The sequence below is a fragment of the Dasypus novemcinctus genome, chromosome 19, assembly GCF_030445035.2.
Source record: "Dasypus novemcinctus isolate mDasNov1 chromosome 19, mDasNov1.1.hap2, whole genome shotgun sequence".
In the NCBI taxonomy this organism is placed as follows: Eukaryota; Metazoa; Chordata; class Mammalia; order Cingulata; family Dasypodidae; genus Dasypus; species Dasypus novemcinctus.
Window position 1 is genome coordinate 72,309,849 of NC_080691.1, and position 144,179 is coordinate 72,454,027.

The following is a 144,179-nucleotide window of genomic DNA, read 5'->3' on the forward strand; positions in this document are numbered from 1 at the left end:
AGTGTTTACCTTTGGGCACAAGAGGCAGGAAAGATGCTGAGACCCCATGGGGTGTCAGGCATTCTGAGGTCCGAATCCATGGCCTGCCACCCTCCCACAATGCGCTGGAATGTGCCTTCCCCTCTAGGAGATGGGTGATGATGAGCCAGCCTTGTGTGGTTGTTAGAGGTTTGGGGGTAGGGAGGGGGAATGGTGAGGGCCTCTTGGGTGTCTGGTTGAGGAGTGAAGGCGGGCACCTTAAGGTGCATGGCACTTCAGGAGGATTGCCCTGGCAATTCATGCTGGGCAGACTGACAGGGGAGAGACAGCTTTTTAGTGTTGTGAAAACCCAGATCTGGGACTTTAAAGGATTTGATGGAGGCTATGAGGTTAGTGAGGAGGAGGCAGAATTCCAAGAATCCCTCCCTGCACTCCTTCATGTAAGTCTCTGCTGCTGATGGGAGCCACTGAAGGTCTTTAGCTGGAGACTGAGGAACTGAAACCCCCATGGAGGCCCTGGTGCCTAGAGACGTACAGGGAAGGTGTAGAGTGGCTCTGTTGGTGGGAGGGTGGGGTGGGCTGCTCCAGATGGGAAGAACAAACCCAGGCTTTAGCTCTCCTGGCAGCCAGGGAGTTCTTGTGTGGAAATGCAGCCTCCTCTCCTCTCCCACACATTCCAAAACCTTCCAGAGCCAGCCACAGGGTGTACCAGGCAGCTCTGCCTCCCCCAGAGGTGGGTCCATCCAGTTCTAGTCTGACGGCACCAACCCCTGAGCAGGAGGGTATCAGACAGGAGCTGGGGCCTTCAAAGAAAGAGATGGGGCTGCCATCCATGAAGCTCAGATAGGTCCATGGCGACCCTTTGGCTCCGAAATGGATTCAGAATGCAGGATTCCTTTGGCTGGGGTGACCCTCAGGCCCTTCCTCGTGGGGTATCAGTCTGCAGGTGCTAGTCACCAGTTGACCCGTGCGGGGAATGAATAATGCCGTCTGACCTTTGCCAGAGGTGGCATCCACTGCTTCCCCCTAGGGCGTGCTGTGCCCCTCTCTCTTGAGGCTCCACTGGGTGTGTCCTCACTGCCCTCTCCAAAGCCAGGGCTGGGCAGGGTTGGGTTCAGTCTCAGGGACGTACCCAGGGGCTGAGGAGTGGGAACTTTGGGCCAGCTGGGAATAGCCTCACTGGGCAGGACGGGAGGATGGGCTGGCAGGGACCTGCACACCTGGGGCACCGGCACAGACACCTGCTGGCTCTAGCTGTGAGCCTCCTCCTCACCTGCGGGCCAGGTAAGCAGGGCTGGGCTGGGGCTGGTAGAGGAGGCTGACTGATTCCCTGCAGGAGGGTGGCAGGTGAGACAGACCCCCAGAGGAGGCAGCAAGAAGGGCTTCTTTTGCTTTTTTAGCAGACAGTTAATTCACAGCCTGATGAGGGAGCATTTCCCAGAATGATTTGTCTGAATTCACAAACCATTACTTTGTGAATTAAGTATCTGCCAGGATCACTGTAGAGCTGCCCATGGATTCCTTCATTCCCTGGCTGTCTCATACACTCACTCATGAGAGGGTTTTTACTGACACCGGTATTCCCAGCACCGGTGCCCAGCTCCTGGTGAGACGTGTTAAGTCATAGCCCCAGGCTTCCAGGAACCATGTAGGACAGGCACACAGGTGACCAGTCACTCAGGGTACAAGGCAGAAGTAGGAACTTGGCTATTGTAGAGGTGCTGTGGAGGGGGCAGGTGATATCAAGGGCAGGGTGATAATTGGGCTTGGCCAGGATTTCTGCAAGTGGGTGAAGGGAAAAGGTACTCCTGGCAGGTGAAACTGGGCAGGCAAAGGCCAGGATGCAGGGAACCTACTGGTGTGTTTGGGCAGTTGTGTGTGATCTGAGTGTATGTGTGAGGGGGGCATGCTGAGGGGAAGGGTAGGAGCAGAGCTGCAGTGTGTGAGGGTTGGGGGAGGTGTCTTCCTGAGTGCAAAGGGAGAGTTTCCAGGTTTATTGATCAGCTGGGGCCTCAGCTTGGACCTTACTGCACAAAGAAAGCCCATTGGCCTCAGGGAAGTACTAGGGCCTGATTTGGTGAGGGGTATAAGGATGCAGGATCTCTCCCTATGGAGAGAAGATCCAAGATCCTCCAAGCCTGGTCCCAGGGCTGCCCCAACCCACAGCCTGTTTCATTACAGCCACTTCTTGGGCAGGAAGAGACAGGCTTCTGGAAGGGAACAACCAGAATGTGCCAGGCTCTTAAATAACTGTTCATGTATTCCTCAGAGGAGGAGGGATGATCCTCAATGCTTAGCTAAGGAAACAGAGGTCCCTAGGGCTCTGGAGAGGACTGAGGTGGCCTCATCCTGCTTGCACATTCTGATGGGGTGATGTAGGCAGCTGGTGAGGCACCAAGGTGAGTAAGCACTGTCTCACCCCTCCCTCATCCAGGGTGTGCTGCATGCAGCCCAGGGAGCAAGAGGGGAAGGTGCTCCAGGACCCCCCCCGCCATGTCCCCACCTCCACCCCGAACCACAGAGGCCTGGTTCTAGACCCAGGAAGAGCTTTGCAAGAAGTGCATTGTGGAAGCACCCACATAATGGCTTGAAAGCTGGGTGGGTTTGCACAGGATGAACCCACCCCTTCTGGCAGGGTGTGTCCCCTGAGCTGTCCCCAAAGCCCATTGCCACCACAGAGTCTGCTTAATTGCTTCCTCTGAGGGACTGTTTGCATGGGGCAGACCCATGCCCCAGGAAGGGCTGGCCACCTAGGCTATGGGCTGATATCCCGGTCTCTGTCTGGTCATTCCTACAGTGACTCAGGCCACATGAGGCCCTCCCTAAGGGATTCTGATGGAATCAGTCCAGATACCCTCACAGGCCTTTGATAAAACATGCCGATAAAGACTTTCTTAATCCTTGGATGGAGATGGACAGACGTCTGAGTCCACCACTGACAAAGCTGCATGTCATTGAATAAGATACCCAGCCTTTCTAAATTTCCATTTTCCCAAAGAAAGCTTTCCAAGTTAAAAAAAAAAATCCCAGAACTGGGGAACTTCAGCCCCCACTTGCTTCTCCTTCTACCCTGGACCCTGTCCTTCCTCCTTCACACCCCAAACCTGAATCTTTTGTTCTTGTTACTGTGGCTTAGATACTCTGAGATCCCAAATAATCCTCCATAAGCATCATTTTGTATTGTGTTGTGCACCTACTATTTACCAGGGCTTTTATCTGTGGTATCTTGATTGAGCCTGAATGAGTGGGAATGGAGATAGCATTAGCTCCCATTTTACAGAAGAAAAAATTGAGTTAAGCCTTTTATTTAAAGTCACACAGCCAGGATTTGAATCCCAGCTTGTGGATGATTCCTAAGCCCCTGTCATTATCCTTTCCTTGGGAAAAGGCCGAGCGTTGACAAGGCTTTCTCCTCTCCTGGCAGTTTCTGGACACAGCGGTACTCTCCAAGGAGATAATCAGTTTTCCCTCTCCACCCCTCCAAGCAGGGCTGCCCGAGGGGTTCCAAGATGCAGAGCACAGGAGGCTCATGTGCTCTGAGTGCCCTTCTTGAGTCCCCAGACAGTGGCCATTGCCCCAGCCCTGGGCCCTGGTCAGAGGGGTCTGTGGTGCAGGGAGGGGAATCAGCAAGAGAAAAGGCATTGGTTAGGTGTGTGTGGATGGGTATTTAGAAATAGGGGTGTGTGTGGATGGGTATTTAGAAATAGGGTGGAGGACTTGAGTCTAATCTGCCACAGCCTGAATTTCAGTTTGTCATTTTCCATTTATGACCCATATTTCCCTCCACCCCATGCCAGTCCTCAAGGAAAAAAGGCACCTTTCTTCCTAGTCTCTACGTGGCTCCCTGAAAAAGAGGGGGTGTCTGGCAGGGCAGTCCTGGGAGTTCTTTACACCCAGTTTGTACCATCTGGTTCTCCTAGGCATCTATGGGCAGTTTGCATAAGTGAATAAGCCTCCTCCCACTTTGGAAGGGACCAGAAGGCTGGACATGGTGACTCACTCTAGGATGGACCCTCTGGTGACTATAGACATTGTAGTGAGGACAAACCCATTTTATGGATGATGAAATGGGAAGACCAAAGAGAAAGGTCTCGTAGAAACAAGGGTAGAGCTGGACTTTGAACCCAATTTATGTGACTCCAAACAGCACCCTGCATCTCCTTGCCACTATCCAGGTCTGACCTCAAGGAAATAGCAACTTGCTTCTGTGTCTTCCCACTCATTGAAACCTCTCACTCCCACCACAGACTCAGTCAGGTCTCTAAATTTGGCTCTGACTTGTGTCCAGGGGCCCAAGCTCCTCATAGACACAGAAGTGTGGAGGTAAATCCAAGGTCAGAAAGACACATCCTCATAGTGTGGGCAACAGTTCTGGGCCTGGGAGAGGTTTCCTAGGATGTGGTACTTTCTGGGCTAAAACTCTACCCTGGTCCCTCTCCTGTACTCATCTCTTCCCAGCACTTCCTATAGGCAGCCTGTCCCAGTCATTGCACATTGTAGGTATGCAGGAAATATTTACTGCATGCATTAATAAGGTAATCCAATACTTCTGGGGCAGGAAGTAAGGAAGGCCTCTGTCCCCCCAACCCACATTAGATGGAGTTTTCATTTTCTTCCTTCATGCCTGGCACCTAGGGTTGTCCTAAGTCTCCATAGAAGATGGAAAATCCCCCTTCTCTCCTGTCCTAGCAAATGAGGAATCTTCTTTCCCTTATATTAAGGGAAGACCCCTGTCCACTTTCACTTTATCGGAAAGTCTTTACTAAATATTTACTGTACTTGGCAATTCTTCCATTCATTTTCTTGATGAATTTTTATTGAGCACCAACTGTATGCCTGACACTGTTCTGGGCAATGGAGATACAGCTATGAACAAAACAAGATCCTTGCCATCATCAAGCTGATATTTTAGCCTAGGAGACAGGTCACAAACCATAAAAATAATAAGTAAATTGCATAGTCTGTTATAAAGTGATAAGAAGAAAAGACACAGAGCAGGTTAGAGTGGATCGGGGGTGCTGGGGTGTGTGTTGGGCAACGGGTTTCTCTTATCAATAGGGTAAGATCAAGGAAGGTCTCATTGAGGAGGTGATATTTAAGTGAAGATTGAAGGGGATGGAAGTTGTTTATATAGAGCCATGACTAACTTAATTCAGTTAGCTATTGCAACACCCGGATAGGCATATACTATTATATCTCTGCTTTAAAATGAAGTTAAGTAACTTTGGGGAGAACCATGATGAAATCAAGGACGACTCTAGGATTTGAGTTCTTGCCCAGTATGTGTGTGTCTGTATGTGTGAGTTTGTGTGTGAGCATGTATAGTTGAGTTCATGTGTGTGTGCATGCACATATATAAGCGTATGTGTATTTGTGTGTGATCATGTATGGGTGAGTTCATGTGTGCGCACACACATATGTATGCGAGCATGTGTGGGCGTGTTCATGTGCGCATGTGCACATATGTAAGTGTGTGTGTTTGTGTGAGTTTGTGTGTGAGCATGTATGGGTGTGTTCGTGTGTGTGTGTGTGGTATTCCTTTTACTGGTGGGGAGGTTGTCCTCTCTGATTCCTGGAAAAATGTCCTCACTTTCCTGAGGTTTGGAGGAGAGGCTTTAGTTCTTTCCTTCCAGGGCAGGTAGGGCTGAGGGGAGCAGACAGTGCCGAAACTTTCAAAAGGAGCCCCCAGCAGCCCCTGTGGGTGCAGCATGGGCCTGAGAGGCTGGGTGGGGGCAGTGAATATTGCCCATTGCCCAAGGTGCCTTGGCCTCTCCTCAGGGGCCCTCTTGGCATTTTCACTCATGTTCCCCTTCAGTTCTGATCCCTACCTGGGATAGGAAGTCCAGGGCACTTCCCTGGCTGGTCTGTCCACGTCCTGTGTGGAGCTAGGTCTCACCACTGTCAAGGGGGCAGACCCTGCAGCACAAGTGGGCAGCCTGCGTCACTGCTCCCTACCCACTCTGGGACTCTCGTTCCACACTGCCCAGTCTCAGCTGCCTCCACCTGACCCCCTGCCCCTCGTGGAGGTGTGTCCTCTTTGTTCAGCTTTGCTATTCCCCAATACACAGGGGATGAGGGGATCTCTGCTCCTCTCTTGATTCTGATTCAGTTCCTCCCAGTGGCTCTGACCCATGCCCCCTCAGCGGTTCGACCTCTCATTCAGTGTGGGCACACTTAAACTAATAACATCTTCAAGGCAAATGGTTCACATCCACAGGACCAGGGCTAGGACCTGAACAGGCCTTTTGTGGCTCTCCCTTCCTTCTTTCCATCTCTCCCTCTTTAATCACTATTAAATCATGGGTTTAAAATATTTTCGTTTTTATAATCAATTAGTGGCATTCTTTTAATTGTCTTTTTTAAAAAAAGATATATAGATCACAAAAAATGTTACATTAAAAAAACATGAGGTTCCCACATACGCCACCCCCTCACCCCTCCCACATCAACAACCTCTTTCATCATTGTGGCACATTCATTGCATTTGATGAATACATTTTGGATCACTGCTTCACCACATGGATTATAGTTTACATTGTAGTTTAGGCTCTCACCCAGTACATTCAGTGGCTTATGACAGGATATATAATGTTCAGCACCTGTCCCTCCAATATCATTTAGGACAACTCTAAGTCCTGAGAATGCCCCCACATGACATCTCTTCTTCCTTCTCCCCGCCCTCAGCAACTACCATGGCCACTTTCTCCACATCAATGCTACAGTTTCTTCCACTACTAGTCAGAATAGTTCTATAGTAGAATAAAAGTAAGTTCACTCTAATCCATATTTTGTTCCTCCATCCTGTGGACCTTGAGATGGTGATGTCCACTCCACCTCTATATTGAGAGGGGGCTTAGACCACACCAGGAACCTAGAGTGCCTACAACTCCAAGCAGGAGAATCACGTTATTCTTTTTGATGTTCAAAGTATCCCACATTGGTCTTTGAGAGACCCTTCAAACTGGATTCAACCACAAACAGATTCTAAACACTGTGCTTGGTCTGGGGGCAAAGGGGATTGCCAAGATTAATAAGAAATGTCCTCTGATCTTTGGGATTTTACCGACTCTTCTATGTCCTTAACACTATCTCATTACTTTTTGTGCACTTGTTTCCTGGCAGTATTATCTTCTGAAAACATTCTTCTGGTCACAACCCCACCCTGTGCTTTGAATCCTCCTGTGAATTCCCACTGCACTTCAAAAAATATCTTAATTTCTTATGTCAAATGTACTGACCTCCCTCCCTACCCTCCCCCTGATAATCCCCTGAGGTCTGGTCCTTGCCTTCCTGGCTGATCTTACCTCATGCTTCAGTCCTGCTTGTGCAATGCACTCCAGACTTTCTGGCCTCTTTGAAGTTTCTTGGATGAGTCAGGTTTGTTCCAGCCTCTGGGTCTTTGCACAGTTGTTCTTTCCACCAAGAACTTACCTCCCCTGTGATAAGAACCTTCTCAACTGACAGGTACCTCCTTAACTATCACCACCTCCTCGTGAAAGTCCATCCTAATCACCTTACCAAAAATTTTCCTTCTATCCCATTGTTAGAGTATTTCAAAACCATTTTTATTCCCTACAGGACATTTTTATTTATCTCTCAGATTATTTTGTTGTCTGATTTTCCCCATTAGAATGTAGGCATCTTTTTTTTTTTAAGCTTTATTTTATTTATTTCTCTCCCCTTCCCCGCCTTTGTCTGCTCTCTGTGTCCATTTGCTGTGTGTTCTTCTGTGTCCACTTGCATTCTTGTCATGCGGCACTGGGAAACCGTGTTCATTTTTCATTGTTGTTGCATCATCTTGCTGCATCATCTCTCCATGTGTGCAGCACCACTCCTGGGTGGGCTGTGCTTTTCTCATGTGGGGCAGCTCTCTTTGCAGGGTGCACTCCTTGTGCATGGGGCACCGCTGAGCAGGGGACACCCCTGCATGGCATGTCACTCCTTGCTTGTGGCAGCACTGTGCGTGGGCCAGCTAACATGTGGGTCAGGAGGCCCTGGGTATCGAAACCTGGACCCTCCATATGGTAGGCAGATGCTCTATCAGTTGAGCCACAACCACTTCCCAACAGAGGCAAGGACTGGGTCTGTCTTATTCATCATTCTGTCTCCAATATTTCTAACCAAGGGTGGCACATGATAGATGTTCAAGAAATGCTTGATGGTTAAATAAATGGGTGACTGAGAGTACAAAACGAATGAATGAAATGGTGAGTGAATGAGTCTTTATGTAAGAGATTCCTATGGAAAGAATAGAAAGTTCAAAGAAAATGATTTTCCTTTGTGCTGTTTCCTGTTGAGATGACTAAGCCTGGGTCTTTCCTCCATAGAGGTGACTTTGAATGCAGTAACCATTATCAAAGCTCCAGACCAATCAACACCTGGAGCCACCAGACTATCAACACATTACCCTTCATCTCCAGCAACACTCATCAGCTCTGTGGGTAGGTAATAATAAAAGCCAGTAGCAACCAGTGTTTAGTAAACCCTTACCTCCTTAAATGGTACCAACTGATATATGTACATCACTTCATTGGCCCTCAACAATGATCCCATGTTATTATTCCCATTGAACTCATGAGGATACAAGGCTTAGAGGGGTTAAGTAACTTGTCTTGGGTCACACAGGGAGTAGATGGCAGAACTTGGATTTGAATTCAGCTGAGCTCTCTTCCTCCAGGCTCCTTTCATTGTGCATTTTGTTTCATTCTGTGGGAACTCTGTACTTGGCTTGATTTCAGGGAGGGGAAATAAAGGGTCTACAGGAGATGAATTGGATATGAGGTCTGTGTATAGATTCTATCTTTTCGGACTTACTCATGAATATTGACCTCTTTAAGAGTAGGCAGGAGAAAGCCTATTTTTCCCCTTCTCCCTCTGACCCTCCTGGCTGCCCATTTACTTTCTCTCTCCACATCTGCATAGTGTCCTCAATGCAGTTGGTGTCAATGGACCCATCCTGGGTCTAGCTGTCAACTTTGTCATATAAACGGCAGGTTCCCCATTGCTGGGACACAATTCCCCAGATGTTCACAGACAGGGAATCTTAGCTGTTCCCTTGGTGGAACAAGTCCAGAAGGAAAAGAGAGCTTGGGACATAATTTCTTTATGCTGCCCTCCATTCCTTGCCCATGAGTGAGGGATCCCATAAGTCTAGTTCATTCCATATGTTTGGTTGACAAAACTTCATAAGCAGCACAGCAGAGCAGTTATCAGCACTGATGTTGGTGTCAGACAGCCTGGGTTCAAATCCCACCTCTGCTATTTCCTGGTTGACTTGGTCAAGTTTTATAACCTCCTTGAGCTTCTGATATCTAATTTATAATATGGGAATAAATGTCTCTCTGTGATTTAGAATGATAAATTCTAATTAAATTAATGATGTCTCTAAAAGAGAGGACATTTAGCAATGTCTGGAGGCATATTTTTTTTCACTACTGTAGGGGGAGGATACTATTAGCATCTAGTGGGTAGAGATCAGGGATGCTAGTCAACATCCTACAAAGCAACAGCCTTCATAGCAAAGGATTACCTGGCCTCAAATACCTATAGTACTAAAGAAAAAACCCTTACTAGAGTCAACCATTAACATAGCCAGGAACTCAAAGCTATTCATTATCTTATTCCAAGTTCAGAGGTTCTCAGGCAGTGGGGAAATTCCAGTTAGCTTACAAACTCAGCAGATTCTGGTTTTATGACCTCATTATTAAAAGAGGCAATTTCAGCAGCTGTCACAACTAAAACTTTGGAAATGGCAGGGTTAGTTCATGCAGGATGCACATCAACATCCTTGTCTGATCTCCATATATGGATGACTGTTCACAGGGTCCTTCCCCTTGTGGCCCCAATTCAGTCTACACCAACATGTGGGGCAATACATGTAGCTTCTGTTTTCATCCATCTTTGTCTCCTTCAGCTTTTAATGGTGAATTTACAGTCTCTAAATCATTCCCATGGTCCTGCCTAACTTCAAAGATCCCTGAGACCCCAACAAGGACAGAGCTCAGTTCAGATGTCCTGCCTTTCATAGCACTGATTGGCCATCCTACAAATGCTGAGAGGGGGAAAAGTGTCATTGTCCTTCTGGGTTTTCTATCTCCAACCACATTGGGACTAGGGAGCAGCAAGGATGGTGCTGGTCTCAGACATGGCCACCATCAGCCTCAGAGAACAAGCCAGCTCATTGAAACTTTTGACCTCTGATTTGTTAGAGAGTCCAGGTACCATAAGCTCCACCAGAGACTCAAGAATAAGAACTGGCTTATTGTTCCCTGTCAGTTCTACCTTGGTGGGCCCCACAACTCCTGTGTTCATTACTATAGCAGACATCAGTGCAGCTGCTTCTTTATCTTGGGCCCCAACAGAGATCTCAGATCCTAAGGGAGGGACTACCCAGAGTGTTCCTTCACCCCCAACCCAGGCTTCACCTCCATGGGCACAGGGACCACCAGTTCCTCTCTGGTCCTCTTATCCAACCATATGGGGCAGGTGGGAATCATAGATAACTCCCCAGGAGCTGACATTAATGGAATCAGCTCTGTAAGCTCTGATCTTCCTAAGACCCCTGCTCCTACCACTTCAATAGGAACATGGCCCTGCCCAGGAATAACTGAATATTCCACTCAACTGTGGGAAAATATTTCTCCAGAGAGAAGTAATGTAATTGAGAGGATATCACCCTTACCCTCAGCACCCAAATAATGTGACAACCTCTTCTATTCTTTCCCCTGATCCTACAGTGGGTCCTGAGCTCACCACTCCCAGGAGCAGCTACAATGAAGCATCTTCTGTTAGGGAAATTCTCACAGAGACTCTGAACCCAAATGTCATGACTAGCTCAGTCATACTGCAACCCACTTCTCATGCCAGGACCAAGATCAGAGAAGGCAGCAGCAGTGAGAGCACCCTGGGGATCTCACACTTTCCCACAGACCACATATCTCTGGTTAAGGCAACCAGAGATGTCCCACTCTCTACTTCTCCAGCTGAGCCGGTGGCTTCCACTGGCTTGAAAACTCCAGGAGTTTCATCTCCTCTCCCCAAGACAGCAACTAGAGGGACCATAGATATTAAGAAGGTAACCAACCCAGCTCTTTCCATGCAGGAGCCTGGAGTTCACTCTTCCTTTTCTGAGGCTGGCTTTGTAAAAGGTTCCTGGATGAGCACCAGCATCTCTGAATCCACCTCTTCTTCAGCTCTTAGTGATCAAGTCATGGCGAGTCATATACTCCAAAGTCACAGAGTCACAACCAGTTGGACATCAGAGATGCCTGAGACCCCAGCAGGGACAGAGCCCAGCTCAGTTGTCATTTCTTCCACGACTCCGAGGGACCACCCTACAAGTGCCGAGACAGGGAAAAGTGTAACTGTGCCTCTGGGTTTTCCATCTCCAACTTCATCAGAAAATGGGAAAGTGGGGATAATACTGATTCCAGACATATCCATTACCAGCCCTAGAACACACTTCAGCTTACCAGAATCTTTAGCCACTAAACAATCAGAAACTTCTGATACTATCACCATCAACAGAGCTTCAGAAGTGAAAACAAGCTTTTCCTCTTCTGTCACTTTCCCCTCAGGCTACACTAACACCCCTCTGTCAGTAACTGAAACAGATACACCCATCAAGACCATAAGTTTATCTTATATTTCTTCATCCCCTTTATTAGGGAAGCTCAGAACCACAAAGAATCTCTTTGTGACACACTCACCAGACTCCACCAGCAAACGCAGAAGTTTGAACCTCTCTAGGACACTTATTCCAAACACCATAAAGACAACGCCACGGACAAGTCCAGGCAAAGCTAAAGAGACCACTGAATTCCAGCACATGAGCAGGGAAGAGACAAGTCCTAAACTTGAGAAAGGTTCACATCCACCTGTTACCCACCCTCCTGCTACAGACACAGTTCCTGGATTCAGGTCCCAAGAAACTACTTCCATGGTAGGAACTTTTCCCAGAGTAACATCTACAAACACGTTTACCACAAAGGGCACAAGTAGCCCAGCTACTGATCAGTCTTTGGCACCCACTGTGACCTCAACAACAGGAGATGGTAATTCAGGAAGTACTAGGAAGAAGTCTCAACTGTCTGAAGCAAACACAGTGACATCAGGGATATCCAAAAATTTGACCTTATCCAAGAAAAGTGTCCCAATATCCATGGATGCTGACTCACATGCCCCAGAAAGAACAAATCCATTATTTGGGACAGTTTCTGCTGCTCTCCCTGAGACATCATCTGAAGGAATCCCAGATTTTAAGGAGGGAACCAGCCCAGCACCTACTCCACCAAACAATGAACATCTCTTCTCCTCTCCTAAGGCTGGATCTGCCAGAAACATCAGGATAAGCACCAGCATTCCTTGGTTCTCATCTGCTTCAGATCTTAGTGATAAAGTCTCGGGGACCAGCACATTCTCAAACCAGATTGTCACCTCCATCATAACCTCAGGAACCCTGGACACCCCAGAAAAGACAGAGCCCAATTCAGCCATCTCTTTTTCCATGTCACCAAGCAATGCAGAAATGAATGCTGAAAGAGTCCAAAATTCAACTTCCCCTCTAGAGCCACCATCTCCATCAGGGGGAGGAACAACAGGGACTGTTCTCACAGTTAGCACCTCCTCTGAGACTACAGATGTACCCAGCAGCCACACAACCAGGACCTTGGCTTTTGATTGGTCAGGGAGTACAAGCACACTCAGTTTCAACAGTGTTTCAGGAGTGAAAATCTTGTCTTCTCCATCTACCACCTCCTCCCCAGTGAAGAATACCACCCATCTATCCATCACAGGAGAGACCAATCAAACTCTGAATCCATCTGTGCCTCCACCAGGAACAGATGTTACAGGAGATATCAGCTTGGCTGCCACCTTAGGTCTCACTCTAGGTTTCAGCACTTCTGATAGCAGGGCAACAAGTCCAAATGAGATTTCTTCATCCCATCCAGTGAGGGAACTCAGAACCACAGACAACTCTGTAAGGCACGCAATCACCACAGCTGCCCCTGGAAGTGCTGACCTCTCCAGGGCACCCATTTCTAGCACTCCAACAGGAGCATGGTTGACCAGTGCAAGCACTGTTCATTATTTCACTGGACCCCAGCACACAAAGTGGACAGAGACAAATCTTGGAGTAGAAACAGAGAGATCCCCAGGATCAACCAGTATGCCAGTCTCTTTCACCCCTTTCCCCATTATGGAGGTTCTTGGATTCACCACTACAAAGACCAGTTCCATGGAAAGAATGTCTTCTCAAAAAATATCTACAGACACTCTTGCCACTGAAGCCACAAGTGGTCCAACCACTGATCAATTTACTGTTCCTCCTGAGATCTCAACAAGAAGTAGCTTCACAGAGATCACCTGGGGCACAACTCACCTGCCCATGGGAGCTAGAACCTCATCTGAGACATCAACACATTTGACTCTGACCATGAACAGTGTCTCAATATCTACATTGCCAGCTGAAACCAGGGTGGGAGCTGGCTCAAGAGCTCCAGGAAGGACACACCCATCACTTGGGATGGTTTCTTCTACCATCCATGAGACATCATCTAGAGAAACTTCAATTTCCAGGGAGGGAAACAGCCCAGGTCTGACTCCATCAAACACAGGACATCACTTCTCCTTTTCTGAACCTGGATCTATTGGAGATATCAGGATAAGCACCCATGGCCCTCTGTTCTCATCTGCTCTTAGTGATAAACTGTTAGGTACCAGTACAATCTCAGTCCAGAAAGACACTTCCATCATGAATTCAAGGATGCCTGAGACTCTCACAAAGACAGAGCCCAACTCACCTGCTCCATTTTCTACAACACCAAGCAATATAGAGATGAGCACTGAAAAAGTGAGAAGCACAGTTGCCTCTCTGGGACCTCTATATCCATCAGGAAAAGGTCCATCAAGGAGTATCCTCACCCTCATTGTCTCCCCTAATAACACAGGCACATCCAGCATCCATTTAGCCAGAACTATGGCTTCTGAATGGTCAGGGATTCCAGGCACCCTCAGTCTCACCAGCACTTCAGACACAGTAACCACCAGATCTTCTACATCTTCCATCTCTTCCACAGTGGAGTACAATACCTCTCTATCCATAAATGGAAAGGAGGTAAATGAAACTTTGAGTCCATTTGTGCTTTCAAATGATACCACTACTCCCAGAGGAGATACCGTCTTGGCTGCCACTTCTGCCCCTACTCAAGCCTTCCCCATCATGGATATCAGAACAAGGTATTCTGTGGTCCCTTCTGCCCCCCCAATGAGTGAGGGCAGAGCCACAAACAGTGACCTAGTTACAAACCCAACCAGAAGAGCTCTTCCTAGAAGATTTAATCTCTTTAGGACCTCTACTTTAACTTATGTTCCCACCATATCGTTGACCAATACAAGCACAAAAAATTATTCCACTGTACCACACAACACAAGTTGGTCAGAGATGAGCCCCAGCATTGAGAAAGGGTCATCACCATCTTCAACAACTGTGTCAGCCTCAGCCACCCTTTTTCCTGCTGCTGCATTGGTCTCTAGATTCACTCCCCTAAAGACCACCACCATGGAAGGAACTTCTATCAGGGAAATACCAATATCCATTTTCACAACAAAGGCTGGGAAAGGCCCAGTCATTCAATCTTCAGATTCCACTGATATCACAACTGCACAAGGCCACAGCAGTGAAAGGAGGTTGGACACACCCTTCCTTCCCACAACCCTATCTGAGATATCTACACATTTTACCTTGGGAAAGGAAAGTGTCCCAGTCTCCACATACTCATCTGAGTCCGTGGCTGCTGCTGGCTCAAGTGCTCCAGAGGGGACCAGCCAATTGGTTGGAACAGTTTCTGATGCCCTACGTCATTTAACCTTTGGGGAGATTACAGTTTCTGGGGATGGAACCAACAGAGCTCTAACTTCACAAACCACTGCAACTCATTTTTCACCTCCTGAGACTGGCTCTGTTCGAAGCTCCTGGATGAGCACCAGCATCTTGTCCTCATCTCCTTCTGTTACTGCTGCCAAAGTCACAAAAAACAGCAAATTTTCAAGCCAGATAGTCACCACAAGTATAATGGCAGGCACAGCTGAAGGTAGTAAATTGAGTATGATCAGCTTACCTGGGCATATTCCAACAAGTTCTCATATGAGGGAAAATGCCACTATTCCCCAGGGTCTTCCATCTTCAAACCCATCAATAGAGTGGTCATCAGGGAGAGTCCCTACTGTAAACACCTCCCCTGAGAATACAGACACAGCCAGTATCAGCCTTAGAGCACTTGCCAGTTCAGAGAGTCCTAGCACTATGAATGTCACTATGGCTTCAGTAGTGAAAACTGGCTCATATACACCTTTCACTATCCCCATAGGGGAGACCACCACTCCTATACCAATAGTCAGAATGGAAGCTAATAAAATTTCCTACTCTTCTGGGTTCCCACCTGAGACTGGGTCAGCTCCTGGAGAGATGAATATAGGCAGTACTTTGGCCTCCACCACATACTTCACCACTGTAGACCCCAAGGTTACAAGTTCAGCTCAGGTGTCTTCATCAGTTCTAGTCAGGGAACACAGAACCACAGATAGCTATCTGGGAACAAATTTTATCAGCCCAGTTACTCACTCTAGAAGCCCTAAAATCCTAAGGAGTGCTAATTCCACCAACCCAGCCACAATTGCATGGATCAGCACAAACAGAGTTGAGCACTCCACAAAGTCCCATGACACAGATATCGCAGTAAACACTTCTGGAGTTGGGACACAGTCAAGCTCAGCACCAGTCTCTGTACTAGCCTCTACCTCCCCTACTATTGGAACTCACATTTTGGAACTTCCTTCCAATACCAGAGGTGAATCCTTGGCCCTCTCCACCAGTGAGCAGAACACAATCAATTCTTGGTTGACCCTCACTACATCTATCCCCATGGCAACAAAACTGAGTACCAGTTCAACAGAGGAAATGACCTCAACTGACCCTGATGTCTCAAACTCAAGTTCATCCATGACAAGATTTGCTACTTATTTGCCCATGTCCACATCTCATGATGAAGTTTTAAATCTAGGAGGAGGTACCAGTGCTCTCCAAAACTCAGATTCAACCACCTCTGAAAGACTCAGATTTATGGATCCTACTGGGAACTTAACTCCCCTTCCAGTCACAGCTTCCCAACAACTCACCATGGGCCCAGAACCAAGTCCATCTGTCTCATTGATTTACTCATCTTTAGAAACTACAGCCAGAAGTGTCACAGACCCAGGGACTGGAGGTAGCATTGGTATGCCTGTATCTAGATTTCCAGGCCTCCTTAGCACAGAAGCCAGGGAAATTTCATCTTCACTCCCCACCTCTATTTTTCCATCTGCAGAGCCCAGATCCCCCGTGGTACAGGCCACTTTGGTGTTAGTCCCTCAGGCATCCATAAGATCCACACCATCAGAGGCAATGCCAGTAAACTCTATGTCTAATGATAAGACAAGTTTACCTCCAGGGCAGTCTGCGGAGGAGCAGAGTTTTGCTGCCACCCTCAGTTCTGTGGAAATGAGCAGAGGGGTTACTCAGGTCTTGGACCAAGGAGAATTTACACTAGATCTGGGATCAAATTTAATTTCTGAATGGAGTTCATCTGTGTCTTTGACCCCAACCACTGATGGGGCTCCAGCTTTCTCTGAGGAAACTACCCCCAGAAAGCAACATGGCTCCTGGTCAGAGTCATCAGCACTGCAGGGGAAGGCTGGGCCTGGACTTTCTTCTTCAGCCTCTTCTGTGTCCCTTGAGGTGACCACTCCGTTGGTCATATCCCCCACAACAGGGAAACCCACAGGCTTGACTTCATTCTTCCATAGGGTTAGGGAAGTGACAACTGAGGAAGTATCAACTTCCTCTTTGGCACATGAGCTGCTAGGTACAAGATCTCTTCCATCTGTCTCAGGGACAACACTTTCTGTTGGCACTGAGGAAGTCTCAGGGGAAAGTTCAACCATCTTGGGCTCCAGCCCATTTTCTGATGGGGATTTAAGTTCCTCAATTCACACATCCTCCATTATCAGCAATAGCCCTGATTCTTTTGGTGTGCCCAGGAGAACAGGGCCTAGGGACTCTTCCCTGACTCCCACAACTCCAACCTGGATTTCTTCATCAACATTTCTCAATGTTCTGATACAGAAAACCCATACTTCTCCTGAGAATATTCCTTCCTCAGGAAGCCCAAGGGGAAAGCACACCAGGCCAGGAGTGGAGCCTGGCTTGGCCAAAACCCCATCAGAAGAATTCACCTCCTCTGAGGCTGAGAGGGAGCCCCTCTGGACATCCACCTCTCCACTGACAGAGGCCCCAACCAACAGGGGTCAGACTGCTGGGTCAGGGAGCATCTATGCTCCTGATCTTGGAAGCTCATCCCCATTCACAAGTAAGGATGTGCTGTTCCTGCCTTCTTGGAAATTGGTTTATTGCCCTTGGGTGGTCATGGGAGATAGTGAGGAACTTTTCTTTTTTTCATAAGGTCTCTAATTTGTACTACCTCAGGATTATTGCTGAAGAGGGATTTTCAGTTGGTCAGCATGGACATCACAGTTCCCTAAGGGTGATCTCTTAGGTCAGTGTAGAAATTACCTGCTTATATCCATAGTCATCCACATAGTCATGGTTTTTAGTTATTCCTGATGAATACCACATATTTATGTTTAGGTTTCTGAAATATTTTCTCAGATTTACCCATTTTCACTAGGTTTTGGTCATTTTTCCTGATGAGTAGCTGGGGCTAGCCAATTATGATGGGAACCTAAGCTCCCCTTGGTTTCCCTAGTTGAAGATCATTCTCAGAACAAGTGTTGAGAATAAGAGGAGTATCTGGTCTCTGAGCTTTGGGTTAACTGACTTCATCACCTTCTTTCAGCTTTTCACACAGGGACTATTGGGAATGTGGAGACTTTTAACCAGACCTCAAACTTGACAGCAAAAGGACATGGTCCACAGCCAAGTACTGCTCTGGAAACCAGCTCACCTGCCACTAAAATAGGTACAAGTAAGTCCTATTCCTACTTCCTCTCTGTACTTCCAGATGGATCCTTGGTGGTGAAAACTTGTTCATTTGTTGATCATGAGAAAAATGAGTGGTTGTCTTAAGTAAGTATGGCTCCAGGTAGTGGGAGAGTAGCTGTTAATTTGACTACTCTTCTTAGGCTCATGAATTACATGAACAGAATATACTGGTAAGTGTCTCAGTACACATCCAAATAGGCTTTTCCTTGAGGGTTAAGCAATTCCAAAGTTCTCTTAGTTTGTTAATTCATTAATAAGTCAGGTAGACACATTGAATGGGTACTCAATAATGATTTATTGAAAGTTTAAAAGTCAGGAAAAGCCTCTTCCCATGGTTAGAGGGCCTTTGTTATATCAGACTTCTGTCTTGAATGAGCTCTTCCTCAATTTTAAATTTTAAATATTTTTTATGGGTAATTCTGTGCTCAGTGAGAACTTTGTAAGGTAAGCAGCAAGGACTCCTGCTCATAGATTCTTTATACAGAAACTCTCCTACTTTCTCTCTCTGCCCTTAGCTCAAAATTTCTAGGAAGGGTCAATCATTTGTGACAGTTTCCTCTGTCCTTGATCAATGAGCCCACTTAGTCAGCTGGAAATGAAACATTTTCCTCTCTCCCTGACCATGAGCTCAGGTGAAATCACAGCCATGTCTGAAATCACCATGAGCAGAGTGCTAGCTCATCTAACACCAGAACGCCTACGGACACTTGTGACGTCTACCATTGATGAATTTGTCTTCTCAAACCCATCAAAGTCCTTATCACCACAGACCACATTCTTTTCAAGTAGGGTGATCCCAGAGTCCACTTGGACCTTTGACTTACCTGCAGTTGCAGTGTGGGGGCTGAATCTGCCTTTGTGCTCACTCCTAGATATCCTGAGAGCCATTCAAGATTCAGATGCAGCACAACATCTTTCCCACTGTCCAAGCCTTAAAAATATAAGCCCAGGGACAAATATGATGACTTCTGTTATGGCAGCAAGAGCAAGCCCAGTTCAACCCATGGGCCCCACTGAAATCCTTGAGGGACCTGTATCCTTTCCATAGTAAGAAAAGATCTCAGGGCCCCTACTCAAGAACACAAGATCCTAAATATGCTTCTGGGAGCATGCCTCATCCAGATATCATCTGGGACATTGACCTCTCCCACATAAAAATCATCAGCACAGTTCATGTAGCAAGGTCTGGTGCTCTCTCTTTAAGCCTATCCACTGTAGGAGAAACCAGATCTATATGTCATCCAGTTCCTCGAAAACTGTCCCTTTCCTTGGGCCCTCCACAGCAAGACAGTTTGAAACATTGGCCTTTCTTCAGACTTCAGATATGACTCCCTCTCCAATATCTATCCTAAGTGGTCCAGGAAGAGACTTCTGAGAGGATAACCTTTGGATGAACCTCAGTGCAGACCACTGCAGGAAAGAGAATCACAGCTGAAACTCAGATAGTATTGCTTTCCCTGTCAGGAACCCAAACACTCTGGACACCTGCTTCTCCCCCAATAGAAGCCACAGTCACAGGGAGGAGCTCTCTTGAGACATGAGCAATACCTAGTCCAGTTCTTGCCAAGTCCTTTCTTTTTTTTTCAACGAATATATTTTATTGCCATTTCTCAGTTTACAATGCTGTCCATTAAATATCATAAATCACTTCCTAGTCCTTCCCCATCTTTTCTGCTTATATTAGAGTAATACAAAAATTGTGTTTTTAATATTGTTTTTTATTTTACAAATATGAACTCAATTCAAATTGCTTAGAACCCTGAAACGTAAAAAGAAAAAAACTTACGTCTCCCCTAGTCTTGCTGTGCAAAAATAACCACTGCTAACATATTGGCAATCTTCTATTTTTATATACCTGTCTATGCATTGAAAGTAAGAATGCACTGTTCCTTCTTCCTCCAATGTGTTGGTGGTGAACCTGGAAATAAAGTATGTCATTACTTTTGTTAACCTATAACTGATTTTTTAACCTTTCCTTCATTGACAAATGAGGGGGAAAAACACATTAATATTAGTGGTGTAAGTGATTTTGACATCTCAATAGAAATCACAGGCATTTTCATATCAAATTGCAGTTGTTGCAGAATCTTTGAAATGCTCTTTATGCCCATCTTTGAAATTATGGTAGCTATTGGGACTGCCACCAGATCTTATTTAACGCATTAGTAAAAGAAGTGCCTATTTTATTTAACTAATCTCTTTTAAAATTTTGATAAAAATATTTTAATATTGTTCCCTTTGTAATCTGTTTTAAAATTTTATTTTCTATATTATTCTATATTTTATTCTAATTTATTACTTTTATTTCATTTTATGAAGGGATTCCTGTGATTCATAAGCCTGTCAAAGGGGCCTATGGTAAAAGAGGTTAAGAATTCCTGTTCTAAAAAGAATGTTAATTTGTCATTATTTATAAAATGAATAGCTTCCCATCAGCGATCTGGCAGTTTTTCCTGGCATTGCCCACTGTTTTCCCTCTACCATGTCCTGTTAGAAGATTTGATTTGAAGTTACCTGGGGCACCTCTGGCTCATTCATATAACTTGGGGTCTAGAGTCTCCAAGTTGAGGTCTAGCAGAAAGAACAGTCAATATACAGAATGTGTGTATGCCAAGGATTCTTTTTCAACTGTTCCACTACCATCCTGAAATAATGAATACCTTTACCTTTCCATCATCCTTTTTTTTCAGGGATTCATGAAACACTGATGCCCACTACAAAGATGCCAAAACACACAGCACTTGGAGGCACCATATGGTCTACACCATCACAGAGTACAGGGCCAAATCTAATAGGTATGTTCAAGTCTTATTTCTATTTCTGCTCGGCAAATCCCACCAAAATCTTTGTTGGCTGCTATCTAGAAAAGCTGCTTATTTCTTTTGGAAAGAAAATTATCTGGGTCTCCAGTTTGATTACTTTATAAGTAAATACTGGTACCCTTTCTGGCTCAAAGGATTTATATATAAAGTATCCAGTTCAGTGTCTTTGTAGCTATCATTTTTATTAAAGATCATTATTGTTGTATTTAATCAATGTTAGATATCATTATTATTATTAAATACCAGACTAGTGATAATTGAATAAGTTTAATTGGTAGAATTGGGTATATTCCACATCTCTCTATCCTATGCACCAAATGGCCTAATGTTTTTAGCCTCAGGCCTTGATAGGTTCAGGTAATACTCATTAGCTAGAGTTCAAAGCTTGAAAGAGCAAAGAATCCTTTCTCCAAGACTCTCATGGATAAGGTGGCTCATAATTAGTAAGCATGAATTGAGATCCCTGTCTCTATCCTTGGATGGAATAAAGTACAAGTCCTAGAAGCCAAAGTCAATATGAACCTCATAAATGTATCCATGTAAGAAGCTTTTCTTCTAGAAGGCAAGGAGGTGTATTGGTTGTGTCAAGTCTCATCTTCAATTTCAAATTCAGTCAGTACTCATTGAATGCCAGACACTTGGAATGCACAGTTGAATTAGATATGGTCCATGCATTCACAGAATCAGGACTCTAGTGTACTTACTAATAAGGTCAGGTAGATTCAGAATGTGCTGAAACTATATACTGGGATAAGGGCAATAGTTTAGGAGCAACAGCTATTGTTTAAATGAAATGCAGGACAAGAATTTATTAAAGTCATTCTAGGTAATGTTAATACTGTAGATGTATTAATATTCTGACTCAAAACTCTACCGCCACTTTATCTACCTCCTGTTTATTGTATGCTCTATAACAGTGGAAAAAACTAGTAGCTATGGCCCAAATTTGGTCTAAGGTATGTTTTGTTTAAAACTTCTAAATTAGTTGGCAGTATTTAGAAATCAAGAATTTCACGATAACATCTGGATTTATGACTTCTCTTTAGAAGTTTGAATACCTTCAGCCTACTTGGCTGGTAACAATTGTCTTGAGTACAGAAGATTCTGATCTCTTTAAATCTAGCACTCTTCAGTCCACCTCATTCATTTAATTGCTTGACTACTGTGGGCATCTGAGGTTTTTTTTGTCTTTATTTTTTTAATGTTAACATTAAAAAAATATGAGGTCCCCATATACCCCCCACCTCCCTCATTTCACTCCTCCCCCCATAACAACAACCTCCTCCATCATCATGAGACATTCATTATTTGGTGAATACATCTCTGAGCCACCTGATTTATGGCAGCTGGGGATCTGAGTGACAAACCAATTTGATGGGAGGGACAGGAACCCATTTTATCCCTGATAGCTCATCTTAAAATGGGAAACTCAGTCAGAAGTGTCAATGAGTTGTAGTCTTGGGACTCGAGCAGAACTTTAGAGGCTGTAGAGAACAATGTTACATATCCCATCACTGAAGGTTCCAACATCACCTACTCTGACCATCACTGATGCAGTGATAGCTTTTTCAGAGACAACTGCCAAGACCACCAATATAGACTTGATTGTTATTTCAAGCACCCATTGTTCACTCCCGCTGTGTGAGTCTATTGTTACAGGAGACAACTGATGGGAAGCATCTCTCACATACCCCTTATGCCCACAGGATTCATGTGAAAACAGTATTTTCAGATATGACTGTGGCTAAGGCAAGCACATATTACTGTACCTTCATAGGTGGAATGATGCTAGCCCCAACTTACACACTCCCAGAAACACAGGTCTGTCATCTGGGACAGTTTTCCCTGCTCTCCTTGGTCTCCCATGGTGACCATTGCCTCTTAGGGTAAGTTCCAGCCTAGATATGACTCCTCATCCACGATAGGAACAACTGTTAGCTTGCACAGTCTTCTTCAGTCCTTTGTGTTGAAGACTCAAGAACCAGCACATTTCAACCCATATCATAAGCACAAGCATGTTCTCAGATACTTTTTAAAAATTATATCATTTTTTTTATTTTCAAAACTATATTTCAATATATGTAACTGATTTCCTTTGCAATTTTATTTTTTTACTATATTTTTTATTTTTAAAGAGATACTTAGATTACAGAAAATGTTACACACAAAAAATAAGGGATTCCCATATGCCCCATTCCCCACACCTTCCACCCTTCTCCACATTAACAACTTCTTTCATTAGTGTGGTACGTTCATTGCATTCAGTCATAACAGCTGAGTTGAACTTGTGTTGGACTGACCCTTCCAGTACAGGAACTGTAGCTCTAACACCAGTGCACATATAGCAGAAAATCTGCTTTATGTGGAAACTCAATTTTAGTGGATTCTACAACTATGCTAGTGACACTTTCTAGTAAGACCCACAGTTCTGATATCACCAGGAGCAGATTCACCAAATCCCATGGTTTGAGAAGAGCCAAACCATTCCCCTGGGAACAAGGAAAGAAACAGAAATACTTTATTTTCTGAACTTAGTTATGAGCATGATTGAGACACTGGCTTCCTTCAGAAAACGATGACAAATCATCACAGCCACCACTCAGCAGTTACTACTGTGAAAGCATCCACTGCTCCTCTGACAACTAGATCTTCTGCATTTGACCTGTCTAGGCCATCTGAGGCTACATCTTTGCCCACCACTGCCACAGCAGAAGCCCACACAGATTCTACCTCAACTACTTCTTCCCCTAAAGTCACAAGTGGAAAGGCTTGGCCAATGTCCATTTTCTCCTATGCCATATGGGCATCTCTAGAGATCAGTCTGAGAACAAAGAATAAAAAATTTTTTTCTCCAGTGGCCACTTCTTCTTCATACAGTTAATTATTGTTGTCACCAATTTGAAGCCAGAGTTAGCCATATCCATGAACCTCATTGTGTCCACTATGGCTCCCAGCACCATTTCTGATGCCCTTCCTTCCACACTGTCAACTTTAGGGATGTTTTCCAACACAGTCAGGAGTTTTACCACCAGAAAAGCAATCCCTGTGTCTGAATCTGTGATAATACTTCACCAGAACTTGGGCTGATGTATTAGTCAACCAAAGGGGTGCTGATGTAAAATACCTGAAATCTGTTGGCTTTTATAAAGGGTTTTAATTTGGGGTAGATGCTTACATTTACCAGGCCATCATCATAACTTACTTCCCTCTCTGAAGTCTTTTGCCATGAGTTGGAGCAAGATGGCTACTGATGTCTGTAAGCCTTCCTCTTCCTCTTAAGGCTCCATGGTCCCAGCTTCTTCCAATATCAGCTGTAGGCTGGGATAAGTCTTGTCTCTCTCCTGAGTCTTGTTTCTTCCAGGCTCAGCTGTTCTGCTCTCTCCACAAGGTCTGCTGTAGACTATTAGGCAAACAGCTCATCTCTCTTCCTGGGGTCTCTGCCATGTCTAATGGAGATTTCTCTCTTTTGTCACGTATCTACTTCTCTGTGTGTTTACTTCCTGGGGTGGTTTTCTTTGTGAGTCCCTACTCACCAAGAGGGTGGGGACTCAACAACATCCTGCTGACATTACCCAATCAAAGCCTTAACCATTATTTAATCAAGTAAAAGTGAAATCTCTGAATGCAATCCAATCTAATATGCCCAGAGGTGGAGACTAGTTTACAAACATAATCCAGCATCTATTTTTGGAATTCATAAACAATATCAAACTGCTACAGATGACCTCAGCAGTACAGGCCAAACTGGTTGTGATTTGAGCCCTCATCTATCATAAGATACTACTTTCCTCAGCTCCAGTGCAGAGGTCAATTACAAGTTTCATTTCCCCTTGGAAAAGTACATTCTGTATGGAAGACACCAGCATTTTGCATCTTTGAACTTCACATTTAATGTGTCCTCACCATCTACTAGCCCCTCAGGTTCAACTGAGCCTGGAAGTCTGGACCTTCTTTCTACAAACTCAATTCTAACCCTGTTTTCAGATTTCGTATCAGCTGTATCCCAGAATCACATAGACCTCAGCAGGGGTACCTCCTCTAGAGGCTGCTCTTGGACACTATTCACATCCACAGGGTAAGAAAGTGGTAAGAAAGGAATCCCAACCTTGAGAGTCATCATTTCTCAGTCTTTCATCCCTGACTCTTCTCTTACCAAAGCCACAGTGACAAGGAGCAGCACCCAGTGGAGAAGAGACAAGCACTACCATAGGTCCTACCTACTCCATACTGATATAAAATAAGAGACTATTTGTTTTGTGTATATCTTTCCTGTATTTAGAATTCCAGGCTTCATAGAGAAGTTCTGAAAGGATAGGCAAAATATCTCTAAACAGTCTTTTTTCTCTCTAAGGCTTTCCTTTTTTCCTCATTTGTTCCTTAACTTGATATGTTCTATTTATAGTGTTTCCTGCGAGCTCCCTGAACAGCTTCAGTCTGATCTAAACTTCCTAAAACAATAATTTTGATTTCTTGGTGGCCAAGGAGCAAATGTCCCTCCCAATTTATAATCCTTCAGAAAGAGATGGCTGCAAAGGACTTTATGGGCAGGGAGCAATACCCTAATTCATTGGTTCTTCTTGAGGCTGATGAGTGTATTTGTGGATTATGTTGATGCTGGGACTAAGGAGATTAAAGGCACAATTCCTGCCATTTAATAATTGATTAAATTATTCTTGTGCAATGCCAGAGTTCAAATCACCCAAAATATGTTCTCTATTAATTCTAGTCTTTGAGTAATATTTTCTTGTAAATAATGTCTTTGTTGTCAAAGCGTGCACCCACTGGTTTTACCCATGCACTTTCCTTCAAATTGATTAGTGGTCATCACATTCATCTCTTTCTTTTGCAGACACTGATGAGAGTATAGTTTCTACCACCAACTTTCCCTCATATGAAAGTTCGACATGGCTAAGAAGTATCCCTTCAACACCCTTGACAGTGGTTGGTTCTACAGGTATGAATGTTGTTTCATCTCCTTGCCACCTAACCTGGTCTTTCCAGGGACCTTATTTTCTGTTCTCTGATGAATTGTCCCTTTACTAGAAATGTCTGGGAAGTTTGTTTCTCTTAAATATGTTGCAGTTCAGTCTGCATTGTTTTTTTTTTTTCTTCTCAGTATGGGATTTAACTATTTTCAAGAACGCAAGAGACTACTCTGTGTGGTGATTTTCATTGGTAATATAGTTTTTACTAAGTGAGGTCTGAAATTAACATGGCAATAATATATCAACGGTGTAAACACCTATAAAAGTGTATGATGCAAAGTGTAAACCATAATGTGAATGATGGACCATAGTTAGCACCAATGCTTCAATTTTTGTACATCAATTGTAACAAATGTACCTATATTTCAATTTGACATTTCTGTAACCTACAGCTTCTTTGAAGATAAAGTTAAAAAAAAAAAAAAGAAGACACTGGGGGAACAAACATAAGAAATTGTCAATATACACAAAAGATAACAGATATTATGTTGATGAAAGATACAATGCAAAAAAATTTTGTTGGCTTTTGTTTTTGGAAGGTTTTGGATTACAAAAAAATTGTAACTGTGGTAGGGAAGGACCACTGATGCAAGGTAGTAGTGGTGGGGGGATGTGTGAGGGACTATGCACCTGGGGCATGCCTCTATGGAATATGATTATGTTTATGTGGTCATGAAGTATTATTTCAGTAGGTGGAGTCCCACACAATAACCAACAAAATATTTAATTCCCATCCTGGGGAGTCCTGCTACATTCTCTAATAGAGTGGCAAGAATCTCTGGAGTACATAGGCAGTGCCTAGTGAAGGAGAACAGATCAATCCACCAGGCCCTTGATATTAATGCTTGTACTTATGAACCTTATTCTTGTAAAACTGAAACTTAGCCTAGTAATATATATTGCCTAAGAATTGCCTCCTGAAAACTTCCTTGTTGCTCAAATGTGGCCTCTCTTTAAGCCAAAATTAGCATATAAACTCATACTTTACCCCAGCATGGGACATGACTCCTGGGGATGATCTTCCCTGGCACTGAGGGATTATTACCAAACACCAACTAGTAATGCATTTGGAGAAAGACCTTGAGCAAAAGGGGGAAACATTAAATACAAATGAGTTTTTATGGCTAAGAGATTTCAATGTGAGTTGGGAGGTCATTCCAGAGGTTATGTTTATGCACATCTCAGCAGGGATGCTTCTGAGGGCTCTAGAGACACCTAGACACTGTAGACAGGGCAGACAACCCCAGAAAATTGGCACCCTATCAGTGGGCCTTACCTCAGAATATATAATAACTTATCTTCCCAATGTATCAGAGTTAGATTCATTTATAATTTTCTTACACATGGTTCTTTTGCCCATTTTTATTTGAAACTCTAATTAACACTATACTCATTAAATATATGTCCCAAAGACTTAAATCTTTGGTTTGTTCATATGATGGGTGAGCCCTGAATATCAGCAGAGTCGCAGCCAACACCTACTCTCCAGTTAATTGGTTTCACCCAGGATAACTAATGATAGGATGATGATGGACAATGCCCATTCCCCAAAAGCAGAGAGTATCTACAATTTCAAGCAAGAGAATTCCATCCAACTGCTCCATGGGAACTAAGCTCCCTCTCAATCAGAAGCAGAATGGGTATCACCATCCCCAAATCCTGAAGATTGAGGAATGAACACAAGTAAGGGGGGAATGCAACTATGGACCAAAGTAGACTTATTATTATTCAAGAAGAACTTGTAACACTGATATAAAGACAGTGGTCACAATATGTTCTGAGGGTAGGAAGAGGGAAGAATGGGTGTAATACAGGAGGACATTTTTGGGACATTAGAATTGTTCTGTATGATATTACAATGCTGGATACAGGACACTATACATTTTGTCAAAACCTATAAAATTTTGTGGTGCAAAGCAAAGTGTAAACCATAATGTAAACTTTAGACAATGGTTAGTAGCAATGCTTCAATATTTTTCATCAATTGTAACAAATGTACCACACTAATGAAAGATGTTGATAGTGGGAGAAAATGTGATAAGGAGAAGAGGTGGGCAATATGGGAATTCCCCATATTTTCAATGTAAGTTTTAAGTAATATAAGAGTTCTTTAAAAATAAATAAGAGAGTATGGTTGGTCATCTCTGGAATGGTCCTTAAATGGAAAAGAGCCACCATCCAAGAGGATGTGATGTCATGGAAATGACCACTGACACATGACTACCCAAGGCTTCAGGGAGCCTACCAATATCCAAGAGACCGGAAGAAAAAGAGAGTGCTATACAGTGCATGACAGTGGATCTGATTCCTTTCAATCTACCATTCCCACTGGGTTTATAGCTACATGGGGCATAAATACAACAAACATCCAAAAGAGAGCTTCAACTGAATCATCTGCAGACGTGACTGTGTGTTTAGGAAGTACCCCAGATTCTACTTCCTCAGTTGACATTTCCTATGACTGAAATGTTCCAGAAAGGACCAGATATTCATTTTGGACATATCTTTCTGTGCTCTCTGAGTTATACCTAGAACTAGTAAAGCTTCTAGAGAGAGTGCCAGCACAACTTTGATTCATGCTTCTGGGGATGATTTCTTGTGTCCTTGGATATGCTCCATTGATGAGACCAGGTCCATATATGGAACCCACATTAGGATAGAAACAGAAACCATTAAAGATATTTTACCAGCTGTGGCCCTCATGAGACCTAAGATTCTGGCAGGGAAATGAAAGCCACCTCAGATTTACCATCTTCTTTATGACCATCACCATAGAAGAAGTCAGAACTCTGGACAGCACCCAGGCTACCAAGGCTACCATAGGATATCCTGTGATCACACCCATTTTGGCTCAGTAACTACTGCTTTCCCAGTGCTAGTTACTCAGACAAGCCTAATTATAGCCGTCTACACCATTTGCTGGGAAAGTACCTCCTTCTGCAAAAGAGACAGTTATACCAGGTGACAATCTCTTTGTCAAATCCTGCTTCCAAGCTCCAGTCTGGCCCTGCAACTATAGCTACAACTAAGACAATTGTATCATTGGCAGTTCAGACATCTGAAGATACAATACTCAACACAAATAGACAAAACCAGCACCTTTGGACCTAAGATTAGTAGTGCACCAATTACTGCTAATCACAAGAGACCTTCTGGGTTTGAGGAAATCACAAAAACAACCTTGGCAGGCACAAATATAGAGAGGAGGTAACACCAAATTTACATATTCCCACGGATCATTTTAGCATAAAAATGCAAAGCAGAGACAAGTACATCCCTGTCTACTTCACAGCCTGGCTAAACCACCATGAACCTCACCAGTGCCTCAGGAATAAAATCCAGCTCCTCTACACTTGTCATCTCTCTGTCAGTGGAGCCCACGTTTCAGAATTCCATCACAGAAAGGGTAAACCATGAAGCTGCTGCTACATCTTGGATTCCATCTGAGTTTTTAGCTCCTACTGGAGGGAACAGCATGGATATCCCTAAAACTTCTACTCCAGGTATCAACAAAAAAAGCTGGTGGGGAACAAGCTCTATTCCAACAATAATACCTACTGTCTTAGAGGAGAGTTCCAGTACCAGTGACAGTGCCCAGGCACCAGAGACAAGCACAACTGCCCCATGGACTGTCACAGGCACAACTGCCCACTTACATGCTACTGGTTCACCCTAGTTCTACCTTAAGGGCACATTATTCCTTAACAACAATCACTGCAATAGGCTGTACCCACAGTCCTCCAACTTTCACCAGGACCAGTATGGTTACCCCAGTCTCCCCTAATTCAGTCAAAGTCATTGAAGCCAGCACAAGTGTGAGACCTTTGAGGGAACATAACTACATCCTTTCCCATTGCAACTTCTCCTGATTAACAAGAGCTGAGCACATCATTCCCTAAGATTTCAGGTAAAGACTGGACTCCTCAAAGCCCTTAATCAACAATACTATATATTTCTATTACTTCTTCTGAGAAACCAAGCACACAGAGTGACATAAATTACCCTTCCCATTTTCCAATTGATTCTGTGTTCACCTTGAACTTGGAAACTAACAAGTTTTTCATCATCAGCAATACTAACCAGTTCATCTACTCAGAGAAAGACAAGTTACCAAGAATTCATGTTGGGATCTGAGACCAGCCCATTCATCTCAATACTGTGTTCTTCTTCAGGGGCCAGAACAAGTGATTTTGAGTCCTTGAATGATCAACAGCACAGAAGTGACTGTCACAGGACTGCCAGTCTTTACCAGCACTGAGGCAAAGTAGAATTTTGCCTCATTTCTCACCGTGGCATTTACCATCTCAGGGGACAAGTCCACAGATACAGTGACCCTTCTTGAAACAGTTCTGACTCTGAGTACAAGTGCAGAGGGAGAGTGCCTAAGGACAACAACATTAGGGTTGACAGCTTCACACATTTACAGAAGGCACAAACAACCTCAATGAAATCACTGAGCACTGAGTTGAGAGAGGTCTCTGCCAGATTACGAGAGTTCATAATTCTAGTCATTCACTCACCTGGTCTAGTGGAAACTACACCTCTAAAGTACATGAGCACAGAAACTGAGTATATTTCACTCACAACATTGATCAACACCTCAGTGGAGAGATTGGCTGCTTCTGAGACCATCAAATGCACCACAGAGGGAATTCATTTTTCCAAAGATCCATCAGTGTCCACTCTGAGGGCAAGAAGTTCTGGGGCTGAACTATGTTCTCTGGTCCCTGTCCACACAAAACACTTGGCTATTGCCTGGTATATGGAGACCACCAAGTTTTCCTCTTAATCATCCATTTTTCTAAAGCCTAAAAGTGCTGGGGCAGATCCCATTTCCAGTCAGACCACTGGAGTAAGGGAGAACAGTACTTCCATGTATAGTAGTTCAGCCAGACACAAGCACAAAGTCTTTTCCCAAGTTACAGTGTTGCTACCTCTGAGGTCATCAGGGCAGAGTTCACTTCCTCTGACAGAATATCTAACGCAGTCTCTCCTCAGTCCATGGGGGCCCTTGAAAATCCCACAGGAACCAGAACCAATGGTTTAACTCCTATCCAATGAAGCCATGGCCTTCACCATACCAACAGGTTCTTCTAATGCTACATCAAAGGATGCCTTTCCCTAGATGTCATAAGCATCCTTGGTGAGATTTGGGACTTTCCACTCACATGGATGACTTCTTCTATGAGCAGAGGTCCAGAGGTTGTATCATGAATAGGCCTTCCAATCAAGAAGAACCCATATTCCTGTCTTTGCAAGGGCTTGTCTCCAGTTTATCTTCACCTTATTCCAGTTAATCTAATGGAAGAGGATACAACGACCCCCCTCCTCCTTCTTCTTTTCTTCTTTTTATTTATATATTTATTAATTTTTAGAAGGTACCAGGGATTGAACTCAGGACCTCATGCATGAGAAGCAGACACTCAACCACTGAGCTATACATCTGTCTCCAATCTCAGCTATTTGAGATTCCTCCTTCTATCTCCAGACTGATATCATCCCAATCCTCCACAAACATTGAATCCCTGAGAAACCATAGCTGCCCCAGGTACTGGTTCCCTAGAAGGCTCTTTCTGTTCTCAGAGGATTGTTGCAGAAGATTACAGGACCCCTGAGATATCGCTGTAGAAATCACCATATTAGTGACTGAGAACCCAACCATCAAATACCCCAATTCTGGAATACCTGAGATTACAACCACTGAGGAGATCTCCCCTTGTGTAGAGCTCAAATCTGTGCCAGCCTCCAATACTACCCCATTTAAAAGTAAGAACTCACAGTTCCTGGGTTTCTTTGCATTGGGACTCTGAGATTTTGTGGATAATGTTGAATAAAAAGAGAGAATTCTTGCCGAGAGTCCATCTCCTTTCTGGTTTCTCTAATACTCTTTCTCATTAAAAAACCTGTAACATTTTTAGCATCCCTGTGCTCAAATTTAACTCCTTCCAGTCAAAGTCTACCTTTCCACACCCCAAATAAAAAATATACATGATATCATTTATGAAAGAATGTCAAAAATCCAAAATACTATTTACATATGGCAATTAATCTTATATATTTCTGTGATGTTATTCTGATTTTACATATGGAGAGTCCAAAAAATGCTAAGGAATGATGAATTCAAATATTTTAAGTGCTGGAGACAGACTATTTAAAAATGCTTTTGCTTGAGACTGGTAAAACCAGCAATCCCATTATCAATAAACAGCTCTCCATTTGTTATGATCCAGGTCATTGTGAGGATTTAAGTTCATGCTAACAAGAGACTTACTCTTTGAGATTTGCTTTCTCAGAGACAAATGCTAAGCCAATGTCAAGTGAGAGTGCTCATTGTGAACCCCCATTCTGAAGAAATGTAAGGTCAACACTTGCATTCATTTTTTCTTTAGGGAATGAAGAGTCTGAGGTTACCATGACTAGAGAGTCAAGCAAGGGGACATATAGAGACATCACATGGTTAAGCAGTGATCCTATGTCCTTGGCTACTGTTATCAGTCAAGGTATGTATGAACATCTTCTCTGTGCACTCTGCTTAGGTCTTTTCTCCTCATCTCTGGAATAAAATCTTTGATTATTTAAGTTGATTAGATGAGGGTAGTATCCTGATACCGGACTTAGAGTCTATCAGTAATATATTTTTCATGGAGAGTTTATTAACTCCTAACATTAGTCACTTCTAATTTGTAATATTTATGATCAGGATCCAATTGCTTAACCCTTAGGAGATGACACAAGGTCACTTCTCCACATCATCTTGATTGAAGATGAAGGGCTTCCTAAATCAGAGACCTAAGATCTAAGGTCAGAGGTTAACAGTGAAAGGGAAGGGTAAACCTGAGATAATGTAGGTTTGTTTTATGGACCTTTTCTCATTTTGATGATGACAATTTAAGAAGAAAAAGTTGTGGTCCTTTGTTGTGACTTTAAATACAACACGACTTGCAGTTGAGAGGAGGTATTCAATTGATGTGCTTAGGCTGATGAGGATAGTTTTCCTGATTCCTGAAGCAGTAATTTACTTCTACAGTGAAAGGTTAAGGGCTTCTGAGGTGATGAGGGAGTTGAAAGAATATTTAGGAAGGATAAATCACAGATCTTCCTCTTCACTTGAAATGTTAAAACTTAGGCATGGAGATAACTTTTAATTAGACTCAATGTTTTGAGATCTAGGGGAGAAAAGCAGGTATATGATTAACTAGGTAAATTAAAATCTGGTTCTAATAATGGAAAGTGGAGTGAAAGAAGGGAGAATTCTCTCTGGTTTCTGAGTAGAATCTTTACCTTCCACTGTGATAAGACTTATTGAAGATTGGTGAATGTAGTGGCTGTGTTTCAGACAGAAACTACTGGAAAATGAACTCAGCATGCCAGTGAGACACCAAGGTACTTTTTTTAAGTTTCCCAGCTGCTAAGACAAATACAACACAGTAGGTTGGCTTAACAACAGGAATTTATTTATTTATTTATTTTATTATTTTTTAAAATATTACATTAAAAAAATGAGGTCCCATTCAACCCCACCACCCCTACCCCCCACTCCCCCCACAGCAACACTCTCTCCCATCATCACGACACATCCATTGCACCTGGTAAGTACATCTCTGAGCATCACTGCACCCCATAGTCAATGGTCCACATCATAGCCCACACTTTCCCACGTTCCATCCAGTGGACCCTGGGGGGATCTACAATGTCCCGTAATTGACCGTGAAGCACCATCCAGGACAACTCCACGTCCCGAAAACGCCTCCCCATCTCATCTCTTCCTCCCATTCCCCGCACCCAGCAGCCACCATGGCCACCCTTCCCACACCCATGCCACATTTTCTCTGTGGACATTGGATTGGTTGTGTCCATTGCACATCTATGACAACAGGAATTTATTAACTCACAGTTTCAGAGGCTAGAAAGCTTTCTTCTTCCCAGGGTCAGTTGCAGGCTGGTAATCCTTGGGGTTTCTCAACTTTCCTTTCACATGGTGATATCCTCTCCTTTCTCTTCTGGGTTCCACGGGACTTCCAGCTTCTACTCCTCCATGTGGCCTTCTCTTTAAAAAGCCTCTAGTAATAGGATTAAGACCTGACCTCATTCATTTCGGCCACACCTTAACTAAAAATAACATCTTCAAAAGGACCTATTTACAATGAGATCACACCCACAGGAATGGATTAAGAACGTGTTTTTCCCCCTGTCATAAGCAAAATTCATCTTACCACAGTGTTGTGCCACATATTAGATATAGGGGTAATGTGATTCTTGCTATCTGAAGGGACAGATTGTGAGCAGAGGGTGTGCCCAATGAATTTGTAAGGAAGGAGGAAAGATAATCAAAGTAGAAGGACTTCCCTTTCATATAACCTCCTAACTAAGGAGTGGTTCCAGTCACAGGGCTGTCTACCAGAATCCCAGGAACACCTGAAGATCTCATAAATCCAGGAACTGAGAAGCCCAGAAGAAGCCCTGAGGCCAGGCCCAATGTAGCAGTTTCTCCTAGGAAGACTCCAACGAGACTGCTTCCACAGATATCACAGTGAGATAGACAACCCTTCAGTCCATGGCCACAGGGAGTTGTATCACCAGGCTTTCCTGCCTCTCCACAGGAGCCACAGGGCCAGGAAAGTCATACTGCTCCTCATCCTCAGATGAGTCTGGGGTCAGCCCCTACTCTGGGACTATAGAAGGGACAGGCCATCATGGGGCATGGTAACATCTCTCCATGAGTCAATTGCTAGAGGCATTACGGGACAGGTCAGCAGTGCAGCCCATCTCTGACTCCAAAGACAACTGAAATGGACCTATCCACATGGTTTGGGCCCACTGCAACAAAATGGACACACATGTGCCTATGAGCACATCTTCCACTGGCTTTCATGACTGTGACAAACTTAGTTACAAGTCCAAAGGTAACTACAAACTCAGTGACAGATAAATATGAATTTAGAACCAGGGCATGGGTCAGCACCATAGTCATTCCTTCCATGGTCATGAGTAAAAAGACAATGAGAGCTGAGGAGCAGACAAGTGGACCTGTGAGTGATGCTTTTTCATCTGCTAACCCATGGACAGAGCAGACACCTGGGAATAATCTGACCTTTGGTGCTTGCTTCACACCACAGACATATTGCTTATTCCCTCTACAACACAAACCACTTCACTCATGTTTTTTACCTTTGACAGTCAAGTAATCATCAGCCTCGCCAATATCTCAGGAGAAAAATGAGCTCATCAGCATCTGTCACACTGCCCTCAATGTGGCCTAAGGACCTTATAACCCAGTACAAGTGTAAGAATCATTGGTGCTGCCTCTCCACCCAGACAAATATCACAAATCTCATCTCCTACAGGAGTATCAGGGACGTCATCACAAGCACCACTCTAGGTGTTACCTCCACCATCACCACCGTAGGAACAAGCTTAATTTCGTTACCAAGCCCAGCCCAGTGGAGAATGTGAATGCCACCATTGTTGCAAAGACCAACACAGCTACCCCAGAGCACCCTAATCTTGGCTCTCCAAAGTTGTATCTGCCCAAACATTAGGTCCGTGGGCTATCACAGACATGACTTCAAATACGGAAGTCACAGGTTGTCCTGAGGCAATTTTTGTAATAGCGACAACTTCATCCTTAGCACCAACCACTGCATCAGGCTCTGTATCTATTCCCCACGGCCTTGTTACTGCTATTGGAACTAGCTGGGTCATTCCATCCTCCTCTGTTTCAGCCTAAAAGGCACAGGCTAGCCCAAGTGTGAGAATGTTGGGACCTTCAGACACAACTGCATCTTTGCTCATCTCAGTTTCTTCTGGTGTCCAGAGACTGAGTACCTCAGTTCTTGATATTTCAAGTCCAAGTTGGACTCCCAGTAGAACAGAAACAGAAGTGCTCTATGTTTCAATGGCTTCTCCTGACCAGCAAAGAACAAGGATTCACTCAAATATTTCCCTGTCCAACTCTGATGCCTGATTCTTTGCCACTTTTGATGGGACCTTTGGGGATCTGTGTCATGAGCGACAATCACTACCTTAACTCCTCAGGGAGACATAACACCCTGAGAACTCCCTTTGGAGACCATGATCAGCCCAACTACCTCACATTTGCCCTTCTCTATTGGGGGCAATACAAGTGGAGTCACACCTGCTGCATTGGTAAATGACACTGGAGTTACTTTCCCAGGGAAGCTAGATCTCAACGGCAGAGCAGCAGATCGGAATTTTGCACCTCTTCCTGCCACAACTTATGAGTTCCAGAGCATGTGTCCAGACTAGCATCTACAACTCTGGGTATGATCCTATATACATCAATAATTCCAGAATAAAACCCACAAGGACACAGGCTAATGACTCCTACAACAGAATGAAGGGCTACATTTGACTTCTGGACAAGGAAAAAGCATCTTTAAGTGCATCTTTGAACATTGAGATGTTAAGTCGATCCTGGTAGAGGGCAGACCATTGAGGAAGTGACTGAGTCCTCTGATTTATTGAAGACCACAGATTGCCTGAGCAAAAGCTTAGAAGCTGTGACAAGTTCATCCCCAAATTGTAAAAATAGTACATAAGAGAGTATAGCCACTTATGAGGGCCTTACATACAGAAAGACTTTTCACTCTTCTACAAACACAAAAGGGACAACTATAGTAGCAATGAGTTATGAACATAAACCTTGTTCCAAAGTTACAGCCCACTCAAAGTCAACTGGTGCTGCATCTGCACTGTTTACTGGGTGCACCATAAGCAATACCACTGTTTTCACGTCAACAGTTACTTCAGCAGAGTCCACAAGGGATGAAACAGTTTTATTAATTCTTGAACACTGAGCTGAGGGACTCCAGTATTTACATGGACACTAGCTCAACTACAGAGACAAGCACTGTTTCTTCTCCAGGTTCCATTGATATTATTAAGGGATCCAGGACAAGTATTACCTCATCTGACAGAATATCCATGCCAGGTCCTACTTAGTCCATGAGGTCATCAGATGACCTTGCAGGAACCATTACCTCTACTTCCCCTCTCATGACAAAATCTGAAGGAAAGACCTTCACCACCCAAACACTTCCTACTGGGGCTACATCACAGGGTACACTTACCTTGGTCACATCAACTACATCCTCCCAAGCAAGGACACATTTGGCTGTCACTCAGGGTTTTGCACAGTCACATAAGAGCAAAGGTCATGAATATGTATCATGGATGAAATTTCCCTCTGTGAAAGGAATCAGCTTTCCCTCTTTTATGGCACCTATCCCTGCTAAAACCTCACCTTTCCCTGTTTCCTTCACATTACAAGGGCACATTCCCTCCCCTCCTCTTTCCACCTCTGGCCTTGTGAAGACCCCAGCTATGTTGGGTACAAGAATAGAACTTGGTACCAGCTCACCACCAAATCTGAGCAGCACCTCAGGTAAGACACTGGCCAGTTCTGAAGTCAATAAAGATACAGTTGTGATCCCCTCACCCATAAACACAGCTGTGGCAACTCTGGGGACCACCATTCTGAACATAATCCTTGGTCCACTGTCCCAGACTATTCAGAGCAATTCATAGCCACATATCAAATAGTTACCACATCTACTATGGGAAAAACTTCTATTTTCACCTCACTGCATCCTTCTTTTGAGACCAAAAGGACTGACATAGAGCCAACTTCTTCCATGACTCCTGGACTGAAAGAGAACTACAAATCTCAGGAGAACAGCTCAGCCACAGAGACAAGTCTTATCACTTCCTGTGATAACTACTACTGATGTAACTACTACTGAAATTACCATAGCAAAGTAATATCCTCTCATAGGACATCCAACTAAGACTCTTCTTTCTTCAAAACTCCTTGCAACACACACACAGAAAGCTGCACTAGGCAACCTATGTACCCTCACGTGACAGAATCTGTAGAAATGACCTTCACCTCCCAAAGAGGTCCTTCTGGGGTTACATCACAGGATGTATTTACCTTCAACATATTGACTACAGAATCCAGGGCAGGAACCCACTGAGCTGTGAATCAGTTTTCCACATTTGGAAATGGCCATTTATATAAGCAGAAGTACTAAGGATGTTTCATGGGTGAAGCCTATCTCTGCAGAAGGATCCAGCTCTCTCTCTTCTCTTGAACCTATAACTACCACATCCTCACTTCCCCTACTTCTTCCATATGAAAAGGATTAGACCCTCTCCTCTTCCTATGACTTCACTCCTCACCTATGGTCTGGTGAAGACCACAAACATGTTGGATATAAGCTTGGAATCAGGCATCAGTCCTCTTCCAATTTTGAGCAGCACAACTGGGGAAATGTTCCCCCCACTTCTGAAGCTATCACAGATACACAGGCAATTTCTCTTTCCACAAACACAGCAGCAATCACTGTGGATACCACAGTTCTGGACATGACTCATGCCTCATTCCCAGTCTGGTCAGAACCATCCAGAGCCACATCCCCAGTGGTTAATGCCTTTATCATGAGGAACACCAGTGTTTCCACATCAACACCTGGCTTCTATGTGATCATAAAGACTGAGACAGAGCCAAAGTCCTTTAAGATCCCTGGAATGAGGGAAATTGGCACTTCTCAGGACAATAGCTCAACTACAGATGTAAGCACTGCCGTTTTCCAGGTGTCCATGCCTGCTGCAACTGAAGTCTACAGGACAGTTGTTTTCTGCTTTAATGGAACATTCATGTTGGGTCCTGTTTGGTGAACAAGGTCCCTGAAACCAGCAGCAGGCCCTCTGCCTCTCCTCCTATGACAAATTCCATGCATATAACCTTCATCACACAGACAGATCGTTCTGGAATTATATCATTGAGTTCAAATACCTTGGACACATCAACTATATCCTCCTTTGAAGAGACACTTTTGACCTTCTCAATACCATCCAGGGCCACGTCTCCAATGGTTACTGCTTCCACTATTAGGGGACACCACTATTTCCACATCAATGCCTAGAACTTCTGTGACCAGAAATACTGAGACACATCTATCTTCCTCCTTTTATTTTTTAAAAAGATTTATTTTTTATTTATTTCTCACTCCTTCCCTGCTACCACTCCCCCCAGTTGTCTGCTCTCTGTGTCCATTCTCTGTGTGTTCTTCTGTGTCCGCTTGTATTCTTGTCAGTGGCACCCGGAATCTGTGTCTCTTTTTGTTGTGTCATCTTGCTGGCATCAGCTCTTCATGTGTGTGATGCTATTCCTGGGCAGGCCGCACCTTTTTTCACACTGGGCAGCTCTCCTTATGGGGTGCACTTCTTGCACGTGGGGCTCCCTATGCAGGGGACTCCCCTGTGTGGCATGGCACTCCTTGTGTGCATCAGCACTGTGCATGGGCCAGCTCATCACATTGGTCAGGAGGCCCTGGGTTTGAACCTTGGACCTCCCATGTAGTAGGTGGATGCCCTATCCATTGGGCCAAATCCACTTCCCTGTATCTTCCTCCTTGACTCCTGGCCTGAGGGAGACCAGTACCTCCCATAAGATCATTACAGCCACAAAGACAAGCACTTTCCTTTCCTGTATGTCCACTTTTGTTACTACTGAGGTCCGTAAGACTGATGACATCTCTTCTAGCAGGACATCCATTCCAGGCTCTTCTTGTCCACATTGTCACCATCTATTTCCATAGGAACCATCATCATCCCTTCTACCTCCCTTCTCATGACAGAATCTGCAGGAATGACATTGACCACCTAAACAGATCTTCATGGGGCTACATCTTTGGGTCCGCTTATGTTGAGCATATTAACCAAAGCCTCTTGGGTAGGTATATATCTGGCTGTGACTCAGGGTTTTGCACACTCAGAAATGACTACTCTCATGAACAGAAATTCAGGGGATGTGTCATAGATGGGCCTTCCCTCTCTGAAAAAAATCGGTTCTCCTTTCCTGGCACCTATCCCTGCTATGACTTCTCTGTCCCCTGTTTTCTCCACATTACAAGGCAGTAGTCCCTCCTCTCCTCTTCCTGTGAACTAATTTCTTACCTACAATTTAGTAAAGATCCAAAATGTGGTGCTAAGTCACCCCCAAATCTGAATATCACCCCAGTTGAAATATTGATCATCTCTGAAACTACCCCTTATACAGAGACAATTCAATCTTCCACAGACACAGCCATGACAACTTGGGTGGGTCCAGTAGTTCTGGACATGAATGTCGTTCCTCTTTCCTGACCTATTCAGAGCCATCCAGAGCCACCTATCCGATCTGTATAGCCTTTAGTTTACAGAACACTGTTTCCACCTCAGTGCCTTCCTCTTAAGACACCACAGGGATTCCCAGCCATGCTCTCATATAACCCCTGGAGTGATGAAGACTAGCATTCTTGGACACAGACTCAGTCACCCCAGCAAACATTCTTTCATCTCCTGTGTCCATACATCTTTTTCAGAGTTCCAAGACAGAGGTCAAGATGACAGCTCCTCTGTCAAAATATCAATCACCAACCAGGCTCTATCATTGCAGCACACTGAAATTCCAGGGGAAACAGTCATTTACTTTTGTGCTTCTCACTCTGGTACAGGATTTGGTGGAGTAACATTTTTTCCCCCAGAATCTAGCCTTATAGTATCTGTATTAGAAAATACTCATTACCTGAGTACAGATATGCCATCCTTAGTTAATACTACTCCAGCTGGCACGTTCATGCCTTCTCTATCAGAAGCTATGGTTTCCTTTGGCATAACTGGAATTCCAGGTACCAGTTCAGCTATCTTTTCATCTAGTTCATCCTATAAGACAGAATCCAGTCCTGGGGCTGCTACTATCTCTCCCATTGCAGAGAGCCTACTTTAATCACCTTCATCCTGTTCCCATCTTTATCCTTTACTACCAATTACTCTTCAAGGAGCCCAGCCCTCTTGAGATGACTTCCTCATCAGCTACCCCATTTATAATGGATATCAGTCTTGGGGCAGAGAGTAACAGTGAAGGACACTTCATGATGGTCAGTATTTTGGAAATTTGGACCCAGCCAGTCAGGATATCTATATAACCCCTTGAGGGTACCACAGTAATAAAAAATGTTCACTTGAGAATATTGACAAGTGTTTTTCAAGCTCTTCCACAGTCAACACAGTTGACAAGGACTCACAGTTCCTATATACCAATTCTTTGGGGCTAATAGCAAATGGCTCCTTTACTGAGAGTTAAAATGTAGCCAATTAGGAATTTATTTCTGCACCAGATTTTATTTCAGCAAATATTTGTTTTTCTATCCTCTGTTCCAGGCACTGGGCTAGGTATAGGGGAAAAATAATAAGTAAGAAGTCATTGAATAATTACAGTACTATGATACTAATACTGCTACTAATGATGTTGAGATGGCAATGATATTCATAACAACAATGAATGCTTATATATCACTCACTCTGTCCAAAAACTTTTGAAATAGGTACTATTATAAGCCCATTCTACAGATGAGGAAATTGAGGTACAGAGAATTTAAGTAATTTGCTTAAGGCCACACAGTTTGTGAGTGACAGAGCTAGGATAAGAACTCAGAGTATTTGGTATTAAGAATCCATGCTCTTAATCATTAGGCTAAACAGGAATGGCCAGATAGGTAGGAACAAAAGCAAGAGTTTGGCATCATAGTAGCTACAGGATTTCAGGAAGGAGTAATGGTCACTTATTTGAAATGCTACAGTGTATCCAAGTTGAACTGAGAGGAGAAATGTTCTTTGACAGCATGGGCATCCTTGAGGTTTTTAGTGAAGAGAGTATCAATGATGTGGAGTGGACTAGGACAATAGCTAAAATACTACATAAATACAAGGGGAGTCTCTCCCTTTCACTTGAGCATATATTGCGAACATAGAGTCAAAAGCAGGGAAAGGTGAAATAAAGGTGAGTGGGAAAATATCTGAGGATGCAGGAGAGACCAGGGACCTTGGAGGAGAAACCTCACTTCCATGAGATTGGTAGATGAGGGAAGGAACTCTTGTGGATTCCAGTCCTCTGCAAGGATCTAATTTGGTCCCAATTTTTATTCTGTACTCAACTCCAGAGAGGTTCTCTAACTACTGTAGCACCTGCTTCACCAGACAATGTTTATAAGAAAGGATATCTTGATTCTCCCTCAAACTAATTTTAACAATTTACAGTAAAGTTTGATACATTGATGGTTATTGACCCATGTCCTAAAATGTAGCCTCATAGTTGAGTCACAGATATTTAATAAGCAAGTGGTGAGTGGAATGGTAAGAATGTGAAAGTGTGACTGACTGAATGGGAAAAAGGAAGAAAGGAGAGATGAATAAATGGGAGGAAGGGAAGATGGATGGATATAAGGAATGATAGATCAAAAAGATGAAAGGGAACATCAGAGTAAAGTTTGAAGGAAAGTAGGAGGAAAGAAGTTTGGATATAAAGATTGAAGAAAAGAGGGTGAATGGAAGAAATAAGAGGAAGTGAGGAAGGAAGGAAGGGAGAGAGGGAGGGAGGGAGGAAGGAAAGAGAAGGAGGAAGGGAGGGAGAAGTTAGGATGGATAGATGGACTTACGGGTGGGTATAGCCACTTATGGCATTTAGCCCTGGCTCAAGTTCATAAAGATGGGCTTAAGTAGAGTTATATTGAGTAGTCAATTAATTGGATGGCTTTAGACACTGTTCTCCTTAGTTACCCATGTTTCTTCCCCACCCTTACCTGCAGAGACTGATGACATCGTGGAGTCCATCACAAAGATATCCAATGCACCAGTGCAGGGAGGTGCCACAGGGCCTGTTAGTACCTTTCTGTCCTCTGTAACACCAGCTAGAGGTAGGTGCAACTTTGCTTACTTCCCACTAATCCCACTTGTGGCCTTTTCTCCCATTCCAGAAAGATGAAGTGTTTGTTTCTTTTAGACAGAATTGTGAGTAGGCTGCCATGGGCTTCCTGACCTGAGCCTAATCTTTGCTCAATGGATACCAGGTGGATGTTAGTATTTTCCTTTCCCTCATGACATGCTGAGTGAGTTTAGCTAAAGGTCGGATATTTCATCTTCACAAATTCAACCCAATTTAACTTAATTCTGAAAGTGCTTATTAATAGCTTACTATGTGTTAGAGGCTAAGCTGTGAAATGAGGGCATTAAAATGAAAATATTTTGGTTTTGCAACCATAAAGCTCTCAGTCCTATAGGGGAGTCAGCAAAAGAACAAAATAATTAAGATGCAACTTTGAAAGTAAGTAATGAAGATATATTTGAACCACAGAGGGAAAAATCCATGGATGAGGAAGTATTTGAATAAGGTTTTAAAAGAATGATGAATTTACCAGGAAAACAGAAGGAATTAAAGATGGCACTCTAGGTGGAAGGAGAGTGGTGTGAAAAGGCAGAGAAGGGTCAAAGAATGGAAATATCTGGGGAGGAACAAGTAATTCATTTTTTTAAAAGGGTGAAATATAAAGAGGAAGGGTGGAAGATGAAATTGGAGAGGTGAGTCAAAATAACATTCAAAAAAATCTTCGAAACCTCACTGATGCTTAAATATCTTTCAACAAAAAGACAAAATTTATGGTCAGAACATTTTTTTTTTTAAAGATTTATTTTATTTAATTCCCCACTCCCCACCCCCCGCCCCCGCCCCCGGTTGTCTGTTCTCTCTATTTGCTGCATCTTGTTTCTTTGTCTGCTTCTGTTGTCATAGGCATGGGAAGTGTGGGCGGCACCATTCCTGGGCAGGCTGCACTTTCTTTCGCACTGGGCGGCTCTCCTTATGGGGTGCACTCCTTGCGCGCTGGGCTCCCCTACGCCGGGGACACCCCTGCGTGGCGCGGCACTCCTTGCACGGATCAGCACTGCGCATGGGCCAGCTCCACACGGGTCAGGGAGGCCTGGGGTTTGAACCGTGGACCTCCCATGTGGTAGACAGACGCCCTAACCACTGGGCCAAGTCCGTTTCCCTGGTCAGAATATTTTGACAAGCCTTTTCATCCTTCTTAGAGAGTCAAAACATATTAAAGATATCTTATTGTAAAGAAATTTGTTTAGCTTTATGCAACCCAGGATTTTACACAATTATTTGACTATATAATTTTTTCCTCTGAAAGTCATCTAACATTTCACAGAATTCTTGTGTGTTCTGCATGAGAGTTTAATTGTTGTAATGTCATAGCAAGAGGGCCACCTCACTTAGTGGCCAAAAGGTCAAATTTTCCATACCTGTACAATTATTCTCAAGGAGTTGACCAGAATATTTTACCAGCAAACTTTGAAAGCTTTTGCAAGACACAGGCTAATTGGCCTTGAACAGAGTAACCCTCTTTCAGATTGTTAATCCAATCCTGTGACCAATGTATCTTAATTTGGATTTCCCAGAGGATTTGAGAGCAAGTAGTTTATCTTGGATTGGAGTGATTACAGGAAGTGCTCGTAGAGACAGAAGAGAGGCAGAAGGAAGCCAATGCAGAGTGCATTCATCAGCAGGTCACGGCTAAAGGCAACAAAGTATCAATTCCACTGGGGACCTCTGGGGGACTGTGGAGACCACATCAGAGCTGTCTTATTCAAGAGGCAAGGTGGCTAGGGTATTTATCATCCAACTTCCTGCCATCATTGGTAGGGGGCTGTTGCTGCTGGAGGTGATAATCCTGGCACTTCTAGGCTCCCCTAAACTTGGGGTGAGGGAAAGGCCTCAAGTGTGGAATCACAGGGCCTGCCGTGGACACCACTGACCTGTACTGGAAAGGTGAGTGCTAACAGCACATGAGTGGGACATAAACAGAGTCTGTTAAGTCAGGCCACTGGAAAGTGGATCAAGTAATGGAAACGGCAAAGTTTATGAAGGATATTCAAGGAGTATTAATTGGATCCTTACAGTCTAGAGAAGGTGCTCTCCCTTCATCACTGTTGATGTCTCAAGCCAGATAATTCTTTGTTGTTGGGGGCTATTCTGCACATTGAAGTCTGCTTAGCAGCATCTCTGGCCTCTAAACATTGGATGCTAGTGTTTACCCTAGACACAGTTGTGACAACCATAAATGTCTTCCAACATTGCTGAGTACCCCCTAGGGGCAAAACTGCCCTGGTTAAGAACCACCAAACTAGAGAGTTGCTTTGTATGACCCCTGGATGGGTGTTTTTTCCTCACTTCTTTCTATTTCTATCTTGGACCCAACAAATTTCTGAAATTCAGGTTGAGAGTTAATACAATGTAGGGGAATGGGTTTAGGACTCAGAAAACTAGGTTCAAAATTCCATGTTATCAGTAAGTAGATTTGGGACCTTGCAAAATTCTGGCCTCTGATCTCTTTTTCTCTTCTGGAAAGTGCAAAGAATAATAGTACATGTCATTCAGTGTTCCTGTGAGGAACAAGGAGATAAAACATGAAAGCTACTTTGCAATTCCTCATCTTTATCATTATTGTCAAATAAAGTATTTTAGAATGTCTACTCTCAAATATATCTTTTTTGGGTATTCTAGGCACTACAGGGATGTTGGTGTGTTTCACTCACAGGTTTGATCCACCATCAGAGTCACTTTGCCCCTCTCGCTCCACCAAGCTCCAGCAGACTTTCTGGTCTGTGTAGAGGGACCTCCAGGTGTTTCTTCCTCTTCTCTGGGAACCATTTTCTGAAGTCTTGGTCAGTAGCTGCTGTCTTAGCCAATGCCACTTTATGTCAAAGACTGTATCCCACTCTGCTTGGTCAGCTCTAGTATTGGACTAGTGTGGTTCTTGGTGAAGTCAATTCAGCAAAAGTTTATTTTATAGTAGAAGCAGTAGTAGTAACAATAGTAGTGGAAGTTAGTAGTATTAGTAACAGTAATAATAGGAGCAGCAGTAGGTAATAGTAGTGGTAACAGTAGTAATTAACACTGGTAATGGTAGGTAATAATAGAAATAGGAATGGCAGTAATAACAATTGTAATAGTAGTAGAAATAACATAGTCATGGTAGGTAGTAGCAGTAGGAGTAGTGACAGTAGTAGGAATGGTAGTAGCAATGTAGTAATAATAGTAGTAGTAATACGTAGTAGCAGTAGTGGTAGTAATAGGTAGTAGCAGTAGTAGTCATGTCTTATTGTGAGTCAGGAGACACATTGCTTGATGCAGTTTTATCAACCCTCTGAGATTTGTCACTGTACTTATCCCCACTTCATAGTTGAGAAAATGGAAGTCTAGTAAAGTTTGATAACTTAAAGGGCCACAGATCTATTTAGGAGAAGGGTCAGAATCCTGGTACAGGGATATCTTATTCCAGAGCCCAAGTTCTCAAGTACCATGAAACATGATTTCTCTCAAGACAGAGGAGACCCACCTATGTATACATCCATCCATGTATTCATTCAATAAATATTTGTTGAACACCTACTATATGCTAAGCAGTCAGACATTAATAGCTGTAACCAAGCAGACTGTGAGGGGTTGCATGGTGCATGTTCAGACAGTGTGATAAGGAAGTATTGGGAAGAAAAAGATGAATTCTGATGTCAATATGTAAAGGTGGATTTGAGCTTGGTTTTGAAGAAGGGCAGAATATAAGAAATCTTTTGGGGATGGGCATGTCAGGCAGAGAGAACAGTTTGAACAAAGTTTAGAGGCTAAAAAGTATAGAAAAGATTTTGAAATAGGGAGTGGTCTAGTATGATGAAGAGTTCATGGAGAATGTATAGCCCAAGATGAGGCAGGGAAGGTAGGTGGATGCCAATCACAATCCCTATTCCCATTCCAGAAACATCCAGGCACAGTGACCAAGAGACATTTCTCAACCTTACCTCATGTGGAGAAAAAGCAAGCTACTGCCAGTCCAGTAAGTGCTGGTCATTTGTCCATATTGTGTGTTCATTCCTCTTTCACAGGCCTACACCCAGGAGCAACAGAGAGGGCAGAGACCAGAGCCACAGCTCAGACAGTCACAGGTGGTGTGCTGACCCTGACATCCAAAGTCTCCACTCCCACTTCACGAAGGATGTCAGGTCAAACACTCAGCTCGAGCACAGCAAGAATGATCATCACAAGCAAAGGTGTTTCTCCCGATGTTCCAGAAATGACAGCCTCACTAGCCACCACACCCGAAGTAGAGGCCAGCACAGCCATTCCCAGGACAACCCCATCTGTTTTCAATAGTGAGCCAGCGATCACACTCTCACTAACCCATAGTTCTGTGGCAGAGACCAGTCTGCCTGTTCCAACTCTGTCTGCTTCCCATGGTGAGTCAGAGGCAACAACCTCATGGGTCACCCATTCTGCAGAGACCAACCCAACCTCAAATGCTCCCCATAGTGAATCAGACACCACACCCTCAATGGCCACTGGTCCTGGGGCAGAAGACAGTTCAGCTCCTCCAATTTCAGCAGTTTCACCTGGACTACCAGATATGGTGATCTCGCTGGTCACTAGCTCTGGGGAAAAGCATATTATGTCTACTCCAATCATGACTGATTCCCCAGGTCAATCAGGGAGTATAGCTTCAATGGCTACCCATCCTGGGACAGAAACCAGTTCAGTGGTTCCAACTTTGAGTGTCACCCCTAGTGTAATGGGGCTGGTGACTTCACTGGTCCCTAGTTCTGGGGCAGAGACAAGCCCCTCTGTCCAAATGTTGACCTCTTCTCCTGATGAGCCACAGACAACCATCTCATGGGTCACTCATCCTGCAGAGACTAGCCCAACTATTCCTAAGATGACCCCGAGTGTTTCCCGTAGTGGATTAGACACCACAACAGGCACCAGTCCTGGCACAGAAACCAGTTCAACTCTTCCAACTTCAACTGTCTCACCTGGTGAGCCTGGAGTGGTGAACTCACTCCTCACTAGTTCTGGAACAGAGACCAGTATGGTTATTTCAACACTGACTGATTCCCTGCCAGAGACCTCTGCTTCATTAGCTACCTATCAGACTACAGACAGTTCAGTTGTTCCACCTCTTACTGTTTCCCCTAGTGGGTCAAGGATTATGACCTCACTGGTCACTAGTTCTGAGAGAGAGACCAGTACAACTATTCCAATTCTGACTGCTTCCCTTGATGGATCAGAGACAAAAGCCTCATTAGCTACCAATATTGAAGCAGAAATGACATCAGCCATTCCAACGATGTCTGTTTCCCCTGGTGTACTGCAAATGGTGACCTCATTTGTCACTAGTTCTGAGACCATGACCACTATGGCTATTCCAACTGTGACTGATTCTCCAGGTCAACTAGAGACCATAGCTTCATTGGCCAATTCAGCAGTTCCAACTTTGACTGTCATGCCTGGTGTACTGGGGATGATCTCACTAGCTCCTAGTTCTGGGGCAGAAATCAGTCCAGCTGTCCAAACTTTGACTGCTTCTTCTGGTGAACCAGAAATCACAACCTCATGGGTCACCCATCCTGCAGAGACCAGCTTTACTGTTTCCAGGACAACCCCATATGTTTCCCATAGTGAAACAGAAACTACATCCTCAATGGCCACCAGTCCTGGGATAAAAGCCAGTTCAGCCATTCCAGCTCTGACTGTCTCACTTGGTGTACCCAATATGATGACCTCGATAGTCACTAGTTCTTGGGCAGAGAGTAGCCTGGCTCCTCCAACTCTGTCTGATTCCCCAGGACAACCAGGGACAACAGTTTTACCAGTCACCTATCCTGGGGCACAGACAAGTTCAACCATTCCTACAGTTTCCCCTGGTGTATCAGAAACTATGGTCTCTAGTTCTGGATCAGACAGCAGTACACTTTTTCCAACTCTGACTGATCACCTGCATGAACCGGAGACCACAGCTTCATTGACTACCTCTCCTAAGTCTGAAGACAATCCAGTTCCAACTCTAACTTCTTCACCTGGTGCCCTCCTTCTGGCAACCTCAGTGGTCACCAGTTTTGAGACAGAAACCATTCCTCTTATGACTGATACCCCACATGAATCAAAGACCACAGCCTCATTGATCATCCATCCTGGGACTGAGGATGGTTCAGTCATCCCATCAACTGCCTCGCCCAGGGCCCTGGATCTGGCAACCTCAGCAGTCACCAGTTTTGAGACAGAAACCAGTACAACTATTCCTACTATGACTGATACTCCACATGAACCAAAGACCACAGCCTCATTGACCATCCATCCTGGGACTGGGGACGGTTCTGTCATCCCATCACCTGCTTCTCCCAGGGCCTTGGATCTGGCAACCTCAGCGGTGACTGGTTCTGAGAGAGAGATCAATACAGCTGTTATTCCTACTATTACTGATTCCTCCCATGAACCAGAGAGCACAGTCTTATTGGCTACCCATCCCAGTGCAGAAGCAAGTACAAAGATTTATGCTTCAACTCTTTCTCCTCATTTATCAGAGACCACAACCTCTCTAGTCATCAGACCTGGGGTGGAGATTAGTACAGCTCTTCCAGCACAGACTGTTTCCCTTGGTGCAACAGAGACAACATCTTCTCTGTTCACCACACCTAGGATGCAGACCAGCAGAAATGATAGTGCTCCAACTGTCTCACCTGGAGTTTCTGTCAAAACAGCCTCAATCTCCACCCATCCTGGAACAGAGACCAGCACGACTGCTCCTTTGACTCATTTCCATGGTATACACGGGCAAGCCACTGCCCCTGCAACAGCAGGCAAGCCTAATGCTGCAGCCTCCTGGAGTACAGAGACCTCACCACTCGCAACCTCAATTGGACTCCCAGGGTTTTCCACGACTGTCACAAGGAACACTGTGACCTTGATACCGTCAGAGACCCCAACACCACCCACAACTAGTCATGGAAAAGGAACCAGTCCAACCACTATCCTGAAAACTACAACCACTGAGGCCACTCCTTTAGCTGCCACAAGTTCAGGACTTCCTGTGGCTGATACCACAGCCACCTCCCAAACCCTGGCCAGAAGGCCCTCTGCTCCTCTGCCCACACCTAGAATGTCTACCTCGTCTTCTGTGAGTGTGACTTCAGGAACAAGTAAGAATAATTTTATAATGTATTATTATTATGATCTCTTTTTCCCTCACTGAAAACAGTAAAATTACTCTGCCCAAACCGTTGAAAGCACATAAAAACTCAGACTTAAAAATCCCTGATAATCCCATCCACCACCCAGAGATAACCCTTTTGCTTCATACAAAAATACAGTTTTGTAACTTGTGAACGTTTTCCACATTACATAATATATTAACGGCTACATTTTCTTATATGTTTGGGTGACTCTCCAATCATTTTATTTGAAGTCATGGACAGCAAACTTCTTCTTAGGGGTCTGATAAATATTTTTGGCTTTGTAGGCCATGCAGTCTCTGTTAAGGCTACTTTTCTGAACCAGCGTGGTGCAACAGCAGCCAGAGGCAATATGTAAACAAATGGGCATGGCTCTGTTCCAATAAAACTATAAAAACACAGAGCATGCTCATGTTACTTTGCTAACTCCTCATTTAAACAATCCTCAGTGTAGATATTTATATTTCTCATTTAAAAAAAATAATCTAAACAACAGGGAGATGAACACCCTTATAACTAACTTCATTTTCTGATATGCACTGTTTGTGTGTTTGCCAAAGATTTCCCTTTATTAATATATTTGGTGCAGAATGAAATTAAACTTCTCAAAATTCAATTTAATATACTTATTAATAATAGTCATAGATAACTGTGCCACAACTTTCCTAAATATTTAACATATATTATTTCAATTAATCTCACCCATGTTCTATAAAGTGTAAATACTATAACCCCCATGACAGATAAGGAAACTGAAGATAATTGGGGTTAGCCTCACCTAGCTATTAAGTGGCAAGTTGGGATTTGAAGTCAGGTCTGTGACTATAAGGCACATATTCTTTACCTCTGCTAGCTTATCTCCCTTGAGAACTGATTTTTAAAATCCTTCTCCTACATGGGTGATTTCTAGGTGAGTGGAGCTCTTATTCAGTTAATAACTCATTCACATTAGTGAGGCAGGTGATACTGGCCAATAGGAAATGACTTAAAATTCACAGACTATTTTTCAGTTATCAAAATAACTAAAAGGGGCCAGAATGTTCAGGGCAGAGGGAAAGGATGTACAAATAGTCTAGGATAGGAGGGAGGAAGTATGATAGGTAGAAGAATTGGTGGAGGAACAAGCCTATCAGAGCAAAGACATGACCAATAGTGTGTGGGAAATGGACTGGAGGTGCCTCAGTTCTTTCTTTCATTAGTGGTATTCCCCAAACTGTTTTGGTGTTATTGTTTGTTTTGAGTTTTGAATACAGAATATACAAAAAACTGCTATAATCCAGCTGTTTTGAACTCCCTATTCTCTCAAGGAACCTGTGTGCTCCACTCACTGCTAACAATATAGATAGTAGATTGGAAAATGTCAAGTTAATCCCCCCAAATGTGTGCCTCACTTGACCATTCAGGGGCAAGGAATGCAAGACTAGATTTTCTGATTTCTTTGACACATATTTATTGGTTTCCCTTGTCTTCCTTGCCTTGTGACAGGATTAGTAGACTCATATGAATCTGTCAGTGATATCCCCAGAGTTTAAGAGCTGGAGGGAGCAGATGAGAAGTACAGGGGACTGAGGAATATTCTCACTCAGCCCCAGGTTGACCCCCATGGGCAGATACATCGTGTCCCACAAACTGTCTTCATTCTGTGCTATTCCACAACACAGTTCTCTGGTAGGATTCTTTATCTCAGCTCTTGTGACCACCACCTTGTACCATGGTGACTCCAAGCCCTTTTTTTATTCCACAGGCTTCTTCCATGTCATGCAACTGATCCATCTTTGATTTAAGTAGGGTCAATGAGAAAGGTAGAAGGAGAATCATATTTCTGGAAGCATTAGCAAGTCTTTGATGCTGAGTTCTCTCCCAGGACAAAAGGGATAAGTAGGAGCTTCCTTGGGACACTGAAAAATATTACCCTCAGCAACAGACTCCTTGAGAGGCAAAGAGAGTTCCAGTTAGTGAACAAAATATTTAGCAAAATACTGCAGAGTGGTTTTCAGCTTCTGGGATGTGGCTAGTATCTGCTGATTCAAATGCAGAGTAAAAGAGCAGGACAGAGCAAAGTGGATCAGATAGACTCAGCAAAGGCAAGAAAATGGAACTGACTCTGAGGAAGCCACCTCATTAACTCTTTCCTGAACTGTTCACCTTCTTATAGCACTGAAATTGTCATTGTTGAGGGCCCAAATCTCTGAGTCAGAAACCTCTTTGTAGCTGGAAAAGGTCATATGTGTTAGGTCCTCAAAATAGAACCTGAAACACTGATTTGAGTGCAAATAGTTTATCTGGGAAATGAATCTCAAGAAACATTAGTAGGGGCATGGGTACGTGATTCCAGGAAGGGAAGGTAGGCAGTGTTACTACTGTGGACAACGAGAGCTCATTTTTGCTGGGAAACCCTTGGAAAGCAAATAAAACATACAATTTGAAGTTGTCCCACCCAAAGGGCCAAGGGGGTAGGGGTTAGTTATCCACTGGAGCATCAGTCATTATTGGAGGAATGTTTCTTTGCCTTGTTAATTCTCCCAAAACAAAGAAATGCAGGAGTTGGTATTTGCTGAAGAGGTAAGAGCCAAGGGGATATGGAAGTGGGGTGATCAATTGGTACTTGGTTGTTTATTTTGCTTTTAAAACTGAAAGTAAGTATCCCAGGAACCTTCTTAACCCAGGTAAAGTAGGATGGCTGGTCACTCTATGTGGAAGGATCTACAACAGTGACTATTACACAAAGTATCACAAATAGAACAGCCCAGGCTTGACTTCAGCTCAGCACTAGTGCTAAGGCATGTCCTCAGAACCTTCCGTCCACCCTTAGCCCAGGCCTAATGCAGTACTAGTCTCTTCCTACACTCCACCACTACAGCTGCAGTTCCTTCCTTGATGCCTTTTACTGTCAACTTCACTATCACGAACCTGAGCTACACGGAGGACATGGGACGCCCAGGCTCTGAGATATTCAACACTACTGAGAGGGTCCTGCAGCGCCTGGTAAGTGCCATCACACCAATACCCACCTTACCTCACCCCTGCCACATCATAGCCTCTTGGCAACTCCTGCTCACTTCCCTTTTCTTCCTCGCCAGCTCAGGACTTTGTTCAAGAACAGCAGTGTTGGCTCCCTCTATGCAGGCTGCAGACTGACCTTTCTCAGGTGAGATTTACCTCCATGGCATGTACAGCAACCCAACTCTGTCATGTTTGATCCCCCACACTCCAGGTCAGTCATTGCCACTTGAGCCTTTGCTGAGAAATGGTATGATATAGTGGAATTGAAGTGTCTAGGTTTAAACCCCTGCTTTTACACTCTAGTATGTGAACTTGCAATTCATACAAACTTTCTGTTCCTCAGTCACATTATTTATAAAATGGTGATAATAACAATACACTATTCATGATGTTGTTAACCATTTATCATATTTCTCGACCTCTAGTGAGTGCTCATTTAATGGGAGCTCACAGTACCAGCTTGTACAGCATTTTGGCAACTGTGTCCACACGATCACTGACACCCTCCCTGCCCTGACCCATTTCTGACATATTAGGGAAAAAGATATACACTTCAGTTCCACTGTTTATTTCCAGGAAAGAGTTTGGAACTTTGCCAAAAAGTCTTAGTAGAGGCAAAGGAAGAACAAACCAAATGTTTGTCATTGGCAAGATACTTTGCAATTAAAAAAAATCTCAAAAGGACCTGAATTTTTAGGCAGGAATAGTCGTCTTTTTCCTCTCTGCCTGTTTCCCCATCAGCCACCTTTGAGGTTGAAAGGCTCAAGATGCTTTACTCATACTTTAGGATCCTGTGGTCTTCCAGTTGGGTCCTTCATTCAGCTGATTCAAGTCATCTAGCCAGAGAAGTGGGTCTATGAGGAACAATTCTCAGAGTAATTTAGACCAACACTGTCCTCAAATGAGTTCTATCCACTGACCCCCGCCCCACCCTCATCTCTCCATAGAATGGGAGAATCAATAATAATGCCACCCTGACTACATGCTACCCAATAATCTTAGTGGTTTACATGTTTTCTTTCACTTAATTTTCACAACCCTATGAACTGGATACAATTATTATCTCATCTTGTCAATGAGAAGACTGAGACTCAGAATAGCCAAGTTGCTTGCTTGGGGAACATTACCTTTAAGGATGGAGGAATATAGATGAAGAGGATCCCCAAATGAGGCAGAGAAAGTTGTGTTTGAGAAAACAGGTGAAACCCAGGGAAGAGTATAATATGAAAACAAGTAGTTATGAGTATCTAACTTTCAAGTATGTCCCTGTTCATGTGGCCCTCTTTCCCCAGGGCCGAAAAGGACCAGGCAAGCACCAGAATTGATGCAGTCTGCACTTACCGTTCAGACCCCACCAGCTTCAGCCTGGACAGAGAGCAGTTGTACTGGGAACTGAGCCAGCTGACCTATGGCATCACTTGGCTTGGCCCATTCACCCTGGATAGGAACACCCTCCATGTCAATGGTAAGTAGCTTTTCAGATAAATTTCTCTGTTCCCATATTCATAGTTCCAGGCCATCCTAGAATATGCATGGGGCATGGGTTCTTTCTCCTCAGCACACCTAAGAAAGACCTTCCAAAGAAGGTTGACTGGAGCATGCAGATATCAAGAAAGAAAGTGGGTAAAGCAAGACCATGACAGCTATTGGGGTTAAGTCTTCCCCAGTAGGTAATGTGTTCCCAGTGCAGTGATGACTGCACTTCTTTCTCTTTCTAATGGCAGCTTGCAGCCCTTTGACTCATTCTCCAAGTGTCGGCTGAATGTGCACCATAGTTGAGAAGCAAACAACATCACTGTTACTAATTTTAAATATAGTAATATTTAAACAATTAAGTCCTTAGCAATAACACTAACAATAACAACTATAATAAATACTAACATTTAGTTAATATGAGGAATTCCTATGATTCAGACCTATGTATGTTTTATGGCTTACTAAGCCTACCTAAAACTCTATGATATACTACAGAGGAGCAAATGATCTCAGAAAGGGAAATGCATTAGATCAGATTGAGTCAGCCAATAAGTGGTAGAGTTGGGACTCAAACCCAAAATTTGACTATAAAATCTAGGCGTTCTAACTACTATATTATACTATGGGCTAAGCTAGCAAGAGCAAACCCTAAATTTCAAGATGGGAAGGCCCATTAAGTGACCTCTAATATAACAATTTAGACTAATTCTTGGTTATATCCCCACTATACCACCTTGAAATTTTTCTTTATACCTGGATTTAAGCATATATTGTATTGTACAATGATTGAAAAGCAGTGGTTATCTGTATGGGTTTTGGCAAGCTATAAACCTTGATTTAGGTGTTGGTTCTGTTTTTTGCTCACTGTGTAATCCTGGGCAAGCCATGAAACTTCTCTAGGTTTTAGTTTCCATTTGTAGAAAAAAATGCCACTTAAGAAGTTCAAATGAGGTAAAACTTGCATAACCCAAGTAAATATCAAAGCTCCACTTGACCCATTATCAGAGAGAAATTTCATTTTAAGAAACCTAGTCAGGCTATCAAATGTAAAATAATTCCAAACTTTACTTACATTACTCACAGCACATCAAAAGGGATCCAACTAAAGATCAAGAAAAGTACTTATTTAACTCCTCTTTTTCCCATTTCTTCTCAGTCTCACTTTTATTCTCTTTAGCTTACCCCAAGTCTCTCCCTTCTCCTTCACTATGAAAATCCTTTCCCCAAATCCTTACACCAACATGTGTCACCTTTCTTCCTTTCCTCTCTATGCTACCATGTCAACAAATCAATTTTTCTTCCTTTCCATCTCATAATTTCAATTCTACGTTATAGAATCCAGGAGCTAGGATGGTAAAGGTTAAGCAGTCTTTGGAAATTTGGGAATGGGCAGAAGCAGAAAGAGCAAAGGCAAACGTATCTTTAGTGGATGAAGAAAATACACATAAGGCTGGAAACACTCAAAGTTTATGACCCCATCATTCATTTAATGAGGTTGACATTATTTTGGACATACCCACAATATAGAGGTTGTTCTGATTACTACTGTCTTTATGGTTAATGGTAATGAGTACAAAGCTATCTTGAGCATCATAATATGGGGCAGTTACCCAATAAAGTAGATAATATTGTGTATTTATGAATCTGAGAGAAAGCACTTAGAAGGTTTGTATATGCATGTTTCTATTTCTAGCATCCATGCCTTTCTTAACCTCTTCCCATCATCTTACTCTTTCTTCCCCTCTCTCTATAGGTTATAATTATCAGCTCTGGACCCACACCACTAGCAGTGAGTAATCAGGGTGCTGATGTCCCTGTGTCCTGGGACCCTTCTTCCCAACGCATTCTCTCCAGGATAAAAATACCCTCTGTCCTCCAGATTTCAACCCCAGAGCAGCTCCAGACCAACAAAAGCCTCAGGCTGAACTAAGAGAGTGGTGCAAGTTTCCATTAACAGCTCAGCCCTCTCATTACCTCATGATTGGTCCCAACACTTTTAATTCATGTTGTATTTTCCCTCTAGGGACCTCTATATTCTCTCTAGGACCTTTGAGTCTCTGACACTCACCCCCAACTCTACAGGTAGGAACTTTCTTTCCAAGTACCACGGCTCAGTAGCTGATGAATGTTTGCATGATCTGAGCCCTGATTTTCACCTATTCTCAGCCGGTCCAAATCTATCCCATGCTCTATAAGCTCTGACCATACCAGGCTCATTTCAATTTCTCCAAGACCCAAACATTCCTCCATCTTGAGGGCCTTTGAACTTGCCATTCTTGGAATTACTATGGATTTCTTTACTGTTCATGTATTTGTAGTCTTGACCCCTCTTATTCCAATACATATGTCCACTAATTTTCCACCTTTGGCCATTCTATGCTGAGAGGGTCATGTTCCCTTTTGAGCTGAAATCACACATCTGACATAGAGGCCCCTTCCCCTTCACCAGTTATCTGAGGAACGATGATGTCCCAGATGAGATATTCAGTGCCTCACTTAGTGGACATTGTGACCAAGGAGGTGGCACTAGTCCCTTTACCTCACATCCAACTCAAGCCTAAGCCTGAGAGAGGTCCTCTTTCTCTCTCTGCCTCCAGCTATAGGTGTGGGTTCATCTCCAGTGCCTTTCACACTCAACTTCACCATCACCGACATGCTCTATACCCCAGACATGGGACTCCCAGGCTCCAAAAAGTTCAACTCCACTGAGAAGATCCTGAATTGCCTGGTAAGAGCCCTTCTAATACCTACCCTGGCCTACCTTTGTCCTTGCCCCACCCTGTGCCCTCAACCCATTCTACTCACCTCCCTCTCTTTTTTGCAGCTCATGTCCTCGTTCAAGAATACTAGTATTGGCCCCTTCTATTCTGGCTGCAGACTGACTTTACTCAGGTGAGACTCCCCTCCTCCACAACATGGAAGGCTGCACTTTCATAAGTTATGTCACCTGGAGGCAGGGTCCTGAGCATGACAACATGGATTATAGCTGACTGTGGCCTTCTAGAAGTTCTTAAATAAGTTCCAGAAGAGAATAGAAAGTGTGATTTCTGACTGAGTATATCAGGGAGGGCTTCCTGTAAGAGGTGGCTGTCTAAGGCCATAAATTATTTGGGTAAGCAGAGGCATGGAGCATTCAGGCTCATCAGTTAGAAAAAAGGATAACATTGACACATTAAGCAAACATGGAACAAAACACTTTAGGTTTTTTATGGCAAGTGCTAAGGCCACTGTCACTGAAAGAGTCAGCCATGGGTCCTGCCCTCAAGTTTCCCCCAGTAAAACATGGGCAGAAATTACATGAATTTAAAACCTATTATGAAAGAGGTTAGTATGATGCTAAAGCTCTACATGAAAGCCACTGGAGCTCGAAGAAAGAACTTTTAGCTCAACCTGGGAAAGCTGAATAGAGGCTATATAGGTGGCACATGAGCTAAGTTTCACAGTTTAGTGTACATTAGCACTGAAACATTGGCAAAGATATTTTAAGTTGTGACATATCTTGAGTAATAGGCCAAGTGTGACCAAGAGCCTGATACACGAAAAAAGTTCTGTGAAATTCGAGTAGAGTGTGGAGAGAAACAAAGGAGGAAGAAAGGAAGGAAGGAGGGAAGAAAGGTGGAGGGAAGGAGGGAGAGAGGGAAAAGAATGGAGGAAAAGGAAGATTCCAAAGAATGGGAGGAGGGAAGGAGGATGGTTGACTTGGAGACTGAGTGGATGCATGGATGCACAGAAATGTAGTTACATGAACAGTGGATAAATTGCAAGATGAGTTGGAGTAGTGGATGTTGTCAAGAGTTCAGGTTAGAGTTGGGGTTTAAAGTCCATACCAAAGTCTAATAGTGTGTTTCACCACAAAAGTGTTAGGCATTGATGATCTCTAATGTCCAAATATATGAAGTCACGCCTTGTTTCCATCACTAGCCATGTGATGCTTGGTAAGCTCTTTAACATATCTATGAATTATTTCCTCATCTATGAAGTGAGAATAACATGAGCATTTATCTCATAAAGTTGTTGAAAGGATACCACAAGTAAAAGGCATTGAGGACCTACCACCCAGCAGATGCTCAATAAGAATTATTTGTTACTATTCAGAGCTATGGGAAACCATAGAGTTGTAGTAAGCAGTCTTGACATGATGTGATTTATTTTAGGTAGATCACTGGTAGCTGTGGTATGGAAAATTTTGAAGTGATTTTAAGGTGGAAGTTTGGGAGATCAGTGAGTATATGTGCTAGATACTGACTGGATATGAGAAGAAAGGATGGGGGAGGATCCAGGAGGCCTCCTTGGTATCTGTCTCTGACACTGGTAGGGAAATATGGGAGTAGCAGATTCTATTTTGGGGAGAAGTTGATTAACTAGATACACATGAAATCTGAGGGCATCTATGAGATATCCCTAAAGCTGTTGGATATACAGGATGGAGCTCAGGAGAGATACCTTGGCCAGGCAGAGTGAGATGGGTCCCATGATAATAGAGCTGGTAGTTGAAATGATGAATGTGAACCAAATGACCCAAGAAGAATGGGGAGTAAAAGAAGAGAAGCTGAGACCCCAGAGATCAGCCACTTTATGGAATGCAAAGGAGCCTGGATGAGAGGATGAAAAAAATATGTCTGAGAAACCAGGCAAGACCCAGTAAGAAAGATGTCATAAAACCAGGGGGTCAATTTGAAGGAAAGAGTTGAACAAAGTGTCTAATTCTCCAACACCTCTGAATGTCCACATTTCCATATCTCTCCCAACCCAGGTCTGAGAAGGATGGGACAGCCACTGGAGTGGACACAGTCTGTACCTACCATCCTAAACGCATAGACTCTGTGCTGGACATAGAACAGTTATACCAGGAATTGAGCCAACAGACCTATGGCATCACCCAGCTGGGCCATTACACCCTGGACAGAGACAGTCTCTATGTCAATGGTGAGTGATTGTGCTACTGTGTAGGTCTCCTCCTGCCCCTTCAGTGGGTTCTTCTTAGCCCCATGTCTGTCTAAACCAGTGGTTCTCAACTGGAAGTGATTACGGGCTGTAGTCACCCTTAACTGGGAGCATTGGGCAATGTCTAAAGTCATTTTCTCATCACAATTTCAGGAGGAGGTATTGTTACTAATATCTGGTGGGTAAAGACCAGGGATGCTGTTTGCTGTCATACGATGCACAGACAGCTGCCCATTATAAAACATTATCCAGATGAAGATATCAAAATTGTAGGGTCAAGAAACTGCTAAAAATAGACACCTAGTTATGGTAAATAACACATCTTTAGTAGTTCATTTTAACACACTGATGGAGACTGGTTTCTTCTCCCTTTTACCTTCTGGAATGAAATATTTCCATAGTATTTCGCTGCCTCCCATAGAAGCACACCTGGAGCATGCTGACACTGGAAAAAGAAGAGGGTGAATATGGCATTGATCAACTGCTGGAGTTTAATTCTTCCCCAATGGGCAGTGGATGCCCAGGTTGTCCTCTACTCCATTCTCTCCATCATGACAGCTTGAGGCAATTTTCTAAGTTTCTATGTGCCAGCAGGAACTACACCCATTTCATGAAACAACAATTCCCTTGCCATGAACAATAACTGTTTACAAAACACCATTGGCAACAGTAAGCTTGGAGCAATGCTTTTAGGAATAACATTAGAATAACAACCATATTAGAAGCTAATATTTATCAAGGGGTTCCTATGTGCCATGAATAGTACTATATTATTTTTGTATTATTTCATATTAATCTTACCCCAAAGTCTGAGTTATTGTACTCATTTTTATAGAGAGCCTTCATGCATTCAGAGAGGAAGTCATTTGCCCAAATCACCCAGCTTGATGGGACAGTCAAGATTCAAACCCAAGTTGAGTCTAAACTCCTGGCTCCCAGTAAGAAGGAAACACTGTAGACCTTCCAGATAAAGCAAGCCTCTAGTCTCAAGACTTGAAGGGGCATTAACAATCTCTAGTCTAAAACCATAACCTAATGCTTGATTAGTTCTTTCCCTTCTATTCTCACCTGGATATTTCCTTTACATATGGTTTGAAATACATTTTATTGTATTATCAATAGTACATCCTATTCTGTCTTTATACAAGGTTTAACTCCAAGATTGGGAGTCACTTAAAAAACAGTGGTTAACAGTGTGGGATGCTGGATAAGATGCACAACATTTTAGGACTGATACCCCATTTATGGAATAGAATAAAAATATAAACTATTTAGGATTGTTGTGATGATTAAATAAGATAATGCAGGAATAAGCCAAGCAAGTTTCAGAGTTCCTTCTGGGCCCAATCTTTACTTGCATCTCTCATAGAATATCAAAGGAGATGCAATCCATGACCCAGAGAAACACTCATGAACATTCTTTCCGCCCAATTTCTTTCAAGATCCATCTTTTATACCATCCACCTGATCCCCAAGTCTCCACTTTTTCACTTTCCATCCTTCTCCCCCAATATTCCCTAACATTCAGAACCACATGTTTCTTTCCTTTCCTCCATCTTTCTATCCTTTTATATCCACATACTGCTCTCTCAATGTGATAGTCAATTTCATGTGCCAACTTGGTTAGATTATGGTATCCAGTTGTTAGGTCAAGCAAGCACTGGCTTGCTAATGTGTGGATATGTCATGGATTAAGCCAGTAGTCAGTTGATTGCCTCTATGGTTGATTATATCTACCACCAACAAAGGAGATTGACTCCACTATGAGAGAAGTCTCATCCTGGATGATTTCAGTAGTAAGAAAGAAGAATTTCTATCTCTACTTCAGCAGCTGGCTTCTCCTGGGGAATTCATCAAAACCTTTATCAGAGTTTTCAACTTGCAGCCTACCCTATGGAAATCAGTATTCTGACTTGTTAATCCCCACAGTTGCATAAACGAATCCCCAAAATAAAGCTCTATTTAATTTTCCTTCCTTCCTTCCTTCCTTCCTTCCTTCCTTCCTTCCTTCCTTCCTTCCTTCCTTCCTTCCTTCCTTCCTTCCTTCCTTCCTTTCTTTCTTTCTTTCTTTCTTTCTTTCTTTCTTTCTTTCTTTCTTCTTTCTTTCTTTCTTTCTTTCTTTCTTTCTTTCTTTCTTTCTTTCTTTCTTTCTTTCCCTTCCTTCCTTCTTACCTACCTACCTACCTAATCTCCTCTTCATTCTTTTTCTCTGGAGAATCCTAATACACTTGCTCTGTTATAGGTTTGTGAATTCTTTATCACAAAAAGTACAGAAACTAAGCTAGAAAAATATCATACATTCCTATAATATGAGAGAGCAAAAATAAAATTATCTTTATGGATGAGAAAATGTGGATAAGGTTTGGAACATACTTGTTCATAAATTTGCCCCATCACATTTCTAATGTGTTTAGCATTATCTCTACTGGATAGTAGTCCCCAATAAATAGAGGCCACTATTATTGTTTTATTTTTGTTTTTGTGGAAATCATGGTAATGATGTACATTATTCTCAAAGGACAATAAGCATCCAGTAAAATCTAGTCATTAGTATTTGTTTTCAAGTCATGTGAAGTTTATTGATGATTTCCATTTCTAGGTCAGCTGTCTACCCCCTTCCTTAATTCTCACTCATCATTTAAGTCTTTCTTTACTCTTTTCTCCCTCACTATCTGCAGGTTATAACCTTCGATTCTCGACCCCCGCCACCAGCAGTAAGTATTCAGAACCATGATACCCTATTGCCCCCAGGACCTGTCCTCTCCAGAGTGCATTCCTTAGGAAGGAACTGCCAACGCCCCTCCCTAAGTGCCCATCTGCCCTTCCAGAGAAGGTCCCCAACCAACCAAGGCCTTGGGCTGAGTCAAGATAGAAGCTCAAATTCCAATTAACATTCCTTCAGGATGGGACCCAATCATTTTTTCCCATGTTATTGTTTTATTTTTTCTCAGCTCCAGTGACCTCAACATTTTCTTCCAGACCCTCCACGTCTCTGTCCCCTACTCCCAGCTCTACAGGTAGGAATCTGCTCTTTTGGACCTATGAAATGTCAGCTTTGTATGGTCTGGTCCCTGTTGACTATCCAGCCTCAACCTGTTCCACTCTCCCTCAGTCTCTCAGTTCAGGCCACACCAAACTCTTGCTTGTTCTTTTAGGGCCTTAACCTCTGTCCAACCTAAGGGCCTTTGCACTAGCTATTCTTGTGGATCAGCTGTGCCTCGCACCTTTTTATCTTTTAGCTCTAAGCTCAAACATGACATTCTCTGAAAGACCTTCCCAGACAACCATATATGAAGCAACATTTCTCCCCACGTAGAAATGTGGCCCACAGGTTTTCTCTATTACATCATTGTAATTATTTCCTTCATGGAATTTGCTACTGTTTTTAAAATTTACTCTTTATGTATTTGTCACCTGGGAGCTGAGCACCTGGTTGGCACTTAGTTTATATTTATTGAAAGAATGAATGATTGACTAAATCAATGGATGAATGAAGCAATCCTCATATATGTTTGCATTTGAGGATTCTGTTTGAACATCCAGAAAATTATTCTGGATCTTAGTTATGAGTTTGATTATTGCCCATTTCTTCATCTTGACCAGATATGGGTTTGAGGGCTCCTGAAGTTCCATGAATTTAACACATGAACCGTTTTATGCCATGAAAACTGTCCTACCTCTGCTCTTAAGATCTATTTTAAAAGTTGAGTCTATGTGTCTTTTTCATGCTTACATCAGAACCTAGACTGGGTATGCCTGATCTTTAATCCTGCTTTGTGAGTCTGGATTTATGAGATGTGAAATTGGCGTCCTGTAATCTGAATTCTGTCTTGAGGTTAGCTGTCTTTTATAGAACATTTACTATGTACAAGACACTATACTCAATACTTTGTGCCTCTTAGCTTGCATTAATTCTTAAACATTGAATCAACTTTGCATATTTGGAATAAACCCTATTTAGCCTTGGTATATTATCCTCTTCATATTGTTAAGGATTTTTAAATCTATGTTCATCATAAAAGATATAGGGCCAATCAGGTTATTTATTTCTTCTTGAGTGAGTATTGGGAGTTTATGGGGAGTATATTTATAACAACTGCTTTAAAGCCTTTACCTGTTAATTCCAACATCTGGGTCTTCTTGAGACTTGTGTCTATTGATAATCTTTTATGTTGAGAATGAGTCACATTTTTCCTGGCTCTTGGCCAAGTAATTTTGGATCATATCCTAGGTATTGTATATGTTATATCTGTGCATATTCTTGGTTCTGTTATAATTCTCTGGGGAATGTTGTTTAGTCATGTTTTCTTTGTTTGTTTTAGCTGGCAATAGCTCTTTTCTCTGTGGTCCGCATTGGCCCCATTTAGTCAAAAAAAGTGTTTTCTATCTGATTTTTAGCCATCTCTGCCAACACACACACAAACACAGCTCTCTTGATTTGGATCTGCCCTCAGGATAAACCTATAAGAAAAAAGGGGGGATATGTAAAAGTCCTCCTTGAACTTTTCCAGGTTCTGACTCTCCTCCACAATCAGCCTGCTTTTGTTTAGTTTTCAGAGTCCTGGGTAGTTGGTTGCTTTTTGTAGTTTGTCTTGAGGTTTTAGTTGTAGTCAGCAAGAAAGACAGGGTATAGTGACTGGAGTCTTTACTTATATAATCTTTGCCAAATCCTTAGAAAGTAGCTATTACCATTATCACTATTTATATAGAGGATGACATTGGAGCACAGAGCTGTTAATTAATTTGTCCAGTCAGCCATCTAGTAAGTAGCAGAGTTGACATTCAAATGCAGGCAATCTGATGCCAGGGCTTAAGCTTCTAGCCTTTATGTTATAGGGGTAGTGTGTGTTTTCCGGGGAAAGAATTATTTTGGAGCCAGAGAGACATTGTAGTGGTGCTGTTTGTCTTTGGGACTTGGGCAAATTTATTGCAAGCCACAGTTTCCTTATCTGTAAATCGAGTTGGTAATACTTAACCTCTCAGGGTTGTGGTAAAAGTGAGCTGGGATGCTGCCGATGAAGTGCTTAGGATAAGGCTGGCACATAGTCAATGCTCCACTGATGAGATTTTCCAAGAGTACAGTTGCCCAGTTCAGACCTCTGGCTTTTGATTATTTACACGCTAACCCCAGGGTGACCATGCAGTTTTCGTTTCATACTGGGTAAGGTTGCAGAGAGAAAGAATTGAAGTTAATATTTACACAAAGGCAACATGACTGTCCAGGGCAAACTGAGATATCTGGTCACCCTAACTAAACTCTTCTCCAGAGAGGATTAATGAAGCTGAGGGAAGGCACCACTCTCATGAGGAGAAGAGCCTTGGCCCCTCAGCAGTAACATACCTCTCATGATAAGGTTAGAGGACCAGGGGAGGTTTCTGTCCTGGGAGCTAAGCCAATGGCCGCACAGTGATTTTGCTTCTCCTACTTTCACTGACATATCCATCAATTCATTTAGACAATTCACACAAAAACGATTTGAGCTCCTTTTTTACAGATAAAATTGTATATCCAATATAGAGACCTCTTCCCCTCTCTAGGCTAGCAAGTAATGAGGGTGATCAGGTAGCCTGTCTCAAGCCTGATAAGTGGAACACTGGAGCTAAAATGACAACTCTGGATCTCACCCCATAGCCATCCCAAACCTGAGTTAATAATGTAATACCCTATCTTCCTCTCCTTCTGCAGTCCCTTCTCTGGTGCCCTTTACCATCAAATTCACCATCATCAGCCTGCACTACACAGAGGACATGGGACGGCCAGGTTCTGAGATATTCAACACAACAGAGAGGATCTTGAATCGTCTGGTGAAAGCCCCAAGTTCCTACTCTGTCTCATCTCCCCCTTATCCTGCCCATCCTCTTGGCCCATCACGCTCATGTCTTTCTCTTCCCCCTGCTCCCAGCTCAGGCCCTTGTTCCAGAACAGCAGTATTGGGCCCCTCTACTCTGGCTGCAGACTGACCTTGCTCAGGTGAGAACTCACAGCAGAAAATAACCCCCTGTACCTACCATCCCATGGACAACTGACAACTTACTCCCACTCTGGCCCCTTCTCACCCTGGTTTTGAAACACAGAATCCTTGTAGACCTTTTCTTCCTGGGAAATAAGGATGAACTTTTCAGGAGGGTCTTTATTCTGTTGTTCACCAAGAAAACAATCAACATGTTGACTCTATCACTAAAGAGCAGTTATAATTGGCAATGCCTGGAGATATTTTTCATTGTTACAACTGGGTAGGGATTAGTGTTACTGGCATGTAGTGAGTAGAAGCCAGAAATATTGCTAAACATGCTACAATACACAAGACAGCCCTCAAAGCAAAGAATTATCCATCCCAAAATATCAACAAGAGAATCCTTTTCTAGAGGATGCATAATTTACTTTCCTGTTTTTGCCATGTTTTGGCTGAAGATTGAAATGTCTATAATACCTAGCAAGGCCTCCCATCCCCTACAATCTCCAGCAATGGCCAAAGGCTGTTGTTTGATCTCTTAGAGGTGAATTTGGGATATCTACCCCACAACTAAATGCTGAGGGCTCTGTCCTCTTACTTTATTTCACAAACGAAGAAAGTGAGGCACAGTGTATGAGAAACTTAACTAGAGTCATCCAGCTATTGATTGGTAGAGCTGGGATTTAAACAATTTGATATCATCTTTTTTTCACTTTGTCAAATTCTCAGACTCCTTTCTTCTACCTCATTTATCTTGCTTCTGTTGTTATATGCCTTGTGATCATTGTCACTTTAAAGTTTAGCACAGATATTGACAATTTCAGGTGCTAAATTGCCTGTCTTAAGGGGTCTTCACAGCCATCCTGCTCATTTCCATCCCTCCTCCACCAACATGGCCATTCCAGGCTGTCCACCAGTCCTTCTGCTTTTTCAGAACTCTCCCTCAATGAGGCTTCTCAGGACCCATAACTGGAGTTTCCACCTCTCCATTCCCTTGTCCCTCCCTACCCAGACCAGAGAAAGATGGATCAGCCATTGGAGTGGATACCATCTGCACTCACCACCCTGACTCCATGGGCTCTGGGCTGGACAGAGAGCGGCTGTACTGGGAGCTGAGCCTACAGACTGATGGTGTAACCCAGCTGGGCTCCTTCACCTTGGACAGGGACAGTCTCTATGTCAATGGTGAGCATGGTTTCAGTAATTCCAAGCTGAAGATGAGAATTTGCCCTCAGAAGGGATTTGGACTCCCCAGTTCACCTCAGGACCCATTGGGTGTATCATCTTCCTCCTGGGACACCACTCTTAATGTTACTACTAGCTATGGTCCCCCTTAGTTCGCAAGTCATTCTCTTTTCTTTGTATCTCTGCATTCTGGAGTTGATTTGCATGCTTTTCTGGCCACAAAGAGAAGACCCACTGGGTGAAGCCAATGGGAATTCAAGAGTTTAGCCTTTTGACTTTCTTCCTTCCAATGCCTCACAACCCCTCTAGACCTTGAAAGGTACAGTTTGCATACCCACAATGTAGAAATTCTGTCTTGCCAAATAAATTGCAAACCCATGAAGAAATAAATTGGATTTTCAATTACTCTGCATTTTAAGAACAGGATACTGTTGCTATTAGAGCATTACTTTTTTTTTTTTGGTCAATTTAGCATAACTATTTTATTTGTCCTTATATGATACTGCAATTGGATATAATTGAAAAATACAAAAATCTATATGTTATTAGACTGTTTCTTTTCTTTTTTAATATATTATTATTTTTTAAACGTACTTTAGATTACTCTATTTCTAATTGAGAGAGGGCTTAGATCCCATGGGGTAGATGGATGGAACTGCCTTACTTGCAGCAACTTTTGAACTATATAGACTTGATGTCTCAGTTGGGAATGGGGACTGGTGGACCTCAAGGTATATCTTGGAAATCCCTCTCCTGCCAGCATTGCAATTCAGCCTCTTATTCTCATTGCAGGTTACACACATCAGGCCTCAACCTCCATCCCCAGCGGTGAGTACTCAAGGCCCTGATGACCAAGTGTTTCAAGTGCCTTGTGGGCAGCAGCCATTCCTGCCACCCTGAATCCAGGGCCTTGGGGAGAGAAGAAAACAGACCTATTGTCCCACTCCCACCTCTATTTTCCATGGGTCAAACTGAAGAGGAACAATGCTCACATTGCCATTCATTCCTCACCTTGCATCCCCATTCTCACTCCACACCATTTATCCTCAGCTGCTGAGACCTTAACATACTTCCAAGTGATCCCAGTCCTACCAGTCTATTTCTAGCTCCACCAATGGGTGACCTCTCTCTACCTCCTTGTAGAAAGCCAAGATATTTGGCCTCAAAGCTAGGACCTGGGAGATGCAGAGAAAAGATGTGAGGGAGCTTTGGACTCAGTCACAGGCACTCCTTGCTTTGCCCTGAAATTCCTCATGAGCAGGGGATGTGTCCTTATTATCTTTCCAGTCATGTTGATTCCCTCTCCCTGCCCTCAGCAACTGCTGTGGCCACTGTCTCCACATCAATTATACAATTTCTTCCATTGCTAGAGTCACAATAGTTCTACAGTAGAATACCAGTAAGTCCACTCTAATCCATATGTTATTCCTCTATCCTGTGGACCCTGGGATGGTGATAGCCACTCCAACTCTATATGAAGGGGGGGTGGTTAGATCCCATATCGCTGATGGATGCAGTTCTCCTGCTTGCAATTGTAGGCACTCTTGGTTGCCTGGTGTGGTGGTTAAACATCTTCCCTCCCTGTTAGCTGACCTGGATAGGTCCAATGAACTGAAGGGTAGGAGTTGCTACTCTGTTGTGGCTCAGAGCCCAGCTGGCACATGGCCAAACCAGAGATTCAAGTCTCCTGAGTGTACACCGACCCCACTTTCCACCACGGGTTCAGTAAAAGTGACAGAAGAGGCATGTATAAAAAGGTTGTTTCTGAGTCCAACTCCATCACACTCAGGAGCACAAATTCCAAAGGAGGGCCCACTGAGCAGGCACTGAACTCCAGAGCCATCTGCCATGACTGTAGAACCTGTGTGTCTCCACTGCCCTCAGTGGCACCAGCACCTGGGGTTGTATCTACTTTGGCTGTCTCTGGGATCCTGCTGAGATATGCGTAAGCGTGACCCTCTGATGACCTCCCAACTATTTTTGAAGTCTCTTAGCAATATAAGCTCATTTGTCTTTACCATTTTCCCCTTTTATTCAGTATCTTTTTCTAGTAACATCACCAGCTGGTGATTGGTAGTAATCCCTTGGTGCCAGGGAGGCTCATCCCTGGGAGTCATGTCCCATGCTGGGGAGAAGGCAATGCATTTACATGCTGAGTTTGGCTTCAAGACTGGCCACATTTGAGCAACATGGAGGCTCTCAGATGGTAACTTTTAGGCACCCTGCAGCCCTAGGCCTAGTTGAAATTTCAGGCACACAGGCTTATAAGCAGAGTCATCAGTATCAAGGGCTCATCATTGGACCATCCTTGTTCATGGGTCTTTGCCCTTGCTCTTGGGGACTGTTGCTATTCCATTGGGGAATCTGACAGAGTTCCCTTGGCTAGAAACTCAGCACTCCCTCAGTTGTCATTTGTATCCTTAACTATTCTGAAAATACCCAATGAATATCCAAATATTTTTATATACCCTATATACATGCCCTGGAGAACTCCCTCCAAATGATGTGTTCCCCATCAATAACACCCCACGCCAGCATTCCTCCATTGCCATAGTTGAACCCCTCTGTGGTCCAAAACTTCTTAAAAAATGAAGCCTAATATATTGCCAAATTCAATTAGTAGGAAAATGAAATAGTAGTGATAGTTTTAAAGATTAGAAATAGAATACATACTAATTTAGAAAAACTAAAATATAGTAAAAATAAATTGGGGTATTAAAAATGAAAAATAATATAAAACTTTGTTTCTGATGTTTTGCCTTTCATCACTGTAATAGGTGTTGCCCAGTATGTACAATGGCAAGGTAATTTCTTTCATTCCTACATCAATGTCTACATCCTTTCTTTTTTTTTTTTTCCCTAAGTCTTTTAGATCTTTAGTTAAATTCATTCCTAGGTTTTCAATTTTTTAATTTACTATTGTAAATGGTATTTGTTTCTTGTTTTCCTTCTCAGATTGCTCATTATTGGTGTACAGAAATGCTACTGATTTTTGTGCATTTGATCTTATAACCTGCAACTTTACTGAACTCATTTATAAGTTCTAGAAGCTTTGTTGTAGTTTTCTCAGGGCTTTCTATGCATAGGGTCATGTCATCTGCAAATAGTGAAAATTTTATTCCTTCCTTTCCAGTTTGGATGCTTTTATATTTGCTTCTTGCCTCAGTGCTTGAGCAAGTACTTCTAACACAATGTTAAGTAGAAGTGGTGATAGTGATTATCCTTGTCTTGTTCCTGATCTTAGAAAGATTTTAGGATTTCACCATTGTAAATGATGTTAGCTGTGGGTTTTTCATATATACCCTTTATCATGTTCAGAAAGTTTCCTTCTATTCCTATCTTTTGCAGTGTTTTTATCAAGAAAGGGTGCTGTGTTTTGTCAAATGCATTTTCTGCATCTATAGATTTGATCATGTGATTTTTTTCCTTTGATATTTTTATGTGGTGTATTATATTGATTAATTTTCTTATATTAAACCATTCTTGCATACCAGGGATGAAACTCACTTGGTCATGGTGTATATTTCATTTGATGTGTTATTGAATACAATTAGCATGAATTTTTTTTTGAGGATTTTTGCATCCAGGTTCATTAGAGAGATTGATCTGTAATTTTCCTTTCTTGTGTTGTCTTTGTTTGGCTTTGGTATTAGGGTTATGTTGGCATCATAGAGTGAGTTAGGCAATGTTCCTTCTATTTCAATTTTTTGAAAGAGTTCAACCAAGATTGTTGTTAGTTTTTTGGGGAATGTTTGGTATAATTCACCTGTGAAGCAGTCTGGTCCAGGGATCTTCTTAGTTGGGAGGTTTTTAATGACTGATTCTATCTCTTTACTTATGATTGGTTTTCTTCGTATCATCAGTTTCTTCTTTCATCAATGTAGGCTGCTCATGTGTTTCTAGGAATTTGTCCATTTCCTCTAAATTGTCCTTCCTGTTGGCATACAGTTTTTCAAAGTATCTTCTTAAGATAGTCTTTATTTCTGTGGGGTCAGTGGTGATATCCCCTTACTCATTTCTTATTTTGTGTATTTGCATTTTCTCTCTTTTTTTTCTTTGTTTGTCTCACTAAGGGTATGTCAATTTTGTTGATCTTCTCAAAGAACCAGGTCTTTGTTTTGTTTGTTTTTCTTGTGATTTCTTATTTTCTATTTCCTTTAGTTCTGCTCTGATATTTGTTCTTTCTTTCTTTCTTTCTTCTTCCTTTGGGGTTGGTTTCTTTCTTTCTTTCTTTCTTTTTTAGTAATTCCTCCAAGTGTGCTGTTAGGTCTTCAATTTTAGCTCTTTTTTTTTGAGGTATGAATTTATGGCTATGAATTTCCCTCTCAGTACATCTTTTGCTGCGTCTCATGAGTTTTGATATGTTGTGCTGTCATTTCCATTAGTTTCAAGGTAATTACTGATTTCTTTTGAGATTTCCTCCTTGACCCACTGTTTGTGTCACAGTGTGTTGCTTAACTTTCATATCTTGGTGCCTAATCTGGTTCTCTTTCCCTTGCAGATTTCCAGCTTCATCCTACTGTGGTCAGAGAAATTATTTTGTGTGATTTCTATCTTTCTGAATTCATTGAGGCTTTCTCTGTGGCCTAGCATGTGGTCTGTCTTGGAGAATGATCCATGTGCACTTGAGAAGTATGTATATCCTGCTGTGTTTGGGTGTAATGTTCTGTATATGTCTATTAGGTCCACCTCCTCTAATATTGTTTAAAGTCTTTGTTTCTTTATTGGTTCTCTGTTGAGATGTTCTGTCCAATGGTAATAGTGGTGTTTAAAATCCCCCACTAATTGTAGAGGCATCTATTCCTTCACTTAGTTTTTCCACTGTTTGCCTCATGTGTTTGGAGGCACCATGGTTAGGTGCATAAATGTTTATGTTTGTTCTTTCTTCTTGAAAATTACTTCTTTTACTAATATGTAGTGTCCATCTTTGTCTTTCACAATAGTTTAGTATTTAAAGTCTCTTTTTCTGGTATTTATACAGCTACTCCTGCCCTTTTCTGGTTATTGTTTTCTTTTAAGATTGTTTTCCAGCCATTCACTTTCAACCTCCTTGAATCCCTGGGTCTAATATGGGTTCCTTGTAGACAGTATACAGATGGGTCATATTTCCTTATCCATTCTTCCAATCTGTGTCTCTTGAATGGTTAGTTTAATCCATTGAGATTCCATGTTATTACTCTCAAGGAATTATTTACATTAGCCATATTTTCCTTGGATTTGTGCATCTGTTTTTTTTTCTCTTTCTGTTTTTATCTTTTTAGTTGTTTGTACACTCTCCTCCAACTCTGTCTCTCCTGTTTTTTCTTTCCTCCTGCAGAACTCCCTTTAGTATCTCTTGAAGGACAGGTTTCTTGTTAGAATACTCTCTTAGTTTCTGTTTATCTGTGAATATTTTGAACTGTTCATCATTTTTGAAAGCTAGCTTTGCTGGATAGATTATTCTTGGCTGGAAATTTTTTTTCTTTGAGTACCTTGACTATGTGATACCATTGCCTTCTTGCCTCCATGGCTTCAGGTGAGAAATCAGCACTAATCTTATTGAGCTTCCCTTATATGTGATAGTTCTCTTTTCTTTTGATGCTTTCAGTATTTTCTCTTTGTCTTGAGCATTGAATAATTTGACAAGTAGATGTCTTGGGGTAGGCCTGTTGGGATTTATGCTTTTTGAGGTGCGTTGTGCTTCCTGGACATGTACACACTCCCTAAATAGGTTTGAGAATTTTCAGCCATTATTTCCTCCAACACCCCTTCTGACCCCTTTCCCTTCTCTTCTCCTTCTGGGATGCCTATAATGCATATGTTTGTGCATTTTGCATTGCCATTCAGGTCCCTAAGTCCCTGCTGGATTTTTTCTGTCTTTTTATCAATCAATTCTACTATCTGTTTGATTTCAGATGTATTGTCTTCCACATCAATAATTCTTTCCTCTTACTCTTCAAATCTGCTGTTATTTGCTGAGAGTGTATTTTTGATTTTTTGGATTGTGCTATTCATTACCATCATATCTGTTATCTTTTTAGGTATATTTAAAATTTCTTCTGTATGCTCTCCAAGTGTTTTCTTAATATCCTTAATCTCTTCTTTTACTTCATTGAATTGGTCCATGGTATTTGTTTTGAGAGCTTTGATTAGTTGTTCAATGTTCTGCTCATCTTCCTGGTTTTTAGTTTGTTCATTGGATTGGGCCATGTTTTCCTAATTATTGGTATGGTTTGTAATTTTTTGTTGTTGTCTGGTCATCATTTTATCTTGATATGTTTGTTCAGTTGATTATCTTGTCCATCTATTCTGGGTTTTATTTAGGTGCTGTTTTTGTGTGTGAGTTTAGTCTTCTCTTTGACACTTTGTTCTTCTTATTCTATTTCCTTGTTGTTGTCTAAGTTCCCTTGAAGGAAAATATTAGGGCCAGGGAAAACAAAAGAGGTAAGAAAAGAAAAAGTATAATAATACTATTAATAGTAAATGTTAGCAGAAGAACCATGTGAGACCTAGGCGAATGAATATTAAACTCTGTAAGCTCTGTTGAGTTATAACAGTACAAAAGTGGAGTATCTACAGTGAGATGGTAAACTGAATATGGAGAAGAATATAGTATGAATTAAAAGGCCAGTGTGGTCAAAAGGGAGGGAAAGAGAAAAGAAAGGCCAATAACCTAAAAAGTGAATAAAAGAAAATAGAATAGAGGTGTTAGAAATAAAAAGTCAGAAAAATTGGGGGCTAAACAAAGAGGTTCAATGTAAGAGAAACAATAGATGATGGAAGATAGAAGGATTGTAAAGGAAAGGGGATAGCATTGGTAACCAAAATCAGTATACACAGAAAAGAGGAAATTGAGGGTAAGGAAGCACAGCACACAAGAAACAGTGCCTGCAGCACCTAATAGAAAAGAAGAAGAATGAAAAAAAAGGGAAAAGAGAAAAAAAGGGGTGGTGCGGGGTAATAAAGTGGAAGGAAAGACAAGAAAACAAACCAACAAAAAAGACCAGACAAGGCCTCAAGCAAGGAGTCCCCTTTGCAATTGAAGAAATGCTTAGGAGCCTATCCTTTCCCCTTTCTCCCTTCCTCACTTCCCTCTCTCCCAGGGCAGCAGGAAGGCTGTGTGAGGGCTCCCCTCTGAGATTCAAATGGGACCCTGGTGAACCTACTCATCACAGAAAATAATGACTCTTAGTCTCTTTGAGAGAGAGCACCCACACCTTGCTGGGAACCCTAAATATGGTATTGGAAGCCTACCAAGCACTTCCTACTGCCCCCTCCCTTAGGTGTGTTGTACAGGACTAGTTAATTGCCTGACTCCACCTTCTCCCAGACTGATTTTCCCTATCCCAGGGTGTTTAGGTAAATGGGGCTCTCTCAGCAGATTCACCTCTCCTCTCTTCCTAGTCTCTCCCCAAGGCAGCTGGCATGCTTCTCCAAGCTTAGAAAAAGGGGGAACAGACAATTTAACCTGCACTGCTCAGGCCCCTTTTCACTCCCCATCAAAATCATCCCACTCCCTCGGATTTTGTCTGAGACCGGCAGGCTGGGGAAATGCTGGGGTTCAGGGAGTACTGGGTTTAGGGAATGCAGGCTAGGGGCATTGTGGGCTTGAGGAACGTGGGTTCAGGGAATGCACGTTCTGTGGAACATGGGGTTTGGGAAACGTGAGGCTCAGGGAACGCGAGTTTGGGGTTCGCATCTTTGGGGAACAAGGGCCTCAGGAATGCTACTCTGTGACTAGTGGTGTTCAGGGAATGCTGCGGTTATCAGCCCTAGGGGAAGGGTTTAGCTTTCCCACAGCTTCCGGCTCACGAACCAGAAACCCACAGTTTTACCTCGAGCAAACACTATTGTTGCACTCTCTCCAGTTTGATGTCCAGAAACCTCCTGCTTTGTGGGTTCCCAAAACAGCTCACTCTGGCAGGATTCTCTTCCTACTCAGCCAGGTTTTTTTTGCAGGAGAGTTGACGAGGGCGCACTCACTCAGATGCCATCTTGCTTCCCCTTTGCCCAATACCAGGAAAATGACATTGGTAAAATGCTCGAGGTTCATCCATGTTGTTACATGCATCAGCTTCATTCCTTTTATAGCTGAATAATATTACATTGTAAAAATACATCACATTTGTTTATCCATTCATGTGTTGATGGGCATTTTAATTGCTTCCACCTTTTGGCAATTGTGAATAATGCTGCTAAGTATATTGGTGTGCAAATGTCTGAGTCACTGCTTTCAATTCTTTTGAATATATATCCAGAAGTGGTATTGCCAAGTCAAATGATAATTCTGTGTTTAACTTTCTGAGGAATTTCAAAATGATTTTCAATAGTGGCTGCAGAACTACATTTACAACAATGTCCAAATGTTCCTATTTCTCACATCCTCTCCCATTCTTGTTATTTTCTTTTCTTTTTAAGAGTAGCCACTCTAGTGGGTGTGAGATTGTATCTTATTATGGTTTTAATTTGTAGTTCACTAATGGCTAATGACTTTGAGTATCTTTTCATGTGCTCATTGACCATTTGTTTATCTTCTTTGGAGAAATGTCTCTTCAAGACACCTTTTTATTGGGTCATTTGTCTTTTTTTTTTTTTAGTTATAGAGGTTCTTTACACATTATAGATATTAAAGCTTGTGAGATATGGTTTCTGAATAGTTTCTCCCATTCTTTAGGCTGTCTTTTTACACTCCTGATTACGTATTTTGATGCACGAAAGTTTTAAATTTTGATTAAGTCCAATTTGTTTTTTCCTTTCTTGCTTGTGCTTTTTATATAAAGTCTAAGAAACCACCACTTAACACAAGATCTGGAAGATGTTTCCCTGAGATTTCTCCAAGGAGTTTTATAGATCTAATTCTTGTATTTAGTTCTTTGATTCATTTCAAGTTAATTTTAGTATCTGCTGAGAGGTAGGAGTCGAACTTCAATCTTTTGCATATGGCTATCTAGTTCTCACATCACGATTTGTTGAAGATACTATTTTTCCCTACTGAGTGGACTTGTTATGACTTGTTATGTTAATTAAAGATTAATTTTCCAAAGGTGTAAGGGTTTATTTCTGAACTCTTAAGTCAATTCCATTGATGTAAATGTCTCACATTGTGCCAGACCCATACTGTTTTGAATACTGTAGTGTGTGTATGTATGTGTGTCCCTAGACTATCCCTTTCAGCCTCAATCCCATTTATAAACTGGCCGTGTTAATTATATTCACTATGATGTTACCATCAACTCCATCCCTTTCCACACATTCACAGTCAAACTAATTAAAAATTCAATATACATTAAGTATCAGTACTCCTTCTCAGCCCTCACACTAGCTCCTAGTAACCTATACTCTAGGTTTTAACTCTGTACATTTATTCTTCCTATTTAGTTCATATTAATGAAACCATACAATATTTGTCCTTTTGTATCTAGCTTATTTCACTCAGGATAATGTCTTTAAGGTTCATCTATGTTATCATAGGCATCCCAATTCATTTCTTCTTGCAGCAGCTCATAGTATTCCATCACGTATATATATATCACATTTTGTTTATCCATTCATTGATTAATGGACACTTGGGTTGCTTCCATCTTTTGGCAATTGTGAATAATGCCACTATGAGTGGCTGTTTATATTGCTGTTTTCAATTATTATGGACAATATTCCTAGTAGACTGTACCAGGAGGGATTGCTGGATCATACAGAAGATCTATATTTAACTTCCTGAGGAACTGCCAAACTATCATCCACTTGAGGCTATAACTTTCCACATTCCCACCAACAGTGAAGGAGTGTTCCTATTTCTTCACATTCTCTCTGGAACTTATTTTCCTTTTTTTTTTTTTTAATAATGGCCATACTATGATATATGAGGTGATATCTCGTTGTAGTTTTGATCAGCATTTCCCTAATAGCTAGTAATATGGAACATTTTTTTCTTGTGGTTTTTGCCATTTGTATTTCCTCTTGGGAGAAATGTCTATTTAAGTCTTTTGCCCATTTCTAAATTGGATTGCTTGCTCTTTTATTGTTCAGTTGTATGATCTGTTTATATAGCATGAAATCAAACCCTTATCAGAGATCTGATTTCCAAATATTTTCTCCCATTGAATAGCCTGCCTTTTCAACTTCTTGACAAAGTGCTTTGAATCACAAAAGTGTTTAAGTTTGAGGAGGTCCCATTTGTCCATTTTTTCCATTCATTGCTCAAGTTTTCAGTGTAAGGCTTAAGAATCCACCACTCATCACCAAGTCTTGAAGATGTTTCCTTACATTTTCTTTTAGGAATTTTATGGTTCTAGTTTTATATTTAGGTCTTTGATCCATTTTGAGTTAATTTTTGTATAAGGTATGAGAGAGGTGTCCTCTTTCTTTCTTTTAGATATGAGTATCTAGTTCTCTCAGCACCATTTGCTCAATAGACTGTTCTGCCACAACTGGGTGGGCTTGATAGTCTTGTCAAAAGTCACTTGACCGTAGATGTAAGGGTCTGTTAATGAACCATCAGTTCCGTTCCATTGGCCTATATGTCCATCTTTATGCCAGTACTATGCTGATTACTGTAGGTTTGAAATAAAATTTAAAATCAGGAAGTGTGAGCTATTCAACTTTCATTTTCTAGGTGATTTTGGCAATTTGGTACCACTAAATATTCCACATGAATTTGATTATTGACTTTTCCATTTCTGGAAACCTGTTGGAATTTTTTTTGAGAGGTACCAGAGATTGAACCTAGGACCTTGTACATGGGAATCAGGGGCTCAACCACTGAGCTAAATCTGCTCTCCTCCCCTCCCCCCTTGGAATATTTATTGGAATTGCATTGAATCTGTATATTGCTTTGGGTGAAATTGACATCTTAATAATATTTAGTCTTCCAACCCATGAACATGTAATGTCTGTCCATTTATTTTGGATTTCTTTAACTTTTTTCAGCAATGATTTGGAGTTTTCCAGTACAAGTCCATTGCATCCTTAGTTAAATTTATTCCAAAATATTTATTCTTTTAGTTGTTATTGCAAATGGATTTTTTTCTTGCTTTCCTATTTTTCAATTGTTCATTACTAGCATGTGCAAACAGTACTCTTTCTGCAATTTGGTCTTGTACCCTGATACCTTGCTGAATTTGTTTATTGGCTCTAGTAGCTTCTTTTATGGATTTTTCAGGATTCCCTGTGTAAGGGATTATGTTATCTGCAAATAGAATTTTACTTCTTTCTTTTCTATTTGTATGCCTTTTATTTCTTTTTCTTGCCTACTGGCTCTGGATAGAATGCCCAGCACAGTGTTGGATAATAGTGGTAGTAGAAGACATAATTGTCTTGTTCCTAATGTTAGCAGAGAAGCATTTAGTCTTTCACAATTGATTATGGTGTTAGCTATGGGTTTCTCATAAATGCTGATGTTTTTGATGTTAAGGATTTTCCTTTTGTTACTAGTTTTCTGAGTATTTTTATCAGGAATGGGTAATGGATTTTTTAAAAATTCATTTTCTGTGTCAATTGAGATTATCGTGTAATTTTTTGCCTTCTTTCAATTAATGTGGTATATTACAATGATTGAATTTCTTATGTAGACCCATCTTTGTGTACTTGGGATAAATCCCTGTGATCATGGTGTTTAATTATTTTAATGTGATGCTGAGTTCTGTTAGCTAGTATTTTGTTGGGGATTTTTGCATCTATATCCATGAGGGATATCAATCTGCATTGTTTTTTTCTTGTGATATCTTTATTTGGATTTCCAATAGGGTTATGCTGGCCTCATAGAATAAGTTGGGAAGTGTTCCCTCTCTTCAATTTGTTGGAAGATTTTTGAATAGTACCGGTGTTAAGCTTTCTTTGAATGTTTGATAAAGTTCAAGAGGAAAACCATCTGGTTCTGGGCTTCTCTTTGTTGAGAAGTTTTTGATTAATGGTTCTATCTCTTTACTTGTTATTGATCTGTTGAGAGCTTCTATTTCTTTTAGAGCCAGTAAAGGTAGACTAATTTGTTGACATAAAGTTGTTCATATGTCCTCTTATAATCCTTTATATTAAAGCAGGGTCTTAGTAATAGCCTCCCTTTCATTCTTATTTTTTTTTTTTTACAGATTTATTTATTTATTTAATTCCCCCCCCCCCCCTCCCCTGGTTGTCTGTTCTTGGTGTCTATTCGCTGCGTCTTGTTTCTTTGTCCGCTTCTGTTGTCGTCAGCAGCACGGGAAGTGTGGGCGGCGCCATTCCTGGGCAGACTGCTCTTTCTTTTCACGCTGGGCGGCTTTCCTCACGGGCGCACTCCTTGCGCGTGGGGCTCCCCCATGCGGGGGACACCCTTGCGTGGCACGGCACTCCTTGCGCGCATCGGCACTGCGCATGGCCAGCTCCACACGGGTCAAGGAGGCCCGGGGTTTGAACCGCGGACCTCCCATATGGTAGACGGACGCCCTAACCACTGGGCCAAAGTCCGTTTCCCTCATTCTTATTTTTAAATTAAAGATTCACACAGTATACGTCCATCCAAAGTGCATAATCAGTATCAATGGTTCTCAGTATAAAACCAAAGAGTTGTGCACTCACCCCCACAGTCAATTTTAGAACATTTTCTTTGCTCTGATTATAAAAAAGAAAAAACCCTTACCACCTATCCCCCTCATTATTGACTACTAGCATTGTTAAAGTACCTTTGTTACAATTACTGAAAATATATTACAATATTACAGTTAACTATAGTCATTATTTTGCATTAGTTGTCTTTTTTTCCCATATACTACCTTATTATTAATGTACATTTGTTATAGCTCATGAAAAAATATTCTTATATTTATACTATTAACCACATGCATCATCCACAACAGGGCTCACTATATTATATAGTCCCATGTTTCATCCTCTAGCTTTCCTTCTAGTGACACATGTGACCTTAAATTTTCCTTTTCAACCACAATCATACTCACAATTCAGTACTGTCAAGTACCTGCACAAAAATGTGCTCCCATCACCTCTATCCATTTTTCAAACATTTACTATCAACCTTATTGTAAATTTCTACACACATTAAGCATCAGCTTGCCTTTCTTTGCCATGTTCCATTTCCTGGTAATGTATATTCTAGAATCTAGATATTAAGACCATGAGCTTGCTCACTATAATTAGTTCATATTAATGATATCAAACAATATTTGTCCTTATGTGCCTGGCTTTTTTCATGGAACACAATGTCCTCAAGGTTCATCCATGTTGTTACACGTATCAGGACTTCGTTTATTCTTACAGATGAATAATATTTCATCGTATGTATATACCACATTTTGTTTATCCATTCATGGGTTGAGGGACACTTGGGCTGTTTCCGTCTTTTGACAATTGTGAATAATGTCACTATGAACATCAGTGTGTATATATTTGTTTGAGTCCTCCTTTCATTTATTCTGAGTCTTATGTTTCACCCTTTAGCTTTTCTTTTAGTGATGTAAACTTTCCCTTTCAACCACAATCATATTTCCATATTAGTGCTGCTAATAATATTCACTCTAATGTGCTATTGTCACCTCTGTTCAATTCAAAAAATTTACAATCAACCTTATTAGAAATTCTGCACAAATTAAGCCTCAGCTCATGTTCTCTATCCTCATTCTGCCTTCTTGTGACTGATCTTCTAGCTATTAATCAACTCCATGACTTTGCTCCTTACATTTAGTTCATATTAGTGAGATCATACAATATTTGTCCTTTGTGTCTGAATTGTTTCATTCAACATAATGTCCTCAAGGCTTATTCATGTTGTCATATGCACCACAACTTCCTTTATTCTTATAGTTGAACAATATTCCATCGTATTCATATACCACATTTTATTTATCCATTCATCATTGGTGGACACCTGGATTGTTTCCATCTTTTGGCCATTGTGAATAATGCCACTATAAACATCAGTGCAAATGTCTGTCTGTATTCCTGCTTTCAGTTCTTTTAGTTATCCTTACCAATAATCTTCATTTCTGCACTCATCAGTCCTTGCAGGAAAGGAAGAAGCCCTGATAGAGAGCCTGCAAATGTTTTTCCTTATGTTTAGTCTGAGTGTCATCACTCATTCTGTGGTCTCATGCTTTCTCACGTCTTACAGGGGAAAGGCAATTGGTCAAAAGATTCATGGACATGGTCCCAACAAATTTTTTATGATGATGATTTTTATTTTATTTTTTATTATCTTTCTTAAAAAGATACATAGATTACATAAAATGTTACATTATACCCCCATTCCTCATCCCCCTCATTCCTTCACATCAAGAACCTCTTTCATTATTGTGGTACATTCATTGCAACTGGTGAATACATTTTGGAACACTGCTCGACCACATGGATTATAGTTTACATTGTAGTTTACACTCTCTCCCAGTCCATTCAGTCAGTTATGACAGGACATATAATGTCCTGCATCTGTCCCTGCAATATCATTTAGGACAACTTGAAGTCCGGAAAATGCCCCCATATCACACCTCTTCTTCCCTCTCCCTGCCCTCAGCAACTACCATGGCCACTGTCTGCTCATCAATGATACAGTTTCTTCCATTGCTAGAGTCACAATAATTCTATAGTAGAATACCAGTAAGTACATTCTCTCCCATATTTTATTCTTTCATTCTGAGGATGATCCCAACAATTTTAAGCTCAAATAGGCTAATGGTTTGTACATTCTAGTTTGCAACTGTGAGAGGCAATAGGAAATAAACTCTGCCAAATACACACTCCCTGCTAACCTTTCTGGTCATGCTTTGAAATTGCTTCTTTGAGTCTGGATTGCTTATGTTCCTTGACATAGCTATTGTTTATCTCAGCGCACAGATCCTGAAAGCCATATGCTGTCTCCAAGGTCTAGTATAAAGGGTATGTTTCAGGAAAACCTCAGATTGCTGTCGTGTGTACTGTCTGCTGGATGTCATCTCCTGGGGTAGGCTGGCCAGATGGCAGCACAGTGCAGGGGGCACACACAGTCAGCCTCCTGCTGCCACACTCGCTGCACCACAGTCAAGGCTGAAATCTTGCAATCAGTGCAGACACTGCACCACAGTCAAGGCTGAAATCTTGCAATCAGTGCAGACCTCGCTACCTTCATTCTGCAGTTGTACTCTTATGTAACTGAATCCTTTTTTCACTATTAATTAAATGGAGCTTTCCAAAGATGTCAGGCAGGTTCTTAGGACACATCCTGGGAAGGAACAGGGGTGCATGCTTTCAGGCTCTGGAGGGGTGACTGGCACAGCTTCTTTCTTCTGTGAGGCCAGGAGCTCATGAATCACTCATTCCATCTGTGGTCTGAAGATGTGGTTTAGTTTTGTATCCACCACCTGAGAAATAATTCTGTCTACTCCAGCTTCCAACAGCCCTGACTGAACCACACTCTACTTCAGCCCATTTCGCAGCTCGTTCATTGTCGGATTCCATTCCTGCTAGTCCAGATGGGTAGCCACAAACTTTTCCATCCGGCTTGGTATCCACGTGGGCCAGGCAGTGCTAGTGGAAGTTGTCAAACAGGCTCTGGCTCTTAGCTCTACTTCATGATGAGGGTAATGAGTGGCAGGTTACCGGGGCATCGAGGCCTGGTGAAGCTGTCGTTCCCACGGCCCCTGGTACGGTTCCCCACCCCCGCGACGCCCTGCACCCCGCTCCGCTGCTGCCCATCGCACTCATTCCTCTGCCACCACCACCGTCCACCAGGGCTGTGCCCAGGCCCTCGAAGGAGATGGAAAAAAACTGCTTCTTCTCAGGGCCTCAAGGCCTGAGTCAGGCAGAGGTGGCTGCAGCGTCGGGGAAGGTGGTGGGTCCCGACGTGGTGAGGGAATGCGAGAGGTGGCGGTAGAGGGGGGCGCGCAGGCAGGCAATAGCCATAAAACACCCTGCTCAAAACCCGCTGCTCCAGATTGCATCACCATGGACATTTGCTTTCTGAACAGGCTCTAACTTACTGTTTTTCCTATAAGGTGCTTGCTCAGCACCTATCCACTTGTATTTATTTACAAAAGGGTCCCCGTTTTTACTTTAAACAAAATACTAAAAATTTTTAAAAGGAAGGGGAATTTTATTGTTTGTAATCATATAATTTTATACTTTTTACTAGCTATTCTATCATTTTCAGATTTATGTGTAGTCATTATAGTTATCATTTAAAATAGGTAGCTAGATCATATTCCATGGAACTGATATAATTATTGACATAATTCCCCTTGTTTGATATTGGTTTGATTTTAGGCTTCCTTTTCTTTACTATAAACATGGTTGCAGGGAGCAGACCCTAGCAGATCTCTAATGTATATATATTTTTTAACAAATCAATTTTTTGGATACATATTAAAAAAGCGTATAATTCATCCAAAGTGAACAATCAATGGTATTTAGTATAATTACATAATTGAGTATTCAACACCTCAATTATCATTAGGGCATTTTCATTATTTCAGTAATAATAAAAAATGAATATCATTTCCAGCCCCAGAACTCACTCTCCTGCCTAAGCCCTCTCTGAAACCTGCTTCTGAAACCTATATTTATCACCCCTGTCTTCCAAATGACTCCCTAACTCTTGATAGAGTAGAAAGCAGACTTATTCACTGAGAATAGATTTGCCAAATTTTGAATTTATCAAAAGTCATCTCACTAAAGGATCAACCCCCCCAGTTTACACAACTAATTAGTTTACTAATGGATTATTTAATAGATGCTCTTTTTGAATGTATTGAATGGAAATTAGTTGTTTCTTATTAGTGTCCTTATGATTATGTTCCTCATGATTGTATATAGTTTCCCTAAATATATCCTATGAATATTGTCATTTTAGCAGCATCTTAAGGAATGTTCCATTTGTCAAAATATGGCCCATTTCAACTCTTCACAAATATTGTGATTGTGTTTGATTCCCCCTACTTTTTTGTTATGAAAATTATCAAAAATAACACAAAAATTGAGAAAATAGAGCAAGAATATCCAGCTGTCCACCAATGGAACTTAACAGTTGTTGATATTTTATTTTATTTGCTTCTTTGAATAGTCAGTTCTGCTAGAAAGTGACATTTTGTTCCTAAAACTCTCCATGCTTTGTAAAATGTGCAATGAAAACACAGAGTTTACAGGACAAATAGGATTAGTTGCATATCACTTTAAAATATTCTCAATGATACATTTTTTAAAAATCTAATAAAAAACAGTAGCACAGTTTTACATGTTAAATGTTTAAGAAATACATTACTATTATAAATATGTCAAATTGTTCTCAGAGTATCAACAGTGTGGAAACAATCATGTTTAAGAAAACATTATAGGGAAGGGGATGTGGCTTAACTGATAAAGCATCCATCTACCATATGGAGGGTCCAGGGATCGATCCCCAGGGATTCCTGAACTGTGTTGTAAGCTGGCCTATGTGCAGTGCTGTGGCATGCAAGGAGTGCTGTGCCTGCGGGGGCATCCCTGTGTAGGAGAGCCCCCCACACAAGGAGTGTGCTCTGCAAGGAGAGCCGCCCTGTGTGAAAAAAAAAAAAGCATAGCCCACCCAGGAATGGTGTGGCATGCAGGGAGAGATGATGCAGCAAGATGATGCAACAAAAAAGAGACACAGTTTCTAGTGCCACCAGATAATGCAAGCGGATGCTGAAGAACACATAGCGAATGGACACAGAGAGCAGACAATGGGGGGGGGGGGTGCGGGGAACGGGAGAGAAATAAATAAAAAATAAATCTTTAAAAAATTGTAGAGCTGATTTAAATATAGTTGTAGATATAAATTTTTTTCAGAACTATTTAAAAGTTGCAAAAGTTGTGCTTCACACTATATATTTCAGCAAGAATCAGCAAAAAATTCAGGATACTTTCCTATGTAACCATAATACCACCATCATGCCCACACAATAGCAATAATACATTAGTATCATCTAATATACAGTCCATATTCAAATTTCCCCATATGTCTCCCTTCTGTAGGTGGCTTTTTTCAAACCAGAATCTAATCAAGCTTACCATACTGATTAGGTCATTGTCTTTTTTCATGTCTTTTGATCTAGAACAGTCCTATTTATTGCCTTCCTTTTTATTCTCACAAAATTGACTACTAAAGACAGCAGGCAAAACTGGTCCCAGGCTTTGTTTGATTACTTTACCTATATTCTTGAATAAGAATATACTCGAGAGAAATTATTCATAAAATAATTCTGGTTAAGTCAGTCAATTTGGGGAATTTCGGGAAAATGGCATATTGCTCCTCAGTCAAATTTCCCTAAAGACCCCTGAGAGTAAATAGGTCTGGGAGGGTCTTCAAAGGTGCCTGATAGGAGGAGGAAATTTGCTCATGCTTACCTGACCTGGACAATACCATCTTTGGTTTCAGTGTATGGCCAAAGCCTGGCACCATGTAAAGTAGAACATTCCATGGGCTCCAACAGAAAGGCTGAGCTGGCGGGCATTGCGCCCCACTGGTCCTTCAACTGCATTTTGCCTAAGCCTGACCTGGGTGTGGCCTCTCCTTACCCTTCCCTCCTGCAGCTGCTGGCCCTACACCTGTGCCCTTCACACTCAACTTCACCATCACCAACTTTCGCTACACAGAGGATATGCGACCAGGCTCCACCATATTCAACTCCACGGAGTCATTTCTACAAGGCCTGGTGAGAGCCCCTGCTACCTGTCTTTCTTTTCCAAATCCCAACTTACCCTCTGTTGTGTCATCTCCCTTATGGGTTTAAGCAGAGTGTTTATAAAGTTGTGGGCTCAGCACGCAGAGAGTTCCAAGTTTAAAACCTGGGACTGCCATAGACCAGTGTTGTGGTCTTGGACCACTGACCTTGAATTTTGTTACCTGTTTCATTATCTGTAAGACAGATATAATAAAAGCTCTTGTCCCAAAGAGTTTTGGTGAGAATTAAATGCAGTGTGGAGTGAATTTGGGAGTCAGTGTCTTAAAATTTTTTTAATTATGATTATTTTACATTTGCTATCATTCTCCTATTGTTCGTCCTCAGCTGAAGGTCTTATTTACCAACAGCAGCATCGGTTCACTCTACACTGGTTGCAGACTGACTGCCCTGAGGTGAGACCTGCTCTCTGACCTGCCCTAGGTATGGGACGGTTGGTTGTCCAGGGCCTGATCTAGAGTGAGGCAAATGAAGCATGTAGGCACACTATTTAAAGGAACATTCATCCTCAGGTGCCTGTGCTGCACTTTCATGATCCTGAGAGTGAGTTCTTCCTTAAATGTTGTGTCTTAGATGCCTTACTTGTTTCACCCTATTTCTGACCCCATGGTTTGCCCTGTTTATGCCCTCTTTAGGTAATCCTAAATCCAATTAAATAGACTTGATAGACCTGAATAGGCCACATGTGGCTTCCGTTTCATGTAGAAGGGTATGGACAGCAAACAGCACTCCTGTACGGAAGTGTGGGCATTTCTCTTCAGGGGCTCTCAGAAGTCCAGGGGATATTCTCTTTTGCACCCCAGATGACATCTAATGTACAAGAAAATGAGACTTTAATGGACAGGAATGAGGGGCTTTGAAGTCCCATGTCCCCTCCTACTTTTTTGTTGCCCTAGGGAGACATTAATGCAGGAGGCTGTTGGGCAACAGATGAGGAGTCATTTCTGTGCAGCATCTCGTGATGAGGTGCTCAGATTGAGAAATTGAATTGGGATCAGCTTTCTGAGATCTGATGAGTCTCTATTCAGAGCTACCATTCAGTCTCACCAGAAACTATGGGTGTTCTAAAAATGTTTCATTAATTAACCAATTAATTAATTAATGAGCACCTAAAATGGACCTGTCACAGGGACTGAGTATTTTCTATCAAGTAAGTAAGTTTGCACAGGTTGTTCAGCACGTGGCTGAGCTAAGGTTTGCAGTGATAGTCATTTGACTCTGAAGGGTTCACTTTTGTTCTTTGTAGTCTGGTGATGTTGCTTCTTCTCTGAGCAGCTCCTCCCTGTGTAAGAATGGCAGAGGAGCAGACATCCACAAGCAAAGGGGCTCAGAGAAGGATGGCCTGCCAAAGGTGCCCCTCTGTCCTATTTCCATCCCCATGTCCTTCTCTCCACAGGCCTGAGAAGGATGGAACCACCATTGGAGTGGACACCATCTGCATCTACCACCCTGACCCTGCAGGCTTCAAGCTGAACAGGGAGCTACTGTACTGGGAACTGAGCAACCAGACCTATGGCGTCACTCAACTGGGCCCCTATACACTGGAGAGAGGCAGTCTCTATGTCAACGGTGAGTGACTGGTGGTGACAGGGGTCTCCTTCTACCCCTCCCCTCAAGTGGGTCTTTCTGTTGCTGTCAAGTTTTGGCCAGAGAATAAATCCCTGGCTGTTTCTAGATTTTTCCTCTTCATTCTTCCTTCCTTGTAAGCTTCTCCTTCCCTTCTAAGGACTAAATCATATGGAGAGAGTCAGATGATCAGACAAAGGTTGAAGGAAGCACAACACACTACCTGGAAATGAAACAGCCTCCTGATTAAGGGATGCACATTCAGAGGTGTCCTGATGGGTTTTGTTCCTCCTGCAATAGTCCACCCCTTCATTCTCTCTTTAACTTTCAAACATCCCACCTATTCTTATCTACTCTCTGCAGGTTACACCAGTCCAGTCTTGATATCTGGCCCCACTGGTAAGTATTCAAACCCTGGGTGGCTCCATGTTCCACTGACCCTATGGGGGCAGCTGGTCAGTCCCCTCCAAGTCCAGGGCCTCAGGAATGAAGGAAGCTGGAGGACGCTGGTCAACCTCCCCTACCTCTATCTTCTGCAACTCAGGCTAGGCATCTGGGTCTCCTGTCTCTGGCATCTCCAAGGTGATGAGATTGCATCTTTCTCATTTTTGATGCTTTCTCTTCAGTTGCTATGACTTCTATACTCTCCTCAGGAACTTCTGCTGCACCAATGTCCTACAGCTCTACAGGTAGGAGCTTGCTCTTTATGTCTCCATTCTTCTTACCCTCATGTCTTCGTGGTTGGCAATAAGATGGGCAAATGGGGTGTTGCACAGACAAGGTAAGAGAAGAGGGTAGGCAAGATAAATCTTTCAGGCCATGCCCTTGGCAGAAACTTCTTGGTTTGGAGAGCTCTGTAACTCCAGGTTTTCAAGCCCAGATCGAAAGAGTGACTCCTTTTAATCACTCTTTGCTTTTTCTTTTTAAAATTAAAAAAAATTTTTATTAGAGAAGTTAGGGGTTTACAGAAAAATCACTCATAAAATACAGGGTTCCCATATAACACTTATTATTAAAACCTTGCATTGGTATGGTAAATTATTTGCAGTCACTTGCAGGTCAGCTAGATGCCTCTGCCTCTGGAAGATGTTTCATTATTGGTTAGAGTGCTTCAGTTCTCCTTCATGTCACCTCTTCCTTTTATCCAACAGGTTAGCTCAGGCTTGTTCATGTGGTGGCCATAGAGCTCCTAGCAGCAAGAGAGGATAAGCCCCAGTGCACAAGCACTTTCAAGGACTCTGCTTTTGTCACATTTCTCTTTTCCATTTTTCCAAAGAAAGTCACACAGCCAAGCCATATTCAAGAGGTAGAGAAATACACTTCCATCTTGTGATGGGAGGGACCACAGCATCACATTGCAAGAGTGTAGTTGAAAGTAAGGGAAGGATTCGTGGCCATTTTTACAATCTACCCTAAGCAACCTGCCATGGACCAATTTGTGACCATGTTCTTTTGGGGGCTCAAGGGGTCAATTAGTGAAAACAGAACCAGCAGTTCATTCTATTACAATGTCTGAAGCTTTACTATCTATTTGAAGGGATAGAAAATAGTGAAGGGCAAATCTAAGACTAATTCCCAAGGAGAGAGACAAATCTTTTCCATCATCCCAAAAAGAAGGGAACCAAGAGTGCCTACAACTCCAAGCAGGAGAATTGCATCCATCAACCATGTGGGATCTAAACCCCCTCTCGATATAGAGGTGGAATGGACATCACCATCCCAGGGTCCACAGGATGGAGGAATAAAATATGGATTAGAGTGGACTTATTGGTATTCTACTATAGAACTATCGTGACTAGTAATGGAAGAAACTGTAGCATTGATTAGGAGAAAGTGGCCACAGTAGTTGCTGAGGGCAGGGAGAGGGAAGAAGAGATGTGATGTGGGGGTATTTTTGGGACTTGGAGTTGTCCTAAATGATATTGCAGGGACAGATGCAGGCCACTTATATATCCTGCCATAACCCACTGAAAGTCCTGGGGCAGAGTGTAAACTACAATGTAAGCTGTAATCCATGCAGTGCAGCAGTGCTCCAAAATGTATTCACCAAATGCAGTGAACGTGCCACAATGATGAAAGAAGTTGTTATGTGGGAGGAGTGGGGGTGTGGGGTATATGGGAACCTCTTCTATTTTTTAATGTAACATTTTTTGTGATATATATATCTTCAAAATAAAACAGTACAGAATTTTAAAAAAAATTACCTGGGGGGGTTGTTGATGGGGTGGGAAATCTATGTATGAACCAAAAAAAAAAAAAAAGATTATATTCACAGGTACTGGGAGTTAGGACTTGAACATATCTTCTTTGGGGACACAAATTGATCCATTACATATGGTATGGTTGTACCATAGTTGGTTTGACTAGTAGCCTGTTGAGGAACATCTGAGTGGTTTCCAATATTTGGCTATTACAAATGGGGTCATTATTAACATTTGTGTACAATTTTTTTTAAAAAAGAAATTCTGTTCATAGTAAGCCTTAATTGCCAATTCCCTATCCTCACCCTGTTCCCTAGTAACCTATATTCTAGATTCTGACTCGATGAGTTTGTTAGAATACTTCAATTATGCTCCTTCTCATATTACCAAAAGCAGGGGCACAAGTGCCAACCTTGGCCCTCCCTCCCTCTCACTCTCCCGCATCCATCTGTCACCAACTCTCATCTCTTCTCCCTTCCAAATATCTTTCAAATCCTTCATTTCTCTGTATCTACATTGCCTCAACCTTTATTCAGGCCAAGAGCATCTTTTGATACAACCATGACAATAGCCTCCACTCTGGCCTCCTAAGTACCCCATACACACAGCAGATGTAGCATCATTCCTCATATAAATATGTCCGTACAACCCACTCTTGTTGACAGTATTTGAGTGACTCCATCTGTCTACAAGTCATGTCCAAACCCTTGTGCTAGATAGGTTCAATCTCTCACTTTCTTGGCTCAGAAGGCCCCTCCAATCTCATGTCTACACTTTCTGTGGCTACAAAGGAAAAACTTTAGGTTTCTTGGGTGTAACTACCCTGTCCTATTGCCAGGCCTTTACCCAGACAGTTCCTTCTGCCTGGAGCACTCTTTTCACTTTCTCAGCTACATTCACCTAATTTTTCTTTTTGGCTTACCTGAAATATTATCTCTATGAAGTTTTCCTCAGTTGTTTGGTTTTGAATGCTCCTCCTAGACTTGAATGGCACCCTGGTCATACCCTTGATCTGGTCACACCCTTGACCACAACACTGCAAGTCTATGTCTTATTAATCCTTGAACCTGCAAAGGCCACTACAGAACCTCATACACATTAGATGCTCGATGCATTCTCACTGGATGAATGATTAAAAGTGCCTAATGCCTTGACAATTCCAGAGTGTTCCTCTTTCAGCTCCTACAGCCTATGCTCCACTGCTGGTGCTTCAGCTAGGGAGCCAGGCCATGTTGGTCATTGCTAACTGCCAATCTTTCTCTCTTTCCACCACTGTAGCCTCTGGCCATGCCCTGGTGCTCTTCACCCTCAACTTCACCGTCACCAACATGCGTTACACACAGGACATGCATCCAGGCTCTGTGAAGTTCCGCTTCACTGAGAAGGTCCTACAGGGCCTGGTGAGAGCTCCCTGATGATTGCCATCATCCCTGCCTTGGTCATACGGCGCCTCAGTCCCTTGAGACCTCCCGCTCACCTCCCTCTGTTTTCTCACAGCTTGAACTCTTGCTCAATAAGACCAGTATGGGCCCCTTCTATTCTGGCTGCAGACTGGCCTCTCTCAGGTGAGACTCCCTTATGGAACAGTTCAGCAGGGTGGGTGGACCCTACTGCAGACCAATGGGGCTGAGTGCCTGGGCATGTCCCTGGCACTGTTCTTCTCCAGCCATTCCTTGGCTGAGATGATGAAAAAGCTCAAGGCTTAGAGATGAGAAACTGTTTTTATAGTTTATAGAATCCAGTTAATGTTTTATTTTGAATAAGGCTTCTCCTCTTTGAAAAGGTTTGTCAGCTGTTGCATCCTGTCTGCAAATTCTAAGGGAATTTTTTTCTGTCACCAGTTGTGAAGGTGTTTTCTCAGAGAAGAAACACGAGAACCCTTCTCCACCTCAGGATTAGCTGCTTCAGCATTTCTCTCAGTTGTCTCCCTCCCACTCTCTTCCTTTCCATACCCAGAGCACTCAAGCCTCTCCTTGGTGTTCTGTGACTCCATCCCCATATCTATCTTTCTCCAGGCCTGCAAATGGTGAAGCTGCCACCAAAGTGGATGTTGTTTGCACCTATCGTGCTGACCCTGAAGGCCACCGGTTGGATAGAGAGCGGCTGTACTGGGAGATGAGTTATGAGACGCATGGCATCACCCATCTGGGTCATTACATCCTGCACCCAGAGAGCCTTTATGTTAATGGTGAGGGATCATACTGCAGCCAAATCTCTTTTCAGTTAGAGTCTTGTGTTTTCCCAAAGTTCTAAGTGAGGGCTTCAATCTTTCCAGAGTGAACTTTGATCCATCCTTTTCTAGACTCCTGGTGGGGTTCAGTTTTCATTGTGAAAAATCACAGCTGTTATGGGGATAATGACTGTCCAGCCACATTCAGTATGATAGTTTGTCTTCTACCTGAACCTGCATCCGCTGCCTCTTTCCCTCTACTTTTCCAGGAGAGGTGTCTAAATCACTCCTTTCCCTTAACCTTTATGTTCATCCCAGCTCTCACTCATCTTCTCTCCCCTTCTCTCTGCAGGTTACACCTATAAAACCTTGACTCCGACCAACACCAGTGAGTATTTCTGACCCTGATTTCCTGGGTTCAATCTTACGTTGGTGTTTGAGGGTACTGCAGCTGATTCTCATTCACCTCATGCCCTCAGCAAAGAAAATATCTGGAAGGGCCCTTAACTCATTGCTTCACTCTCCTCTGGATCTTGATGGAGAATCCCAGTCCAGGGTGAAGGAGGACTTAGCCTCAAATATGATCTCCCACTGCATTCTGACCCTCACAGTGTTTTCATTCAAATTCTCCTTAAAAAAACTTGTCCTTTCTGTTCTCTTCCTGTCCTTTTATTCATTTCTCTATTTGTTGTTCTGAGTTTCTCAACATCAGTATTACACTTGTTGTTGCTGGGTTTTCAGCTAACATTTATTAAAACTGATTGCCTTCCAAGCAGTAAACTGATAGATATATACATGGTCTCCTTCAATCCTCACCACACCATGTAGCTTAGTTCTATTTTACAGATGAGGGGCTGAGTCTCCTGCCAAGTTCACATTAAGAAAAAATGATAAAGCAAGGACTTCATGTAACTATAATTCATTGTCTAACTTTCCAAATTATTTGTCTATTGGCTTATTCATTGCAAAAACATGCTGATTTTTAGTGTAAAACTATTACATTTGAGTTCATGGACCAAACTCCCTCTGCATCTCCAGCAAACCCAGTGATGGGCCCATTGTTGGTTTTCAATAATTTCCTTTTCATTAGGTTGTGTTTTCTCAAACCTTCCATATTCTCCTTGGGTTCATTACTGGTGTCTTACACCACAGCATCCTCCATTATTCTCTCCAACCACAGAAATTGTCTGGGACACTGAGGTCCAATAACAGTCTTATTTTCCAAGCGTTAGGAGAAAAACTAAGTTAACATCAGCATCTGTGTTTTGTTAATTATTGTTTCTCTGGCCCTTAGAATAGTTCCTGGAGCATGATAGAACAAATTATATATATGTGTGTGTATATATATAAATGTATATGTAAATGTATATATATACACACACATACATACACATACATATAAGGCAAGATGGATGAATGGATGTAGGGAAGAAATGATGGATGGAAGGAATGATGGTCAATAGAAGAGGAGGCAGGTAGGGAAAAATGATGGATGGAGGATGGAAGGATGGGCAGTTGGATAGATGGATGGGTAGAAGGAAAAACATAGGATGGAAGGAAATATAGATGGAAGGATAGAAAGAAGGTAGAGGGAAGGGAGGGAGGAAGGGAATGGAAAAGGATGGATAGATGAAAAGAATTAAAATTGGATGGATGGAAGGAAGGAAAGATAAATGGACAGAAGGAAATAAAAGGGGAAGGCATGAAAGGAGGAAGGGAAGAAAGAAGGATAGATAGATGGACAGATAGATGGAAGGGAAGAAAGGAGTGAGGGAGGAAAAAGGATTGATGAATAGATGGATGGAAAGAAAGATGGAAGGATAGATGAAAGGAAGGATGGAAGGAGAGAAAGAAGGGTGAACCAAAGGATGCTCCAAAGGAGTGATGAACAGAAGGAAGGAAAGGATGAAGGGAAAAGAGGTGGTCAACTTTTCTTCCACAGGTTTAGCCACTGCATCAACTTAACTGTTCTAGAGTCCAAGTCATGAGGTCTCCTGTTCACTTGCTTCCTATGTTCACTTATTCTACTGTAATATGATAGGACCTTCCATAAGATTCTATACAGGTCTCCCCAACTATTGGGTACCACACCAGCTCCATGAGCCTGAGAAAGAACAGAGAAAGGAGGTTAAGAGCATGGAATCTGGGGTTAAAGAACACTGGATTCAAACCCAGACTCTCCTTCCAGCCATGTGACCCTTCGTGTACAACTATTTCTGTGCTTTGGTTTCCTTCTTTGTGAAAAAGGATAATTCTAGTACTCATTTCATATATATCCATGCAAAATGCTCCATGCAGTGCCTAGCAAATACAAAGTGATCAGAAAGCACTTATTTATCATAATAAACTCTAAGATAGTGCCCAGTCTGTACCTGGCATTGTGCTAAGCACATTACAATAATTAACTTGCTTAAGCCTCATTATAACCTTTGAAGTAGAAATCATTATTAACCCACTGTAAGATGAGTAAATCAAAGTTCAGAGAGCTTGATGTGGCTATTAGGATTGATTTTTGTTATAAATATCATATGATTAATCAGTGCATATCTGGTTATAAGTGTATGTCTGGAGAAGGGAGAGCAAAAAAGAAATAGAAAGACAGAGACAGGCAGACACAGACAGGCAGAGAAAGAAACAGAGACAGAGAGATATGGGAAGCACAAAGAATATGAAATCTAGGGTCCTCACTTCCACATCAGCATGGCAGGGTTGAACCTGGAAAAAGCAAGACCTTCAGTCTTTTAAGGGCCTTCTCTTCCTACATGTGGGTGAAAATGGACCATCTCAATACCCTAAATCATTAAGCCCCTTTGCTGGTGGAATTGTCTCCATTAACAAGTAGCCCTCAGGCTGACAGAAAGAAAAAAGACTCCTTGGAAGCAGCACATTGGGGAGGACACTGGGTCCTTGACTTTTTCATTTGTCCTTTGTCTCTGCTTTGCCACAGCTGGGGAGGTTAGTGAGAAGCCATTCACACTAAATTTCACCATCGACAACCTGCGCTACTCAGCGGATATGGGCCGCCCCAGCTCCCTCAAGTTCAACATCACAGATTCTCTCATGCAGCACCTGGTAAGACACCTTCCTCTATTTCCCATTCTCTGTGCCCATCCCAGGGGTTGTTGCCCACTCTGACCAACAGTGGCTCTCTTCCTTCTCTCCAGCTCAGTCCCTTGTTCCAGCGGAGCAGCCTGGGTGCTCGATATGGAGGGTGCAGGGTGACTGCGCTGAGGTGAGAAACCCACTACCACCACCACTTAAGAGATTTGATTCTAATGATGGGGTTGCTCCAGGCTGGTGATGGGGTATCTTCAGAGGATCCTCTTTTGCATTCACTTTTACCCTCATTTCACTCAGTTGGCATTCTGTTGGTATTTAATAAGCATGTTTCCATTCATATTTTTAATCAACTGACACCTAATGCACAAAGCCTCTGGGGCAGATGTTGGATGCCACAGTGACAAAATAGGCTCTTCTCCTGCCCTCACCTAGTAGAGAGTAACAGACATTATACAGGAAAACACATATCTAAGTAAGGTGATTTCAGACAAGGTGAGGTGATGTGGAGCATAAATAAATAAAGAGGATGGGAAGGGTAACTATACCCGGGGAGCAGGGACCGTCTCTCCGTGGAGGTGAATTCTGAGCTATGTCCTGAGACAAGAAGTTTACAGCCATGAAAACTGTTCCAGGAAGAGGGAACATCATGGGCAAAGATCTTGAGGTGGGGATGAACTTGTCATGTTCAATGAATAGCAAGGATGCTGCTGGGGCTGGAGCAGACAGAGAAGGGGGAAGGAGATGAGATTCAAGACATCATAAAGGTCTTGGAGGACTTTGATTTTTATATGGAATCTCCAGCACCTATTGTACTAGGTGCTGGAGGTTTAACATGACAACACTGTACTAGACTGGCCCATTCCCTGTCCTCATGGAAATAATGAGGGAACGGGAACAAATAGTATATGATTACATAGTATGCCAACCAAACCTATGATGTGGAGAGCCCAGAGGAGGACCTCACCTGGTCTGGAAGGGTTCTTGGAGAAGGATGCATCTAAGCAGAGATCTGAAAGTTACTCAGGTAAGGAGGGGAGGGGATAATATTGCAAAAGGAAGTAACCCTGAGGTGAGAGAGGTGGCAAATGGTTCAGCATAGAACACAGGTGTACGGTATGCAGTAGCCACAGATGGAGACATACCAGGTGACCAAACTCCTCCAAAGTTCAGCCTTTCCCTTGGGTCCTAAGAGTTATCTCCCCTACCAGGTCTGTGAAGAATGGGGCCCAGACAGCAGTGGACATCATCTGTATCTACCGACAGCACCTTAGGGGCCCAAGCCTGTCTGCCAAGCAAGTGTTCCATGAGCTGAGCCGGCAGACCCGTGGCATCACCCGGCTGGGCCCCTACTCTCTTGACAAGGACAGCCTCTACCTCAATGGTGAGCAGCCCTCAGCCCATCTTCACTGGGTCTACCTCTTCATCCTAGGAGGATTCTGCTTACCAGTTCACTGGGCAAAGACTTAAATAGACTCCAGTGTGAGTCCTGACTCCACCATTGACCTCCGATAGCCTCCCATAAGACTAACCCTTGATTAATCACGTTACAGATGAAGAAACCAAAGTTTGGAAAGGTTAAGTAATTTTCCCAAGTATGTGTAGCATTAGAGTGGTGGAACCAGGTCCTGAATCCCACTTGTCAGAATCCACTGGTTCCATTCTTTGCATTTAACTCATAGAAAAGTCTCCTTGGGGGAGTGCTGGAGAAAGAAAACCCCACATCTGTCTCCCCTCAAGGCTTTCCTCTCACCCTTGACCAGGGATGGGATTCTTTCCTGGGTAGGGCCCTATGCCAGGTAGGAAGGTAGACATTTTGAACATCTAGGAGGTCTAAGTGTCAGACACTGGATATCAGCATCAGCCTAGAACCCAGGAAAGGACTATGTTTAACAAGAAGGTGTCCTGCCTGAGGTTCTGTGAAGCAAAGCATGGCTGCAGTGAGGATGATGGAAATAACTCCCTCTCCTTTCCCTTCATCCTTAACCGGGGAATGGTGCTTGGAAAGTCACATTCTTTTACTTCCTATTCTTCTCACCATTGCTCCATGAGACAGGCAAGGAGGATATGGCCTTTATTAGTTTATAAAGAGGAAAACTGAGGCACAGAGAGGTGAAGGGACCTGTCCATCACCACAGTAAGTTTGTGTTCAGTTTAAGTCTTGGTGTTAAATCCACATCTGTACGCTTTGTTTTGGCCATTGCAGGAGCCAGCTTAGGATTTGCCACTTTATGAATGGCACATATTTTTCATTTTATTCATTCATTAATTACCAAGCATTACTATAAACTAGACCCTCTACCTGGCACCTTGGACAGAGATAAGTCAAACATATCCTGTCTTAATGTAAATGCCAATTAAACAGAGACTATTAATAATTTTATTCAGGGTTATGTTCCTCAAATGTAAAATGGAGGCTGAAACTTTGTAAGTCCTCAATAAATATTCATTGGATGGAGGGACACAATGATGGGAAGATGGAAAGGAAAGGGTGGATGGTGAATGGATGAATGTATAGGGAGGGGGATAGATATGTGACACAAACGTAATAATACTTCTTTGTTGGGGTCATGCTGGGGTGGGGGAGAGGGAAGGGTCAGTTCTTATTTGGGGATCAGAAAAGGAGGTGGTCATGTAAGCCAGATCTTAGAAGGTGCATGGTGCTCATCAGATGCATAGAGGGAAAGGCATTCCAGTAGGGGACTACATCTAGAACTATTCCGATGCCTCTCAAGTGTTACTTTTTGTTTCCAGGTTACAATGAACGTGGTCCAGCTGAGCCTCCTACAAGTATGTATCCTTACACCTAAGCACTCATTTCAGCCTTTGTGTGTTCTGGACCAAGCTCTTCTCGATTCCAAAGACCCAAACTCAGCCATGTCTCCTGATGGGACCAAAGCCTCAGTGGGGAGAAGGGTGGGTCTTTGGCCTCTTCTGGACTGAAGTCATGTTATTAGCTTTCAGTATTTTTCATGCCCTTCTGACTTGGACAAGCATTCCCTCCAAGGATACATGTTGAAGCCAGATGGTGACTTTTAAGCTATGCTTTCAGTTGAAAAAATTTCCTACAGTGGCCCAAGCAGGGGCTTTCCTATCAAGCTAAAAACACTGGTGGCTGCTCAAGTGGCTTTGGCCAAATTTACCAATTCACTTACCCCATGGTCCACTCATCTATTTTTCCACCCATCTGTTCTTCCATCCTCCTCTCAGCAGTCATCTTCCATCTACCCATCTGTTCACCCATCCTTCTACCCATTTACTTGTTTGTATTTCTTTCCTTCTGTCTTTCCATCTTTTTTTCTTCTACCTCTCTAACTTTTCTTCCTGGTTTTTATTCTTCTTTTCCTTCTCTTTGACCTTCCCTCTGTCCATTCCTCCCTTTGTCCATCCATTTATCCCATCTGTCTATCCATGTTTCTGCCCATCCATCTATCCTCTTTGTAAGACTCTTCCTCACTCTCTTGGGTTAATTCATTCACATTTTGCTTAGGTCTCTACTCACACTGCTGCTCCTTCCCTCAGTCTTATTTATGGTATACTTGTTCTGGGTTGGACAACTGCTGGAGTCCAGGTGAGCCTGGGAGGCTTCTCCCACTATTTCTTGGGGTCTCTGTCTCTCCATGATGTCCACCGTTTCCACAGCTCCTGAGCCAGTGAAGACATCCCTGCCTCCTTCATCAGTACCTGTGCCACCAGAAGCCACCACAGGTACCAAGAAACTCCTCTTATTCCCTGATCTAGTTCCACACCTCCACTAGATATCTGTCCCATGGGGACTGAGAAACTTGGGTGTGAATATTCTTATGTCAAGACAGTTGTTCTGCTCACAAAGAATAGACCAGCAATTCAAACAAACCCTTGCCCTCAAGGAGCTCTGTCTGGTCTTATGAAAGAAATAGACTATTGTAACACAATGAGGGAGGTTTGGGGAGAGGCACCTGGCTTTGGTTGGCTGAGGCTTTCTGAAGAAAGTTTTATCTGAACTGAATCTTTATAAGTAGAAATAATCAAGGCAACAGGGCATTAAGGTTGTTCATAGAAGAGGGGATTGCATGAGCACAGGCTCAGTGGCCAGAACCCACAAAATATACATAGGAGAATTGAGAAGAATTTGTTTTTTTATGGCACATAAAGCTTAACCAGGTTGGATAGAAACACAAGCCTCAGTTACCAGGGCCCATGTTGGTCAGAGTCTTGAATGTCAAGTCAAGAAGCTTTAAATTAACACTAAAGACCTTAGGGATCTATGGGACATACTAGAGCAGGGGCTGCCCCAGTGAGAGTTTCCATTCAGAAAGACTTCTGGTGTTCAGTGTACAGAACATATGATAATAGATAGGCAACTCAGTGAGTCTGATGGGTTGCTGTAAGAAAACCCTAAGTTGGGACAGGGATGAAGAGAGGCTATAAAAGTGAGAAACATTCAGCAAGTGGAACTGGTGTTACTTGGTGGTAGGCACAAGGGAGGACCTGAGAAATTATGCACATTCAGACTTGGATGACCATGTACATGAGTGATGGTACCAATGGAATAGAAGACAACAATTAAAATGAGTTCAGGGCTCTGATATGGTCTCAGGCCAACTCTTAGCAATGAGAGTCTTTCCACTTTTCTTCCTGCAGCTGTGGGACACACCCTGAAGACCTTCACACTCAACTTCACCATTTCCAACTTCCAGTATTCATCAGACATGGGCAACCCTGGCTCTATCCCATTTAATACCACTGAGAGTGCCCTGCAGAACCTGGTGAGACCCTGGTCCCAGCAGCTCCTAGTGGTATAAACCCTCCTCCAACCATGGTTCTTCATGACCGCCCTTCTCCTCTTTCCTCCCCAGCTTGAACCTTTGTTCCAGAAGAGCAGCCTGGGTTCCTTCTTCTTGGGTTGCAAACTGATCTCCCTCAGGTGAGACCCTTCTTTCCAGGCATTTGCCAGCAATGACCACACTGCTTTGTGACCACACCTTTCACAGCCTTCCCATTCATCTTTTGCTTGCTCTATTCTCCTGCTGGCCCACTTCCCAGAGGTCTCAAGACCTCTCCCTAAAATCTCCATAGCCTTCCTTTATTAGGCCTAAGAAAGACAGGGCAGCCACTGCAGTGGACACCATCTGTACCTACCGTTCTGATCCTGTGGGCCCTGGATTGGACAGAGAACAGCTATACTGGGAACTGAACCAGTTGACCAATGGTGTCACCCAGCTGGGACCCTATACCCTAGAAAGGGGAAGCCTCTCCATCGGCGGTGAGCACCCATGCTGAATTTGTATTTATAGTGACCCTTACTTTTCTGTATTCTGTTTTCTTCCCTTTCCAAGAAGTCAGTCCCAGGTCTGGTTGGCAGACACCCTTCCGCAAACAACCTGGTGGATGAGTTGCATCTCTCATTATTTCAGATAAATAGCATGAAATTCTCTGATAAAATTAATTCACTGTCTCTTAACTAGAAAACTAAAATGTCAGACCCATGGAACCTCCAGGGATATGGTTACAGGTTCTATATGAAGAACCTCTAAGTCAGTTATTCCTGCTTAGAGGTGATTCTATATCCAAGTGGACATTTTGTAATGTCTGGAAACATTCTTGATTTTCATAACTTGGCAGTGAAGATGCTTGTTACATTAGGTGGGTAGAGGCAAGAATTGCTGGCCCACCCCCTGCTAAGAATTATCTGGCTCAGAATGCCTATAGAGATGAGAGTGAGAAACCTTGTTGTATTGCTTCTCACAGTTCCTAGATGGGGACCATCCCAACATTTATCACACTTAACTAATCATTTATTTAATTTTCTGTCCCTGCCTTACATTGCCAGCTCTACAAAATTAAGGTCTACCTGGTAAGTTATTGAATTCTTGATTCTCAATATGTTGGTACATCATATTTCTTAATGAATGAGTGAATGCATGAATAAACAATAGAAAATGAGTATCTCAGTCCCCCGTGTTTGGGGATCTGCTGTATTTCACATTTGTGCATTCAACACACTTATATGGGTGATACACTATGGGCCACAATAAAGACAGCAAAACTGTTGTTAGCAGGGAACTGTGGGAGATCAGAGCAGTGGTGAGTTAAAGAGGATTTCCTAGAAGAGGATATTATGCATTTGACACTGTATTAGTCACTGGCAACCACAGTCAACAAGAAAGAGAAGGCTCTCTGCTCCCCTGGAGCTATATCTCCTCGGGCTCTTGAAGCATGAATAGGAATGTTCAGGAAAAGAAGAGGGTGCAAGAGTGTTCCAGGAGAAGGGAACTGAATAAAGAATGCTCAAGTCAGGAGAATTTCTTCAATATCCCAGCCTTTCCCCTCTTGGGGGAAACTTTCTATTTGTTTCAGCATGCAGGCCTAATTTTGGCAGACACTGACAGCAAGCCACTGAACCACTCTGGTTTCATGTAAGGAGCTCAAGGTCCCTACCTATCTTCTCGTTCCCTGACCCCAGGCTATAGACCCCAGAGTTTATCCATTCAGAGCAAGTACCAGCTGCATTTCCGCATCATCAACTGGAACCTCAGCAACGCTGACCCCACATCCTCAGAGTACATTGCCCTGCTGAGGGACATCCAAGACAAGGTGAGGGCTTCCCTTGCCCCTCCTGTCTCTAGTTGCCTGGGTGCCCCTCTCGCTCCTCCATTTGACTTACATCTATTAAGTTATTATTTCAACTCTTCACTTTACCTATGTGTTATAAATCCTCTCAATTTTCAAAGGTTGCCTCCTCTATTTCCCAGATGGGCAAACTGAGGCTCAGAAAGGTGTGGCATGCCTAAGGTCACATAATGAATTAGGGCTCAGAAACAGGATTTAAACTCAGGTCTTCTTTCCTCTAAGGCCTATGTTCTTTCTACTGGCTTCAGCTGCCCCTTGGTACCCCCTAAGCGACCTCTATCTTATGTCATCTCCCCTACCCCTCATTCTAGGTCACCAGACTCTACAAAGGCAGCCAGCTAAAAGACAAGTTTCACTCGTGCATGGTCACTGACTTGAGGTAAGTTGGGGAGATTGGAAACACTGGCTGTGCTGGTAGCTTGTAAGTTTGAGCTCCAGTATATACTAGAGCTGGAAGTCACTGACATGGTGCCCATTCTCCCTTCTCCCTCACATTCCTAACAGCTAATCATATGGTCTTCTCCCATAGTATTTTGGGGGTGGGGGTGGGTGGGTTGGTAGGTGGGTATTAACCTCATGTGGCTACCAAACCCAAATTACCTCCTCTTCTGGACACTTGAGAGAGCCAACTCTTTGTTTTAGTAAACATTTTCTTTTGAAGTAATTTCAAATGTATAGGAAAGTTGCAAAAATAATACAAAGCCCTTTCAGAGAACTCCAACATAATTGCCCACCCAAATACCCAGATCCACCATTTTGCCACATTTGATTTCTCCTTTTCTTCTTTCTTTTTCTCTCTCTCTCTTTCTCTCTCTCTCTCTCTCCCTCCCTCCCTCCCTCCCTCTCTCTCTCTCTCTCTCTCTCTCTCTCTCTCTCTCTCTCTCTCTCTCTCTCTCTCTCTCTCTCTCTCTCTTTCTTTCACATTTGAGAGTCAGTATCTATATCATCCTGCTTGAACACATACTACTTCCCTGTAATTTACCTAAGAACAAGGATAATCACTTATGTAACCACTTATGTCCAGTTAGCTGGTTCAAGAAATTTAACATTGATAGAAAGCTTCTGCTCTATATTCCTTTTTTTCTTCATTTGCCCCAATAATATTCCTTTGGGAATTTTTTCTCCATTATTTTATCCAGTCCAAGATCATGTATTATAATTATTTGCCTTGTCCCTTTAGTCTTTTTCTCACTCTTTTAAATTGTGGAAACATATATACAACATGAACTTAGGGTAAGCCAATTTTTGATATAGAACTCAAAATACAAACTGAATAATAATATTTATCATAGCCTAGACTTTCTGCTGAGTACTTTCATGCATTATCATCTCATTTAGTTTTCAAAGAAATGCAGTGGATTTCCCAGGAACTATCAAAGCAGGGATTTGAACCCACATCTCACAGGGCTAGGTGAAGAAACTAAGGCACTGAGAAGGGGAGGATTAATGAGCACAGTGCTGATCTTGAATATTTCCAAACTGTAGTTCCATTGTCTGTTGCATTGCTACACGAGGAAAATTATAATAATGACTTCCACCAAGCATGAGGGTAAATGTATATCATGGGGTCTGAGATACACAAGTGCTCAATAAATGTTCATCATTGTTATTCCTTCCATCCCACATCCTAGAATTCTCCCCTTCTAGGGAAGAATATTTTCCTTAGACTTGGGGAGGAGGAAGTTAGGTAATATTCCACTGCTTGCCTCCAAGGTCTTTGACTCTTTATGGCTAGAAGTCAGGAAACACTGCTGCTGTTGGGTGCCCCTGAGTTCCCCTGGTTTCTGTCCCCAGGGTGGACTCCATGCTGGTCACCATCAATGCACTGTTTTCCTCCAATTTGGACTCCAGCCTGGTGAAACAAGTCTTTTTGGATGGGACCCTGAACTCCTCATCCCACTGGTTGGGTGCTACCTACCAGCTGGTTGACCTGCAAGTGATTGGTATGAGGTGGGGTGGCTATTTCATGACTGGAAGAGATAGGCTGGGAGGAAAGAATGGGACTCCCGAGTATCATTGGAATAGATGGAGGCTTGAGACAGAAAAATGGGACCTTCTGGAGCCCCATGTTGATGCTCCCTGATAGTGGATCATCCAATAAAAGGCAGGAAAAGAGTATGCAACAATAACCAAGGAAATGGTTGTTTTTTGCCAGTAAATATTTCTAGCCCAAAATGTGAAAGATAATTGCTTTCTTAGGTCTGCAGTTATGCCATGGAGTGAGTGGTTGATTTGTTCATTAGCTCAACAAATATTTAACAAAAGTAAACAGGCACTAATAGTACAGTGTTATAATTGCTATTATAAGGGAATTTCAGGAGTCTGTAGGAACCCTGAGGAGGGATACACAGCCCTATGTTGGAAAGTTTTATAAAGAAAGTGATGAAGAATCTGAGATACAAGAAATAACAGGACCTAGTCAGGGGAAAGAGCACTCCATGTATCTAGAACCTAGAGGATAAAAAGGGCATAGCATATTTAGAAAAACTGTAAGAAATTTGGTGTGGCTATAAAATGAAGAGTTGATGGTGGAGGGTAAAAAGTTACTACAGAACTTCGTGGAGGCACTGAAATCTATGAGGAAGAGCATGGTATACTCAGAGTTCTGCTTTAGAAGGGAAATCCTCAGTATGCTGGATGGAGAATGGTCTGGGAGTGAGAAGACTTGGAGTTTAGGATGACCCATAGGAATCCAAGTCATTCATTAGAACCTTAGGCAACTGTGTGATGGATTCTTATTGTGGTAATCAGCACCTGTATTTGCTGCCCGAGTCCCAGAAAGACCCAATGTCCTAGAATTCTCAAACCTGCTTGTTGGTAGAAGAGGATTGGGGACAGGTAGACAGACAAATGGACAAGTAGATAGAGGGTCTTCTGTAGCCTACCTTTAAAATACCAACTCATCACATAGCCAGGAGTAAGTAGACTGATTGAAATTATGTCTTTATCAAAATCCTCTTCTGACATGGTGGTTATACCTACTTCGTTTTTTTTTCCTAGAAGTGGAGCCAACAGTTCATCTAGGGACAGCCAAACCAACAAGCAGTTCCAGCCCCCAGCACTTTCAGCTGAATTTCACCATCACCAACCTGCTATATTCCCAAGACATAGCCCAGCCAAACTCTACCAAATACCTATGGAATAAGAGAAATATTCAAGATGCAGTGAGTATGGGGCTGTGTGTCCATTTTTTCCCTATGCAAAGACTGACTCAAGAATACCAGTTAGAGGGTGACTTTTCATAAGAGTTCATGAGACAATTTCTTATTCCCATTTTAAGATTAAGAAGCAGTGCAGAGAGGCTCAGTAGCTGGCTGAGGGTCACACACCTAAGTCATTCACACACCTAGACAAATATTTGTCACAGCCAGAAAAAGAAAGATGGGAAAGTGCCTTCAGTGGCTGAAAATTCTCTGAATCCAGTGGGCCTAGTATTCTTACCTAGGTAACATTGCCCTGTCTTTCAGCTCAACCAGCTCTTTCGAAACAGCAGCATCAAGAGTTATTTTTTGAACTGTCAAGTTTTAGCATTCAGGTGAGTTCCAATTCAGGACCTTAATGACTTTGAGAAATTCTGGTGTCCCATAAGTAAATGTCCTCATGCCACAGTCTCTCAATTCCTAGCTGTTACGGAATATAGAGCCACAAGAAAACAGTGCTATTACCTAAAACCCATCTTAGACATTCAGGAGAGCTTGAACCCACCCAGGTTGATAGGAAGGTGCCTGGTGCTGAGATACATGGAGTTTGAAGTGTTGATCCATGCCTTAAGAAATCAGTTGTTGGAGTCAGGATCCCTGGAAAACGGAAAGCTAGAACCAGATGACTAAGAATCCACTGTCCAATAACTACTTGAGGCTATTTTATTGTTTTAGGAGGTATCAGAGATTGAACCCAAAATCTTTGTACATGGGAAACAGGCACTCAACCACTGAGCTACATCTGCTCTCCAGTGAGAATTGGCTTTTTCATTCATTTGTTTTTGGAGGTACCAGGATCAAACCCGGGACCTTGAACATGGGAAGCAGGCACTCAACCACTTAAGCTATATCTGCTCCTGAGGCTATTTTTTATTATCAACTTTATTGAGATATAATGCAGATACCATAAAATTTTTCCTTTTAAAGTATACAATTTAGGTGTTTTTAGTATATCCATAGAGTGGTGCAACCATAACTACATAACTTACTATCTCATTTTAGGACATTTTCATTACTCCTAAAAGAAACCCTATACCCATTAGCAGTCACTCCATGTATTTCCTTCTTTCCAGCCCTGGGAATCTACTAATCAACTTTTTGTCTCTATGATTTAGCCTATTCTGGAAATTTCTTATAAATGGAATACTATAATACAATAAACTATCTTTTATGATTGGCTTATTTCATTTGACATAGTGTTTTCAAGGTTCATTTATGTTGTAGTAGATATCAGTATATACATTTAATATATATATATATAATTATTCCTTTTTTATGGTTGAATAATACTCTATTGCAAGGCTATACTACATTTTGTTTATTCACTCATCACTTTATGGACATTGGAGTAGTCTCCCCCAGCTTTGGCTATTATGAATAATGCTGCTATTCATGAACAAGATTTTTTGTGAACATAGTTTTTCAGTTCCTTTGAGTATGCACTAGGAGGGGAATTGCTGGATCATATGTAATTCTTTATTTAACTTTAAGGAGAACTACCTAACTGTTTTCCACAGTAATTGAACCATGTTTCGTTACCACCAGCAATATATCAGGGCTCCAGTTTTGCCACACCCTTGATAACACTTAATATTTTCAGTGTTTTCTTGGGTGTGAAGTGATATCTCACTGAAGTTTCAATTTGCATTTCTGTGATATTCATCATCATCCCTATTGATGTGGAATATCTTTCAATGTAGCTAACATTTGTGTATCTTCTTTGGAGAAATGTTTATTCATTTTGTAAGCATTTTCTTCTTTTATGCTATTATATATGTAATTGGTTTCTTTGTTTCAGAATGTCATTACTACAGTATGAAAATACAATTCATTTTTGTATATTGATTTTTTTAAAAATTTCTTTTCCCTTCCCTGCCCTGCCCCCCCCCCCCAGTTGTCTGCTCTCTATGTCCATTCACTGCGCGTTCTTCTGTGTCTGCATGTATTCTTGTCAGTGGCACCTGGAATTTGTGTCTCTTTTTGTTGCATCATCTTGCTCCATCAGCTTTCCGTGTGTGCTGCACCATTCCTGGGCAGGCTGCACTTTTTTTGCACTAGGCGGCACTCCTTACGGGGCACACTCCTTACACATGAGACTCCCCTATGCAGGGGACACCCCTGCTTGGCATGGCACTCCTTGCGCTCATCACATGAGTCAGGAGGTCCTGGTCTTGAACCTTGGACCTCCCATGTGGTAGGTGGACACCCTATCCATTGGGCCAAATCTGCTTCCCTGTATATTGATCTTGTATCCTCTAATCTTGCTAAACTAGTAAGTTTTAGTAGGTTTTCTTTGCTTGTGGATTTCTGTGCAATTAGAGATAGCTTTACATCTTCTCCATTGTGGGTGCCTTTTATTTTATTACCTATTGCTTTGTTTAGAACTTCTGGTCCAGTGTGAATAACATATAGGGCAAGGGCTGACATACTTGTATTGTTCCTGATCTTAGGTGGAAAACTTCCAGTCTCTCTCCACTGAGTGTGATGTTAGCTGTGGGCTTTACACAGATGCTGTATTTCAGGTTGAGAAAGTTCCTTTCTGTTTCTAGTTGGAGTGTTTTGCTCATGAAACAATACTGTATTTTGTCAAATGCTTTTTTTGTGTGTGTGTCTATTGAGATCATGTGGTTTTGTACTTACTTTATTCCATTAATATGGTATATTACACTGATTGATTTTTTTGGATATTATGCCAACCTTGTAGCTAGAGCTAAGAGAGTGGGGCCTTTCCAGGTCTTTTCTGGGCATGTGCATAGCCCTGCACAAATTTCATCTTCTAAACACCCAGGAATATATTGTAAGTTTCAAAGCTCACTGTGGATGTCTTATTCTCCAAATTTTCCTTTTAAATTTTGGCCTATCTCATGTTTGCCCCAGCTGGTATTACTTCCTCAGGCAGTTGAAATGTTAAATAATTGACACTGATTGTTTTCAGCAGATGCCCTGTGAATAGGATTTCCCACTGAGCAAGCTGAGATTCAGGCCAAACAAAGATAAGCACTGAGGATGAGCTTTGCTAGGGAGCTGCTAGATGGGTCAAATAGCTGGGAATGCGTCTTTTGGGGGACTGTCAAACCCTCTGTGCTCCGGCTCTGGTTACCGCTAGGCTGCTGTTTTTCCTAGCTGCCCTGGCTCTGAAGATGCTGTTTTTTAAGGTTACTGAGGATCTGGGTAGAGGGGAATGGGAATAGGGTGAGTTAAAATCCTACAAAACTTGCTGTCCTTACCAAAGCCTTCCCTTTTTCTTAACAAATGCTTCCTGGATTGTTGCAAGCCTTTGATTAATTTCTAGGCTTCTGAAAAAAACATTGATTTTGAAAAATTTTGCCAGTGCTCTCATTCCTTTTGTGGATTTTCAGAGGTCCTAACTTTGACATTCCAGAAGTACTTCTTGTGGCTATTTATTTCTAAATTCATTAATTGAACACAGTAGAAAATTAAGTTCCTCAACACACACCAGCCATATTTTAGGTGCTCAGTAACCACATGGGGCTGGTAGCAGTCATATTTGGCGGTCTGGACATAGAAAGTTTCCATGATAGTATGAAGTTCTCTTGGACAGGGCCTAGAAGCAAAAAAAAACGTAGAACCAAGGTCTAGAACTCTGGAGAGCCTTGTTTATCCATCATGTCCTTCCAGGTCTGTCCCCCACAGCAACCACACTGGGGTCAACTCCTTATGTAACTTCTCGCCATTGGCTGGGAGACTCGACAGAGTTGCCATCTATGAGGAATTTCTGCAGCTAACCCAGAATGGCACCCAGCTGTGGAACTTCACCCTGGAGAGGAACAGTGTCCTTGTAGATGGTAAGGCTTCCCAGTCACTGGGGCTGGGTGGGCCTTCTGACACCTATAACTGGGTGTTTCCCATTCGATTGGAGGGTTCAGCATTGAGTTTGCTCGGTCCCCAGGCTTTACCCACCGCTGACATGGAAAAAGAAGTGCCAAACAAGGTATAGAAGGCACTCGTGTCATGTCCCACGCTGGAGGGAAGGCATTGCATTTACATGCTGAGTTTGGCTTCGAGACTGGCCACATTTGAGTAACATGAAGGCTGACAGGAGGAAATTCCCAGGCACAATGTTGCTCTAGGCCTTGTTCTTATTTTAGGTTTATCAGCTCACAAGCATAGTCATTAGCATCAGGGGCTCACTGTTGAACCCTCACTCCCTCCCGGTCCCCGCCGCTGTACCTGGGAGACTATCGCTGCTCCCCTAGGGACCACGACAGAGCATCACTGGCCAGGAACCCAGTACCCCCCCTGCTGGGTTTTTAATTGTTGCCACTATTAGTATATCCAATCATTACCATGCACCCTGGACATATGTTCTGTACAGCTCCCTGTCAGCCATATATCACCTGTCATTGGTATCCCATACCAGTATCCCTCCATTGCCATTGTTGAAACACTCTGTGATCCAGAACTCCACGAAATTTGAAGCCCAATATAATGTCATGGTCCCTTACTAGGGAATGGCATATAGCGATGGGTTTAAAGGATAGATAAAGAACTTGGATAAAGTTAGATAAAGAACTGGAAAAGGACCTTATATGGAAGGTTCAATGCGGATCAGCAGAATATCCATGTCTACATAAAACAACATGACTTTAAAATGCTGTTTGACCTAAAGTAAGGGGGAAATGGAAAGGAGAAATGAGTTTATATGGCTACGAGTTTCTAAAAAAGAGTCTGGAGGCTGGCAGAAGGATTGCCCTCATGCACAACTGAGCAGAGTCAGAGAGACAGATAAAGCAGATACAACCCCCAGATATTGGTTCCTATGAAGGCTAAAGAGACCCATGAGAGTTATGGTCATGGCCGATGGGGTTTACTACCAGGGCAGATGGCCCCTCTCTGGAAATGGTGTTTATGTGTGATGAATCTGGACTCAGATGGGATCTCCCTTCATAAGACTTTCATACTAATCTGCTGGAGGTGCAGTTAATGTTGGGGTTTAAGATATAGTTAGGGGATTTGAATCTCTGGACTGATAATGTGATAGCCAGGTCCTGAGCCTCAACAGACTCCAGCACCTACAATCTGATTTATTGGACTTACCACACTCAGCTAAGATGGAGTTGAAGAAGGACAATCACCACACCATGGAGCCTAGAGTGATTACAACTGAAAATGGAAGGATGGCAGCCAGCATCCATGTGGAATCTGAGCCTCCTCTTGACATAGAGGTGCAATGGACACAACCAATCCAATGTCCACATAGAAGAGGTGGCATTGGATTGGGAAAAGTGGACATGGTGGACGATGGGTATGGGGAAGGGCAGGAAGAGATGAGAGGTGGGGGCGTATTTGGGACGTGGAGCTGCCCTGGATGGCGCCTCGGGGGTAATCACCGGACATCGTGGATCCTCACAGGGCCCACTGGATGGAATGGAGGAGAGTATGGGCCATGATGTGGACCATTGTCTATGAGGTGCAGAGGTGCCCAAAGATGTACTTACCAAATCCAATGGATGTGTCATGATGATGGGAACGAGTGTTGTTGGGGGGGGAGAGGGGGGGGGGGGTGGGGGAGTGGGGTTGAATGGGACCTCACATATATATTTTTAATGTAATATTATTACAAAGTCAATAAAAAAAAAGATATTATGAAAAAAGAAAAAAAAATAAAAATAAAAAATAGAGGAAAAAAAAAAAAAAAAAAAGAAGGCACTCGTTGTTTTCTAGCTAGTTGCATGACCTCAGGCTATGCACTTTTCTCCAGGCCATAAGCCACTTAATGAGATGGTCAGTGAAGGCCTCCAGCTCCAAGCTGTGTCTGATCCCAGTCTTGACAGGTTTGATGAAATGGATATGTTTTCTCACCACAGTGGTGCCTCCAGGATGGCTCAACCTTGCATACCTCTATTTTATTCACTCAAAAAATGATTGCTGAGTGTCTATTATGTACCCTGCACAAAGAATACGGCAGGAGTTACTTGGTCTGTCTGTTCACCCTTAAATTCCAAGAACCCAATATTGTGCCTGGCACATAATAAACAATACATATTTATTCAAGAAATAATTAGACCTTATACAAGGACCCTTATAGGTGGAGTGTGATGGCACATAGGGCTGAACCCTCCGATGGACTGTCCTTAGTTCTGAATTATTTTTGTACTAGAGGGCACTGTTGATTCTTTAGAATGGGGTCCAGCAAACTTTTCCTGTCAAGGGTCAGATAGTCAATATGTTAGGCTCTGTGGACCATACAAAGTCTCTGTCACATGTTCTTGTTGTTGTTGTTTTAGTAACACTTTAAAAATTAAAAGCCTTTCTTGGGTCACTGGCTATGTAAAACAGATCACAGACCTGATTTGGCCTATAGGCTGCCCTAGATTAGCACTATACAATAGAACTTTCTGCAATGATTAAAGTGTGCTTTATCTGTGCCATCCAGTACAGTAGCCACATGTGGTTATTAAGCATTTGAAATGAGACTAAATGCAACTTAGGTAATGTATTTTTTTAATTTTAATTTTTAAAAAAACGCACATATGTCTGGTCCTACCATATTAGATGGTACATCTTTAAGAATTATGTTGAGGACAAGTTTGAAAAGTAGGAGCACCCACAACCCTCCCCCTATGTCCGATAGATGCCATAGCCCTTTATCTTCCCAGAAGTTACCCTGTAGCTGGGAATCACAGGAGTAAGCAATTATTAATTATAATTCCTGATGTGAACCTATCCAGACTTGGGGCAGGCAAAGATTAGAGAAAAATTAATGTAGGGAATTATTTGTAGGTGAAATCTGGAAGATAAGTATAAAATAGCTAGGTGAAGGAAAAGGGTTGATAATAGAGAGGGGAAAAAAATTTATGTGAATTTACAAATTTAGAGAGACCCCTGAGATTTCCAACCTGTGATGATCCATTCTCCCCCTTCATTAGTTGGCCCAACCCAATTTTGGTTCCCCATTCCTAAAGGTATGAATTTTATCTATACTTTTTTGTATGATAACGGCCTTGTGATTATGTGTCCTCATCTCTTAGATATGCGGTATTAAGATTAGGGATGAAATGTCATGATGTCTGCTTGATTTCTTAGTAAAAATATTAGATGATACAAGTGTGTCAAAGATGGTAATAATTGTTAAATCTAGGTCTTTCAATTATACTGCTTTATTTTTCTGTTTTATTTAAAAAGTCGAACACTCTCCATCTCATTCATTTCCAGGTTATTCTCCTAGCAGAAAGGATGTTTTCACTAAGAACTCTGGTAAGTCTCAAAGAAGCCTCATCCAAGGCTGTGGAGGGGACCACCTGATGTGCCTGCTCAAGGAGCACCATGCACACAGTGTCTTGGATGATGAGTGTTGGCCAGTCTGTGCCAAGGACTGGTGAGGAACAGTGAGGAGACAGCAGGGGCACCGGCCTGCTGGGGGTGGGGCACTCTTCTGGGGTTTCAGAGACATGAAGTAACTGGGCTGTCAAGCTCTGCTCTGCTCTCTGCTCATGCCCATCCTCAGGCCACACAGGGTTAAAGCGGAGTGCAAGAAGGACGACAGGACATAGCTCACCCCTGTATCTGTCTCCCCAGACCTCCCCTTCTGGGCCATAATCCTCATCTGCTTGGCGGGACTCCTGGGACTCATCACATGCCTGATTTGCTGCTTCCTGGTGAGTTGAGGAGGGTTGTCTTCTTCTTCTTAGTTGTAGGGAGTCCTTTACATTCTAAATATAAGTGCTTTGCTGGGTATGTTGTGCAAATACTCTCTCCCAGTCTGTGTAGCTTGCCTTTTTATTTTCTTAGCATTATTCATTAGGGACATGTAAATTAAAGTTACTTGAGATATCATTACACTTGGGAATTGCTAAAATTTAAAAGACTGACTATGATAAATGTTGATGAGAATGTGAAGCATTTAGAACTATCATAATATTGCTAGTGGAAAATGGCCTGGCCATTTCTTTAAAAGTTACATGTACCCACACATAATCCAGACATTCAACTACTAGGAATTTATCCAAGAAAAATAAAAGCATATATCCTTACAAAAACTTATGCACAAATATTTATAACACCTTTTCTTTTAATATCCAAAAACTGAGAACAACTCAAATATCCATCAAGAGCTGAATGGGCAAACAAACTGCAGTTTATACTTACAATAAAATACTACTCATCAATTAAAGGGAATGAATTATTAATACGTGCAACAATATGAATAAATCTCAAAATAATTATTCTGAGTAAAAGAAGCCAGAATAAAAAGAATACACACTTTGTGATTCCATTTATAAGCAAATTTTAGGAAATACAAAATAGCCTATAGTGACAGAAAGTCGTTCAAGTATTCCTGATAATGAAGGTGTATTTCCAGAGGGGCAGGACAGGAGAATAGAAAAATGAAATGAGGAAACTTTGGATGAAAATTCATTGTTTTGATTATGGTGCTGATTCAACCATAATAAAAAATTATCAAATTGTTCACTTTAAATATATGCAGTTTATTGTATGTCAGTTATACTTCAATAAATCTGGGAAAAAGAGAGGGAGGAAAGGAGAGAGAGAGGTGAACAGTGGAGGGAGTGAGGGAAGGAAGGAGTAGTATGGTGAAGGGGCTCTCAGAGAAATAAAGAAAAATTGACAGTGAAAGGGGAGAAAGAAGAGAAAGAGGTCATGAAAAGAATAAAGAAGGAAAGAAAAAAGGAAGACTAAGGGAAAAACTATATGGAAAGAAAAGGAGAGAGAGATGCATAAGAAACATAATGTTTCTGTTGTTTTGGCCACACTCCTCTGTAGTTTTCCATATGTGGGCAGCTGACTAGTGTGTTCAGATGCCCTCTCCTTACTCTCACAGGTCACCATCTGCCTGCGGAAGAAGGAGAGAGACTATGCGGTTCAGCGACGGCGCCTGAGCTACTACTTGCCACACTTAGATCTGAGGAAGCTACAATGACTAGATCTTCCTGAGGCCCCTTTCCCCAACCAGGTCCAAAGCAGCTTGGATGGAGTAGAAATAAACCACATTGGTCAAACACAGTCTCTTGGTGTTTCTTTACTTGGCATTGAATTGTTTATAGGGGACTAAGAGAAAAGTCTTCCCCATCTTTAAGTCCTTAAAAAAACCACCAGTCCTATATTGTGGTTTCCCACCATTTCATCACTCAGGTATACTGGACCTGGTGAAACTAATACAGAAATTACCCATCATAAAAAAAAAAAATCAACATATTACTGCCATGTAAGGTTTCTCTTCTTAACCACTCACTACACACTTCCTCTTGAATCCTGTACCAACTATCACTTACCACCATCTCTGTTACTCTATATCTCTCCAACCCCCATCTCCACTGAAGCCCTGGTAGTCTCAAATTCCCATTATGCTACTACATTGTCTAAAGCTCAGTTCCAGGACTTCCAGATTATTCTGCCTTGGTGGCTTCTCATCCCCCTCATGTGTCCTTCAAGATGTGAAATAAGCCAAGAAGGAATGAGTGAGTCAGAAATGACTCTGCTTTCACTCTTGGTATAAATATACCCTCAAAATTTATATATATATATAATAGACACTCTCCCATAAGAAGTACAAAGCATCCCAGACATAGGGCAAGCTCTGCTGGCCTGCCTGGGGTTTGCTGGACTAGATTGTGATTATGTTTATGTCCATAAAGTTTGCAGACTACCATAGCTGAAGATACCAAAGGGCTAAGACTTAAACTTCCTCTAAAGCACCCATTCAAACTTTTTGTTGTTAGCATTACACCCTCCATCTCAAGCAAGGTCATTCTTGGAGAACATGTTCTGAAGATTATAATAATGATATTAATAGCTATCACTTATTGACTACTTAACATCTGCTTAGCACTATGGTTGGAAAACTGTGTGCATTTTTCTCAATTATAATCACCATCCTTGAGGGTCTTATTACCATTTTATAGATAAAGGTACAGAGATTCAGAATATTAAGTAAAAAAAAAAAGAAGAATTACTTAGGACCTAAATTATATAACTACTGAAACTATCTTTCAAAAAGGAGATAAAAACTTTTTTGGACATCAAATCAAAATTGATGCCCCATACTCACGCACAGTGCTGATGAGTGCAAGGAGTGTCCTGCCACGCAGGGGTGTCCCCCGCGTAGGGGAGCCCCATGCACAAGGAGTGCACCCCATAAGGAGAGCTGCCCAGCGAGAAAGAAAGTACAGCCTGCCCAGGAAAGGTGCCGCACACATGGAGAGCTGACACAACAAGATGACAACAACAAAAAGAAACACAGATTCCCATGCCACTGATAAGGATAGAAGTGGTCACAGAGGAACACACAGCGAATGGACACAGAGAGCAGACAACCTGCGGCGGGGGGGGGGGGGGGGGGGTGCGGAGAGACATAAATGAAAAATAAATCTTGAAGAAAAATTGATGCCCCACAGGCCTTGAGTTAAATAACCACTAAAGAATGTGCATCAGCAAGAAGAAAATGTGAACCCAGAAGAAACACATATTGGAATGAAAAAAACAAGAGTGATGTTTTAAAAATCAGTGTTATCTATATTAGAATTAGTTTTAAAACAAGACATTAAATCACGCTTTATCTAATATCAGATTAGTAGCACATGGTAGAATAGAAGAGAGAAGATAGGATTAAAAATGATCTTTAGGAAGGATAGAAATAGTATACTATTTATTAACACTTCACTCTTAGAAACTGATAAACATCAGACAAGATGTAAAGATAATTTGAATACTGCAACACGACTGATCAGACAAAAAGACAGATTTAAACTCTTGTTAGAGTATGATTCTGAGAACATTCTTTGTTGATATCATGATCCTCCAAATAGTATTGTAATTTTCATGAATCAAATTGCAAATCCATTTAGATCTGTAAAATTAAGAAAAAACTAGTATTTCATTACATGAAACTTTCCAATCTCTGAATTCATCTTTTTTTTACTTTTTATTTTGAAATAATTTCAAAAGGTACAATAATAATGCAGAAACAATATATGCAACTCCAAAATACTTCCCCAGATACCTATATTTACAAATTCTTAGCATTTTGCCAAATTCATTTTATCATTTGATTTATTCATCTATCGTCCATCTAATCTTTTCTTTTTAAAATTATTTTTATTTTAAAGAAGGTTTAGATAACATAAATGTTACATTAAAAACATAAGGGTTTCCCATATGTTCCATGTCCTTCCCCTCCCACACTTTCCCACATTAACAACATCCTTCATTAGTGTGGTACATTTGTTATAATTGATGAACCCATATTGACATTGCCACTAACCATGGCCTTCAGTTTTCATTATATTTTTCACTCTGTCTTGCTCAATTTTCTAGATTATGACAAAATATACAATGGCCTGTATCTGTCACTGTGATGTTATGCTGGGCAAATCCAATGTCCTGAAAATACCCCCATATTACACCTATTCGTCCCTCTCCCATCCCTCAGAAACTCTGGTAGCCATTGCCTTTATATCAATGATAAGAGTTCTTCCATTTATAGAATATTAATAAGTCAATAGTAAAATAATAAATGTAGTTCATTGTTCATTCCCCAATCCCGAGGACTTTGGGATGGTGATACCCACTCTGCTTCTAATTGAGAGGAGGCTTAGATCCCATGCAGCAGATGGATGAAGCTATATTGCTTGCAGTTGGCAAGCACTCTGTTCTTTTGGGTGGACATTGTCCATCTTCTTCTTGTTAGTTGACTTGGGTATGTCCAAAGAACTGGAGAGTAGGTGTTGCAATTCTGCTGAAATTCAGGTCTGAACTGGCACATAGACAGACCAAAGATTTAAGTCTCTGGGACATACATTTATCAATTAGGATAGTGTTAACTATAGGAAAAATAAAAAGTGCAGAAGAGCCATGTGTAGAGAACCTATAAATAAGTCTAACTCTGTTACACTGGGGAGCATAAATTCCAAAGTAAGGCTCACTGCTGAATTCCTGAGCTGTCTACCCTGCTTATAGTTCTTGGATATCTGTGGAGCATTCAGGAGCCTTGCTATTTGAGGCACTGTTTACTGTGGAAGTGAGATCTTGCTAAGACTTGCATATGTGTAACCTCTGGAGTAAACTCCCAACTCACTTTGAAATCTCTTAGCCATAAAAACTCACTTGTATTTACCATTTCCCTCTTTTTATCAGGGTCTTTTTCCAGATACATTGCTAGTTGGTGCTTGGAAATAATCCCTCAGTGCCATGGAGTCTCATCCCAGGGAGTCATGTCCCATGCTGGGTGTGTGTGTTTATATGCTGAGTTTGGCTTGGAGAGAGGCCACATTTGAGCACAAAGGAGAGTTTCAGTAGATAACTCTTAGACAGTATATAATACTAGGCTAAGTTTCAATTTCACAAGAAAAGGTTCATAATACAATCATCAATATCAAAGGCCTGGCATAATGGTCTGTCTTGCTTCACTAGACATTGCTCTTGCACTCTGAGGATTCTTGCTATCCTATTAGAGAAAGTAGCAGGACTCTCCAGGATTGGAATTCGATATTCTTTTTTTTTTTAAGATTTATTTTTATTTATTTCTCTCCTCTTCCCCCGCCCCACCCTGCCCCACTCCACCCCGGTTGTCTGTTCTCTGTGTCTATTTGCTGTGCCTTCTTCTTTGTCCGTTTCTGTTGTTGTCAGTGGCACGGGAATCTGTTTCTTTTTGTTGCGTCATCTTGTTGTACCAGCTCTCCATGTATATGGCAACATTCTTGGGCAGGCTGCACTTTCTTTCGTGTTGGGCAGCTCTCCTTATGGAGTGCGTTCCTTGCACGTGGGACTCTCTTACATGGGGGACACCCCTGCGTGGCAGGGCACTCCTTGTGCACATCAGCGCTGCACATGGGCCAGCTCCACACGGGTCATGGAGGCCCGGGGTTTGAACCGCAGACCTCCTATGTGGTAGATGGACACCCTAACCACTGGGCCAAGTCCGCTTCCCAGGAATTCAATATTCTTTCAGTTATTGTGTGGATCTCAACCCACCAAGACAATGTCCCATGAACACTTGAACATGTCTTAGAGGTATGCCCCAGGTCAACCCTTTCCCATGCATCCCGACATTACTGACATCCTGCACCAGTGATCCCCACCCCTGCTGTGACCCTCCTGTGATCCAAAATCTCTCCAAAAATGAAGCCAACAAAGTAACCAAATAAAATTAAAGAGAAAATGAGATAATTTAAAATATCACCAATAAAATATTTTAAAAATGTAAAACAATTTGAAATAATAAAAGTTTTTTTTAGACATTGAGTCTTTCATCACTGTAAGATTTGTTGTCTTGTATGTACAGTGACATTTTCTTCCGTGTATTCTCCAGTGTCTTATTTTTTTTTTCATTTTATTTTCAAAGAAGTTTTAGGGTACAGAAAAGTCACATAGAGAATACAGGTGATTCCCATGTACTCAATGCTTTCTCCTTTTCCCCCTCTACCTTATTAATAACATTTTACAAAGGGATGGTACATTTGTTACATTGATATACAAATATCAAAGCATTGTTACTAACCATGGTCAATAGTTTACATTTTGGATTGTACACTTTTATAGGTTGGACAAAATTTGAAGTGGCCTGAATCCATTTTTGCAATATCTTGCTGAAAAATTCTAATGCCCTAAAAATGCCCTACATTCCATCTGTTCTATTCTTCCCTCTCCCTCCCCTCAGAATCTATGGTAATTACTAAGTTTCATTTTTTGAAGCATAAGATTCATCATTACTAGCAATAATATTGAGGGCTTGACATATTGATCTGTTTTCTTTTATTAGGCACTACCTATGATCTTGAGGGATTCTTGTCCCTCTAATTGAGAACATAGCAGGATTCCACAGAATGGGAGTTTGATATTTTCTTGATTATTGTATGGGTTTCCACTCACTGCTATAACATGCTATGACAAAATGAACACTTATGTATTCCAGAGAAGTCTATCCCAGGTGCACCCTGTCCCATGTACAACTCTCCCCACCACATCCAACACCCAACACCCTACACCAGTAACCCTCCCCTGCCGTAGTTTCCAAAAGAACATATCTAACATTCTAGTTTTAAACACAGACCTGCAAATCCTCAGAGTTCATCCACTCCTTCCCCTGTCCATCCTCCCAGTTCCATGAATTGTTCAACCCAACCCCTCCAACCTACTCCCCCTCAAAGACCAGCACCATGGAAGCCAGTGAGATCACTGCACCACTGCTACACTTCATCCACTGCAGAACAACATCCTTCTACCTTATCGTGGGTTTTGGTCATATGGGCATCAGTTAACCACCCTCTGAATTCATCATTTTTAAATAAATTCATCTTTAACAAAAGACAGAAAAATAAAGTACTAGAAGTAGATCTTATTTTAAAACATAGATATAAAAATCCTTTAATGAAATATTTTTGAAATCCATTAGATTAGTGCACAAAATAATCCATTCTCATTAGGTAGGCCTTTCTATGACTGTAAGGACAAAATACTGAATACTTTTGTAGCTTCAATAACTCCCTATTGACTTTAAAATATAAATAATGTAAATTGAAAATAAAAATAGTGTAACATGACAAGGACTGAAATCCAATCTCTCACTTCAAAGAGATATCATTGCATAAGGCAAAGAAGGTTCTGTATCAGTGCTAAAGGTCAATAATGGGTGGGTATAAGAGGGTATGGGTTTTTCCTTTTGGAGCAATGAAAATGTTCTAAAATGGATTGAGTTGATGACAGTACAAATCTGTGATGAAATTGAGAGCGAGAGTGTATGCTTTGCATGAACCATATGATACAGTGATCCCTGTGGTGAATGATGAACTATGATTAACAGTACAAATCTGAAGTTCTCTTGTAAACTATAACAAATGTCTAATACTAATACTTGTTGTGAGTAATAAGATAGTTTGTGGGAAAAATACACCAAATAAAAGCTAGGGAGTATAGATAACAATAATATTATGATGATGTTCTTTCATCATTTGCAACAAATAACAATGTAAGTTATTGGTGGTGGGGCAATGTATGGGAATCCTGTATATTATGCATGATTGCTTTCTTAACTCACAACTTCTCAAATAAAAAAAAATTAAGAAAACAATATATAAACACATGCAAAAAGGATATCACTGCTTATATTTTGTGTCATGCAAAGATGTTTAATTAAGAGAAGTATTGCTATACCATAAAGATTAAAGTGTTAAAACAAGAAAACATTGTGGACATTCCAAAGAGTTTAAGTGCCATGTTCTATTTCATATTCATATTCATAGCAATTTTCAGGACATCCTTTTTGCCCCCCTCACTTACTCAACCTGTCTGCAATCAATGCTAGTGCCAGTCTCTCCCTTACTGTCTTCACTTTCCTTTCCTGTTTCCTAATATCATCATCAGTTACCAGAAATTGTTTGCAGAAGAGCTGTGAGATACCATAATGATCTCCTGGAATCAACTCTGCCAAATCTGAAGGCTGGCTGGGGTTGTGCAAGGAACTGTTGTGCAGACCCCCAGCAGTAGTACAGGGCAATGAATCACCTGTGCAACTAGGTGCAATTTCTTGCAAGGTTTTGGTAAGATGCAAAGTGCTTAAAAATTCTCCTGCACTGCTGTAGGCCTGGAGTCCTTGCAGTCTCTTCTGCCAACAGACCTGTTGAGGCTTCTCCAAGTTCTCCTCCCACTGATGGCATCTGATTTCATTGCCAGGATGGGAAGTAATTCTAGTAACTGGTCTCTTGAATATGTAACTGGACATCCTCAAAGGGATTGAGATGCTTAAACCAAGTTTTGGCTTGGATTGGTTTGCACAGTCACATTGCTTCCTCTGTGTAGTCTTGACCATCATACTTCCTTTTCTCTTATGCTGTAAAAATAAATTGTGAAGTTGAATAAAAATGATAAATGAAGTCTGCCTTCTAAGGACAATTATCTTGGCTCATTTGTGCTTTTGTTCTTCCTGTCTCCCTTTCAGGGACAGGGCTGGTCTGCATCCTGGGACATTATCAAGGAGATTTGCATCAATAACAGAAAGAAAGCTCAAGGTCAAAACACAGGGCATACTCCTAATCATATATCTTCCACCATATTGTAAAACTCCTTCTTTCTTTGTATGTGTTTCTAATCTCTTTTTGTCCTTGTCACTCTTAACCTGAACAAGTCCTGGTATTATCTCTTAGGTCCCACAGTATCCAGCCTTTCTCTAAACCCCAAATCTGATCATTAATCTGTGTAATTTGACTATTCATTTGGTTAACCCATTCACCACTTGGTTTTTGTAGCTCCTTTAGAGCTTAAATCAGTAACAAAATGATCAGCTGCCCCAACCTTATAAATTCACCCCTGTACCTAGGACATTTTTGTCAACAAAAATGCCCATGTCCAAAAATAAATAACTAGGAAAACTTAATCATCCATCATAAATTTCTGATTTGCAGCTTTTTAATTCAAATACCCACACAACAGACACCTGTTCCTCAGGATCAGAGGTTATGCCAGACCATATTCATATGTTCACCTTTCTTCATTCCTTCTCTCCTCCTATTTGGATTTCATGCTCCATGATCTCAGTTATTCCCTTGGAATAATCCACAGTTCCTTACCTTTTATCATTTGTGCCTTATAAAATTTCAAACTTGGAAGATCCTAATTATCTGCCATGTCATGGCTACTGTTGGTCATAGGAAAACTGCTGAAGAAAAAGCATACAATGTGATATTTTAGTGCCTTTATTAATAGAAAACACCAGGATCAAATGGGAAGCATACACAATGCCTGGAAATTTTACATTCTTTTTATATAAAATATAAAATATATAAATATGCCATATTTATGCATTGATTTTTCCCAGAGTCTGTTTAAAAATAAGTCTCCACTTTCTTTCCTTCTAATACACACAAAGTTTATCTTAACTTGCCTGATATTTCACAGAGAAAATGCTAACAACTAGATTGAATTTGCCAAATCTGCTTGCCAAATCTACAAATATCTCTAATAAACTCCATTCTTTCCAAATTTCCTCTAATTATATTCAAAGAGATTTATCTTGTCCTTCTATGGTGGTCTGGGCCTCATTCCTACTTCATTTTTAGTGTCCTTATACATCCCATACTCCTATGTATCTCTTCTTGTTTTCTACTGTATCCTTCCTTCATCATTTAAATATATTCAAATATCACCCAAATATGTACAAATTCCTTATCTAACTTTTCTGAGACCCCACCTGAGCCACTGCTCTGTCTATGCCTTATCTTCAGCTGTGAACTACTAAGAAAGTGTCATCTAAGTCATGTGTGTCTGTCTACTCACCTCTGACTAAGTCCTTAGACTTCTCCAAACCTCCTTCTGCCTTCACCATTCCATGGATGTTTCCTTTGATAAGGTCATAATGGCCCCTTTGTTATTAGATCCAATAGGAAACTTTCATTATTCATCTGACATGATCCTTTGAGTGGAAAACTTTCAAGGATGTGTGAAACAAATTGGATATGTCAATCTTCTTTCACAACTGTAAATCTTATGGAATCTAAGTACCAAGTAAATATATCTGATAAATTTCAACTTACATATTGAGATGTACTATATGCAGAAAGTACAAACTGGATTTCTAAAAGCATATACACACAAAGAATGTAAGCTATCTAATTATTTTTACATTGATTGCATGTATAAATGATAAAATTTTGGATATGAGTTAAATAAAACATACTATTAAATTAGTTTCACCTGTTTGTTTTTCTTTTTAAATGTGGCTACTAGAAAAGTTAAAATTACAAAAGTAGAGTCCATAAAACTACTATTGCACAGTATTAGTGCAACATATAAATGTAAAGCCCACAATAAGTGGTCAAGAGAAAACTTTTCCAAGGGAAAAAGTCTGTACCCTTCCCCAACCACAAGATGTATCAACTACTTTAAACACACACACACAAACACACACATTTACCAAACAAATAAACATGGTTCCAGATTTTTACCACTGTTTTCTTAAATGTCATGAGGGTGTCATGAGGGTGAATCTTAACTGGAATGATCTCAAGGAGGAAGCCAGAAGTCGAGATAATTTACAAACTTGGGAAGAACCCAAGCTAGAGATTGCAAAACAAGATTTTTTAATGCATATCCCTCTCACTGGTTTCTGTTATAAATTCAATACATTTGGAAAACTGTATTTTTTTAAACTTTATTTTATTTATTTTAAAGATTTATTTGTTTATTTATTTATCTCCCCTCTCCCCCCTCCCCTGTTGTCTGCTCTCTGTGTCCATTCTTGGTGTGTTCTTTGTGTCCGCTTGCATTCTTGTCAGCCACACTGAGAATCTGTGTCTCTTTTTGTTGCATCATCCTGCTGCATCAGCTCTCAATGTGTGTGTGGTGCCACTCCTGGGCAGGTTGCATTTTTTTTTTTTGCATGGAGCAGCTCTCCTTATGGGGCACACTCCTTGTGTGTGGGGCTCCCCTACACAGGGGACACTCCTGCATGGCACGGCACTCCTTGCGCGCATCAGCACTGCACATGGGCCAGCTCACCACACGGGGTCAGGAGGCCCTGGGTTTGAACCCTGGACCTCCCATGTGGTAGGCAAATGTTCTATCAGTTGGGACAAATCTGCTTCCCTGGAAAACTGTATTTAAAAGTTGTTTTGGGGGCGGGGCAAGATGGTGGCTGAGTGAGCACACCTGATAATCTCTCCTGCAAAGAAGCGGCTGGGCAGCTTTGGAAAATCTTCGGGACCAGGCTGTTTCGGGATTTTGCAGGGCAAGAGGTGTCTGGAAATCAATTTGGTGGGAAGGTAACAGAGAAAATTCGTGTATAAGATAAAATTGAGGCTCTATTACATGGAGGTGGGTGCTGTGCTCGGGATGCTCCCTCCTGGGGTGGGTGGAGCCGTGGCACCAGCACTGTGGTGGCAATTCCTGGAGGCTCTGCTGTACTGGGGAATTTATAAGCCCTGAGCAGACTACTGGGGGGCTAACAGGGCAGGAGGCCCTCACAGACCGATTTGGGGACACAGACAGGAGTTTTATTGTGAGGCAGGGAATTTGTGATTGAGGACACAAATAATAGTGCTTCTGGCTAGAGCCCCGCCCCCAAGGTCGGCTGCTGATCTGCTGCGGCCTTAAATTGCTCGCAATAAAGAGACGCCACCAGGAGGCTCTTTCAGGGACTGGCAGGGTGGGAGACGTCTGGAAGCCGATTAGGGGAATATTTTGCAAAGCGTGGGAATTTTGGTTTTGGACTCTGATATCGTTGTTTTCGGCTGGAGCCCCGCCCCCTGGGCCTGGCTACTGACCTGCAGAGTCATTAAATTGGCTGCAGTGTAGAGGCGCCCCCAGGAGGCCGTTTTGGGGGCTTACAGGGTGGGAGGTGTCCTGAAGTCGAATTGGTGATACAGCCACAGAAGAGACCTGAGTGAGAGAAAGAATTGCGGGGTTCTGACACATAGGTTAGAGTTTGCGGATGTGACCACCCCATAGGGCTGGCACCCAGCTGTGGGGATCCCTGAAGGCTGTGTTGCACTGCAGTGCTCCCAGGCTCCCTGTTAACCAGATTTGAGGTTGCCAGGTCTGAGTCCCCTAAACCTGGTGGCCCACACCCCAGAGACTCACACCTCTTGAGTCTGCAATATCACAGACTTTCCATCCCTGAATCCATCATGCCCTGAGGTTCATCTGAGGTCCTTGAATATCCTAGCCCTCAACGTTTGTGTTTTTTTTGTTTTGTTTTGTTTTTTTATTTTTTATTGTCCTGATTGCTAACACTGCATTATCTCCTAGTCTTTTCTCCCATTGTATCCCCGAAACTCTTTTTTTTTTTCTTTTCAGTTATTTAGGGGGGTTTTTTGTTGTTGCTGTTGTGGTTGTTCTATATCTTTTTTCTTTTCCTTACTTGTTTGCCTCCCTTTACCCACCCCATTTTCTTTCTTTCTTTCCTCTTTTTTTTTCTCTCTTGTCCCTCGTTTTCTTCTTATTTTATTTTATCTTAATTATACAATAGGTGCTGCAGGGAACACCTCACATTTGCTGGGTTTCCTCATCCTCCGCTGCCTCATTTCTGTGTGAATTGATTTTGGCTACCTACACTATCCCCTTTCACCTACATCTTGATATCCTCCATCATTTACTGTCTCTCCTATATTCCACCTCCCTTTCTTTGATCCACAAAGTGTCTAACTCTTAATTTCTAATACCTTTGTTTTGTTTTCTGTCTGTTAGCCACTCTTGAAACTATTGGCTTTCTTTTCTCTTTCCCTCTCTCAGGAAAACACTAGCTTTTTAATTCATACCATATTCCTCCAATATTCAGTCGACTACCTCATTATAGGTACTCTACCTACTGCTATAACTCTACACAACTTACATGAATCTAATATCCATCCTCCCAGATCTCATATTGTTGCTCTGTTAACATTTATTACCAATACTACTTTACACATTTTCCTTTCTTACACAATTGCCTTTCCCTGGCCCTAATACTTTCCTTTAAATGAACTCAGCCAGCAATAAGAAATTAGAATAAGAAGAACAAAGTGACAAAGAGAAGATATAACACTTAGGCAAAAACAACAGCTAATTAATCCCCAAGACTAGACAAAGAAGCTAAGGAACTGATTAAACCCGTCAAGATAAAATGATGACCAGACAGCAACAAAAATCTACAAACCAAACCAGCAATCAGGAAAACATGAAAACGGAATCCAATGAAAAACTAAAAACCAGGAAGGGGAGCAGAATTTTGCACAAGTAATTAAAGATCTCAGAACATATATCACAGACAAATTTAATGAAGTAAAGGAAGAGGTTAACAATATGAACACAACATTTGGAGGAGAAATTACAGACATTCGCAAAAAGATAACAGATATGATGGGAATGAACACCACAGTTCAAGAAAGCAAAAATACACTTGCAGCAAATAACAGCAGATTAGAAGAGGCAGAGCAGAGAATTAGTGATGTGGAAGACAGTACATCGGAAATCAAACAGATAGTAGAATTGATCGATAAAAAGATAGGAAAAATCCAGCTAGGACTTAGGGACCTGAATGACAATGCAAAATGCACAAACATACGTATTATAGGCATCCCAGAAGGAGAAGAGAAGGGAAAGGGGTCATCAGGAGTGTTGCAGGAAATAATGGCTGAAAACTTCCCAAATCTACTGAAAGAGACAGATGTACATATCCAGAGAAGCACAATGCACCCCAAATATCATAAACTCAAACAGGCCCACCCCAAGACATATACTTGTCAAATTATCCAATGCTCAAGACAAAAAGAAAATTCTAAAAGCAGTAAGAGAAAAGAAAACCATAACATACAAGGGAAGCTCTGTAAAACTAAGTGCTGATTTCTCATCTGAAACCATGGAGGAAAGAAGGCACTGGTATGATATAGTCAAGATACTAAAAGAAAAAAATTTCCAACCAAGAATACTCTACCCAGCTAAACTAGCATTCCAAATGATGGAGAGTTCAAAATATTCACAGATAAACAGAAATTGAAAGAGTATGCCAACAAGAAACCTCCCCTTCAAGAAATTCTAATGGGAGTTCCGCAGGAAGAAAGGAAAAAACAGGACAGGCAGAGTTGGAGGAGAGTGAAAGAGCAACAAAAAAGACAAAAAGAGAAAAACAAACAAACGAAATATGACAAACACAAGTACAATCAAAATATGGCTAACATAAATAATTCCTTGAAAGTAATAACACTGAATGTCAACAGATTAAACTCACCTATCAAAAGATTCAGACTGGGACATTGGATAAAGAAATATGACCTATCTATATGCTATCTACAAGAGACATATCTTAGACCCAGAGACTCATGGAGGTTGAAAGTGAATGGTTGGAAAACAATCTTACAAGCAAACAATAACCAAAAAAAGGCAGGAGTAGCTATATTAATATCAGACAAAATAGACTTTAAATGCAAAACAATTGTGAGAGACAAAGAAGGATACTATATTTTAGTGAAAGGGACAATCTGTCAAGAAGATCGAACAATCATAAATATTTATGCTTCTAACAAGGGCGCCTCTAAATATGTGAGGCAAACGCTGGAAAAACTAAGTGAAAGAATAGATGCATCTACAATTATAGTGGGGGATTTTAATACACCACTATCAACTCTGGACAGAACATCTCAAAAGAGAATCACTAAAGAAACAAAACATTTCAACAGTATATTAGAAGAGCTGGATCTAATAGACATATATAGATCATTACACCCAAACACAGCAGGATATACATTTTTCTCAAGCTCACATGGAACATTCTCCAAGATTGACCATATGCTAGGCCACAAAGAAAGGCTTAATGAATTCAGAAAGATCGAAATCATACAAAACAATATCTCTGACCACAGTGGAGTGAAGCTGGAAATTTGCAAGGGACAGAGACCCAGACTCCACATGACAATTTGGAAATTAAACAGCACCCTCTTAGAAAAACAGTGGGTCAAAGAGGAAATCTCAAAAGAAATCAATGAGTACCTTGAAACAAATGATAATGATAACACAACATACCAAAATTTATGGGATGCAACAAAAGCGGTACTGAGAGGGAAATTTATAGCCATAAATTCATATATCAAAAAAGAAGAAAGAGCAAAAATTGGAGAACTAACTGCACTTTTGACGGAATTAGAAAAACAACAACAAAGTAATCCCACAGGAAGAAGAAGGAGGGAAATAAAAAAGATAAGAGCAGACCTAAATGAAATAGAAAATAAGAAAGCACTTGAAAAGATAAACAAGACCAAGAGCTGGTTTTTTGAGAAGATCAATAAAATTGACAAACCTTTAGCGAGATTAATGAAGAAAAAAAGAGAGAAGATGTAAATACACAAAATAAGAAATGAGAAAGGAGAGATCACCACTGACCCCACAGAAACAAAGACTATCATAAGAGGATACTTTGAAAAACTATATTCCAACAAATGACAATTCAGAGGAAATGGACAAATTCCTAGAAACACATAAGCAGCCTATATTGATGAAAGAAGAAATTGATGATCTCAACAAACTAATCACAAGTAAAGACATAGAATCCATCATTAAAAACCTCCCAACTAAGAAGAGCCCAGGGCCAGACGGCTTCACAGGTGAATTCTACAAAACATTCCGGAAAGAACTAACACCAATCCTGATGAAACTCTTCCAAAAAATCGAAACAGAAGGAACATTGCCTAACTCCTTCTATGATGCCAACATTACCCTAGTACCAAAGCCAAACAAAGACACCACAAGAAAGGAAAATTACAGATCAATTTCTCTAATGAACCTAGACGCAAAAATACTTCACAAAATACTTGCTAATCGTATTCAACAACACATTAAATGAATTATGCACCACGACCAAGTGGGATTCATTCCAGGTATGCAAGCATGGTTCAACATAAGAAAATCAATCAATGTAATACACCATATAAACAGATTGAAGGAAAAAAATCACTTGATTATATCTATACATGCAGAAAAAGAATTTGACAAAATACAGCACCCTTTCTTGATAAAAACACTCCAAAAGATCAGAATACAAGGAAATTTTTTGAACATGATAAAGAGTATATATGAAAAACCTACAGCCAACATTGTTTACAATGGAGAAATCCTAAAATCCTTCCCTCTAAAGTCAGGAAGAAGACAAGGATGCCCACTGTCTCCCCTTCTATTTAACATTGTCTTAGAATTACTTGCTCGAGCACTGAGGCAAGAACCAGATATAAAAGGCATTCACTCTGGACTGACAATGTGATAGCCAGATCCTGAGCCTCAACAGACTCCAGCACCTACAATCTGATTTATTGGACTTACCACACTCAGCTAAGATGGAGTTGAAGAAGGACAACCACCACATCATGGAACCTAGAGTGATTACAACTGAAAATGGGAGGATTGCATCCACCATCCAGGTGGAATCTGAGCCTCCTCTTGACATAGAGGTGCAATGGACACAACCAATCCAATGTCCACATAGAAGAGTTGGCATTGGATTGGGAAAAGTGGACATAGTGGACAAAGGGTATGGGGAAAGGCAGGAAGAGATGAGAGGTGGAGGCATCTTCGGGACATGGAGCTGCCCTGGATGGTGCTTCAGAGGTAATCACCGGACATTGTAAATCCTCACAGGGCCCACTTGATGGAATAGAGGAGAGTATGGGCCATGATGTGAACCAATGTATATGAGGTGCAGAGGTGCCCAAAGATGTACTTACCAAATCCAATGGATGTGTCATGATGATGGGAACGAGTGTTGTTGGGGGGGGGGAGAGGAGGGGTGGGGGGGTGGGGTTGAATGGGACCTCACATATATATTTTTAATGTAATATTATTACAAAGTCAATAAAAAATAAAAAAATTTAAAAAAATAAAAAATAAAAAAATAAAAAAAAATAAAAAAATAAAAACTGGAAAACTAAATATATGACTTTACTATTGACCAAGGGTTTTAGTCATTCTTGCCTAAATCTTCCATTATTAAAAATTCATTAGCTAGCCTCTTAGAATAAAAAATGTCAGTATATCTCAAGCTTTTAGAATTAAGGCCACTAATCAGGAAGTTAATTAAAGGTAAACAGTATGTAAAGCAATGACAATAAAATGAGGTATTATATGTAAAAAAAAAAAGGTATTCAAATTGGAAAGGAAGAAGTCAAAATTACATTATTTGCAGATGATATGATCCTATACAAAGAAAACCCAGAGAGGTCTACAACAAAGCTTCTAGAACTCATAATTGAGTTTAGTAAAGTCACAGATTATAAGATCAATGAGCAAAAATCGTAGCATTTCTGTACACCAATAATGAGCAAGATCAGGAGAAAATCAAGAAACAAATACCATTCACAATAGTAAATAAAAAAATCAAATACCTAGGAATAAATTTAAATAAAGATGTAAAAAACTTATACACTGAGAACTACTCAAGAATGTTCAAGGAAATCAAAGAAGACCTAAAAAAATGGAAGAATATTCCCTGTTCATGGGTAGGAAGGCTAAATATTATTAACATGTCTATCCTACCAAAACTGATCTACACATTCAATGCAATCCCAATAAAAATCAACACAGTCTTCTTTAAGGAACTAGAAAAACTAACTATGAAATTTATTTGGAAAGGAAAGAGGCCCCAAATGGCCAAAGACATATTGAAAAAGAAAAACGAAATAGGAGGAATCACACTACCTGACTTCAAAACATACTACAAAGCTACAGTAGTGAAAACAGCATGGTACTGGCATAAGGAGAGACACACAGACCAATGGAACCGAATTGAAAGTTCTGATATAGAACCTCATATATATAGCCATATAACATTCAGTAAAGCCACCAAACCCTCTCAACTGGGAGAGAATGGCCTATTCAACAAATGGTGCCTGGAGAACTGGATAGCCATATGTAGAATAATGAAAGAGGATTACCATCTCACACCTTATACAAAAATCAACTCAAGATGGATCAAAGACCTAAATATAAGAGCCAAGACCATAAAGACCTTGGAAAGCAGTGTAGGGAAACATCTACAAGACCTTGTAATAGGAAATGGCTTAATGAACATCACACCAAAAGCACGAGCAGCAAAAGAACAAATAGATAAATGGGACTTCCTCAAAATTAAAGCCTTCTGCACCTCAAGGGAGTTTGTCAAGAAAATAAAAAGAGAGCCTACACAATGGGAGAAAATATTTGGCAACCATATATCCAATAAGAAACTTATAACTTGCATATACAAAGAACTCCTATATCTTGAAAATAAAAAGATAAACAACCCATTTAGAAAATGGGAAAAAGATTTAAACAGACACTTCTCCAAAGAAGAAATACAAATGGCTAAAAAGCACATGAAAAAATGCTCCAAATCTCTAGCTATCAGGGAAATGCAAATCAAAACTACAATGAGATACCATCTCACTCCCATAAGATTGGCAGGTATGAAAAAAACAGAAGAATACAAATGCTGGAGAGGATGTGAAGAAAGGGGAACACTCATCCACTGCTGGTGGGAATGCAGAAGGATCCAACCATTCAGGAGGACAGTTTGGCGGTTTCTCAAAAAACTAACCATAGATTTTCCATATGACCCAGCAATACCACTGCTGGGTATATACCCAGCAGAACTGAAAACAAGGACACAAACAGATATATGCACACCAATGTTTATAGCAGCATTGTTCACTATCGCCAAAAGTTGGAATCGACCCAAATGCCCTTCAACAGATGAGTGGATCAATAAAATGTGGTATATACATACAATGGAATACTACTCAGCTTTAAGAACAAATACACTACAAACACCCGTGATAACATGGATGAATCTTGAGAACCTTATGTTGAGTGAAGCATTGAAGGACAAATACTACATGACCTCAATGATATGAAATAAGTGAGCTGCCTCAGAGAGCTATTGACTGGAAGATAGGCTTACAAGAAATTGGGGGGTAGAGGAAGGATGTAAGCTGACATCTACATGGGTGAAATCTATGATAAGTTGGTGGTAAGTATGTGCACAAGGAAGAGATAAAATGGGGGAATAGGGTTACCTTTGGGTGGTGCTTTCCGGGTTTGAGGGGGGCTAGGAATGGGCAGATGGGTAATATTGTCCAAGAAATTGGGGGGAGGGAAGAGCAACATACAAACATAGGAGATTGTCAGGTGTTGGTTGAAAGTAAAATGCTGAGAAAACCTTTTCAAAATATAATTAGGAAAGTTACCTGTTTAAGATACTCAAAGGGGATAATCTGACGCAGAACAGACTCCTAGGGAATATCTGAATGCTCATTTCGCCAGAGTGGGTTATACCATTGGGTAGAGACCCATATAATGAGAGTGAAGGTAGACCCACATCCTGGGGAGGACTAATGCCATCAAATAGAGGGAACTGTATCTCTCAGGAGAAAGGGTGACTCCTAGGGCATTAGGGCAGTTGAGCAAGTCAAGCCCTCAACACTGTTGCAAGTATCTCTGAACATGGCTCCTCAAGAATTGAAGATTGACTGTCACTGTCAAGATTGACTGTCAAGATTGACTGTGGGGCCCAAGGGAAGGGGGAAATAGATATTGAATAGATGGAACCAAAGTAACTGTGAGGACAAAAGAAATGTTTCACAAGAGTACACAAGGATCGATATAAAACATGCAATATTATACCAAAAACATATAGGGGACGACAGACTAATAATGTAAACCATAATGTAAAACATAGGATAACTAAAAAATTTAGAAAACTTTATAGCCTAAAGTATAAACCACAATGTAAACACAAATGTTGCCTTGTTTGAAAGCTATTGTCTCAATATCTGTACATCAGTTTCAGTAAATATGATATGAATAAGTTAAAAGATTATCGCTGTGGAAGGGAAAGGTTTTATATTGGATATGTGGGAATACTGTATAGTGTATATATGAATTACTGTGATCTAAGGCTCTTGTGAAGAGAAGCTCAATAATTAGGAAAAAAGAAAAGAAAAAGATAGGATGTAGAATTTTTCCAAATCAATATGTATTCTATATCTAACCTTTAAACTCATCACTATATTCCATTTTACTAGTAAGGGAACCTGACATTATATTGGGCTTCACTTTTCAGGAAGTTTTGGATCACAGAGTGGTTCAACAATGGCAGCAGAGGAATACTGGTATGGGATGTTATTGACAGGCGATATATGGTTGACAGTGAGTTTTACAGGGCATGTGTCCAGGGTGCATGGAAATGTTTGGATATACTCAGAGTGGAAACAATTAAAAACAACAGCTGGGGGGGTACTGGGTTCCTGGCCGGGTGGTGGGGGGGGTGCTCTGTCATGGTCCCTAGGGGAGCAGTGGCAGTCCCCCAGATGCAACGGGAAGGACCAGGAAGGAATGAGGGTCCAACAGGGAGCCCCTGATACTAATGACTATGCTTGTGAGCCTATACACCTGAAATAAGAATATGGCCTAGAGCAGCACTGTGCCTAGGAGTTCCCTCCTGACAGCCTCCATGTTACTCAAATGTGGCCAGTCTCAAAGCCAAACTCAGCATGTAAATGCACTGCCTTCCCCCCAGTGTGGGACATGACACCCGGGGATGAGCCTCCCTGGCACCGAGGGATCACTACCAAGTACCAGCTGATGACGTAACTAGAAAATGATCTTGAATTAAAGGTTCAATGTGGACCAGCAGAATATCCCTGTCTACATATAAAAACAGGAGTTAAAAATGTTGTTTGACCTAAAGTAAGGGGGAAATGGAAAGTACAAATGAGTTCATATGGCTATGAGTCTCTTAAAAAGAGTCTGGAGGTTGTCAGAAGGATTGCCCTTATGCACACTTGAGCAGAGTCTAAGAGACAGATAAAGTAGATACAACCCCAGGTATTGGTCCTTTTGAGGGCTAAAGAGACCCATAGGTTCTATGGTCATGGCAGATGGGGTTCACTGCCATGTCAGTTGGCCCTTCTTTGGTGCTGGTGTTTCTGCATGATGGAGCTGGACTCAGATGGGATCTCTTCTCACAAGCCTTTCATGCTACTTTACTGGAATTGTAGTTGGTGCTTGGGCTTAAGATATATCTAGGGGATTTGAATCTCTGGACTGACAATATGATAGCCAGGCCCTGAGCCTCAACAGACTTCAGCTCCTACACTCTGATTTTTTGTACTTACCCCACTCAGCTAACACGGAGTTGAAGAATGTCAACCACCACACTATGGAGCCTAGAGTGCCTACAACCGAAAGCAGGAGGATTGCATCCAGTATCCATGTGGAATCTAAGCCCCCTCTTGGCATAGATATGGAATGGACACAACCAAGCCAAGGTCCACAGGAAGCAGGAATACAGTAAGGATTAGAGTGCACTTAGTGATATCCTATTCATGAATTATTGTGGTTAATAATCAAGAAAATGTGGCATTGGTGTGGAAAAAGTGGCCATGGTGGCTGCTGGGTGCGGGGAATGAGAGGAAGAGATGAGATGTGGAGGCATTTTTGGGACTTGGAGTTGTCCTGGGTGGTGCTGCAGGGACAATTGCCAGACATTGTATGTCCTCCCATGGCCCACTGGATGGAACGTGGGAGAGTGTGTGCTATGGTGTGGACGACAGGCCATGGGGTGCAGCGATGCCCAGAGATGTATTCACCAGATGCAATGGATGTGTCATGATGATGGGGGAGAGTGTTACTGCGGGGGGAGTGGTGGTGTGGGGGCAGTGGGGGTGAATGGGGACCTCATATTTTTTGAATGTAATATGTTTTTAAAAATGAATAAATTGAGTAGAATTTGGAGAAAAAAAAGAAAGAAAAAGTTGTTTTATATTAATATAAATTATGAAAAAAAATATACAAAGCATGGAGAGATTAATTACTCCAGACAAAAAAATGAAAAGGAGGTGATAGAATGTGAATATTATTATTATGCAATCCTTGCTGATTAGTGAGTCAGTCAGTGAACAGTTTACATTGGATACATTTTGATGACATTAGTCTGACTCTGAAAGTATTACCATCATATTAATTGAGTTAAGCTAATATCTCTGAATCTTGCTGGCCCCTCTTATTGGTTGATTACCAGGGTCACCTGTCAGATAAATCATTACTGACAAATCTTCTGGCTCCACTACTTCTTGGTAGCATTTGGAAGATTTGTCCAACATATCTCTCTGTCAGAACATTATTTTATCTGCCACAGGTCAGGGAGATATCCTTTCCAATGCTCACACTCTGTATGTGCCCAACTTTGGCACTGACACTTCTTCCTCAGGTGAAGGAAAAGATCAGGGTGCAGACCCTACAGACCTGCAAAAAATAGGACTGGGTTTGGCTGACACAGAGAAGTCCCTAGAATTTTTACTTGGTTACTCATGCCCAAGAAGCCCACATGACTCCTGGACAGAATGTAAGGAAGACAATGCAGGACATAGCATGTTTGTTCAGATGTGGGTGGGCTTGGAAATGCCTGGACAGGATGACCTGAGTCTGTGTGTGTGTGTATATGTCCATGTGTTTGGGGGGGGGGGGGGCTGCGGATAACAAGAGGGAAAGAAGGAGACAGAGTTGCTAAGGGAGAGCAGGCACCCTAGACTTTCATGAATTTGGATATTTTGAATTGGGACAATGGGAGAGGCATGAGGTCCAGAGTGTCTACCATATACTGGGACTGGAGTGGGTCAATTCCTGTAAGTCACCATTGGAGCTATCTGAGATTTGTTCCCACTTTCAATCCATTCCCTGATCTCCCTTTTTTCTGGAGAAAGAGCAGCTGTTTGACATGAACTCAGATTCTATCACTCCTCAAAATAAAAGAAAAAAATTTTTCTCATATCTTACCTTTTTATCTTCTTGTCCTCACCTTCCATTCATATTTTAACTGTACAGATACACTCTCACTTGTCAGGGGTTTCTCAATATCTCTATTTCAATGCTTGAGTTCCTAAAAGATCAAACCGATTCCTGTGGTCATCACACCTCATTCTCATGCTCTTGCCACTGGTAGGAAAATTTCTGCTAGAAGAGGTCAGGGTATTAGTGATAGGTGGAAGGACATTTTCGGAGGTGCTATCCTTTAGGGTTGGATGAAAGTACCTGTGAACTTGAACCAAAGTGATGGTATGGGCATGGAGTCTCAGACTTGTGAGTATAGACACCTGGTTCTTTGTGGAAAATCTGACTGGGATTCTCTCTGCTCTGCAGCTCAACCATTATCCCATCTAATTACCCTCAAAATTGGCAATTGGAGTAGGAACCCAGGAGAGGTAAGGCAGTTTCTCTGCTTTTACTTAGAAGGTTATTGCTATGAAACCAGGGTCATTTTCCATCCAATATTAAAGAAGGTACTTTCTCTGGAATTTGGGGGGTTTAATCCTCAGCTTTTATAGGCAGGGACAATCTTGCAGCTCATCTGTGCTGGGGTTTAGTTTTCTCCATTGCACTACTCTTAACCCCCATGGGAATCCTGCATGACCAGGACATTCATCTCTGACACACTACTCTCTCCACAGAAAAAGAACCACTGCAATCACTACCACCACCATCAACCATGCAGCAAGGTCCCAGTCTTTAGTTGTGTTGAAGCTGGAACAACTCAGTTAAGTTCTGGGGTATCTGGAGGGCATTGGGTGTGACATTTTTACCTGGGCTTCAGGCCCCAACATCTTTCCAGGAGATGTCCATCCAGTGTGTTTCAGTCTAAGGCAACATTTGGATTCCCATAGACAGTTTTACACTGTGGAGGGTAAAGTTGCAGGCAGCAATTACCCTGCAACTTCCTTTTTCTCCCTCCCTTGGAAACAGAAAGTTCAGTACTTTTCTTTCCTGGGTGCCTCAGGGTCCCAAAATGCAGACAGTCAATGTAGTCCTAGAATGAGAGACTGACTCCCAACTGTGCCTGGGAGATGTGGGCTTCATCCTGGACCCTCAGCAGTTCTGCAACTCACACTTAGCAAGGTAGTAATATAACAATGGCCTTTATCCCTGAGAAGGTCCTTGGGTCATTGGAGGGGCTCTAGTTCTCTGTCCAGTTCCAGTGGTTCCTGCTCATGATTGCCAATACCACCTGGGAAATCAATATTGAAGATGAATCCATTTCAGTCATCTGAGAGCAGAGAATGAACGTCTTTCAAATACACAGAGTGAGCATTTCCCCAATGCCAGTGCCTGGAGGGATACCCAGTAAATTCCTTCTCAGGATCAGCCCTTCTGCTTTAAGAACCCCCTTCTATATTTCATGCTATCATGTAGCTGACCCACTATGCCTCTGCTGTCCAGGCATAGTGAGAGAGATCCCCCTTGGTTGGCTGACCTCAACTTGAACCTCTAGGTTCTGGGGTCCTTGTCTAGCCCTTCATTCTGACCTCTATTGCCCTTACTGAGTGCAGGGTACTGAAACTGCTGCAGAGCCTTTCATAGGTCCCTGGAAAGGCCCAATTTTGTCTCTGTGAGAGGTGATTGTTCCAAGCACCAACTCCTCCATTGGTGGGTATCTGGGACTGACCAAGACCTTAGTCTGTGATTACCACACAGTGGAGTGGAAAAATCATTTCACTGGACTCTTGGTTCTTCTTGAATGTTCTCCATCACTCTGGGTATGCTCCATATCATTCTGGATATTGGGGAGTCCAGATGTTTCAGAGAAGGGAAGAATTACCAGAAACTCAGAAAATTCTCCCATCCCACATGGCACATGCTCTTCCTTATACCTTCTTGTCTTTATCCAATCTCATGGATCCAACCATGCTCAGCTAACTCCCTGCTGCCTCCGTGTGAGAGCTCTGGTTTCAGCTCTAGGTCCCCTGAAAATTCATTGGAATACCCAGTTCCCTCTTAATTCCAGCATTGCTTCTACAATTTCTGTATATTCATTGTGCCTTAACATGGATAATAACACACAAGACTAGTGTTCTCTTTCTTTTCAGAGTCCTTCTCTTTATTACTTCAAGCTGTGCCTAAACCCTTGCCATTTTCTGGGTGCCATGCACTCCTCAGGCCAAAGCTTTTGAGTAAATATCAGAACTACTGAATGAAGTATAGGTGACTGATGTATTTTATCCTCTCAGAGGTACACAATTTAGCTTCTGTAACATCCTGCTATTCTTTCTTATTTTTCTTCATTCTTTCACATATTCTTCAGATTCATATTCAATAATTATCTCATCTCCAACATTTTTCTAGACCAATTTAAGAACTCAATGGTGGGCATGACAGACAAGTTCTCGGTTCTCATTCATTTAAGGAGGAGACAGGCAACAGACATAGTAATTTTGTATATGAGTAGTGCTTTTAAGAAAATAAAATACTGCGATAGAACAAAAAGTGACTGGGTCATGGTGAGAGCGGGCACAACTTTATTTGAAGGATCAGGGAAGGCCTTTTACATTAAGTATTCTGTGAACTGAGACTTAAATGTGAATAAAATTAAATAATTATTGTAATATAAACACTGCATGTACAACTAGCCAAAAATTATGATACAACTAGACTATAAAAGTAAGATGAGGAGTATTGGGTGTGTATTTTGGTGGGGGAAGGCAGATCTGAGATATATTTAATGTATATGATATAAAGGAATAAATTGTATGTAAAAATGAAAAGCCAAGAAGTAGAAAAACAAACATGTTATTTAACAAAGGAAGTTAGAAACAGAAGAAAGAACTATCAGAAGAAAGAACTATCAGAGTTGAAAGTCAGCATCACTCTTGGATTAGACAATAATTTCCCCTATGCTTTAGAAAGCCCCACTTTGGTCAATCTCAACTCAAACTCTTCCCCTTCTAGTATGTGGTAACATGAATTTTCTGAGCAAATGGCATGAAGCCTCTTCCAGGGTTTGTAAATGTTCTCCCTGTGTCCATCCTCCCAAGGATGGTTTAGGTAAAAGGTGTTTGCACCCTTAAGCCTGAGAAGTGGTGAGCATTGGCTCTTGGTAAGGATTTGGACAGAACTTAGAAATGTAAACTGAGATAACCACCTGAATAAGCTCATGGCCTCTTATGACCAAAGATGAGACAGTAATGGGAAGATACCAGCCAGCCATGGGTTAGTTTTCCTCATAGAACAATTCTTGTGCAGAACTCTGAAGATTCCAGAATTCTAAATTCAAACATGGCCTTCCAGGTCATCATGAAGTTGTATTTGCCAAGACGTGAAAATATAACACACTTTACTTAGGAATTTGTTAGTTTTGAATATTTGAACATGTGGTGTGTGCCATTTTCACTCTTGCCACAGACTCTTACATTCTTAGAGGGGACAGGAGAGAAACGTAATAGGTTGAAAGGGGACTATGCTCATGTGCCTTGCAGAAAATAACATTTTTACTACTATGCACATACATAATTTTGAAAATTAAAGTTGAATATTTAAAGTCACAAACATTCTAAGATCTGAGCCCAAAGCCTTCCAAGCAACAGGATTGTTTAGTGAAATGGACACCCAAACTTCTCCTCCTTCATCTCTGATGGCTCCACTTGTGCCTCTTGGGCAAGTGTGTCTCCCTCTTTACTTGGCTTCCAGGACTTAGGCTCAGGCGGGGTTTTGTCCTCAGTTAAGCGCTCTTCCCCTTCCCTTGCAAAAGGCTCAGTTGAATCTGACAGCATTCTCCACATAAAATTTTAGGAAGCATGAGAATCTATAGCCTTAAGCCACTGAAGATGCTTTCAATAATTTGGTCTATCCCAGTCCCTCATATGGGAGATGGATGGCTAACACAGGATAGAATGTTTGCCATTCATTCTACAAAGTGGTTCATTTATTCACTCAAGGTATATTATGGAGTGTTTTCTATACATGGGTACCAAGCCAGGTGCTAGGATTTATCTTTTGGTGCTTAAAGAGAGTGTAAGAAGAATATTTTAAAATTTATTTATAATATATAGATACAGTGTTTATGATATGCCAGGTATTTCAAGCATTTTTCAAACATTACCTTTTACTCTCCATAATCTCATAAAGTAGATACTCTTATTATCCCAAAACCTGGATAGCAAAAAGCATCTAACACACATACTGTGATGGTTAGCTTCATGTGCCAACCTGGCTAGGTTAAGGTGTTCAGTTGTTAGGTCAAGCAAGCACTAGCCTGATTGTTACTGGGGGGATGTTTAATAGAAGGATTGGAATCTTTAGTCAGTCGAATGAAGGGACTGCTGATTGCATCTACAATCAGCAAAGGAGATTGTCCTCAGCAAAGAAGGGAGTCTCTTCATTCAATAAGTAAGAGATATTAAAGTGAGAATGGAAGATTTCCAAAGTCAGAAAGAAAAATGTCTGCTTCTTCTTCAGACATCCATCTTCTCCTAGGGAATGCAACTTTACCTTCACCAGAGTTTTCAGTTTGCAATCTGCTCTATGAAATTCAGGCTTGCTAATCCCCATGGCTGTAGGAGCCAATTCCAACAATAAATTTATATATGTATATATGTATTCCCTATTGGTTCAGTTTCTGTAGAGATCCTTGATTAACATACAACTCAAGTTAAATTCTACTAGTATTCCTAGTAAAATGGTATGTCTCTGAAAATTGATACAGAAATTATTTCAAAATATCTCTTCCTGATACCAGAAGGACCCCCCAGGAAATGCCATTGTTACCATCATAAGCTAAGAGCAACATGAGAACTGGGTCTCAGGAAAAGGGGTGTCCTCAGGAGTTGCCACAGAACCACACAGTTGGTGTTAGAGTCACAGCAGTAACTTGGATTTAAGATCATATATTGTTTCTATTGGGTGCTAATCTGGCTGTGGATTCATGGGTTGGTGCTGCAGTAAAGAGAGAGTGGGTTGATCAATGTCTCTTTTTTTTGGGAAAGTGGAACATATTAAAGAGAAAGAATGACAATTTGCCTGCACAATGAACTTGGGGTGCGGGTAAATACAACTTGGAAGAGAGAGTGTTGTATCTGGCATAACTAGAAGGGGTAGCATCTGCATTGGCCAAAGCATACATCTTATCTTCATGTCAGATGGTGAGATCCTTGACGGTAGCAACTATGTCTAGTTCATCTTTATAGCCCTATTACTAATGAAAAACCCAGGAAAAAAACTGACTTTTTATGAGATTGAAGAAAAATTAAGTTGCTGGATTTGCAAAGTCTGGAATGAAGTGACAAAAGTACCCCTCATATTCTTACATAATTGATGTGGAAATGTGCAGAAGCCAAGGTGTAATCTGGGTCATTGATTAAGGGGAATTCTATGAAGCCAGGTGTGGGGTCCCTGGTGCTTAACAAAGTTGAATATTATCAAGTGGCTGGATATTTTGTTAACAAAAATTGAAATTTCACCCCCCAAAATCACTAAATGGCATTTAAAAAATAGTGAAACCTTGATAAAAATTTAATATCCTAATAAGTCTCCAAATTTTAATTATCATTTTATAAATAGTATTGTTTGGCCCCTGCCAGATGTTGCCTGGTCCAACCCTCCAACATACCTAAATGTAATTACCCATTTGCAGTCATAAACATTCAAGCCAGTCAACAAGGCACAACCTTCAAGAATTGTCTTTCACATCAGAAATTCCGGGGTTCAAGTCCCAGATCTGCCACTTCTTCATGACTAACCACTGGTGAATTACTTTCCCTCTTTGAGTCTCATTTTTAGCTACACATAAAACAGCTCAATCCCTTTATCACAAGGTTGCTGTGAGGATAAAATGGCATACAATTAACAAATCAAATGGCCAAAAAATTCTAGTTTTTACTCATTAATTATTAATTCACTAACATGGAGATCTCTACAGAGCAGAACCGTCCATTTATGTAAAGAGTACATTATTAAGGAAAGACTATATGTATTATGATTGAGGCCTTAGGAGGGGAACTGATATCTGCCAAGATAACCTTCACTTTTTAAAGATTATTGTACATGTGATTTTTTTTCCCTGTTCATACATTTATGCTGCCCATGTACACTTGGCACATTTCAATAAAATTGTTTGGAAAATAAACATAATACATGCTTGCTTTCTATGAGTCCATGGAAGAAAATATGAAACCAACTATTCTTGGTGTGGGTTAAGGAGAAGAAGGTGGACAGGCACATAACCTTGGACATGAACGCTTAGCCACTGCACCACAAATAGGTGCTTTGGGGAGATGGGTATGATGGCAGACCACTAGGATCAAAACGAAACCAATCTGTGGTCATCACTTTGTTCTAAACACTCTGAACAAATTCATCCACCCCTCCTTGTTCCTCAGACTATAGATGAGGAGATTGAGATGGAGATGGTAAGGCTGTAGAAGAAGGAGACCACATTGTCCTTGCATGAGCTGAGGGTAATCACTGGGCACATGTGCATGAACATGACTCCATCATAAATGAGCTCCAATATGGTGTATGAGGAGCAAGTGGTGAAGGGACTATGTTAGGTCCTGGTTGAGTGCATGCAGAGAACAAGCTCCAACACATGGCTGTAGGTGATGATGAGGAATAGGAGAAACACAAGGATATACCCTGAGGTGTAAAACACCAAATCAGGCAGAGATGTCTGTATAGGAGAGCTCATCAGGGCTGGCACCTTGCAGAAAAGGAGCCACAGCAGGGGAAGTGCAGGGTGATAGAGGTCTGGATGGAGGTGTTGAGCACATCTTCCCTTCAGGAAGAGCCCGTCATGATCAGGTTCACCTGGGGTCTTATGAGCACAAGATACTGCAAGGGGAAAGCTTAGAAACAAAGTTTGTATGACATAAAGACCAGCAGGATGTCCTCAGTCACACCCATCAGCATCAGAAAGAATATTTGAGCTGCATACCACTCAAAGGAGATGGAACCTTCTCCCTGCATAAAGCCAGATGCCATCTTGGGTATGGTGACCAAGAGGAAGGCAACAATGAACAGGGAAATCTGGCTGAGCAGAAATTATATTACTATGTGGAGCTGAAGTCTATGAGGATCAGGATTGTAGTCCTAAAGGCCCACAAAGAATATGGCAGCCATGATGAAGAAGAGAAGCCATCCCTGACTAAAGAGGCACATTATAATGATGTCCGAGACATTGATTGATTCACATCTCTCTGCTTTATGCAACATACTTTAAAGAAAGAATAAGAAACCCTTGGTAAATAGCTTGGGAGAGGATGAAAAGATGTTTTATCTCATATACCAACTGTAATCAACTATGGTGCTCCCCTGAGAAGTATTATGATATTGCAGTTTAAATTAGTAGGAAAAATATGCATATGCTATGATCAGTTATGGATGTCTGTCATAGGATTAGAGAGCAGCAATGTGTGTGATGTATTTTTACCATCTCTGAGTGAAAAACTTGGTCACTTTCCTAGGAAAGCTCTACCCATTGACACTTTCAGTCAAATTGTCATGGTTCAAGCTAGAGACATGAATATTTTTATATTCATTAAATATTAATGACAGAATATTTTAATATTCTTCATTTCAGGCATCCTGTGGCCCAAGCAGAGGTGGGATCCCAAATAAACTTAGAAGTCAGTAATGAGGCTTTGTCCAAGATTACAGAGGATGGTAGGGTGGAAGCAACAGACAAAGCCAGAAAATACGCAGATATGATTGTATTCAAATGCTTGTATCTTAAAGGAGCCATATGAGGTCAATTCAGGGTGAAGTTCTAAAGGCCTGAATCCATGGAGTTATACTTTGGGGGCAGGAGGTTCTGGCTTTTCTGGATCCCAAAGGCATTAGTTAGTAGGATAGACAAACAACAAACAAGTAAATAAATAAGATCCTTTTCTATAGAAACAAGTGCTCCGATGGTAAGAAAAATCTCCCTCTAATAGGAAATGTCTAGAGATACCACTGCATATGACAAGGTCAGGTATGTGTCTTACCTCTTGAGACAGGTAACAGCTGCCCTCAGTGTATAGAGGGTGGTAGTGAAATAGGTAGAAATTAACAGATTTACTCTGCAAATTTATGGAACTTAGTGATGCTGGTTGCAAGTTGTTCTAGTAAAGAACTTTCCAAAATGAAATCTATTTAAAACTAGAATGGGAAAGGATTGTGGGAAGATGGCAGATCAGGGAGATTCGAGACTCAGTCCTTCCAACAGAATAACTATTAAATGGGCAGGAATGGTGTGTAACAAATATTTTGAAACTCCAGAGGCCAGAAGATCAGTGTACAGCATCCAGGGCAGAGCAAGAGGAAGAGGGAGAAATTATGGTAAAAAACAAGTAAATTGCTCTCTCTCTGCATTGGCTACCAGTGCCTATATGCCACTCTCATGTCAGCTGCCTTGGGATCGAGCCTCCGGCCTGCTCACTGTTTATGGAAATTTACAGAAAAACCCTCTTCCCCAAGACAGGGTGGGCAAGGCTTTTGATTACCAACTTCCCGTCACTGGGGACATGGTTCTCTGGGAAGCCATGGTGTAAAAAACAAAGATTAGTTTAGTTTTCACATAAAGAAAGAAAATATTAATTAATGTAACCCGGCAGCCTACTGCCTCAGTCTCCTACTCCAGGGTGAAGCAGGAACAAAGGAAACCAGCTTAAGCCAGTCCTATAGGCAGTAAAAAAGATGCCCAAGAAAGAGCTAAGTCAATACCAATTCAGCACTAAATTCCATTCCTTATTTGGCAAAGGGAAGCAGGTAAAAACTAAAATGGTTGGGATGTGATGGGGGAAGCGGTTAATCAAACTTTTGCATGGGAAAGTTAGATCTTCTCGGATAAGTTGCAACCTCTGAAGTATCCAATCTATGGAAAAACAGAGGAAGGGGTTGCATGCTAGGCTTAGGGGTATAAATTGTGTCATTTTTCTTTGTTTGGAGTGCCAGCCACGTTTTCTGGTTGTGCACCCCTTCTTGCAAGATTGAGAATAAATTCTTTTCTTTTCCACAATTGGGTGAGCCTAATTTTCTTCCAGAAGATTTATTTCTTACAATAGTTTCAACCTTACCTGGACAAACACCATGGTGGATGAAACTTAAAGACTACACTTCCTCCGGGTCGTGGAGGACAGAAAGTTAATTGAAGGGGATGCACATGCTGGGCAGGCCAAGAAAGTCCAGCTATGGGAAGCTGTTAAAGAAGTTCTTGGTTCTCTTCCTGGTCCCATCCCCAGGCCACTTAAGACAGGCTGCACCTCTTTTGAGGGGTCCCTGGAATTGCTTCAGTTGGGAAGATTGACTTGGAAAAGTCTGTTCTACTGTGGCCCTCCCCTAAAGTTTGCCCTCCAGGCAAAAGGAACTTGAACAATGAAAGGAATGTAAGGAACTATAAAGGCCGTTTGGGGCAAAGGCTTACTGGCTTCAAGCACTGGGGAGAAGGAGGTTCATCTCCTGGGAAACAGAAGGGACAACCAAACTCCTGTAAACAGAGGAATTCCAAAAGTACCAAACAGCAAAAACCCAGAACAAGACACAGGACCAAAAATACAGGGAAGCCCTGCACACTGTAGTTGTTAGGAGGACTGACGCTCAAGAAAATCTATCAACAGCTGGTTACACAATCAAGAAACACATCTCAAGGAAGTAAATCCCAGAGTTAACAATTTAAAATGTTAAAATGTATGGTGTGAAACAGAAGCATACAAAATAAAACAAAAAATGATAGCCCATCAAAAAAGAGAGCATAAAAATCCAGAAAACACAAACAAAGAAGGTCAGAATGTGGACATATTGAACAAAGCCCTTAAAAATGATCTTGCAAAAGAAAAGTACTATATGAGGATACTATGAAGAACTATATGTCATTAAATTAGGTAACCTAGATGAGATGGACAAATTCTTAGAAATATCAAAAACTATATTGACTCAAGAAAAAATACAGGATCTCAACAAACCAATTACTAGTTGTGATGGTTAAGGCTTATGTGTCAACTTGGCAGGGTAGTTGTGCCCAGTTGTTTGGTCAAGCAAACTCTGGAATGTTGCTGCTGTGAGGACATATTCTGGATTTAAATCATCAGTAAGTTGATTGCTTCTATGACTGATTACATCTATCAGCTGAGGAGACTGCCTTCAGCAATGAGAGACATCTCATCCAAACAGTTGAAGACTTTAAAAGAAGTGATGATTTCATCAATCAGAAGAGAGAATTTTCATCTCTACTTTATCCAGTCAGTTTCTCCTGGG

General features: G+C 41.8%; 2 protein-coding genes across 2 annotated transcripts; one reads left to right on the forward strand and one right to left on the reverse strand.

Annotated features, from left to right (window-relative positions):
- Positions 1-10,105: 10,105 nt before the first annotated feature.
- MUC16 (mucin 16, cell surface associated) lies at positions 10,106-112,692 on the forward strand. Its single transcript, XM_012519078.3, has 46 exons — positions 10,106-10,196; positions 10,716-13,456; positions 17,141-17,384; positions 17,871-17,999; positions 25,688-25,792; positions 32,213-32,323; positions 42,473-42,580; positions 46,605-49,688; positions 52,582-52,706; positions 52,802-52,869; positions 54,017-54,189; positions 55,954-55,989; positions 56,798-56,928; positions 57,025-57,092; positions 58,954-59,126; positions 61,823-61,858; positions 62,096-62,161; positions 64,831-64,949; positions 65,048-65,115; positions 66,111-66,283; positions 67,076-67,111; positions 84,764-84,885; positions 85,240-85,307; positions 86,309-86,481; positions 86,842-86,877; positions 89,958-90,079; positions 90,177-90,244; positions 90,695-90,867; positions 91,202-91,237; positions 93,797-93,921; positions 94,014-94,081; positions 95,118-95,290; positions 96,661-96,696; positions 97,549-97,614; positions 98,530-98,654; positions 98,745-98,812; positions 98,979-99,151; positions 100,352-100,482; positions 100,830-100,897; positions 102,313-102,461; positions 103,519-103,682; positions 103,986-104,053; positions 107,358-107,524; positions 110,895-110,936; positions 111,258-111,337; positions 112,522-112,692. The coding sequence occupies exons 1-46, from the start codon at positions 10,106-10,108 to the stop codon at positions 112,618-112,620; spliced, it is 10,485 nt and encodes a 3,494-aa protein (XP_012374532.3). The 3' UTR covers positions 112,621-112,692.
- Positions 112,693-118,807: 6,115 nt separating this feature from the next.
- Positions 118,808-120,996, reverse strand: LOC101443813 (methyl-CpG-binding domain protein 3-like 1). Its single transcript, XM_004477185.2, has 3 exons — positions 120,966-120,996; positions 120,260-120,348; positions 118,808-119,523 (listed from the first exon to the last, which is right to left on the reverse strand). The coding sequence occupies exon 3, from the start codon at positions 119,503-119,505 to the stop codon at positions 118,966-118,968; it is 540 nt and encodes a 179-aa protein (XP_004477242.2). The 5' UTR covers positions 119,506-119,523; positions 120,260-120,348; positions 120,966-120,996; the 3' UTR covers positions 118,808-118,965.
- Between the last annotated feature and the right edge of the window lie 23,183 nt (positions 120,997-144,179).

Bases quoted from the DNA above. Each gene is read 5' to 3' on its own strand.
- MUC16 (XM_012519078.3), top strand. From the start codon at position 10,106: ATGGTGCTGGTCTCAGACATGGCCACCATCAGCCTCAGAGAACAAGCC. The intron at 49,689-52,581 runs GTAAGAATAATT...CCACCACTACAG, and splicing joins GAGTGTGACTTCAGGAACAA to CTGCAGTTCCTTCCTTGATG. The intron at 103,683-103,985 runs GTGAGTATGGGG...CCTGTCTTTCAG, and splicing joins AGAGAAATATTCAAGATGCA to CTCAACCAGCTCTTTCGAAA.
- LOC101443813 (XM_004477185.2), bottom strand. From the start codon at position 119,505: ATGATGGTCAAGACTACACAGAGGAAGCAATGTGACTGTGCAAACCAA.